Here is a 122,461-nt window from a genome sequence, read left to right as displayed (position 1 = left end):
TGGAACAAATCTTTAATCCCAGCACTTGGGAAGCAGAGGCAGGCAGAGAAATTCCAGGACAGCCCAGAGAAACCCTGTCTCAAACACACACACACACACACACACACACACACACACGAGGTTGTATAAACTGAAAATAAAATTAAGCAATTACAACCGCCAAACCACAAAGTTTTGTTTTAGAGAGCTAAGAAAGGCTGGGCAGGGAAGGACACACGCAATCTCAGCTCTCAGGAGGCAGAGGCAGGACCAGTGTAAGGTGGAGGCCTGGTCTACACACTGAGTTCTGGGCCAGCCAGTGCTACATAGCAAGTCTGTAAAAGTAAAATGAGAAAATAAATACAAACATAAAGAAAACCTATCTAAAAGCTAGGTATGGTGGTTCATGTGTGTAGTCCCAGCACTTGGGAGGCTGAGGCAGGAGGATTGCTGCAAGTTCAAAGCCATTCTGAACATAGGGAGTGCTAAGTCTGCCTGGGCTAGAAATGAGACCCTATCACTCTCCGAGAAAAAAGAAAGCAAACAAGTGGAAGGTGTGCACAATGGCTCAGCTAGTGTGGAAAGCAGCTGTGGGTCTTCGGAAAGTTAAACACTGCACTATCTGTGGCCCGGTGATTTTGCTCCAAGAGACAGAGCCGCATGAAAGCAGGGATTCGGAGACAGCTGGGCACCTGTATCGTAGAGGCATTTTTAAGAAATAATAATCAGAAGTTACAACACAAGGAGCCATCAGACGGATGAAGGACTAATAAATAATGAACTACTATTCCATACGCTTTCGTCAGTGTTATCCAGGCGTGAGAAACGCTGAGCTGGGAAAGGGAGCACACACCTATAATCCCAACACTGGAGGCTGGGGCAAGGACCACTGCCGCAATTCCAAGGCTGGCTGGGACTAAATAGTGAGTTCCGGGTCAGCCTGAGCTAAGTGGTGAATCCTATCTCAAACAAACAAACAAACAGAATTCTGCCCTATTCTACACATGTCTGGACCTTGAGAACACGTAAGTGAAGCGAGCCCCGTAAATCGTCCACACGCTTCACACGTGGGGACAGAGCACACGGGTGGAGAGGAGTGGGCTCCGGGTTACTGCTCAAGAGGAAAACAGGGGGTGGGAAATGACAGAGGGATATGTTGTGGGGGGAAGAAGTTTGTTGTAACTCTACTTTCTACCCCTCCCCCTTTTTTGGGAACCTAAAACTACTGTAAAAAGCCATCTACTTTTTAAAATGGTCTTGTAACGGTAGCGTTTCAGTTTTTTGAGACAGGGTCTTTGATGCATAGCTTTGGCTGGCCACAGACTCAAAACCGCTCTGCTCCCATCCTGCCAAGGGCTTGGATTAAAGGAGCATTCCCCCACCATTTGTTACCTCGCAATTTAATGTAATGCTTAGCAGAGACTCTCCCTCAACTAACTGCATTATCCTTTCTGTTTACTTACTCTGTTTACTGGGTGGGTTTGTGTTGCCGAATATCTGTTTACGCTGTGACGATGTGTCTCTGCTATGGCACCTTCTGATTGGTTTAATAAAGAGCCGAATGGCTAGTAGCTGGGCAGGAAGAGTGACTTGGGGGAGAGAGGACTCTGGGAAGGGGTCACCAGCCACCATAGCCATCCCAGAGGATGCAGAGCAGGCAGTAAAGAATTGAGGTAATGACCCTTGTGGAAGAACATAGATTAAAAAAATATGGGTTAATTTAAATTATAAGACTAGTGTGGAACAAGCCTAAGATAAGGTCAAACTTTTATAATAATAAGTCTCCACGCTATTTGTGAGCTGACAACCCAAAGAAAAATCCAACTACATGTGTGTTACACGCATGTGATTGTAATGTGCAGGGGCTATGTCTCCATGCACACGCAGGGATTATATCAAGTGCCTTTCTCTGTCTTTATTGTCCATGTTCCTTTAAAACATGTTATCTCATTGGCCCAGAAGCTAGGCTATCTGGTCAACAAGCTCTTGGGATCTGCCTGCCCCCGCCCTGAAATGCCAGCGTTACAAGGACCATGCAGCTCCGCCTGGCTTGGTACATGGGTGCTGGGATTCAGACTCAGGCTCCAGTGTCACAGACTCACTTTTACCCACTGTGCAGCTTCTCGGCCCCCATTATCCTTCCTAAGTCCTTCCTGTTAACTAAGCCCTTTACACTTCCACCTCGCTTCTGTGAGCTCCGTGCAGGAAGTGTAGGCGAGTGAGTTTTCCTATGAAGATACTGTCTGCTGTAAAGCCCCAGTTCGGTCATGTAGAGTTGGAGACAAAAGGCAGCCATTGTATCATCATCCTAAAGTTCAGAGCCTTTTAAAATTAAGACAGTTCCCCAGAAAGCCTTGAAGCAGCTGTTTCAGGATCACGAAGCAGAGGGGTGATAGTTTCCAAAGTCGGAGAGGACAGGCCGTGTCTGGGCAGAGAGGACAGGCCATGGCTGGGCAGAGAGGACAGGCCGTGTCTGGGCAGAGAGGACAGGCCGTGTCTGGGCAGAGAGGACAGGCCGTGTCTGGGCAGAGAGGACAGGCCGTGTCTGGGCAGAGAGGGCAGGCCGTGTCTGGGCAGAGAGGACAGGCTGTGTCTGGGCAGAGAGGACAGGCCATGGCTGGGCAGAGAGGACAGGCCGTGTCCGGGCAGAGAGGACAGGCTGTGGCTGGGCAGTGCTTCCCCTTTCTCCTTTCATTTCTCCCTCCCAGTCATCCGGAGACTGTTTCCTCAGCGACAAGGCGCCAGCCTTCTAGCGCCTGCCTCGCTCCCATCGCTCTAGTTGGATCAGCCTGGAGTGGCTGGTGCACACCGTTTCTGGGGAGATCTGGTATACAAAGTCCAATTTGCTGACTTGGAATGTTCCAGAAGCAGAAGGAGTTCTCACAACACCTCCCTCATTTTTAAAAATAAGACAGTTCCAAACCCAATGCAAAACTATATACATTAGGAACAGATGTCAAGTATAAGATTAGAATTACAATAAACATTCTATCCTAAGGAGTCTAAGTCTGCTTATTGCACCATAATAATAGTGGGTAATAGAGTGAATATTTGTGAGCTATTATTTATGGGTAATTCACATTGGTATTCTAAGGATATGTTACTTTGGAAAAGAGGTTCTTCTTTTGTTTCTACAGAGGATGAGAATCTGTGGATTTGTTCCAGGCTAATATGTTTTGATAGACCACGACCCCCTGAGAGGTTGCCATGAACACCCCCAAAAATTACTTTGCCCAATAAACAGCAGAAAGAAGTTTGGACAAAACTACACAAATATGCTAGAAGAGTTACTTTCAATGGTTAATAAAGAAACTGCCTTGGCCCATTTGATAGGCGAGCCCTTAGGTGGGTGGAGTAGACAGAACAGAATGCTGGGAGGAAGAGGGAAGTGATGCAATCACCATGCCTCTCCTCTCTGGTCAGATGCAATGGAGCCAGTCACCATGATTCTCTGACCCAAGACGGATGTAGGCTAGAATCTTTCTGGTACGCCACCACCTTGTGGTGCTACACACATTATTAGAAATGGGTTAAGCAAGATGTGAGAGTTAGCCAGTAAGAGGCTAGAGCTAATGTGCCAAGCAGTGTTTAAATGAATACAATTTGTGTGTTGTTATTTCAGGTATAAAGCTAGCCATGTGGGAGCTGGGCAGGACGAAAAGTAGGCCTGCTCGCCTCATCTCTACACCCATATTCCCAAATATTGTTTGTAAATGCTTCTTTACCTTTAAAGGGGGATAGGCTATTGAGATTTTCATTGGTATAGATCTTGGTTTATTGATACAAATTTAAGGTCAATCTTGTTATATGTATATTTCTGCTCTTGGTTAAAGTATTGTGATTGTGTAGTTTATTTTTAAAATGTAATGTATAGTTAAAAAGTATAGGTTAATAGATAATCATCTATAATAGTCAAGCTTGTAGTCATGTTAGTTAGATTTTCTAGATGTATAGAGATATATTTCAGTTAGATTGATATTCTTCAAATCTTTCAGAGACCTTCAAAATATGGCATTTAAAATGTCTTAATAACTTGGGACTTTTCATGACAATGAGACTCATCTGCTCCTGGCAGCACCAATTACTTCAAGAGAAAGATGGACATCAAAGAGGCTCCTTATGAAGTTTGCTAGTCATTTGGGCAAGAAATTGCTCTTGCCTGGACTGCTTGATGGTATGCTATGTGAACTGGACATGCAGGACCCACAGAGAAATGACTGCTGAACTTGCCTAAAGGTGAGATGATCTTTTGGGGTTCCTGCTTCATAAAAAAGTCTGCCAGACATTCTGCAGGACACAAAAAAATGTTACAGACAAACTGCCAGTATAGGTGGAACTGTCTTTGAAATTTCCTGCTTCATGGAAAAGTCTGCTGGATACTATAGGCCTGTGAGCTGAAGATGGATGCCCCAATGGTACAGAAGAATTTTGGGTGACTGTCCAGGCAGTGAGATGTCTCTGTCAATTCTAGAGTATTTAAAGTTGCTTACAATGTACTTCCTGTTTACTTAGGTAATATTATATCCTTCTGGGGTCTTTGATGGAATTGAAGAATTTATAGTTATAGTTTTCCTTAGTTATGATAAAAGATAAAGTAGATATAAATATTGTAACTGTAATTCTTGCTTGACATATGTTTTGTTATATGTTAATTTTACTATGTTAAAATTAAAGCCTTCCTTTTTGTTTAAACAGAAAAGGGGAAGTGGTGTGGGAAGTCCTTCTGTCTATGTGTTGCTTTTATTGGTTAATTAATAAAGAACTGCTTTGAGCCTATGGCAGGGAAGAACAGAACTAGGCGGGGAAAGCTAGGCTGTATGTTGGGAGAAAGAAAGGCAGAGTCAGGGAGACGCCATGGAGCCGCTTCCAGAGTCAGACATGCTGAAATTTTGCCGGTAAGCCACTGCCATGTGGTGATTCACAGATTCATAGAAATGGGTTAGTTTTATATGTAAGAGTTAGCCAGTAAGAAGCTAGAGCTAATGGGCCAAGCAGTGATTTAATTAATACCGTTTCTGTGTGATTGTTTTGCGTCTAACCTGGCCGGGCAGCTGGGAACCAACAAGCAGCCTCCCACTACATTTGGCTTGCCAACGTGGTGGACTAAATCCATGTATAACCTAAAAAATCTTGAAAAGGAACTATAGACACAGAAAAACCAAGTTTAGCCTCATTTTCCTGGCTCTCCTAAGGGAGGTTTTCCTGATTCCGCCATAGCAGACAAAAGCTGCGTGGTTTTCAAACGTAGCTCTCTGGGCCGTGCTGCCAGCACGAACTCCAGCTATGGAGCATTTGATTTGGGGCCCAGGTGTTTGTTGTCTCGGGGTCAGGAGGAAAGTAGCTGAGACCATGCCCACGGCTCAGAGCTCCCCACCTGGGCAGGTGGCAGAATCAGGTCTACAAGGCGTGCACAGGCAGGAGAGCATGGTGGATTCCCACCGCCATACACAGAGATGTTTCCAGGTTGTGCAGTGCTCTGCATGACAGATTTAGCTATTACTCAGACAAAAAAGGTTTATGTGCTGCATGCTCATTCTCAGAGTTAAAATGCTGAGCGTGGCTCCTACCTGGCAGCCCCAGAGCTGGCAGTAATGGTACCTCCACCATTTTGAAAGTGGAGAAAGGTGGAGCCAGCACCCAGGGTTGCTGCAACCAAGCTGCTTACCGTTTTTAAAGCTCTTCAAGACAGAAAAGAATTACATATATGTAATAAAGACAAATCCAGATATAAAAGACATCTAAATGGGTTGTAGTGTTGGATAAATATATGTAGGCTTGGGAGAGAGAAGAAAAAGAGTATAGAGGGTTAGAAAAGAAGTAAATTGTTTTTAAAAAGTAAGTCTTTAAAGAGATAGAGTACAGATAGTCATAAATTAAAAGGAGTAAAGAAAATAAACCATGTAAAGATGGACTATACACAGAGAGTCTGGATTGTGTATATTATTGTGTTTTCTTTTAATTTTTTGACTGTAAAGGAGCTAAGTACAGAGAGACATTTCAGTGTATGGTCTGCTAATCTAAACCAGCATGCATATTATAAAGGTATCTTGACTTCAGAATTTGGGTTATAGATGACAATCAGCAGCCATTCGGGCTGTACAAGAACACAAAACAATTGATAAACCTTCAGAGGTATTAACAGCCCTGCTTTTAAAATGGTTAGCTTAGAAGCCAATATGGGTTAAGCAGTGGCCTCTAGCTGAAGAAAAGCTGCAGGCTTTACAACAGCTGGTACAAGAGCAACTAGATGCTCGACATATTGAAGAATCTACCAGCCCTTGAATGCTCCTGTATTTGCTGTTAAAAAGAAATCTGAAAAATGGAGAATAGTGACAGATCTTAGAGCTGTCAACAAGGTTATTCAACCTATAGGCCCTCTACAATCTGGAATTCCTCTGCCTTCTCTGTTACCAAAGGGATGGCCTCTCATAGTTATTGATTTAAAGGATTGTTTCTTCACTATGTCTTTACAAGAAAAGGATAGAGAAAACTTTGCCTTCACAGTGCCTACTTATAATAATTCTCAGCCTACCAGGAGATATCAATGGACTATCCTCCCACAGGGAATGCTCAATAACCCCACCCTGTGCCAATACTTTGTAAGTCAGCCATTGGAAATAATATGTAAGCAATTTCCTAAGTCTATAATATACTATTACACGGATGACATTTTGTTGTATTATTCAAATACAAATACTTTAGAAAGGATGTTTAAATTTTTTTTGGTTGTTTGAGACAGGGTTTCTCTGTAGCTTTGGAGCCTGTCCTGGAACTAGCTCTTATAGACCAGGCTGGCCTCAAACTCACAAAGATCCGCCTGTTTCTGCCTCCCGAGTGCTGGGATTAAAGGTGTGTGCCACCACTGCCCGGCCCTAGAAAGGATGTTTGAAAAAGTAAAGAAAGTTTTGCCTAAATGGAGATTACAAATTGCTCCTGAAACTATCCAAAGAGGAGATTCTGTTAATTGCCTAGGTTACATGATAGGTTTGCAGAAGATTAGAACACAAAAGGCACAAATTAGGAGAGACCAGTTGCAGAGTCTTAAAGACTTTCAAAGATTATTAGGAGACATCTCCAGTCTACGACTGGCTGTTGGTATAACACCTGACCTACTAGTTCATTTGAATAAACTTTAGATGGTGATAAGGACTTAAATAGTCCCAGAGAATTAATAGCTGAAGCAGAAAAGGAATTGTTGATTGTTGAGGAGAAATTACAGGAGGCACATGTGGACAGGGGCAAGCAGTCACTGGAGAAGATCTGCCTCTTGCTGGCCTACAAAATCAAGTATCCAGAGAACTTTTTTCCTTCTCAGAGGGAACCATGAGTGTGCCAGCATCAACAGAATCTACGGATTTTACAATGAATGGAAAAGAGGATACAACATTAAACTATGGAGAACGTTCATAGACTGTTTTAACTGCCTACCGATGGCAGCGTCGTGGATGAGAAGATATTCTGCTGTCGTGGAGGGTTTATCACCAGAGCTTCAATCTGTGGAGCTGATTCGGTGAATTATGAGCCAACTGATATACCAGATCAAGGTCTTCTTTGTGATCTTTTGTGGTCGGATCCCGATAAAGATGTCTTAGGCTGGGGTGGAAATGACAGAGGAGAGTCCTCTGTCCACCACTGCCCAGCGTCCTAAAAGTTCTTGAAGTGGGTCTTCCAGACAGAGGTCAAGGAATAGAGAAAGCCAGGAAGGGGCGAGAATGGCTGGGCAGGGCGCAAGGCCAGTGAGAGCATGGCTTCTGCACAGATGGGGCTCACAGGAAAACCTGCTCCAAATTGGGTACGATGCTCAAGAGTGGGCATTTTGGGGGGGGGGGGAGCAGAAGGAACATTTGCTACACAAACGTGAGAACCTAAATCCAAACCATCAGCTCCCACATGAAAACCCAGGCGGGGAGCAGAACCCAGAACAACAGGGCAGAGACAGACAAATCCCTGGGGCATGCTGGCTCCCAGCCTAGCTCTGGGCTCAGAGAAAGAACCTGTCTTCAAAGAAAAAGATGAACTTGGTTGTAGTAATATGGGCGGCGGCAGGGTTGCGTCCCCAATACCCCAGCCGCCTGCCCTGCCCGGCTAGCTTATGCCCCAAATAATTACACGGACACTGTATTCTTTTAAACACTGCTCTGGCCCATTTCTAATCATCTGTGTAGCGCCCCTAGGTGCGCTTACCGGGAAGATTCTAAGCCTAAGTCCATCGTGGGTCGGAGCTTCATAGCGTGCGTCTTCCCTGGAGCAGGTAGCATGGCGTCTCTCTTGCGTCTGCTCAGGAGAGCAGAGCTGTGGAGTCTGAGCTCACTTCCTCTTCCTCCCGGCATTCTGTTCTGTTTACTCCACCCACCTAAGGGTGGGCCTATCCAATGGGCCTAGCAGTCTTCTTTATTGCTTAACGAATGAAATCAACAGATTGATATATGACACTCCCACATCACTTGGTGTCCTCCTCTGGCCCCCATCAGTGCAATTCCCACCACTACACACACATACACAGTATATTTAAATCAGGCATACTGTCTCCTGCTTGTAATTTCAACCCTTGAGAGACTGAGACAGGGAGCCCAGCCTGGAGTACAGAATGAGACCCGGTTTCAAATAAATAACAGATAACAAGATCCCCTGCTGTACTGAGAAGAGAAAAGAGCTTGATGGACAAGGGTGAGGGGCAGAGCTTAGAGCCCAGTAGCCAAGCAACAAACCGGCTGTCAAGCCTGTGCCTTCCGCTTGAAGGGGCCCCATGTCCTCTTCGAGCTTCCACACGAGCTCAGGTGTGCTGAGCATATATCTAAACCACACTTAAAGAAAGAAAATAATTTTGGTTGTGGGAAAAGCATGATCAAAATATTGTACAAAAAATTTCAAATTTTCTTTCTCTTCCTTCTCCAGCAGGTCTCATGTGCCCAAGCTGGTCTTGAACTAACTGATGAAGGCCAAGAGTGATCTTGAATTCCTAATCTTCCTGCCTCGGCCTCCCAAGACATAAAATTGTAGATTTGTGTCACTAAAGCCTATTTTACATTTTTTTTATCTTGGTAGAATTTGAATTTTTTGTTTGTTTGTTTGTTTTGTGTGTGTGTGTGTTTAGACAGGGTTTCTCTGTGTAGCCCTAGCTGTCCTAGAACTCACTCTGTAGACCGGGCTGGCCTTGAACCCACAGAGATCCCAAGTGCTGGGATTAAAGGCATAAACCACCATCGCCCACCAGAAATATTTTTTTTTAGCCTTGTCTGGCTTAGTTGTTTTTTTTTTTTTGTTGTTGTTGTTGTTTTGGTTTTTATTTTTTTTTTTTGTCAGCTTGCCACAGTCTAGAGTCATTCTGGAAGAGGAAACCTCAGTTGAGAAAATTCCTCCACCAGACTGGCCTGTAGCCGCCTCTTCTTGATGGATGATTGGTGCGGGAGGGACAGCCCACCGTGGTGGTTCTACTCTGGTCAGGTGGTCCTAAGAACCATATGAAGGCAGGCTAAGCAAGCCAGGAAGCAGAATTCCTCCATGGCCTTGCACCAGCTCCTCCTCCAGGCTCTTCCCACGGCATTCCTCGGGCGATGGACTGTGCTCTGTGCTCTGGAGCTGTAAGCGGAACAAACCCTCCCCTCCCACGTTGCTTTGCTCATGTGTTCTATCTCAGCATTGGAAACCCTACCTAAGACAATGCTCATTTCCCACTAAGGAAACTGAGCCATGTCTGTTTGGGGGTACAAATATATACAGAGGGAATCAAAGCTAAAAGTCCCCTCCCCGCCAAAATAAAAAGACAAAATCAAATATGTAGGGTCAGGTGAAGTGCTTTACCTCACGAGCACTAGGAACTGGCATGGATCCACAGAAGCAAAGTACAGACTCCGGGCATGGTGGCACGCCCTCAGAACCCCGGGGCTGAGGGACAGACAGTGGTATCCCTGGGGCTCACTGGCCGGGACTCCAGGCATGGTGGCACGCCCTCAGAACCCCGGGGCTGAGGGACAGGGACAGTGGTATCCCTGGGGCTCACTGGCCGGGACTCCAGGCATGGTGGCACGCCCTCAGAACCCCGGGGCTGAGGGACAGACAGTGGTATCCCCTTGGCTCACTGGCCGGGACTCCAGGCATGGTGGCACGCCCTCAGAACCCTGGGGCTGAGGGACAGACAGTGGTATCCCCTTGGCTCACTGGTCAGGACTCCAGGCATGGTGGCACGCCCTCAGAACCCCGGGGCTGAGGGACAGACAGTGGTATCCCTGGGGCTCACTGGCCGGGACTCCAGGCATGGTGGCACGCCCTCAGAACCCCGGGGCTGAGGGACAGGGACAGTGGTATCCCTGGGGCTCACTGGCCAGCCAGCAGTCTAGTCTTACTGGTGAGAGCAAGCCAATGGGGACGAGCTCAGAGGACAGTGCTTCTATGGAGGACATGGAGCTTGTCCTCAGGCCTCCATGCACACACTCACGCGTGCCCCCTGCACACTCATGAACACACACATTCGTCAGACACAGCAGAAGAACAGGCGGTCTGTGGTTACTATGGATTTCACAATTATTTTCTCCTCGGACTTCCTGTTTGCAGCCCAAGAACAGCGGTTTCCCAATCTCCCTCTGAGGCCCAGCTCCTGCTTTGCTGACGTCAACACTCCTGTGGATATTGTTACTGGATCTATCTATTTGAGTGCTACAATTTCTTTAAAAATGGCAGAAAGGGAGCCAGAGAGATGACTCAGCACTTAAGAGCACAGGCTGCTCTTCCAGAAAACCGTTTCAATCCCCAGTACCCACATGGCAGCTCACAACTCTGTCCTCTTTGGGCATTGCACACATGTGGTACACATACATACATGCGGATAGAACACCCATATGCCTAAAATAAAAATAAATAAAGCTTTATTTAGAAAACATTGCAAAAGGCTTCCAGAATCTTTGAGAATCCAGAGTCAGTCAAACACAGAGACTATTATGTGACTGTGAACTTGTTAGTCAAAGCACACAAGGAAGGCTGCTCAAGCCCTGATGTTGACATGAACACTGCAATTTGCACAGACAGGAGTCAGTGCCGCCACCACTGCCGCTGCCACCGCAGCTGTCGCCGCGGCCGCTGCTGCCCCTGCTGCTGCCGCTGCTGCCCCTGCTGCCGCCGCCGCCTCTGCTGCTACCCCCACCGCCGCCGCAGCTGCTGCTGCTGTACGGCTCCAGTGCAGCCCTCGCAAGAGGGGGATGTCGTGGGTCTGGTTCCTTACAGGCTGATTCTACAAATGAAGTCTTTTCACAGGGCAAAGCCTAAGTCACACACCTGAGCCTGAACCACACTGGAGCTTAGACAAAAGAGTTTTGACCCCAACAGGGAGGAGTAAAATTTGTAATGTGAGGAATTCTCCAAATGGAGGCAGGAGGACCAAGGATTTATGGTCAGACCGTGCTACAGGAGGTTCTGTGTTCAAGGGGCAGGGAGAACAGCAATTATAGGAGCACGCGCAGCTCCTTTCCAGGGCCTAAGGTCAGCTTCCAGCCCAGGTCAGGTAAAAAATAGCCACCTATAACTTCAACTCCAGGGGATCAGACGCCCTCTCCTGGTCTCCAAGGACATCTGGACTCATAGGAACATAACTCACAGAGACACCCACATATACACAATTAAAGTAAAATAAATCTTTTTTTTTAAGACAGGGTAGCTTTGGAGCCTGTCCTGGAACTAGCTAGCTTTGTAGACCAGGCTGGCCTCGAACTCACAGAGATCCGCCTGCCTCTGCCTCCCGAGTGCTGGGATTAAAGGCGTGCGCCACCACCGCCTGGCCAGTAAAATAAATCTTTAAAAAAGAAAAAATATATATTCATATTTAAATATGATGGTCAGTTTAGATGCCCTCATGGTTTGTGTTTGTATTTTTTTAATGTATCTCTTTCAAAAATATATATAGTCCTCAAGATGGCTGAGCAGGCAAAGGCACCTGCCGCCGTCCTAAACTCAGTCTCTAGAGCACACATGGGTATAGGAGAGGATCTTCAAATTATCCTCTGACCTACACACACACACACACACACACACACACACACATACACACATACACACATACACACACACACACATACACACACACACACACATACACACACACATACACACACACACACATACACACACACATACACACACACACACACACACATACACACACACACACACACACACACAGAGCTTGGTTAGTTACTGACCATTGTTGAAACAAACTAGTAGTTCAAAGGGACGCATTATCTTACTACTTTCTTGTCTTTTATTTCGAGGACAAGGTTTCATTTAACTCAGGCGGGCCTGGGACTGGCAATGCAGTAAGGCAAGCCTTGAACTCCTGATCTTCTTGCCTCTGCCTCCAAAACTGCTGGAATTATAGGCATATTGCACCATCTCTGCATAAATTAAAGTCATTGTTTGAGATAGGCCATCCCCAAATGCGCTACAGGCCCAGGCTCAGTCAATCCTTGACGATCCTGCCGCTGAGCCTCCTGTGAGCCTTCACGTAAACGGTTTATTTGTTTTTAGATTTACTTTTTAAGTTTTGTGTTATGTGTTAGTGCCAGAATGTATGTCTGTGTGTCGGGGCATACCTGGTGTGTGAGCAGACCAGAAGAAGGCATGGGATCCCCTGGAACCGAAGTTACAGATGGTTGTGAGTCACCCCGTGGGTGCTGGGAACCGAACCTGGGGCCTCTGCCAAATCAGCAAGTGCCCTTAACCACTGAGCCCTGTCTCCAGGCCTGTTTGTTTTGAAACAGTCTCTCGTGGCTTGAGTTGGCCTTGAACTCATCTTCCTGCCTTCAATTCTGGAATTATGGACATAGACCACTATGCCAGGCCTGAATAAAATTTTCTATTTTAACATTTTAAATTTTCAAATAGAAAAACATCAGTATAAGCAAAATTATAAGACCAGTGGAAGACAAAGAAGGCAGGATCACTCGGAATTACTCGCCAGAGCGCAGTGAAAACAACCCTGCAGACTGCTAAGAAAGGCACTGAGATTTGAGGAACCCAATCCAAATGTCTTTAAAACTAAACTTTTCCGTTTCAGAACCGACATTGTGAATTAAACGGATCATCAAAATGATGAGGGGTTGGAGGATAACCTCGTTCCACTCCCCACTGAGGTCATTCTATGGATGGCCTCTACTGGGCTCCTCTGGCCAGCTCCCTGCACTCACATGGCTCTACGGTGAGAGAGGGAAGGCGCGGGAGGCAGCTGCTCGCTCTGTGCTGCGGGCTTCACACGAAACCGAAATGAAAGTTCACTTCCTCATCGTGGATGCTTCATGTGACGAGCTCCATTTCTTCTTAAAGTCAGCTCACCCAGCCTGCCGCCGCCTGGGACGTCTTTGGAGTGAGGACCACACTTCCGGGGACCATGGGGACTCTTGCCCGCGCTGCCTTGTATGTACCGTCTGCTTTTTCATTTCGATTGCTTACATATTTGGTCTTAAACGTTCTCTATCTTTTCATCAGCCAGGCTGCCAGGTTTTTAAATCTTTGCTTTCAGGAAGTAAGCTGAAAACAAAAGTCCCCACAGGCCTCTTGTTTTTCTGATTCGGAAGGGTCTGTTTGGAGAGGTCCCTGGAACCTGGGTTTCTGTGAGCGTGATCCAAAGGCTCACATGGTTAAAATCCCAGCTCTTCTGAATGGAAAAGATCCAGTTCCAGGCGACTACTGGATTTCTGTCAAATATAGAAACAGAGGGGGTGTTGGGCATGCTGTCGTTTAGAGATAAGATCTCACCTCTTAGATTTGACTGCTGGCAGCAAATGCGTAATATTACCCCTGCCTCGCCTCTGCCTCCAGAGTGTACACAGTGTAGGCCTCCACAACTAGTGAGAAAATGCTGTTTTGGGGTGCCCACTTTGAGACAGATTTTTTGGGGGTCCCCACTTTGAGACAGATACTTGATTTATTGGGAAGAAAAGTGGAGAAGGAAAATAACATAAGGCTGTTTGATCTAAAAGCTGAGTTGTCTCTTAGCTCTCTCGCAAGGTGTCTGGAACTTTCTTTTCCACGGAAAGCGTATCTGTTGGGCTGTTTTGGTGTTTGGGGTCAGGGTGAGTCTCACACCATCACTGGGCAAGCGCAGGTCTCACACAGTCACTGGGCAAGTGCTCTGTGGCAGACTGCTAGGTGTTGATTTTGGAGATGTGATCTATCTGTGCTGGCCAAAAGGCCCTGAACACCTTGTTCAAGCAATCCTCCTGCCTCAGCTTCTTCGGAAACTGGGAGTACGGCTACCTGTCGCTGCACCTGGCTTATTTTTTAAATTAAGTATTAATGAGGTACTAAGGGGTGTTTCAGTATATGCACACACTAGGGTATAGTGATTTAAATATTTAAATGATGTTTAAGACAGAGGAATGTCCTCAGAAGGAAGGGTTCTTTGTTTTGTTTTTGTTGTTTTTTGATACAGAGTTCCTCTGTGTAGCCTTGGCTGTCCTGGAACTCTTTCTGTACCAAGCTGGCTTTGAACTCTCTCTGCCTCCTGAGTTCTGGGATTAAAAGTGTGCACCATTGCCCAGCGGCAGGTCCCTTCCTGAAACATTAAAAGTATTAATGTAATATTAAAAGTATTCAGAATAGCATTTTAGACATAATTCCTTCTTCTGCCTGTACATTCTCAGAAGTTCCTTGTATTGCAGGAATATGTTCCTTTGGTAGATGTCACACGGTTACTTTCTGTTTTGAGACTACATTGCCACATCCAGGCAATCCCAGCACTTGGGAGTCAGAGTCAGGCAGATTGCTACAAATTCAAGGCTAGCCTGGGCTGCATAGTTGAGTTCCAGGTCAGCCTGAGCTATAGAGCGACCTGTCTTTATAAATAAAACAAACAAATAAAAGGGACCTATGTGATGATGTGATGAAAATCATGCCACTGACTGCTGTGTTTCCTCTGCCCCCTTCCCTTAAGCAGAATGAGATGGCTGCTCTGTGTGCCCCTCGTATGTTCCCTGGCAACGGAGCAACTGCAGAGAGACCCAGACCTGGACCATCACTGGGATCTCTGGAAGAAATTCCATGGCAAACAATACAAGGAGAAGGTAGATGGGGCTGCTTCTCAAGCAGGACGCTTTTGCATGGTGCTCTTTCCCCATCCCAGGCGATGTCTGGGCAAGCGGGGTTTTCTGAAGTGCTGCATACTTATTTCTGGCCAGATGCTGCTTTGCATAGAAACAAAGCACATTCGTGTGGCTTGGAGCTCCTGCCACAGCGTGTGAGACAGGACACACCAGTCAGTGAGCAGACACAGCGTGGTGGATGGCGAGAGTGCGGTAGGAGGGTGAGGGAGGGCCCCACAGATAAGGTGACATTTCAGCAGAGGGCTGGCAGAAACAGGGCAACAGCCAGAATGGGTGGCAGACCCTGGGGACGAGGACAGGACTCTGAGGAGAGATCACACTTGGGGATCTCACGTTTGAGGAACAGAAACTCTTGGCTGTGAAGACAGCTCAGTGGGTAAAGTGCTTGTCATACATATGAGGAATAGAGTTCAGATCCCCGGAGCTGAAGGAAGACTGCGTGCAATAGTGTGTCCTCCTAGCCAGGTGCAGAAACAGCTTGTGAGCCATCAGCCTGGCACACGCAGGGTCAAACAAGGGACCCTGTCTCACACGGTAGAAGGGGAGACCTCTGACTTCCACATGAACACTGTGGCATGCTCACACCACCACGCATGCGCACACACACACACACACACACACACACACTCACCACAGAGTTAAAAATAAACATTTAAAAAACATATGTGGATGAGTGTTTTGCTACATATTCATCTGTACACCATGTGTGTGGTACCTTCACAGGGCAGAGAAGGTGTCAGGTCCCTGGACCTGGACTTACAGGCAGTTGAGATGCCAAGTGGGTGCTGGGAATCAAACTGGATCCCCTGTAAGAGAGGCCAGAACTCTTAACTTCTGAGCTATTCCTCCAGCCCAATTTATTTTCCTGATTAGTATTTTTATTTTGTGTGTATGAGTGTTTTGCCTGCATGCGTGTGTGTACTACATGCACACCTGGAGGCCAGAAGAAGGTGTCAGATCCCATAGTACTGAAGTCACGTGTAGCTGTGAACTGCCGTGCAGGTGCTGGGAACTAACCCTGGGTTCTCCGCAAGAGGAAGAAGCGTTCTTAGCCACCGAGTCAACTCTCCAGCTTCCCAATTAAAAATTTTTATTTGATTTTATTTTTAGGTATGTGTCAATGTGTCTGTATAGGCATGGGAGTGTAGGTACCTGGAGGCCAGAGGCATTGGGTCCCCAGGGGCTGGAGTTATAGGTGCTTGTGAGCTGACTGGTTTGGGAGCTGGATCCGAACTTGTGGCCTCTGGAAGAGCAGTTCTTACCCATTGATCCATCTCCCCAGTTCCATAAGCAATATTTTTAAAACTCCTTATTATGGTCCCTGGCCCACAAAAGTGCTTCGAGGCAGATTTTTTTTTTCCTTTTTAGATGGAATCTTAACACACAACCCCAGCTGCCCTGGAGCTTGGCCTTGAGCTCACAGAGATTTGCCTCTGCCTCCCCAGCTGTGTGTAAAGGCGCACACTAACACGCCCAGCTAGATGGGGATTCCTGAGTCTCACTTCTCACTCTGTTCCTTGACTTTATTTCAAAATACACTTATTGATCGTTCTTAAAACGCTAACCATAACTTCAAATAAGTAGGCCTTGTAACTGCATAATTTTTTGCAAGTTAGCAAATTAAATTGAGATATACAATCGTTTGACGTTAGTTCTAATTCCCACATGCCGCTCACTCAGCCGACTCCTCCCACCTGAGACCCATGCTTTGACCATCATCATCCTTCGGTCTTTCGTCCAGATGTGCTACCCATCACTCTACTTTCTACTTCTATGAGTTTGGCTTTGTTTTAAATCTAGTTATTTATCGGTGCTGTGGATGGAACCTAGGGACTCAAGCAAGAAAGGCGGGTGCTCTATGTGTGCTAAGCTCCGGGTAACTTAGATGTGTGGAAACCCCACATATCAGCGAGATCCTGTAGTCAAGTGTCTTTCTGGGCCTGGCTTATTCAGTGTAGTGTGCAGCTTCGGAGCCTGTCCTGGAACTAGCTCTTGTAGACCAGGCTGGCCTCGAACTCACAGAGATCCACCTGACTCTGCCTCCTGAGTGCTGGGATTAAGGCATGCACCACCACAGCCTGACATATGTTACATTTTCTGTATCCCTCCGCCTCTGATTGACTCCTAGCTGACTCTGTATCTCAGTCATTGTGAACGGTGCTGCGATAAACACAGGAGAGCAGAAAACTCTCCAATGTCTTGAGTTTGTTCTTTTAGACATATATCCAGTGATGGGTTGCTAGGACGTGTGGTATGTCCATTTTTAGTGGATTAAAATATTTGTGTCACATTTTTTGTTTGTTTGTTTTTGTTTTTTTTCTTTTTTCTTTTTTTTTTTTTTTTTGAGACAGGGTTTCTCTGTGTAACAGCCCTCGCTGTCCTGGAACTCACTTTGAATACCAGACCAGCCTGGAACTCACAGAGATCCGCCTGCCTCTGCCTCCTGAGAGCTGGGATTAAAGGCGTGCGCCACCACTGCTTGACAACCCTTTATGTTTTAAGTTGTTTTCTTCTCATATATTTTTTAAATATTTTATTTGTGTTTATGTTGTGTTATCAATATCTGTGTGTATGCACAGGTAGATGTCAGTACCAGAAGTGGCCAGGAGAGGGCATTGCAGCCCTGCAGCTGGACTATAAACAGCTGTCAGTGCCCAGTGTCAGCTGGGAACTTAAGTGGGGTCCCCTGTAAGAGCAATAAATTCTCTGAACTGCTGAGCCTCATCTCAAACCCAGTTTGGTTTTTTTGTTTTCTTTAAAAAATGTTTTAGTTTTTGTTTGGTTGTTTTTCTTGGTGTGTTTGAGACAGGATCTATTTACACAGCCATGGCTGTATCGGAACTCTCTGTTTAGACTAGACTGGCCTTGAACTCACAGAGATCATCTGCCCTCAAGTGCTGGGATTAAAGGCCTGTGCCGTCACACTTGGCTCAGTTTTACATTTTTTCTTCTTTTTTTAAATACATTTTTTATTGATATTTATTGAGCTCTACATTTTTCTCTGCTCCCCTCCCTGCCTCTCTCCTCCCTCCTTCAACCCTCCCACAAGGTCCTAAATTTACTCAGGAGATCTTGTCTTTTTCTACTTTCTACTTCCCATGTAGATTATATCTATGTTGTAAGTCGCTCTTAGGGTCCTCATTGTTGTCTAAGTTCTCTGGGATTGTGATTTGTAGACTGGCTTTCTTTGCTTTATGTTTAAAAACCATCTATGAGTGAGTACATGTGATAATTGTCTTTCTGTGTGTGGGTGACCTCACTTAAAATAATGTTGTCTAGCTCCATCCATTTGCCTGCAAAATTCAAGATGTCATTTTTTCTGCTGTGTAGTACTCCATTATGTAAATGTACCACATTTTCCTTATCCATTCTTCAATTGAGGGACATTTAAGTTGTTTCCAGGTTCTGGCTATGACAAACAAAGCTGCTATGAACATATTTGAACACATGTCCTTGTGGCACAATTGAGAATCCTTTGGATATATACCCCAAAGTAGTATTACTGAGTCTTGAGGAAGGTTGTTTCCTAATTTTCTGAGAAATCGCCACACTGACATCTAAAGGGGTTGTACCAGCTTGCATTCCCACCAGCAATGCAGAAGTGTTCCCTTTTCCCTACAACCTTTCCAGCATAAGTTGTCATCAGTGTTTTTGATCTTGGCCATTCTTACAGGTGTAAGATGGAATCTCAGACTTGCTTGATTTGCATTTTCTGATGACTAAGGATGTTGAACATTTCCCTAAGTGTTTTTCAGCCACTTTAGATTCCTCTGTTGAGAGTTCTCTGTTTAGGTCTGTACTCCATTTTTTTTATTGGATTATTTGTCCTTTTGATGACCAATTTCTTGAGTTCTTTGTATAGTTTGGAGATCAGACCTCTGTCTGTTGTGGGGTTATGAAGATCTTTTCCCATTTTGTAGGCTGTCGTTTTGTCTTGTTGACAGTGTCCTTTGCTTTACAGAAGCATCTCAGTTTCAGGAGGTCCCATTTATTAATTATTATTTCTCTCAGTGTCTGTGCTGATGGGGTTATGTTTAGGAAGTGGTTCCCTGTGCCAATGCATTCAGGTGTACTTCCCACTTTCTCTTTTATAGGTTCAGTGTGGCTGGCTTTTTGTTGAGGTCTTTGATCCATTTGGACTTGAGTTTTGTGCATGGCGATAGATATGGGTCTATTTTCATTCTTCTACATGTTGACATACAGTTATGCCATCACCATTTGTTAAATGTGCTTTCTTTTTTCCATTTTATATTTTTTGCTTCTTTGTCAAAAGTCAGGTGTTCGAAGGTGTGTGGATTAATATCTGGGTCTTCTATTCAGTTCCATTGGTCCTCCTGTCTGTTCTTATGCCAATAAGACAATACCAGTCTGTTTTCAGTACTGTAGCTCTGTAGTAGAGTTTGAAGTCAGGGATTGTGATGCCTCCAGAAGTTCTTTTATTGCCCAGGATTGTTTTGGCTATCCTGGGATTTTTTGCTTTTCCATATGAAGTTGAGTACCATTCTTTCGAGGTCTGTGAAGAATTTTTCTGGGATTTTGCTGGGCATTGCGTTGAATCTGTCAGTTTTACGTTCTTGTTGATTTATACACATGCACTATGGCTCCTATGAGACACTCAGAAAGCAACCTGGGGTGTTCTCGCTTTCCACCACCTGGTTCTGGGTTGTCATTCTTGGCTTCAGGCGCCTTTGCCCACTGAGCCATCCCACCATCCTGTTTTTAATCCTTTGATCAATTGTGGATGATCCTCGTACATCAGGGCGCGACCCAGTTTCAAACTTCTGCGCGTGAATCACGATTCCCACACCGTTAGAGCAATCAGGTCATCCTCTCCCAGTCTGTATTTTGAGTATTTTTATCAAAAATTAACTGACGATAAACGCACCTGCTTGCTTCTGGGTGCTCCATCGTTCACGCTCTCGGCCTGCGTGCTTCCGTCACTGTGGTGCCTTTGAGGTCAGGTCCTGTGATGTCCCCACTTTGGCTCTGTCGCTCGAGACTTGGAAGTTTGAGGTCAGTGGCTCCAGTAAACTTTCAGGACTGTTTTGTGTGTTTGTGAAGAATGCTAGTGGAATTTTGGCAGGGATATATTGGATAGTTTGGGCATTGCAGGAATCTAATTCTTCCAATCCCGTGTACTACTCTGGATTTCTTGGGGGGGTTTTGTGGGTTGTTGGGTTTTTTTTTTTTTTGGTGATTTTGGTTTTTTGAGACAGGGTTTCTCTGTGGCTTTGGAGCCTGTCCTGGAACTAGCTCTTGTAGACCAGGCTGGTCTCGAACTCACACCACTGTTAAACAATCCCATCAACACCCACACACACCACTGTTAAACAATCCCATCAACCCCCCACATACACCACTGTTAAACAATCCTATCTACAACCCCACACACACCACTGGTAAACAATCCCATCTACAACCACCCCCCACACACACACCACTGTTTTTTTTTGTTTTTGTTTTTGTTTTTTTTTTTGGTTTTTTGAGACAGGGTTTCTCTGTGGCTTTGGAGCCTGTCCTGGAACTAGCTCTTGTAGATCAGGCTGGTCTCGAACTCACAGAGATCCGCCTGCCTCTGCCTCCCGAGTGCTGGGATTAAAGGCATGGGCCACCATCGCCCAGCCACACACACCACTGTTAAACAATCCCATCAACCCCCCCCCCACACACACACCACTGTTAAACAATCCCATCAACACCCCCCACACACACACCACTGTTAAACAATCCCATCAACACCCCCCCCACACACACCACTGTTAAACAATCCCATCTACAACACCTCAGCCTGCCTGTAACTGCAGGACCCTGAAGGCAGAGAGGAGGGATTCCCCAGGCCAGCTCCCTGTCCAGACTAGCTATACTGGCAAGCTCTGGGTTCAGTTGAGAGACCATGAGTCCACGTGTGTGTGTCTGTGTGTGCGCGCGCGCCGGGGTGTATTATACTATGTGCATGTCTGTGAACGTCAGAAGAGACACTGGGGCCTAGGAACTAGAGTTACAGACAGTTGTGGGCTACCGTGTGGGTCCTGAGAGCCAAACCCAGGTCCTCTGCAAGAACAGCAGGCGTTCTTACCGCTCTCCACCTCTCCATCTCCAAACCCATAACCTTGCAAATAGTTAAGACATTCACACAGAAAGCAGCATACAGAAGTAAGATGGGGTGGAGTCTATCCAGACAGCAGCAGGAGACAAGAGAGTCTGAGTCTCCGGACTGCACCTGAGAGCCAGACAGAGTGCTGGATACATGATACATGAAAAGATGCAGCTGAGAATTTTCAGTTATAAAAATATTCCTGAGTCTTCAAACCAAGCCTAAGAGGAAAATATGACACACACAAGGAACTGCAAGATTTGTTTTGTTTTTTTGTTTTTTCGAGACAGGGCTTCTCTTTAGCTTTGGAGCCTGTCCTGGAACTTGCTCTTGTAGACCAGGCTGGCCTCGAACTCACAGAGATCCACCTGCCTCTGCCTCCCAAGTTCTGGGATTAAAGACATGCGCCACCACCACCTGGCTGGAAGTGCAAGATTTTTAAGAAAAAAAAAATCACAAAAGCCCAGTTAACAGTGGTACAGGAGCCAGGTGTGGTGAAGCGTGTGGACAACCCCAGCACCCAGGAGGTAGGCGTAGGAGGGTGGTGGCAAGCTTGAGGCCAGAAGAATAAGAATCATCGTCACCAGCGGTAGCAGGGGCTGTGGTGGGCAGCCTGTCACCAGCACGTGGTGAAGCAGAAGGGTTATATAGGTTCAAGGCCCCGAACTACAGAAGATCCTCTCTCAAAAAAAAAAAAATTATAATTAGAGGTACAATGGTAAAACTCGTGCTTCCCAGCAATGGTGTGCTGGTTAGTTTACATCACCTTGACACACACTACAGTCACTGGAGAAGAGGGCGCCTCTGGTGGAAAACACGCCTCCATAAACCTAGGCTTCAGACGAACTGGTGTGCAAGGCATTTTCTTAACTAATGATTGGGGGTGGAGGGCCCAGCCCTTTGAGGGTGGTGCCGTCCCTGGGCTGGAGTCCTGGGTTCTATAAGAAAGCAGGCTGAGCAAGCCAGGAGGAGCAAGGCAGTAAGCAGCTCCCCTCTTGGCTTTTGAATTAGCTCCTGCCTCCAACCCAGGTTTGCGTGCTGTCTGAGTTCCTGCCCTGACTTCCTTCAGTGAAGAACACTGGGCGTGGTGTTTCATCACCTTTGTGACCTTAACTAGGACAATGGATACCAGGAGAAAATGAAGTAACAGCTTAAAATAGCTGGAAAAACAGAAATTTATGATCAGCTGACCTGCTTTGCAGGAGTGAGAACGAATCTTTTAAGATTTACTTACTCAACATGTCTGAGTGTTTTGTTTACACGTATGTATGTGCACCACCACGTGTGTGCCTGGTATCTGTAGAGGTGAGAAGGAGTCAGAATCATTGGAACTGGGCTTAAGGACAGTTGTGAGCTGCCATGTGGGTTCTGGGAACTGAACCCTGCACCTCTGGAAGACCAACCAATGCTCTTATCCTCCGAGTCACCTCCCCAGCCCCAAGAAAGAATTTTATAAATATCTACAAAGCCAGGTGTTGGGGGCATGCAGGAGGCCAAGGCAGGAGGATTGCTGTGAGTTTGGGTTCAGCCTGAGCTACAGTGTGAATTACTGGGACAGCCAACGCAACATAATAAGACCATGTCTTTAAAAAAAAAGGAAAAGAAAAAGAATAAAAAGGAAGAAAGAAAAATAAAAAGAAAAGAAAAATCTAGACAGATTAGAGCTTGTTACCTATTAGGGACTCACATCAAACAACCTTCTAACGTTTGGAGTGTTAAGAAGCAAATTCACAATAAGCAAGGAAGGAAAAAGAGAAGAAAATTCGTTACATATATCATAAATTATATATTAATAAACATCTAAAAATTAAGAGCAAGAATTTAAATTAAAACGTGATTTTAGCAGTTGTTTCGGGAAATTCATTTGTTTACATGCGTCTAGATATATCCACATTTAGTAGAATACTACTTAGGACCCTGGAGAGACGACTCAGCAGTAAAGAGCTCTTGATGATCTTGTAGAGGACTCCGGTTCAGTTCCCAGCCCTCACCACCTGAAGTTTCAGCTCCACAGAATCTGATGCCCTCTTCTGGTCTCTGTGGATACCTGAACCCACAGGCTCACACACACACACATACACACGTGCGCACACGCACACGCAGAGAGAGACACACACACACAGAATATTAAAATTAATAATATAAAATCCACTGGCATGCACTTTCCTTCTGTTTCAGAATGAAGAAGACGCACGACGTCTCATCTGGGAAAAGAACCTGAAGTTCGTGACACGTCACAATCTGGAATATTCCATGGGAATGCATTCTTATGACGTGAGCATGAACCATATGGGAGACATGGTAGGTAAACCACAAAAACAGTCCCTACTTCACAGCTGGGCAAGTCTGGCTTCTGTGTCACCAACAGTGATGTGAAGGCACACTGGGAGGACAAGGATAAACAACAGGGCAGCACTGGCTGTCCTTCCAGAGGTCCTGAGTCCAGGTCCCAGCACCCACACTGCAGCTCACCACCACCCATGATGTAGTCCACGAGATCCATTGCCCTCTTCTGGTGTGCAGAGATAACACACCATCACTCGTGCCCCGGCAATGCCTAAGCATGCATGGGCAACCCGTTTATGGCGCTTCTCCAGCTGTTCCTCTCCTGGGCAGTCCTAGATGTGTGTGTTCTTGTCATGCCCAAGGTTCCACAGTCTTGTGAAGACATACATGCAGACAAAACATCCATATACAAAAAAAATAAATCTTTTTTTAAAAAATGAGAAAGAAAAGTAAAAGAGAAAGAAGATGGGGAGTGTGTGGGATGATTCCAAACATGACAGCCGGAATCTGCTCCCTTGGTCTCACGTGATGCCAGAAGAGAACCTCAGATTACCCTTCGATCACACGTGTGCTGAGGTGTGAGCAAGCCCATGCATAAAATAAAAACAGCTTCCTCCCCTCCTGCTCAGTCTAACAGCCTCAGGCAGCCGAGGCTGGACCGCATAACTGAGAATGACCTGGATCCTTTTTCTCCCCCTACCTTCATAATGCTGGGGTTAGAACTACACACCACATCTACCAAATCCCTTCTTTACAGGAAATACTGAGGCCAGCTGGTCTACAGAGTGAGTTCCAGGATATCCATGGCTAGGCAGAGAAACCCTGTCTTGAAAAACAAAACAAACAAATAGCAACAATAAAACCAAAACAAAACAAAATGAAAACCAAACACTGCCACCAACAAAAAGGTATAATACAATCAAAGTTAGGAATCACAATGCTTAAAAATAAAGACTAAAGCCCTACAGAAGAAAATGAATCAGTGGGTGAGGGCTTGCTGTGCAGGGTACAGAGACAAGGCTATCCTGCAGCTGCTGTGCAGGGTACAGAGATAAGGCTATCCTGCAGCTGCTGTGCAGGGTGCAGAGACAAGGCTATCCTGCAGCTGCTGTGCAGGGTGCAGAGACAAGGCTATCCTGCAGCTGCTGTGCAGCGTGCAGAGACAAGGCTATCCTGCAGCTGCTGTGTAAGGTACAGAGACAAGGCTATCCTGCAGCTGCTGTGCAGCGTACAGAGACAAGGCTATCCTGCAGCTGCTGTGCAGGGTACAGAGACAAGGCTATCCTGCAGCTGCTGTGTAGGGTGCAGAGACAAGGCTATCCTGCAGCTGCTGTGTAAGGTGCAGAGACAAGGCTATCCTGCAGCTGCTGTGCAGGGTGCAGAGACAAGGCTATCCTGCAGCTGCTGTGCAGGGTACAGAGACAAGGCTATCCTGCAGCTGCTGTGCAGGGTGCAGAGACAAGGCTATCCTGCAGCTGCTGTGCAGGGTGCAGAGACAAGGCTATCCTGCAGCTGCTGTGCAGGATGCAGAGACAAGGCTATCCTGCAGCTGCTGTGCAGGATGCAGAGACAAGGCTATCCTGCAGCTGCTGTGTAAGGTGCAGAGACAAGGCTATCCTGCAGCTGCTGTGCAGCGTGCAGAGACAAGGCTATCCTGCAGCTGCTGTGCAGCGTGCAGAGACAAGGCTATCCTGCAGCTGCTGTGTAAGGTACAGAGACAAGGCTATCCTGCAGCTGCTGTGCAGGGTGCAGAGACAAGGCTATCCTGCAGCTGCTGTGTAAGGTGCAGAGACAAGGCTATCCTGCAGCTGCTGTGTAAGGTGCAGAGACAAGGCTATCCTGCGGCTGCTGTGCAGGGTACAGAGACAAGGCTATCCTGCAGCTGCTGTGCAGGGTGCAGAGACAAGGCTATCCTGCAGCTGCTGAGCAGCGTACAGAGACAAGGCTATCCTGGTGGCCGGCAGGCAGCTGGTGTAGGTGAAAGAGTTCAAGATTAATGAGAAACCCTGTCTCAAATAATAAGGTGGAAGGTAATGGAACACTGAAAGTCAGCTCCTGGCCTACACACACACACACACACACACACACACACACACACACACGGAGTGCTGGAGCAGAAAATAAAATCAACAAGGAAAAAAATCTTAGGAGGGAAGAAGACATCCTTGGAAACCAATTTCTACTTAGATGTAGCACTATCCTTCGTTTGTTATTGTTTGCGTGTTTGTTTTTCAGACAGGGTTTCTCTGTAACTTTGGAGCCTGTCATGGAACTTGCTCTGTAAACCAGGCTGCCCTTGAACTCACAAAGATTAAAGGTGTGCATGCATGCATGCATGTGCCACCACTGCCCAGTTATATGTAGCAATATCCTTTGTAGTTCTGAGGAAAAGCAGCCTGACTTGCTTTTTTACACTGCTTTGTAAGATTCTGTCAGCTCCACAGACAGTTCACCCCACAGTCAGCTCCACAGACAGACAGTTCACCCCACAGTCAGCTCCACAGACAGACAGTTCACCCCACAGTCAGCTCCACAGACAGACAGTTCACCCCACAGTCAGCTCCACAGACAGACAGTTCACCCCACAGTCAGCTCCACAGACAGACAGTTCACCCCACAGTCAGCTCCACAGACAGTTCTCATAGTCAGCTCCACAGACAGACAGTTCACCCCACAGTCAACTCCACAGACAGACAGTTCACATCACTGTTAGGTCCCACAGACAGTTTGTTTCATAGTCAAGCTATATCTACGCCAGGGCCACAACCACTCATTTTTCTTAGTTTAAAATGTATTCACGTTTACAATCCCTAGGATCAAATAAAACAGATAGGCCAGCATCACCAGGGAAAGGCACTTGCTGTCAAAGCCTGACAGCCTAAGGTCAACCCTGGGGACCCAGACAGTAGAGGAGCCAACCCATTCCTACAAGATGTCCCCTGACTTCCCCACGTGAGCCATGGTGCGTGTGTCCCAGTCCCTGCAAAGGCATGCACATAGAAGGAGGGCGGGAGGAAGGAGGGAGAAGGGGAACTTCTCTAGGTGAAACGTGTGATTCACTTGCTTTGCAGACCAAGGAAGAGATCTCGTGCATGAGGACCTCTCTGAGAGTTCCTCGCAGCCAGCCGCAGAGAAACGGCACCTACAAGTTTAACGCTAAACAGAACTTGCCTGATTCTATGGACTGGCGAGAGAAGGGGTGTGTCACGGAAGTGAAATACCAGGTGAGCGGCACCAGCCCCTGATCCTGGCCCCAGTGTTCCCCTCCTGCATCTAACTGCAGGAGAGAGGTGATCCTCACTGTCTCCTGGCTGCTTTCTGCCTGTTTTTATTATTCCCATCTTCCCAACTAAATTCTAAGGGTTTTGCTGTTGTTTGTTTTGCTGTTGTTTATTTCTTTTTACATATTTCTTTATTTTGGCTTGTCTACATAGCCCAGGCTGGCCTCGAATTCACAGCATAACAAAACTAAGTTTACGCCATATTTTGGATCTTAGCCCCTCATCAAATATGTAATTTGTATGCTCAGCCTACAAAATATCTTTTGATGAAAAAAAAAATTTTTTTTTTGAGACAGGATTTCTCTGTGGCTTTGGAGCCTGTCCTGGAACTAGCTCTGTAGACCAGGCTGGTCTCGAACTCACAGAGATCCGCCTGCCTCTGCCTCCCGAGTGCTGGGGTTAAAGGCGTGCGCCACCATCGCCCGGCCAAAAAAAATCTTTTTGAGGCAGGATTTTTCTGTATCGTCCTGGCTGTCCTGGAACTCACTCTGTAGATCAGGCTGGCCTCAAACTCAGAGGTCTGTCTTCCTCTGCCTCCTGAGTGCTGGATTAAAGGCATGAACCATCACCACTGCCCAAGTGATCAAAAAAACATCTAAGCATAGAAGCTCGAGAGTTGGTCCAGCAGTGGAGAGCACTTACTGCTCTTCCAGAGGACCAAAGTTTGGTTCCCAGCACCTACAACAAGCAACCCACAAACTGCCTGTAATGTCAGCCTCGGGAGATCCAACACCCTCTTCTAGCCTCTGAGGGCATCTGCACATCCATGCACACATGCATATAAGGAAATAAATAGTTTTTAGATTCTATGATAATAATGTTTGAAAACAGTCACCCTAGTGCTAAAGCTCTTTCACGTGAATCATCATTTTGTGACAGAACACTGGAATTTGTGGGTGCCTGACATCACAGATGTCAATGAGCAGAAATAGGAACTGAATCTTTTACAAATTTTAAAATTTTTTTGTAATTGATTTTCATTGAGCTCTACATTTTTCTCTGCTCCCCTCCCTTCCCTTCAATCCTTCCCCAAGGTCCCCATGCTCCCAATTTACTCAGGAAATCTTATCTTTTTCTACTTCCCATGTAGATTAGATCTATATCTCTCTTAGGATCCTCATTGTAGTCTAGTTCTCTGGGATTGTGGTTTGTAAGCTGGCTTTCTTTGCTTTGTGTTTAAAAACCACCTATGGCCGGGCGGTGGTGGCGCACGCCTTTAATCCCAGCACTCGGGAGGCAGAGGCAGGCGGATCTCTGAGAGTTCGAGGCCAGCCTGGTCTACAGAGCTAGTTCCAGGACAGGCTCCAAAAGCTAAAGAGAAACCCTGTCTCGAAAAAAAACCAAAAAAATAAATAAATAAATAAATAAAAATAAAAACCACCTATGAGTGAGTACATGTGATAATTGTCTTTCTGTGTGTGGGTGACCTCACTCAAAATGATGTTTTCTAGCTCCATCCATTTTCCTGCAAAATTCAAGCTGTCATTATTTTTTTCTGCTGTGTAGTACTCCATTGTGTAAATGTACGACATTTTTCTTATCCATTCTTCAGTCAAGAGGCATTTAGGTTGTTTCCAGGTTCTGGCTATGACAAACAAAGCTGCTATGAACATAGTTGAGCACATGTCCTTGTGAGCATTATTTGAATATATACCCAGAAGTGGTATTGCTGCGTCCTGAGGAAGGTAAGGTTGTTTCCTAGTTTTCTGAGAAATCACCACACTGACATCCAAAGGCATTGTGCCAGGTTGCATTCCCACCAGCAATGCAGAAGTGTTCCTTTTCCCCAAAACCTCTCCAGCATAAGTTGTCATCAGTGTTTTTGATGTTGGCCATTCTTACAAGTATGTAAGATGGAATCTCAGAGTTGTTTTGATCTGCATTTCTCTGATGACTAAGGATGTTGAACATTTCCTTAAGTGTCTTTCAGCCATTTTAGATTCCTCTGTTGAGAGTTCTCTGTTTAGGTCTGCACTCCATTTTTTTATTGGATTATGTGCTCTTTTGGTGTCCAATATCTTGAGTTCTTTGTATATTTTGGAGATCAGACCTCTGTCTGATGTGGGGTTAGTGAAGATCTTTTCTCATTCTGTAGGCTGTCGTTTTGTCTTGTTGACCATGTCCTTTGCTTTCCAGAAGCTTCTCAGTTTCAGGAGGTCCCATTTATTAATTGTTTCTCCTAGTGTCTGTGCTGCTGGGGTTATATTTAGGAAGTGGTTTCCTGTGCCAATGTGTTCAAGTGTACTTCCCACTTTCTCTTTTATGAGGTTCAGTGTGACTGGCTTGTTTTGTTTTGTGTTTTTTTGTTGTTGTTCTTGTTCTTGTTTTTTCGAGACAGGGTTTCTCTGTAGCTTTGGAGCCTGTCCTGGAACTAGCTCTTGTAGACCAGTCTGGCCTCGAACTCACAGAGATCTGCCTGCTTCTGCCTCCCAAATGCTGGGATTAAAGGCGTGCGCCACCACTGCCCAACAATGTGGCTGGCTTTTTGTTGATGTCTTTGATCCATTTGGACTTGAGTTTTGGGCATGGTGATAGATATGGATCTATGTTCATTCTTCTACATGTTGATATCCAGTTATGCCAGCACCATTTGTTAAATATGCTTTCTTTTTTCCATTTGATGTTTTTTGCTTCTTTGTCAAAGATCGGGTGTTTGAACATGTGTGAATTGATATCTGGGTCTTCTATTTGGTTCCATTGGTCCTCCTGTCTGTTTTTATGCCAATACCAGGCTGTTTTCAGTACTGGAGCTCTGTAGTAAAGTTTGAAGTCAGGGATTGTGATGCCTCCAGAAGTTCTTTTATTGTACAGGATTGTTTTGGCAATCCTGGGTTTTTTGCTTTTCCATATGAAGTTGAGTACCATTCTTTTGAGATCTGTGAAGATCAAATTTTAAAATTTATTTTATATGTACACATGTTTGCCTTTGTGTGTGTGTGTGTGCGCTCGCGCGCGTGCTTGTACCACATGCATGCAATGCCTGCAGAGGTTGGAAGAAGGCATCAAATCTCCTGGACTGGAGTTCCAGAAGGTTGTGGGTCACCATGTGGATACTGGGCACCACAGCCTGGTCCTCTGCAAGAGTAGCAAGTACTCTTAATCACTAAGCCATCTCTCCAGCCCCAGGAATTGAATCTTATGCTACATTTTATTCTGACAGTTGGTGGCCTGAGAAGGCAGCAGATGAATGTTCTGGAAATCTGCCTTACATCTCATCTCTGGGCAGCAGGCTTTATAGGGAGTGTAAAAAAGAAGGCGGTCAATCTTTCCAGAGTTGAGCCTTGGCCTCTGGGCCTGGTCTGCCCTGTCTGTGAGACTCTTGGTGTTAGTGACCCCTCCCCACGACCTCCTGAGCACATCTCCTTCTCACCTCTCTGGGCATCTCGTTTGCCTGCTTCCCAGGTCACTGAGCTTTGCAGTCCTCACCTACAGTGCACTGACTCTGACTCGCAAGTCATTCACTCTGTGTCCTGGCCACACTGTTTACAATGTGCACTAATGGCTCCTTTCCACAGCATGAGGTGCACGGAATACAAGTGGGTTGTTTTAACGTTGGCACAGTGGCTGAGCTACTGCTATTTCAGCCAGCAATGACAACTCCGCAGGTACTGGCCTGCTTCCCGAGCAGTGTCCTGGCTGCTCAGGCTGCAGCCCAGTGACAACCCTGCAGGCACCGGTTCTGTCCTGGCTGCTCAGGCTGCAGCCCAGTGACAATCCTGAAGACACCGGTTCTGTCCTGGCTGCTCAGGCTGCAGCCCAGTGACAACCCTGCAGGCACCTTTCTGTCCTGGCTGCTCAGGCTGCAGCCCGGTGACAACCCTGCAGGCACCTTTCTGTCCTGGCTGCTCAGGCTGCAGCCCAGTGACAACCCTGCAGGCACCTTTCTGTCCTGGCTGCTCAGGCTGCAGCCCAGTGACAATCCTGCAGGCACCGGTTCTGTCCTGACTGCTTAGGCTGCAGCCCAGTGACAATCCTGCAGGCACCGTTTCTGTCCTGGCTGCTCAGGCTGCAGCCTGGTGACAATCCTGCAGGCACCGTTTCTGTCCTGTCTGCTCAGGCTGCAGCCCAGTGACAATCCTGCAGACACCGGTTCTGTCCTGGCTGCTCAGGCTGCAGCCCAGTGACAATCCTGCAGGCACCGGTTCTGTCCTGGCTGCTCAGGCTGCAGCCTGGTGACAATCCTGCAGGCACCGGTTCTGTCCTGGCTGCTCAGGCTGCAGCCCAGTGACAATCCTGCAGGCACCGGTTCTGTCCTGGCTGCTCAGGCTGCAGCCTGGTGACAATCCTGCAGGCACCGGTTCTGTCCTGGCTGCTCAGGCTGCAGCCTGGTGACAACCCTGCAGGCACCGGTTCTGTCCTGGCTGCTCAGGCTGCAGCCTGGTGACAACCCTGCAGGCACCGGTTCTGTCCTGGCTGCTCAGGCTGCAGCCCGGTGACAACCCTGCAGGCACCGGTTCTGTCCTGGCTGCTCAGGCTGCAGCCCGGTGACAACCCTGCAGGCATCTTTCTGTCACTGTCTCTAAAGGTAGCTTTAACAAAATATCTAAGCCGGGCGGTGGTGGCGCACGCCTTTAATCCCAGCACTCGGGAGGCAGAGGCAGGCGGATCTCTGTGAGTTCGAGACCAGCCTGGTCTACAAGAGCTAGTTCCAGGACAGGCTCCAAAACCACAGAGAAACCCTGTCTCGAAAAACCAAAAAAAAAAAAAAAAAAACAAAAACAAAACAAAATATCTATTGTTCTATTTATAAATAAGATTCGCGATTCAAAGGCTGAGGTGAAAACCTGCTAGCTCAGAGAGGCTGAGTTGCAACTAACTAACCTCTTCTTGTTGGTGTCTCCGCAAACCAGAAAAGGCTGCACCACTCCAAATCCCTCCCTACTACTTCCTGTGTCTCTCTGTCTCTTCCAGATGCCTTCTGGTGCGCTATGATTGCTTTCTGTCAACTAGTAGTTAATGCAGCCTCTCAAGGTTAAGTTTATTTAATTAACACAAATGCAAACTTGGGGTTCACAGTGTGTTTGGAAATCCCCCAACAAAAGTGCCTCTGTCCCTCCTGTTCAGCTCAGCTGGCCCGAATTATTCTGTCTCCTCTCAAGTCACTTTCCTGTTGAATGGGGAAAAAAATCAAAAAGGGAAGGAGATGGCTGCTCCTAGGTTTGGTGGGGGAGAAGGTTTTTGTAGATGTGAGGTAGAGCATAACCAGGGGCAGGGACGTCTAGAAGAGTCCAGAGAGAGCATGACCCTGAGCTCGGCCATGTGAGGGGGAGAGGGGAGAGCCAGGAGAGTAAGGGCGAGACAAAAACGTCTGGATTATCTAAGAAAAGACAACGGGGGAAGGGCAGCCTAGCCCCTGGGCTGGAGAAGTTTAGGGTAGGGGGATGGGGTTTACCAGCCACACCCTGTGTTAGGTAGGGACCGAGGGATGCTGGGAGAAGCTGGTGGCCAGATCTGCTTTGGTACGTTAAATAGGCACCTCAGCCACTTGTCCTGGGTTTGAGACCCTAAGACCTGTGGCCTCTGTTTTCCTTAGAGGGGGAGATAGTTGGGACTTTGCACATGCTTGGTGCGTACTTTCATCTGGTGTGATGCAAGCTCTCGCCGTCTTCCTTCCTTTTTTGTCTGAGAGAGAAAGAGGCATCAGTTCGGAAGCGAGCTCTTCTTGGCAGGGCTAGAGCCGTCTTTGCGCTATGGAAGCTATGGAAGGTATTCTTACTGATTCTGAGACGGACTTCTCTATTTCAGGGTTCTTGTGGGGCCTGTTGGGCTTTCAGTGCCGTGGGGGCCCTCGAAGCGCAGCTGAAGCTGAAAACGGGGAAGCTAGTGTCTCTCAGTGCACAGAACCTGGTGGATTGCTCAACCACAGAAAAATACGGAAATAAAGGCTGCGGGGGTGGCTTCATGACCGAGGCCTTTCAGTACATCATCGATAACGGCGGCATCGAATCCGACACTTCCTATCCCTACAAAGCCACGGTGCGTCTACTTGTCTCGTGTGACTCCGTTCCCCCCACTGCCACTCGGGCACCACCAACTTAACTGCTTGACCCCTCTGAGAACCCATCAGCAGCTCTTTGATATCAAGAGTACTCTTTGGGACGCGGTGACCTTCCTAATCTACCCGTGGGAGTTTGGGTCGTTGTTTGTTATGGGTCTCACGGTGCAGTTCAGGCTATCCTCCAACTCACTTTGTAACTGAGCAGGCTCTGAATTTCTGTTTTTTCTGCATATGTATATTCCTATACCTATTCCTATGCCTATCCCTATACCTCCCAAATGCTAGGTTATAGGGTTTTGCCGCCAAGCCCAAAGCAGAAAATATTTTCAAACAAGCGAGTAACATTCATATTTAAATACAGGCTTAAAGAAAATATTTTTTAAAGCCTTCTGTGTGTTATCTGATACTCAGCTTTTCAGTCCTGCAACCTTCAATGGTTAACGGTATCCTCAGGCCATCAGCAAGCTCATCCTCCCGCCTAAAAGGCTCAGTGTTAGCCTCTTTGCCACAAGATTTTTGTTTTGTTTTCGTACAAATTCTGTTGAGTAATATAACAAAAAAAATGGAGAAGGAAAATGATTCCTCCAGGCTGGTAAGATGGCCTGTAAGTGCCTCTGGTAAAGGCACCTGTAGGCAAGGCTGACAGCCTGAGTTTGATCTCTGGTCCAACGTGGTAGGAGAGAACCAAGGCCTCTCATCCTCTGACCTCCACACTCAGAGAAATAAATGCAATCAAATCACATTTTAGGGGCTAGAGAGGTGGCTCAGCGGTTAGGAGCGCCGGGTGCTCTTCCAGAGGACTTGCGTTCAATTCCCAGCAACCACCTGGAGCTCACAAGTGTCTCTAACTACAGCTCCAGGGGATCTGACACCCATGGCAAAACACCAATGCACATTAGATCTCTAGTTCAAGGCCAGCCTGGTCTATAGTGGCCAGCCTGATCTACAGTGGGAGTTCTTAGACTGCTAGGGCTACACAGAGAAACCTGGTCTCAAAATATTATTTTGGTTTATTTCTTTCAGCCTCTTTTTTCTGTTATGATTTTAGGGGGAGCACAGTCATATATTCAACAAACATATTTGTAACCTCTTGATTTTTTGTTTATTTTTCTGCTTTTGAGACACAATCTCACTACGTAACTCTGACTGGCCTGAAACTCACTCTGTAGACCAGACTGGCCTTTAACTCACAGAGATCCACCTGCCTCTGCCTCCTGAGTGCTGTCTGTGTTTGTTTTATGCTGTCTCAAATGGCTCCGGTTGGCCCAGAGCTTGGCTTATAAACCCACGCTACCACACCCAGTTTGAGACAGTGTTTTAACAAACAAATGGGAAAACCCAGAACAAAACAACAAAGAGGGGGTGGAGAGGGAGAGAGCAGGAAGAGCGGGAAGAGCGGGAGGATCCTAGCCGGCTGAACAGGCTACAATGAGAGGGGAATTATATCTGAAATCCAGGAAACTGGAGTAGACTTTCTGCTTTTATTTTTAGGATGAAAAGTGTCACTATGACGCAAAAAATCGAGCTGCCACTTGTTCAAGGTACACTGAGCTCCCCTACGGCGATGAGGAAGCGCTGAAGGAAGCGGTGGCTACTAAAGGACCTGTGTCTGTGGGCATCGATGCCAGCCATTCGTCCTTCTTCTTCTACAAAAGCGGTAAACATGGAGGCTCTGGCCTCGACTGAGCATCCCATACCTCGTTCTAACTGGTGAATCCCACTGCTCAAAGCTTATTAGTACCACTCCACTCAGTTCTTCATAGATCTCATTTCATTTCATCTGCACGGTGACCCTAATTTACACAGGAACACTGCCTGTCTGCCTTGGGGGTGCAGAGTTGGCTCGGTGGTTAGGAGCACTAAGGATCCAGATTCAGTTCCTAGATCCCACCTCCTCAGGCACCAGTCAGACATGCAGTGCACATCCAGGCAAAACACTCATACACATAAAATAATAATAAAAAAATCTAAAACCAAAATTAAAGAAAAGGGGTTAGCCCGACTGAGTCACTCAGCCTGAAACTGGTGGCGCTAGGATTAAAACCCATGCAAATGAAAAACCGTGTTACAGGTCATATAATCCGTACACAGGGTGTGGTGGGTGTGTCTGTAATCAAACTGATGAATGGATAAAGAAAAGACGGCACAGATACGACGTGGAATACCATTTGACGGTTAAGAAAAGAATGTAGGAATGGGGATGTGGTTCAGATATTAAAATATTCTCTCACCATACATGAAACCCTGGGTTCAATTCCCAGCACACATATATCCTGGGCATGGTGCTGCAGCCTGTCATCTCAACTCCTGGGAAGTGAAGGCAAGAAGATCAGAAGTTCAAGGTCATCTTTGACTTGCGTGAGACTCTGGCCTGGGATCTTAAGCACTATGGATTTTTTTTTAAGATACAGTGTTCTATCTGCATTTTGCCTGCACAACAGAAAAGGGCTTTGGAGCTCATCATAGATGGTTATGTACCACCATGTGGATGCTGGGAATTGAACTCAGGACCTCTGGAAGAGCAGTCATCTCTCTTAACCTCTGAGCCATCTCGCCAGCCAACACTATGAAAACTTAAAGGAGGGCACGTAACACTTCTCTAAGGTTGACACTAAAAACTATATGCCATCATACTAAGCTCGATGACACGGACCCTGAGCATCCACTAAAGGCAGAACTCCGCATTATACACGGTAGAAAGCTACAACATGCACTAAGGAGCATTTAATTTAGAAAAGGCTCAAAGCGGACAAAACAATTTACGAGCTTATACGAAGACATACAGTTGATTGTACATAAATTGGGAGAATTCGAAAAACGTGCTGAATGAATATAAATAAATTTTCTGGATAGATCTCAAACTTGTTAGGGAAACTAATAGTACTGATGTCAAACAATTGTGATATCCAAGTCACTTTGTCATATCTTCAAGACCCTAATAAAAAGCAATCAGATGTCCATGTATGTTTTGCTGGCCCGTAACACTTGTCTCTTCTCCGTCTGTTTTATGCTCAGGTGTCTATGATGACCCCTCCTGTACTGGCAACGTAAATCATGGCGTACTAGTGATTGGCTACGGGACCCTTGATGGCAAAGACTACTGGCTTGTGAAAAACAGGTAATGTGTTTGCACGTCACCGTCAGCTCCATTGTCAGGACTGGGGGAGGGGGTGCGTCAGCAAAACTGCTCTTGCTGTTAGGATGCTGGGCACCATAGCAACAAGGAGGACCATGTATAGGAATTACTCACTGCCCCCACTGCAGTGGTTTTTAATAAGAATGGTTTAGTTTTCATGGAGTGGCACTATTTGAGAAGGATAAAAATGATTAAGAGGTGTGGCTTTTGGAGGAAATGTGTCACTGGGGGTAGACTTTAAGCTTTCAAAAACCAAGGCCAGGCCCAGCTCCCCACCCCATCTCTGCTTGCAGATCAGGAAGTAGCTCTTGGCCACTGTTCCAGCACCATGTTGTTGCCTGTGCCCCCTCCCACGATGACTGGACCAATCCTCTGAAACTGCACTCAAACTCCTAACTACCTGCTTTCTTTTACGAGCTGCTGTGGTTGTGATGTCTTTTCATAGCAATGGAACTGTGACTGAGACACCGGCCTTCATCTTTGTTTCTACGATTGGGCCTCTATAATACTCTTCATTCTGTTTTATATCACTTGGTGTTTTGGAGCTCACCACATGTTCCAGACTGGCCTTGAGCTTACAGCCGCCCATTGTCTCTGGCTCTGAGTGTTGGGATTGCAGGTGCACACTGCTATTCTCGCCTTGCTTTCCCCATCATTCCTTGTCTGCTCCTTTTATGGTCTGTGAAATATTCATGGTTATAAGTTTCGTTCTGCAGTGTTAGGGCTTAAGCCCAGGGTCACGCACATGCTCCCTACGCTCTGCCTCTGAACTACGTCCCCAGCACTATCAGCCCCTTTTAGGGACACCTTTCTCCTTCCTGGCCCCTGGCGCTGGTCTCCTCGGCTGCCCCAGGGGTCCAGATTACTACTTCTGTCTTTGTCTACACCGTCCCACTCATGATTTTCCTGCACCCTGTAAACCTTCAACTCCCCCCCACCCTGTGTGACACCGGCCCAGAACGCCACCCTCGGGTGAGTCATAGTCACTCGCTGGCATTTACTTCTCCAGACTCAGCGAAGCCAAAGAACTCAGTTCTCTCTCCACCACACTGTTTCCTCCAGAATTTCCCATATCAGTAAATCATATCACAGAACACTGTTACCCAAAAGTGATGTAGAGTTATCCCAGACCTCTCCAGGGCCAATCAAGTGACAAGTCAAACCAAATTTGCCTCAAGTTGTCTTGGATTCTGCCCCTCTCTCGTTCTGTCTCTGGTTCAGCTCTCGCCTGGCCCCGCTCTAGGCTGGAACGGGTGCTCTTCTCTCCTCTTCACGTGTGTTTTGTTGTCTCTTCTCGCTGCGCGTGTGAAAGTGCACGGTGTGTGCGGGTGTGCGTGAGTGGATGCCTGGATTCTAGGGACGAGCCCAGGTCTCCAGGCTTCCTGGCAAGTCCCTCACTCACTCTAGCAGCTACTATTCTGTCGCTGTGATCAAACGCATGAGCAGGGAAGGGTTTATTTGGGTCTATGGTTCCAGAGGGAGAAAAGTCCCCCGCCATCACAGCAGGGAAGTGTGGCAGCAGACGGCATGCACGGCTGCAGACAGCATGCATGGCAGCAGACAGCATGCACGGCTGCAGACAGCATGCATGGCAGCAGGAACAGCCGAGAACTCAAATCTTGCACTATGTGCGGGAACCCATGAGAGCAAACTCAAAATGGTGCATGTCTTTATGCTCTTAAAACACATCCTCAGTGACACAAGCCCCCCAGCAGGGCCACACCTCTTACGCCTGTCAAAACTCTGTATGGAGACCAGATTGGCCTCCAACTCAGAGATCCATGTTCCTCTGCCCCAAGCCCCAAATCCTGGGATTAAAGATTGTGCCACTACCACCTGGCATGATAATTTCTAATCAAATATGTTTCAGTTGAAAAATAAAATAACTGCTGGATGGTGGTGGCGCACACCTTTAATCCCAGCACTTGGGAGACAAAAACAGGCAGATCTCTGTGAGTTCGAGGCCAGCCTGGTTTACAGAACAAGTTCCAGGACAACCAGGGCTGTTATACAGAGAAACCCTGTCTCAAAAATTAATTAAGTAACTAATTAATAATAAAAATACCGCAGTATGGTGGCACATGCCTGCAATCCTGGCATTGGGCAGTAGAGGCAGGAGGGTCAGGAGTTTAAGACCAGCCTTTGGTACATAGCAAGTTCAAGGCCAACCTAAGCCGCACAAGATTCTTCTGTCTCTCTCTCTCTGTCTCTCTCTGTCTCTCTCTCTCTGTGTCTCTCTCTCTGTCTCTCTGTCTCTCTCTCTCTCTCTCTCTCTCTCTCACACACACACACACATGCACACACACACACACACACACAAGATGGAAAGGAAGAAAAGGTTGTGTACTTTCCCAGCTTTCTCAGTTCTCACATGGCTTCACTTCACTGTGTTGCCTTTAGTCCTGCTGGATTAAACTGGCCTAATGACTTCATGTTAACCTAAGTAATGATGGCTCCAATGCCCCTATTTCCAGATAAGGACACGTTTCTCATTGTGACGGGCTAACAGATGGTAGTGTTCGTATGGTCCATTGCGAAAGCAGCTGAGAAACTGAACTGATTCACCCGCTCACCTCAATAATCAGCTGATTGTGGAACCATCTTAACTTTTTTTGCTCCTTGAACTTCTTTTGTATTTGTCGTTTTTTAACACACACCCTTTTTGGCTTGTTTCTTCAGTGATAGGAACAATCTTTTCTCTCGTAGCTTACTGAGTTTCTAAAGGACCCTCCTAAGTCACGTTCCAAATTCCCCCATCCCTCCATGAAAGCCCCTCCTCCTCCTGGTTTTGTTTGTTTGTTTGTTTGTTTTGAGACAGGTTCACACATAGCCCAGATTGGCCTCAAGTTCATTATGTAGCCAAAGAGGACCGAGAACTCCTGATCCTCCTGCTTCCGTCTCCACGGCGTCGAGTTTAGAACCTTGTGGCACTGTGTGCCCAGGCAGACACCAGTTTTCAGCAAGCCTGGAACCTCTATCTGGTGCCAGGCAACACATCCCTCACAACATAGGATGCTCTGGTTTTGGGATGTCTTTACATCAGAAAGCATCTCATCCATTTCTGGGTCATTTACAACTGTATTATTTATCATTTACTTTAGAATTCATTGTTATATGATACTTTCATGGTAGTAGCTCAAAGATCCTTCTTAGAAGATTTCTCTAGAGAAACATGTTTGCTGCAAAGTCATTACCCTTAAGACACACATTGTGACACATGACGCCTATAGTCCTAGTACTCAGGAGGTGGGATCACAGGGATCAAGTCTCAGTACATAGTAAGTTTAAGGCCAGCCTGGGATACATAAGACTCTTGTCTAAAAGAGGGTCATTACCTATGACCCTATTGTGCAAAGATATTTAGAGCTGGAGAGTTATAAATTCCATACTCATCCCTTACAGAAGGCAAGCTTAGAAGGCAGGAATGGATCTTGTATTATTATCGTTAGATGTGTCTGCTCAGCGATATGGAACTAGTGTATGTAGTGGCTCATACCTGGAATCCCAGACCTGGAAAGTCAGGACTGAAAATTGCTGTGAGTTTAAGGTCAGACTGGGTCACATAGTGAGACCTTGTCAAAAACAAAACAAACAAACAAAAAACCCTAAAAACAGGCCTTTAATCCCAGCACTCTGAATAGAGGTAGGTAGATGTCTGTGACTCAGTCTCCACATAGAAGTTCCAGGCCAGACAGGGCTGGCCTGCATTAAAAATATACAAATGTAGAGTGGAGAAGAGGATCAATGGTTAAGAGCACGGACTGCTCTTCCAGAGGACTCGGGTTCAGTTCCCAGCACCCACATGGCAGCTCACAACTGCTGTAACTTCAATTACAGGGGATTCAACAAAAAAGACATACATGCAGACAAAACACCAATGCTCATAAAATAAAATTAATTAGTTAATTAATTAAAAATATATGTCTTTTGGAAGAAGCAAGAAGATAAAAATAACAATAATATGGTTTCATTATATTAATTTATAATTGTATGTTCTTTTTCTTTTTGTAGCTGGGGTCTTAACTTTGGTGATCAAGGATATATCCGAATGGCAAGAAATAAGAAAAACCATTGTGGGATTGCTAGCTACTGCTCTTACCCAGAAATCTAAACACTGTCTCCTTTTTCTAACATCATGAAGATGAAATATACTCTTTTAACTTAATTTTACCCGCTCTGCCAGAAGAAACAACTGTGTATTTAATGTACTAACTAGGTTATAGTCTGTTCACTTTGTAACTTTATCTCTCTCTGAGAAGTTTGCAAACAAGTTAAGACCTTATTGTAGCCGGAACTCTGTCAGAGTCCCCGGGATATTCATGTTTGTTCTTTCTATATCTTACTCTGTCGTTTTTATGTTTTCTAATAACCATTTATAACATAATATCCCTAAAGTGCTTAATAAATCAGTCATTTTAAATCTCTATTTTTGTCACATGCCCTTTTTTCACGTTGTTCTTTAGTGACTTTTATACCCTATCATGAACATAGCTATGTTAGTGATGAGCTGTAGCCACTGTGATGAAGAAAATATTATAAAAACAAAAAAAATACTGGGTGTATTGGCCCATGTGTTTAATCCAAGCACTTGGGAGGCAGAGTTTAAGGCCAGCCTGATCTACAGAGCGAGTTCCAGGGCTACACAGAGAAACCCTGTCTTGAAAAGAAAAAAATACCAACAAAATGATGTTACATTATAAAATGTCCAGAAGACTACATTGTATTTAGATTCATAAGATTACTTAATAAATCTTTTAAAATTGAAGCATATAAATGATTAAAAGTAAAACTGGGTTTTTGTATTTTTGGAAGATGGCTCAGAGGTTGAGAGTACTTGTTCCTCTCTTAGGGGACCTGGGCTCATTGCCCAGAATCCTCATGGTAGCTCTCAGTTATCCATAATCCAGTCCTGGGGCGGGGGGCACGGGTGGTCCGCTGCCCTGTTCTGGTCTCAGTAAGCACCTCACACACAAGATGCACATAAATATATACAGGCAAAACACTCATTAAATAATTCTCCCTCTTCTGGTCTCAGTAAGCACCTCACATACAAGATGTGCATAAATATGTACAGGCAAACACTCATTAAATAATTCTCTTTTTTTAAAGTCAAGCTGTTTTTGAACCCCTGTGAGGAATTAGTTACTTATTTCTGTGGTATTGGTGATCAGACAGGATCTCTCATATGCCAAGGAATTTCTCTACCAGTGAGCTATGCCCCCAGGCTGAGAATGCAGAGAGCGTGGGACCTCTTTCATGAGGATGGGTTTGGGGGGATTCAGGTGAAGGCTGGCTCCATGGCATAGCAGAGATCACCAGGCCACCAGGCAGCTCCACTCAGCCTTCCAGGAGCAAAGGTGTCATTCCCTTCCCTTGAAGAAGAAACCATGCCTACTTTCTGTAAACTGTGCCCTTTACACTCACTAAGACCTGGAGTTTATTCGCAGTGCTCTATAAATTGTGTGGCCACATGTGGAGGTCGGAGGATGGCTGGCTGGAGTCAGTTCCCTCAATATGCCAGGCTATATTGGAATTTATTATGCCAGGGTTTGGTGGTATAGAGGCTCTCTCTGCCCGCACTGATATTTCTTGTGGTTGTGGGAAAACCAACTTTGCCTAATTCTATTTTTTTCATGTTTTAAAAAAACAACAATAGCCAGGCAGTACTGGTGCATGCCTTTAATCCCAGCACTCGGGAGGCCGAGGCAGGTGGATCTCTGTGAGTCCGAGGCCAGCCTGGCTTACAAGAGCTAGTTCCAGGACAGGCTCCAAAGCTACAGATAAACCCTTTCTTGAAAAACCAAAAAAAGAAAGAGAAAAAAGAAAAACAGAGAGGTGGGGGAGGAAGGGATGGGGGTGGACAGAGGAGGAAGAGAGAGAATGCAGGAAGGGGTGATACCTGTCTCTCTCACAAGGTTCTTAGAGAAGAGATGTAATATTTGAAAACTCTTGGAAGTTTTTAAATGTGAGTAAAAAACATGGTAAGCATTAGAGTAAGATTTTCAACATTTTTGATCCTGAAAACAAGATTTTAGTCTTCATTATTCTTCATACTGAACTGTGGGGGTGTCTGAGACCACCAAGACCAAGTGTTGGTATACAAGAGGAAAGAAGATAGATCCGTTCAAAATGACTCAGTAACTGGTGTTGGTTCAAACTTCGAGAGTCTGACAGCAGGTAGTTAATTTTTGGCATATTTAAGGACAGCACAATTTGGAACAAGGCTTTATATTGATAATTAATCTGATGTATACAAGAAAGCTTAAGACATGACTACATCAAAAATCTTTGTAAAGCACAAGTGATGTCTTCCATAATGATAGGTTAGCTGATGAAACAGGCTCATGATAAGAGTGTGGGGAGAGAAGATGGTAGCACTGTAGATGAAGAGAGACAAGCCCAAGATAAGGGTCTGGGGGAAGATGATAGCACTGTAGATGAAGAGAGACAAGGCCAAGATAAGGGTCTGGGGGAGATGGTGTGGCCTGGCTACACAGATAGTGCAAAATTCACCCCATCTGTTCCTAGCCTTCTGGGTGGAAAACAGGTTTACACCTCTCCCTTTGAAAAGACAGCCCGTGGGTTTAACATGTCAGTTTTCCCTAGTGCTTATCTGTGAGCTACATCCTGTGAGCTACATGCCTCCTACACTAATAACTTTGGGCAGCCTTTCCCTACTTGTGGTGTTCATTTCCTCGTGACGAAACTATGTCAAAGCGTATGAGAGAGTACACAGTAAGGGAAGAAGCTTCCATTGCCTGCCATACAGTCTCCAGCTACACGTCATCCTAATGCTTCTTCTATGGTTAAAACTGCTCTATTGGGGTCTGGAGAGGGAGAGATGGTTCGCTGGGCAAGAGTACTCATGCTCTCGCAGAGGACCTGGGTTCACTTCTTGACACCCACATGGTGACTCACAACCATCTGTAATCTTTGTTCCACAGCATCCAGTTTCCTCTTCTGATTTCTGAGAGCACCAGCCACGCACGTGGTGCACGTACATACATGCAGACACTTATACACACAAACTAGTAAAAGCTTTGGGGTCTGTTTATAGATGGCCGTTAACACTAGGCAATAAGTACTGATATCCCCAAACAAGAGCTCAGAGCTCCGTGACAAAGATTGCTGATCCACAGAGAAATAAGTCGAACAAAGCCATGACCGTGCTGACTGAAGCCTGCCCTGCTTCTTGCAGAACGAATCCACAACTGACACATGGCATATGCCGTTCCGACTGTGAGAACCACAGAGTCTCCATATAGAACCTCCCACCCACAGACGCATCGGTTCCGTCAGCCTTCTCAGACAGCTTTTTCCCTCTAGAACGGTGCCGTCTTCCCTAATCTTTATTTATTTGCCTGTGTGGGCACCCACGCTTCTCTCACTTGGTAGCTTCCAGGAATCAATATCAGTTCACCACGCTTGGTAGGACGTGCCTTTACCCAGCTGAGACATTTTGACCGCCTGGAAACTGTGTTTTCAAAACAGTCTTGGGAAGCAGTACTGGGGTCCTCTGGGTAGCCTGAAGAAGGACCAGCAGTCTGGCAACCACCCACAAACCTGAATGCCAGAACTGGCCACTCCAAAAATAGAACTTAATTTTATTTCTACATGAGATATAAATTGTTTTCAAAGCTACCCACTGCCCCAGTTAGATTAGAAGAAATATCTAAGTAAAGTAAGATGGTGACATAGGGCTGGACATCCAGTTACGGGGGAGGGAAAAGCAGGGAGGACCATTGGAGAACTGCTTCGGATACACGGGGAGAATAAGTCTCAAAAATAAAAGCCCTGGGGCGGGTGAGACGGCTCAGCAGGAAAAGGCCCTGTTGACGAGCCTGACAACGGGCTCCACACGCTGGAAGAGGAGAACTGGCTTCACGTTAGCCTTTGATTCCCACGCGCATGCGCTGCGGTCTGCACGTGCGCATATTGTCCTCTGGCCCGTGTGTGCACACCAGGGTGCACACACGCAATAATAATTCGAAAAATTAGAACAAAATTTACAGCCAGAAAACCACCAAAGCCAGAGCAAATGGTGTCTGGAGACACTGTGGCCTCGAGAATGCTCTACGCCTTCACCGGTCTAAGCGCCTGCTGGGAACAGCACGACCGCGCCGCCCCGCGAGCAGAGCTCCCGGCAGGCCTCGCGCAGGGCTCCCGGCAGGCGTTGCGCAGCTTTTGGCGGGAAGCACGATCTCGCCTGAAGGTCTAAGTGCGCGCCACGTGCCCGAGACAGTTGAGGCGCATGCGCAGAGCCCACGCGTTGAAGCTGAAGCGACTGTCGTGCACCGTGCCTCATCTTGTCGTCGTCTCCCGGTCTCTCAGGCTTTGCGTAACTTATGTTTACTTTGGGCTCGGGTCTCTCAGCTTTTCCACCCCTTCGTCTCCTCCCCGCGGCCCCTCTCCCTCCCAGGGTCCCTGTGGTCAGGAGGCTGTGCGTGTCCCCGAGGTTCCTGAGGGGCGACGGTGGCCGGCGCCATAGTGCTGACCGTTGGCTTATTCTGTGCCGAAGGCTGGTTGAATTGTGTTAACAGATGAGCTGGGACTAGAGTGCAAGGAAATTTAAGTCTGTTTTCTGGGACAGTTGAGACTTCAGAATCAGCCATTAAAAGAATTTAATGGGCAGGCGGGTTTTGGGCCACTGTGGTCTCCGCAGCGAGCTGCAGGCTAGCCAGAAACTGTGTCTCAAAATATAAATAAAAGTAAAATTTTAGAATAAATGATGCATGGCGGCACTGGGGAGGTGAAGGCAGGAGGGTCAGAAACTCAAGGTTAAGCCCAGGGAGGCAGAGGCTAGTGTGTCTGTGAGTTCGAGGCCAGCCCTGTCTACATAAGAGTTCCAGGACAGCCAGAGCTACACAGAGAGACCCTGTTTAAATCTTTCTCTGCTAGCTAGAAGAGTCCAGCCTGGGCTACATGAAAGTCTATCTCAAAAAAAAAAGATTTAAAAAACTACTGAAAAAATATTTCTGTTGCCTTAAAAATGTTTATGTTACATTTTATGAGGGGGTGTGTGGCATACGTCGTGCTATGGAGCGTGGTGTAAAAGTCCAAAGACTTGTGGGAATCTCTTTTCCCCTATCTTGTTGGTCCTCCCAACTTGGGTCATCAGGATAGAGGCATCCTGTATCCTCCCTGTTTGCCATTTTATAGCTCCAGAGTAGACAGTTTATACTGAGCTCTGATAAACAAATCACCTGATTAAAATATTTTTTGAGCCGGGCGGTGGTGGCGCACGCCTTTAATCCCAGCACTCGGGAGGCAGAGGCAGGCGGATCTCTGTGAGTTCGAGACCAGCCTGGTCTACAAGAGCTAGTTCCAGGACAGGCTCCAAAACCACAGAGAAACCCTGTCTCGAAAAAACCAAAAATAAAAAAAATAAAAATAATATTTTTTGATATTTTTTTAAATTATCAGGCAAAACCCCTGCCCCCAAAAAACCCCAGGGTCTCAGGTAGCCTTGATTGGTCTGCAACTTGCTAACTAGCCAAGGATAAACTTTTACAGCCTCCCACGTGTTAGAATTACAGGAATATACTACAATCCTGGGACTATACACTGTCATTTTTAAAGATTCTATTTTAAGTAAATTTCTGAAATTTATTAAGTTAAAAATCTCATGTAGTAGAGTTCTAGAGGTAAAAATTAAAGCTGAAATTAAAATTTGTATTTGTGTTACATGGTTGAAGAAAACATTTTCTTGGAAGATGGCCACTATGCAGTTGCGGAGGACAACTTCCATGGTATGATTTCTTATTACTTAAATTGTATTAATTTAGCTAAGTCACTTTCTTTCTTCTTTTTTTTTCTTTTGTTTTTTGCTTTGGTTTTTTTTTTTAGACAGGGTTTCTTTGAGTAGCCCCAGCTATTCTAGGAGTAGCTCTGTAGACCAGGTTGACCTCAGATTCACAGCGATCCATCTGCCTCTGCCTCCGGAGTGCTGGGATTAAAAGCATTCATCACCCATGGCCTGCTTTAGCTGAGTTTCTTGTTTCTTGAAGCCATAAATATTTTTCTGTTTAAAAGAATTCGATATTTTAGGCTTTAATGATACCAGGACACCTTAAAAGGGAAGAAGTGAGCTAAGAGATGGCTCAGAGGTTAAGAGCACTGACTATTCTTCGAGATACATGCAGGCAAATGCTGTATACATAATTAATAAATCTTTTTTTAAAAAAAGGAAAGAAGTAATGTAGAATTTTTTTGGACATTTGGTATGTTATGGCAAGCGATCCATTCAGTGGCATCTCCTTTTTTCCTTGGAGCTCACCAGCCAAGCGTGACACCTGTAAAGTGCAAGTAACATCTGCTTGAATGCTGTGCTTGTGCTTTGTTTTAGGGGATTTTATTTTTCATAAAAATGCTGTTTAGCTTCTGTTTATGAAGAGAGTGAATACTTAAAAATGTACCACTAATGAGAGAAAATCTAAGAGAGTGTATTTCTCTTTGTTGTTGTTATTATTATTTAAAGATTTATTATGTATACAGTGTTGTGCATGCATGTGTGCCTGTATGCCAGAAGAGGGCACCAGATCTCATGATAGATAGTTGTGAGCCATCATGTGGTTGCTGGGAATTGAACTCAGGACCTGTGGAGGAACGGCTAGTGCTCTTAACCGCTGAGCCATCTCTCTGTTCCCCACTATTATTATTATTATCATTTTAGACAGCATCTCACTATGGCTGCATCTCACCTGGCTGGCCTGAAACTCTCAATATAACCAGACTCCACTTACAGTGATCCACCTGTCTCTGCTCCTTGAGAACTGGGATTAAAAATGCATATGCTACCACATCTGGCTCAAAATGCATTTCTTTTCTATTTATAATAATACGTGTGGTTTGTCTGCATATATGCCTGTGCACTATGTGGATACAGTGCTGTCAGATCTCCTGGAACTAATGTTACAGACAGTTGCTAGCCACCTTGTGGATGCAGGGAATCAAACCCGAGTCCTCTAGAACACAGCCAGGGCTCGGACTGCTGAGCCCTCTCTCCAGCCCCTAAAGTGCGTTTCTTTACAGAGTTTATCATACTGCCCTTTGGACCCTTTGCCAGAAAAATTGAATCAAGTCTCAAATAATGTCTCTTCATTTGTATCCTGATTACTCTAGCTGTGGGCCAGTATTATACCTCTGTGGATGTAAAATAGATACGCCTGCTATTACTTAAGCTATGGTGACCATGCTTTGCTAGAGCTACTTTGTTTTTAAAGCGACTATTTTTTTTCCTTTTTTGGTTTTTCAAAAGAGGGTTTCTCTGTGGTTTTGGAGCCTGTCCTGGAACTAGCTCTTGTAGACTAGGCTGGCCTTGAACTCACAGAGATCCACCTGCCTCTGCTCTGCGCCACCACCGCCCAGCTTAGAGCTACTTTTAAATGTATTACTCAGGATGTTTTCTTTGCAGATGATGATTGAGGAGATAATTTTTTAAGATATGGTGCCAGGTATCACAACAGTTAATTATTATTTTTCTGAAATTTTGTTTTTTACTTTTTTTAATGGACATGTTACAATTTTCTTCAGATCACTACAGAACCTGAAGAAGCTCTTATTGCTTTTGATGCATAACATGCCACTATTATTTATCTTTTTGAAAATTTTATATGTGCTGTCAACTTAAGAGAAAAGCATCCCAGTTTACTTTGTACTCTGCAGAAAATAACAAGCTGGACTGGTCTAGAATCATTGATTTTCTTTTTCATTTGTATAGGGTTAAATATATAAGGTCTTATCTACATGGGCTTGATTATAGAAACTAGGAAAATACTTGCTCAATTTAAAATGTTTATCTAGCTAAGATGGTGGCACATGCCTTTGATCTCAGCGTTTGGGAGACAAAGACAAGTGGATCTCTGAGTTTGAGGTCATCCTGGTCTTTATAAAGGGCTAGCCAAGGTGACATAGTGAGACCCTGTCTCAAAAAACAAAGCAAAATCACCATGCTCATTCAAATTTAGTTTATATTAGATATTAATGAATGTTATTCCACTGCTTTTATGAAATTGTTTACAGCAATCCATACTAGGAAAATGTCTATAACTCAGAGACAGAGAAATTAATGGTGTTTGCATAGAATCTTGCATTATTCTTAATCTGTGTTCATCCTAGTCAATGACTAAAGAATTAATATTATCTACTCTGACATTTGCATTTTCAGTTAATCTCGAGGATTCTTTTCAAAACAAGGTTTTTCTGTATAACAGCCTGGCTGCTCTGTGGAGAACAGGCTAGCTGCCTCTGCCTCCCAAGTGCTGGTATTAAAGGCATGTGCCACCACACCCATCAAATCTCAAGGATTCTTAAGACCATTAAGCATTTTGCTTTATTTTTGGTCTATTACCCTGAACACATCTTAAAAGCTGCAGCGGCTTTCTGGGGATGATGATCTTGGAGAATTATTTGGGAAACCACTGTACTTATCCACAACTAGATTCTGCTGTAGAAACTAACTTGATTCAGGAAATAATCAGGCTAGTTTAAAGATAAACAACTTAATTTTTTTTTTATTATAAGGGGAAAACTCACGAAACTGGAATGAGAAGTCCAAGCTCAGCTGTGTGGCGAGGGAACCACAGAGAGAGTTCACCTGGGCACTTTCTGGGACCTGTTTTTCCTCCAGGTCCCAGAAAGCCACATCCTAACTTGGTCCCACCTCTTAAAGATAATTGGTTAACAAGGCTTCCCCATCACTCTGCTTTTAAACTTAGGGAAGCTTTGTTTTCAACAAATGTGACTCAAGATGCTTTAATTTCCCTTGAATTTTAGAGTGCATTGGTATTTCCCAGTAAGATAGCAACTGAGCATCAGTCTTTGATGTTTGTGAAGAGGCTCCTAGCCGTTTCCGTATCCTGCATCACCTATTTGAGAGGGATATTTCCAGAACGTGCTTATGGGACAAGATACCTGGATGGTAATTTATAATTATTATTATATTTTTATTATTATATTTAAGAACTTCTTGGTTTTTTACTTAGAGAATGTGATTTTGATAGTAATTTTATTGATGTAATTCACATAACCTGATAATTCACCAATGTGTTTATTTCAATAATTAAGTGTTCACAGCAGTATGCAATTACCACCATAATTTTAGAGCATTTCACCACTGCCCAAAAGAAATACATCCACAATAAATCGTTCTCCTCTCAATCTTCCTAGTTATAGACAACTAGTTTCAGCTTCAGTTTGATACCTATTCTGGATATTTTCATAAGGGGAATCGTGCAGTATGTTCTTTCTGACTGACTCATTTAAATCACCATAATGCTGTAACATGGATTAATAATTGATTACTTTTCACTGCTGAAAAATATTTCATTGTTGTGGCTGGGCAGTGGTGGTGCATGCCTTTAATCCCAGCACTCGGGAGGCAGAGGCAGGCGGATCTCTGTGAGTTCGAGGCCAGCCTGGTCTACAAGACCTAGTTTCAGGACAGCCAGGACTATTACACGGAGAAACCCTGTCTCGAAAAAACAAACAAACATTGGGCTATGTCTCTAGCCTTCAAATGTTTTTTTTAGGGATGTTAAATACTTTTTGAAGCCACTTAATTGTAATTCCCCCCTCAATTTTGCAAGTATAACTTCACCTGACATTAGACCTTTAATAATTCAAACAGATCTAAAAACCCTGTTACTTAAAACTTTTATAGTGGCACCATATAGAATTTATGCAATTTTAAAGAAGCAAAATATAGCCAGGTGTGGTGCCACACATCTATTGTTCCAGCATTTGGAAGGTAGGGTCCGAAGAATCAAGAGTTCAAGTTCATCCTCAGCTTCATGGCAAGTTGCGAGCCTGCCCTGAGATACTTGAAATCCTACGTCAAAAAAAAAATGAAACTCATAAGCTGAGTGTGGTGGCTCATGTCCTTAGTCTCAGTACTTGGGAGGCTGAGGTAGGTGAATCTCTTGAGTTTGAAAGTCAGCCTGGATACATAGAGAGTTTCAGAATAGCCAGAGATACAAAATAAAACAATGACAACAAAAATTTCTTTTCCAAAAGAAGCATAACACATTCAGTTTATACTACAGTAATTTCTTTCCTGGCACATAGATGGTATGTGCATAAAATTATGCACTAACTACATGCTGGACATTATACCAACCACCATGTTATGCATAATATCTTGTCAATTCAAATACTAAATGTCCTACTTAGGGTTACTATTGCTATGATGACACACCATGACCAAAAGCAAGTTGGGGAGGAAAGGGTTTATTTAGCTTACGCGTTCATACTGTAGTCCATCACTGAAGGAAGTCAGGACAGGAAGTCAAGCCAGGCCAGAACCTGGAGGCAGGAGCTGATGCAGAGACTTACTGGCTTGCTCCTCATGGCTTGCTCAAACTACTTTCCTATACAACCCAGGACCACCAACCCAGGGGGCAGCACCACCCACAATTACTAATTAGGAAAACGTCTTACAGCCAGATCTTATGGTGCCATTTTCTCAGTTGAGGTTCCCTCCTCTCAATAACTCTAGCTTGTGTCAAGTTTGACATAAAACTAGCAAACACACTACAGTCTATAAACTGGATGTCATCCCTGTTTGTGAGGTAAAGAATCGAAGAGTGATGCTCAGTCCTTTGTGTTTCTGCAGAGTGTTTATATTTGAGAGTAAACTTTTGGCCTATGATGGAGGAAGGTCATTGGCTAATAAAGGAACTGCCTTGGCCCATTTTATTGGTTAGGACATAGGTAGGTGGAGTAAACAGAACAGAATGCCGGGAGGAAGAGGAAGTGAGCTCAGACTCCACAGCTCTCCTCTCGGGAGCAGATGCCTCAGAGAGAGACGCCATGCTCCCAGCTCCTGGGCAGACGCACGCATGAAGCTCCGACCCAGGATGGACTTAGGCTAGAATCTTCCCAGTAAGACCGATGCTACAGTTTATTAGAAATGGGTTGATCGGGATATCAGAATTAGCCAGTAAGGGCTAGATAGAAATGGGCCAAGCAGTGATTAAAAGAATACAGTGTCCATGTAATTATTTCGGGGCATAAGCTAGCCGAGCAGGCGGCTGGGGTGTTGGGGATGCAGCCCCGCGGCCGCTCCTTATTACTACAGGCCTAGTTAAAATTTTTTCAGTAGAATAAGAGTTCATAGCAAACATTCTAAGACTGTTGGAAAATGATTATATGAAAATATATCTAAAATTTTTTATGTGGTTGTTTTGCCTGCATGTATATATGTGTACCATATGTGTACCTGGTGCTCTTGGAGACCAGAAAGGGCATCAGATCCTCTGGAACTAGTTACCATGAACTGCCACTTGGGTGCTGGGACTCTAACCTAGGTGCTCTTAATACTGAGCTATTTATTCTGACTCTCACCATCACCTTTTTTTCAGACAATCTTACTTAGGTAGTTAAGGCTGCCCTTGCACTGGTTATATAGCTGAGGCTGGCCTCACACTGGGTTCCTACTTCCTCTACCTTCTTCTGAGGGCAGAAATTGTAGGCATGAACCTCTACACCCAGTTTACTTGGAGGTCAGGATCACTTTGTGAATGTTAGACAAGCACTTACAAACTTCTTACCAACTAAGTCACAGAAACAGGAAAAGCTTCACCCATCAACTTAAATTCTTAATCATTAGGATGGCATTTTATAATGAGTCCCAATTATTATAAAGTTGCCACTAATAATATGCATATATTGAACCAGGTGGGTGGCACACACTTGTGTAATCCCAATAACTGGGTAAGTTAAGGCAGAGGAACTGTTGATTTCAAGACCAACCTGGGCTACATAGTGAGACCCTGCCTCAAAAAATAATATACCTATTTATTTATAGCTAAAGAAAGTAAATGTAATTTTTTTTTTTTTGGTTTTTCGAGACAGGGTTTCTCTGTGGTTTTGGAGCCTGTCCTGGAACTAGCTCTGTAGACCAGGCTGGTCTCGAACTCACAGAGATCCGCCTGCCTCTGCCTCCCGAGTGCTGGGATTAAAGGCGTGCGCCACCATCGCCCGGCACTTAAATGTAATTTAAAATTTACTGTTGAGGCTGACAAAATAGCTTAACTGTTAAAGGTACTTGCCATCAAACCTGATGATATGATTTGAGTTCCCATTGCCCACATGGTAGAAGGAGAGAACCAGCTCTCAAAAGTCTCTGCCTGCTGGGCAGTGGTGGCACACGCATTTAATCCCAGCACTCGGGAGGCAGAGGCAGGCAGATCTCTGTGAGTTCAAGGCCAGCCTGGTCTACAAGAGCTAGTTCCAGGACAGGAACCAAAAGCTACGGAGAAACCTTGTCTCGAAAATTCAAAAAAAAAAGTTTCTGCCTGCCACACATACGTGTTTAAAACAAGTGTATGTAGCATGAATTCTAACTGTTCCTAATAATAAAAACTTGGAGTCAGTTCTCGGGAAGTGAAAGCTGAAGGATCAGAGAAGCAGTGCAGCCAGACACTAGAGAGACTTTTACTTCTCAGAAGGAAGGGGCAATCCTGTCCTCAGACTGCATCTCCAGACTCCGTCTTTCTCCACCAAAACTCAGACTGCACTGAGCTCCTGTCTCCTCCCGCCTTATATTCCTCTCTCTGCCCAGCCATATCACTCCTATCTCCACCTCCCTAGTGCTGGGATTAAAGGTATGGGATCGCCTTTGTGTGAACTTGGTCAGACTGGATCAATTTTGTGTAGCACATGGTGGCTTTGAACTAACAGAGATCCTTCTGCCTCTGTCTCCAAAGTCCTGGGATTAAAGGTGTGTGCCACCACTCCCTGGCCTCTAGTGACTTACCTCTGCACTCTGATCTTCAGATTTGTTAAAGCACAAACATGATATCACTACATGTGTACCCATACACATTCACATGTAATGCTAATAAATATAATTAAATCAACTATTTATAAGTACTTCTATATTTCATTTTTATTTAGATCTTTGTGTCAAAATTCTAAAAGAAGATAAAAATTGTCCAGGTTCTTCACAGTTAGTGAAGTGGTAAGTAAAAGAATGCCTAAAGGCAGATAATCACTACTTTTCTTTTTCTTTTCTTTTTTTCTTTCTTTTTTTTTTTTTTTGGTGTTTTGAGACAGGGTTTCTCTGTGTAACAGCCCTCTCTGTCCTGAAACTAGCCCTGCAGACCAGACTGGCCACAGAGATCCACCTGCTTCTGCCCCACACGTGCTGGGATTAAAGGCGTGCACCACCACCATCCAGGCATTTTTTGCTGAAGGGGGTGTGAGGACTACTTTTTGTACATTGAATACTTTTCAGTGTATAACCAGATTTTGGTGACTAACCTTTTAGCTCTGGGTACTATGTTTTTAGTTCTTTAAATATAGGCATTAATTTTTTTATTTCATGCTCCATGTAAATAGGATTCATTTTTCTATTATAGCTCTACAAATAGCTACTGGATATTTTATAGTTTTCTTTCTGTCCTCCATCTCCATATTTCTGCTTCATTGTTACAGTTTTTCTTTATTTTGTTTTGTATTTTAAGACAGGGTTTCCTCTGTGTAGCCCTGACTGTCCTGGAACTCACTCTTTAGACCAGGCTGATCTGCCTGCCTCTGCCTCCTGAGTGCTGGGAAAAAACTTTTATGTGTATGTGCATGAATACATGTATGTGTACCATGTGAGTTCAGAAGTCCAAGACGAGCAAAAGAGAATGTAACTGTAGTTCTAGGCAGTTGTGAAGTGCCTTAGGGGTGCTGGGATTAAAACCCAGGTCCTCCAAAAGGGCAGTAAGCACTGTCAGCCACCAGATCATCTCGCCAGCCCCTGTTATAACCTTTATTTTGTTCAGTTTTAAGCTAGTTAATAAGAAAGATGCTTTAATTTGACTATTAGTTTTATTTTGTATGGGTAAATATAGAGATTTGTGAAAAGAATTATTTTCTGAAAATGCATTAAATATAAAAGCAAATCTTCGACTTTTTTATTTTAGGATGCTAGGATCCTATGATGCTTTACAGAAGAAATACGTAAGTCTTTCACTCTCTCTTCTTTCCTTCCCTAGAGCTACAACAGGAGTTGTCAAGTAGTAAGATGGTAATTTAAACTAACTTGATATAGATCAGTCTCAATTACTAAAAAGTTGAGCATTTGAATAATTTAAAGATTTATTTTTATTTGTATGCATGTGTACATGTGTGTGCTCATGTCTGATGGTGCCCATGGAGGCCAGATAGGGGTGTTAGATCTCACAGAGCTAGAGATACTTGCTGTGAACTACCCATTATGACTGCTGAGAACCAAACTCTGGTCCTCGAGAACAGCAAGCATTCATAACTGCTCTTAACTGCTGAACCAGCTTACCAGGCCCACATTTGAGGTTTTTTTTATTTTTGAGACAAGATCTCACTACATATTTCTGACTGGCTTGGAACTTGCTATGTACACCAGACTGGCCTTGAACTCACAAGAGTTCAATCTCCCTTTGCCTCCTTGACTGCTAATATTAAAGACATGGGTCACCATACCTGGATGCATTTGAATATTTTAAAATCCAGTCTTTAATTCATTTAAACTAATGCAATGAATACTAAACAATTTTTGCCAAGGTAGGTTTAACAAATTAACACTCATTTATTAGCATTAATAGCACATATTAGCTTACAAAAATGGACTTAAATGTTTTAAAATATTGTATTAGTTTTGCATGTATTCTATATCCATGCTTATACTAGTATTTTAATAATTTGTTCTGGTTTTAATTTTTGAGACAGAAAAGAAAAAAGGAAGAAAGAAGAAAAGAAATACTTTTGTACACTCTTAATCCTAGCACTCTAGAGGTAGTATTAGGCAGATGTCTGTGAGTTCAAGGCCTGACAGGGATACACTGTGAGACCCTCTCGCACTTGATAATGATAATAATTATTACTTATTGCTAACCATGATGGTACATGCCTACAAACCTAGAACATGGAAGGCAGAGACAAGAGGATCAGGAATTCAAGGCTGTTTTCTATCATGTAATTATTGCCAGTATGGGATACAGCAGTATTTACTTCTTTTACCGAATGTTTTGCTAACCATTGCTAGCTTACCAACATTCCTATGTGCCAGAATGTATATGGTGTTTCACATTTATTGTCTTAATGGAAAAGCTAGGGACTAGGGATAAAAATTCACCTCCAAAATTCTGCTAGAACTAAACTTCTCTGTACATATTACTTGAAATGATACTATGTAAAAAGGCTTGTAGTCTATTGTAAAATCTTAATTAAAATTTCATTGTGGGGCAGTGGTAGCACAGCACCAGGGATGCAGAGGCAGGCAGATCTCTAAGTCTGGGACCAGCCTGGTGTAGAGAATGAGTTCCAGGACAGCCAGGGTTACACAGAGAAAACCTGTCTTTAAAAAAAATCCATAAATTTCACTATTTTCACATACACCATTAGTTCATGTCCAGCCTGGGCTATATAATGAGTTCAGGCTAACTCTGGCACAGAGTGAGACCCTGAATCAAAGCCTGAAATGTAAATTTAACTATTTCAGAATTTGTGCCAACATAACTTGAATTACATGGGAACATTTATTTTTCCTGTGCTTAGAACTGAATTCAGAGCCTTAGACATATTAGATAAGTACTCTGCCACTGATATACAGCCTCAACCCAAGGAAACTTATTTTTAGATTTTAATTAAGAAATATTGCTGGGCAATGGTGGCACAGGTCTTTAATCCCTTCATTTGGGGGGCAGCGACAAGCAAACCTCTGTGAGTTCGAGACCAGTCTGGTCTACATAGAGAGTTCCAAGACAGCCAAGGCTACATAGAGAGACCCTGCCTCAAAAACAACAAAAAGAAGTAAATTCTTTTCAATAGTATGAAATGCCATTATAATTTTTAGAGAAGCTATAGGGAATTAGAACAACTTTAATTATTTCTTTTTTAAAAGATTTATTTATTATATATGCAACATTCTGCTTCCATGTATGCCCACATGCCATGGTTGTGAGCCACCATATGGTTGGTGGGAATTGAACTCACGACCTCTGGAAGAGCAGCCAGTGCTCTTAACCACTGAAGCATCTCTCCAACCCCCTAATTATTTCTTTTTTGAGTCAGGGTTTCACTTTGTAGCTCTGACAGCCTGGAACTCACTATAGACACCAGGTTGGTCTCAAACTGAGTGTTCTGCCATCTTCTGTCTCTTGAGTGCTGGGATTAAAGTGTGTGCCAACACACCTTCTAACTAGTAATAATGTTCTATTTGATTAAGTCAGTGAAATAAAATGCTGACATGAATCTTAGCCATCAGAAAGCCAAAGAAATTATTTGGGAAAATAGGCATGATTTGAAGTGTATCTTCCACAATGGTTACTTGTTTTTAGAAATAAATGTTGAAGCCAGGCAGTGGTGGCACACGCCTTTAATCTCAGCACTGGGGAGGCAGAGGCAGGTGGATCTCAATGAGTTCAAGGCCAGCCTGGTTTATATAGTAAGTTCCAGGACAGTCAAGGCTACTTAGTGAGACTCTGTCTCAAAAAGCGCCACAACCTACCCCCTACAGACACACACAGAGAGAAGAAAGAAATGTTGAGATAGAACAAAAGTTCCTCCTTGGGTTGGGGGAACACTAAAGATTGAGCTCAGGGTCTCACATGTACTAAGTGTGTGCTCTACTGCTGAGCTATGCTCTAAGCCCCTGAGCAAGTACAAAGAATTTTTATATCCATCATAAAAATCCATTTTACCGAATACAATTAATTAATTTGTTTTCTTGTATTTCAGCTACGGATGATCATTCTAGCTGTAAGTACTTTTAAATTGTGTATTTTAACACTGTCAAATTTTTTCTTTACTTAGTGATACTGAAACTGTCAAATTATTTCATTTTATTTAATCAGATGACATACCCAGTGGGAAAAAAGAAGTTCACATTTTTGGGATTTATTTTTATGTGCATTGGTATTTTGCCTACATGTATGTCTGTGTGAAGGTGTCAGATGCCCTAGAACTAGAGCTACAGATAGTTGTAAGCTGCTGTGTAAGTGCTGGGAATTGAACCTGGGTCCTCTGAAAGAACAGCCAGTGTTCCTAACCACTGAGCCATCTCTTCAGTCCTAGAGAAAAAGAAGTAATTTTTTATTTTATTGTTATTATTTTGGTTTTTCAAGACAAATTTTCTCTGTGTAGCCTTGGTTGTCCTGGAACTCACTCTGTAGACCAGGCTGGCCTCGAACTCATAGAGATTCACCTGCCTCTGCCTCCTCAGTGCTGGGATTAAAGGTGTGTGCCACCACTACCTGGCTAGAAGTAAACTTCTTATTAGAAGGGTCATTCTGTTTTTTTTGTTTTGTTTTATTGAACAACTCAAGACTTTAATGTCCAATTTTGTTCTTTCTGAATGCTTAGCCTCACTTAATTATAATGCATTTTTCATAGGTATACACCAATCCAGAAAATCCTCAGGTAAGTGTGCTTGAGTTAGAAGTTTTAGAAATGTAATGTTTCTAATATCCAACCACACATCCTTTTTATAATTAATGATTCTTGGTTTTGTTTGTTTTTCTTTCTTTCTTCCTTTTTTTGAGACAGTTTCTTTTTTTTTTTTTTGCTCTTAGACACTTTTTTATTGATATTTATTGAGCTTTACATTTTTCTCTGCTCCCCTCCCTGCCTCTCCCCTCCCCTGTTCAGCCCTCCTCCCAAGGCCCCCATACTCCCAATTTACTCAGGAAATCTTATCTTTTTCTACTTTCTACTTCCCATGTAGGATAGATCTATGTAAGTCTCCTTAGTGTCTACATTGTTGTTGTCTAAGTTCTCTGTGATTGTGGTTTGTAGGCTGGCTTTCTTTGTTTTATGTTTAAAAACCACCTATGCATGAGTACTTGTGATAATTGTCTTTCTGTACCTGGGTTACCTCACTCAAAATAATGTTTTCTAGCTCCATCCATTTGCCTGCAAAATTCAAGACGTTGGTTTTTTTTTCTGCTGTGTAGTACTCCATTGTGTAAATGTACCACATTTTCCTTATCCATTCTTCGGTCAAGGGGCATTTAGGCTGTTTCCAGGTTCTGGCTATGACAAACAAAGCTATGAACATAGTTGAGCACATGTCCTTGTGGCATGATTGAGCATCCTTTGGATTACTGGGTCTTGAGGAAGGTTGTTTCCTAATTTTCTGAGAAATCGCCACACTGACATCCAAAGGGGCTGTACCAGCTTGCATTCCCACCAGCAATGCAGAAGTGTCCCCCGCCCCCATACTCTCCAGCATAAGTTGTCATCAGTGTTTTTGATCTTGGCCATTCTTACAGGTGTAAGATAGAATCTCAGAGTTGCCTTGATTTGCATTTCACTGATGACTAAGGATGTTGAACATTTCCTTAAGTGTCTTTTAGTCATTTTAGATTCCTCTGTTGAGAGTTCTCTGTTTAGGTTTGCACTCCATTTTTTTTATTGGATTATGTGATCTTTTGGTGTCCAATATCTTGAGTTCTTTATATATTTTGGAGATCAGACCTCTGTCTGATGTGGGGTTAGTGAAGATCTTTTCTCATTCTGTAGGCTGTCGTTTTGTCTGGTTGACTGTGTCCTTTGCTTTTCAGTTTCAGGAGGTCCCATTTATTAATTGTTTCTCTCAGTATCTGTGCACTGGGGTTATATTTAGGAAGTGGTTCCCTGTGCCAATGCGTTCAAGTGTACTTCCAACTTTCTCTTCTATAAGGTTCAGTGTGGCTGGCTTTATGTTGAGGTCTTTGATCCATTTGGACTTGAGTTTTGTGCATGGTGATAGATATGGATCTATTTTCATTCTTCTACATGTTGACATACAGTTATGCCAGCTTGTTAAATATGCTTTCTTTTTTCCATTTTATATTTTTTTTCTTCTTTGTCAAAAATCAGGTGTTCGAACATGTGTGAATTGATATCTAGGTCTTTTATTCAGTTCCATTGGTCCTCCTGTCTGTTCTTATGTCGATACCAGGCTGTTTTCAGTACTGGAGCTCTGTAGTAGAGTTTGAAGTCAGGGATTGTGATGCCTCCAGAAGTTCTTTTATTGCCCAGGATTGTTTTGGCTATCCTGGGTTTTTTGCTTTTCCATATGAAGTTGAGTACCGTTCTTTCGAGGTTTTTGAAGAATTTTTTCTGGGATTTTGATGGGCATTGCGTTGAATCTGTAGGTTGCTTTTGGTAAGATTGCCTTGAGACAGTTTCTTTGTGTAGCTCTGGCTGTCCTGGAACTCACTCTGTAGACCTGTAGATTGTCCTTGAACTCACAGAACAAAAAAGAGGATCTCTCTTGCCTCTGCCTTCCAAGTGCTGGGATTAAAGGTGTGCACCACAACTGCCTGGCACGCTTTTGTATTTTAATCAATATACTTCCATATTTTTTTCATGTTTGAGCCTTGTAGAAACTTCTGAGGTGAGGCATGGTTTGTGTTGTTATATTTTAAGAGAGAAATATATTCACTACAAGAGATGTTTGTAACTGATTTTAGCCCATGAGCCTAATAAACTGAATAATAACCTATGTTGCATGACTTCTGACTCCATACAATATTCTTTACTGTTGAGACAAGGTCTCCCTGTGTAATCTAGGATGGCCCCAAACTTGCTTCGTAGCTGAAGATGACCTTGAACTTCTGTTCCTCACACCTCCTGAGTGCTGGGATTTACAGATTTGGGCTACCAAGCCAGATTTCCTGTATCATAGCAAGCCCTCTATCAATGAACTCCAACCTCAGCACCTTCCCCATCTTTTTTTTTTTTTTTGAACCAGGGTTTCTCTGTGTAACCCTGGCTGTCCTGGAACCAGCTATGTAGACCAGACTGGCCTTGAACTCCTGGAGAACCATCTGCCTCTGCCTCCCAAGTGCTGGGATTAAATGCCTGTGCCACTCTTCCCTCCCATCTTTATTAAAGACAGAGACGTCTTCCATAGTGCAGACTGGCCTAAACCCAGTATGAAGTCCACGCTGCCCATGAACTCACTATGATACTACTGCCTCTACCCTCTGGGATTACTCGGTTTTTGGGGGGTTTATTTGTATTATTTTCTTTTTATTGTGGTTTTCAACTTGTGGGTCAAGACCCCTTTGAGGGTTGAATTACCCTTTCTTAGGGGTTGCCTAACACCATTGTAAAAAACAGATATTTACATCATGATTCATAACATAAGTAAAATTACAGTTACAGCAATAAAAATCATTTTGTAGTTGGGGGATCACTAAAACATAAAGAATTGTATTAAAGTGTCCAGCATTAGAAAGATTGAAAACCACTGCCTTAACCTAACTATATTTTTAAGATCACATTCCTTTCCTCTAGATAGTCAACTATAATCTAACTGTATCAACTCAAAACAGAAACTTTGGTATTTGATTGCCCTGTCTAGTGGGGTCTTTTACATCAATAACAAAAATGCTGTAAATTTGATGGGTGTCTGCCCAGTGCAGTCTTTGTGCTTTTGTTTAACAGTAGTTGATCAGATTGGCTTCAACTGCTTTTAATGATAAAATAAGCATCCTAGATACTGTGCAAAATCGTGTCAAGAACTGTGACTTCGTTGGGCAGTGGTGGCCCATGCCTTTAATCCCAGCACTTGAGAGGCAGAGGCAGGCGGATCTCTGTGAGTTCGAGGCCAGCCTGGTCTACAAGAGCTAGTTCCAGGACAGGCTCTAAAGCTACAGAGAAAACCTGTCTCGAAAAACGAAAAGAATAAAAAAATGTGACTTCAGTTAAAACAGTCATCATTTTTTGGCTCCAGAAAAAAAAATCCCATTCCTCAAAATGTTGCAATAGGGACTTAAGTTTTCAGTACATAAACTTTCCAAACAATTCAAACCACAGCCCTCACCCACTCTGCTGAGGTGTGGTTCCTTCCCAACTTGCCTAGTGAAGCATTCCTACCACTTAGTATCTATAACAGGTATTGTAGTGAGTCGGGGACTCTCTCTCTCCAGAAGTGAACTACCAAATCCCAGACTATTAGCATCAACTGTGAGAACTTAAAAGACCAATAGGAATTAACACATTAGGGAAAACTAGTGACTGCATGTTTAAAGTCCTATGGCAGGCAGAACTCTGCATCAGTTATGTAACTGCAATGTTTTCTATTTAAGACAATTTCAGAATGTTACCAGTTTAAGTTCAAATACACCAAAAATGGACCAATCATGGACTTTATAAGGTATTGCTCTTTAGTTTTATTTTTATGTTATCAGTTGTCACTTACTATTTAGCTGACTCCAAGGTTATTTATGAAACTTCTCAAACTCCCAATCAGCAATTTGGCTTTACAAAATGGAGTAGTGGAATGTGCGATGAATGTGGCTGTGACATCTGTCAACCATTAGTTGGTACCCAGGATTAATTTGACTGTTCTGACTGCCTAGCTTGGTGCTTCCTTCCTTTATCACCTGTGCGGGTGATTCCTTCCCAATGCTTCACACTCGGTCAAAGAGGATGACCTTCTCTGATAGTGAAGGATCGTTCCTCATTCAGGGTTTGTGATTTTTCTGCTAGAACTGCTAAACAAGCTCTCAAAATGGAAAAGAACTTAGAATGCACAAGACAAGATTATGTTCTAATTGTATACTATTTTAATTACAAGAAAGGGAGTTGAGTGGTTAGAAATAAAATCTATCATTCATTTCTTTTAAACACTGTGAATAAAAAGCGTATTTGTTTTACTTGTATAAAATTTATATTTAGCTTATAATGATGCTAATAGTCATACTAAATTTTTATAATAGTGACATTAAAATATTTTGTGTTAATTTTCAAACTAGTTATCTTAAGTTGTTAAAATGTGAAATAATACTAGAATTGACTTCTGATTCTTTTCTAGCAAAAATCAAAACAATAAATCCAGTACAACATCTGCTGAAACCAAGAAAGCAAGTATTCTCCTAATTCGGAAGATTTATGTCCTAATGCAAAATCTAGAACCTTTACCTAATGATGTTTGTTTGACCATGAAACTTTTTTACTATGATGAAGGTACTACTTTCAGTATATCTTATTTTAGTTTTATATTTCAAAAATTAGTTTCCACTTAATAAATATTTTGGCACCTATATTGTTACAGAATCTTTGAAATTAGAAAACTTGCGTTTAATATGAGTATTTGAAAAAGAAACATTGGGGACTGGGCATCTGATTCAGAGGTTAAGAACATTTGCTGCTCTTACAGAGGAAAAGTTTGGTTCCCAACACTAATTATGTCAGGTAACAGAATTGCCTGTAACTCCATGTCCAGGGCATGGCCTTCCCAAGCATATAGACAAAGACAGACAGGCAGACACACACAAAATGAATAAAAATAAAATGAATATTGGAAAACAAAAATGTTGCCAGGTAGTAATGGCACACCCCTTTAATCCCAGCATCTGGGAGGCAGAGGCAGATGGATCTCTGGCAAAAGTCAGATTTAAAATAGATTTCTTGGGGCTGGAGAGATGGCTCAGCAATTAAGAGCATTGGCTGCTCTTCTAGAGGTCCTGAGTTCAATTCCCAGCAACCACATGATGGCTCACAACCATCTATAGTGGGATCTGATGCCCACTTCTGGCCTAAAGTCGATAGAGCACTCATACATAAAATAAATAAATCTTTTTTTAAAATGTATTTCTCTAGTGATAGAAACATCTGTAGTAAATGTAACTTACTCATAATTAAAGAAATGAACTAGAAATGCTGCTTTTTATTTACCAGATTAGCAAAACTTGTGAACCCATAATTGAGAAAATATGTGCTCTTAAACCTTCTTCAGAGAATGCATACAGGAACAAAATTTTCAGAAGATATTCTGTCAATATCAAAAAAAAATGTTGGTTTTCAACATAGCACTAAGGAGCTGGGCAGGTCAGCCAGGACACACTTGAGTGCCTACATTCTAAGTACCAGCCACCCTTGTTTTGCTCTCCTCTCTATTAGTCATGCTGAAACACCTGAGCTCGGTACCCACACATGGATCAATATGGTGTAGAAGCCAACTGAACAGATGTTTCAGGAAATTTTTTTCTTTTTGCAATAGTTGAGTTTATCTGTGGGTATTTGGCTGAATGGCCTGTCTGTATAGTTATAGGCAGATTTGCTTTCTCATGCTTCCCAACACTTGCTCTGTGGCCTATATTTTGCGAACATCCCCTGAAATATTTACCATAGGCTTAAACTACCAAGTTTTGTTTTGTTTTTTGAGACAGGGTCTCTCTGTGTAGCCCAGGCAGTACTCAAACTCTCCATGAAGACCAGACTGACCTCAAACTCACAGGGCCTCCTGCCTTTGCCTCCCTAATGCTGAAATTAAAGGCATACACTTCCGCATGCCCAGCAACATCATGCCTATGTCCTTTTGTTTTTGTTTTTGTTTTTCCAGGCAGCAGGCAGGGTTTCTCTGTAGCTTTGGGGCCGTCCTGGAACTAGCTCTTGTAGACCAGGCTGGCCTCGAACTCAGAGATCTGCCTGCCTCTGCCTCCTGAGTGCTGGGATTAAAGGCGTGTGCCAGCACCACCCGGCTCACCACCTATGTTCTTATAGACAGTTGTGTAAAGATTTAGTTGTCTGTGTTTTATTTCTAATCTGGTTGTGTTTTAATTTTAAAAGTATTTTACATCATTGTTTCATAATTTTGTTGTAGAGAACAGAAAAATAAATATGCAGTGTTTCTTTCAGGTATATACAATGAATAAACACCTCATAATTGGGAAAAAGGATTTGGCTTTGTGGTGCTGGGGCTTGAATTTAAGGCTTTGTGCATGCTAGGCAAGCATTCTACTATGAAGCCATAACTCTTAACCCCAAATTTTAATATTTTAAATATAAATTATATACCTAGAAAAATATTTTGAGAATAGCTTGCACAAATATTCAAAGATTATATATTTATAAGAAATTTCATTATAGTAGTGGTTAAAATAGGAACAAAGTATAAACAAACAGAATGTCTTCCTTGGAGACTTGAGTAAGTAAATTATGTTACATCCTATTAAAAAAAAAAACAACAACTATATGAACTGTTAAAATCACAGAGGGGCTGCAGCAATGCTCTTGTTACTGACCATCCCTTGCACTTACAGAGTACTGAATAAAAGAAGTTAGGCATGTTCTGCCTGAATTTTGTTTTGTTTTTTTGTTTTGTTTTTCTAGACAGAGTTTCTCTGTGTAACAGCCCTGGCTGTCCTAGAACTAGCTCTGTATCGTAGGCTGGCCTTGAACTCACAGAGATTCACCTGCCTCTGCCTCCTAAGTGCTGGGATTAAAAGCGTGTACCACCACTGCCGAGCTCTCCCTGATTTTTTTCCCTGATTTTTTTTTATTGATTTTATTGAGCTCTACATTTTTCTCTGCTCCACTTCCTTCTTCTCTCCTCCCCTTCAACCGTCTTCCATGGTCCCCATGCTCCCGATTTACTCCGGAGATCTTGTCTTTTTCTACTTCCCATATAGATTAGTCCATGTATGTCTCTCTTAGGGTCCTCTTTGTTGTCTAGGTTCTCTGGATCTCCCTGAATTTTTAAAGGATGTTTAAGGATATATATTTCATAAAATGTACACAAACATGAAAGATTACTAATATTTGTATAATGTTTTCTATATAAACATAAAACATTCTTTTTAATCCATGTATAATATTTTTTAGAACACAAAACAGCAACAATTAACACCTTTTAACTCTTACTCATGTGCTTGTTCAGTTCAGAACATTTAACTCTTTACTAATTTATATCCACCGTGACCTCTTGTGGGGAGGTGTTGTTACTTTCCCCATTTGACAAACCAAACCAAGAATGATAAATAATTTGCTCACAATCCTGCAACTGGTTAAGAAAATGCATGTTACCCTTAAGGAATGAGGATTTTGATATAGGATGTGCATCTCTCCATTTCATCTTAGGTTTCTCTACCTGAATTTATTAACCTTACTGTGTTTCTATATGACTAGTTCAGCTTCTTCAGTTTTATAAATGGTATGGTTTATACTTCCTTTTTTTTGCAGTTACTCCCCCAGATTACCAACCTCCCGGTTTTAAGGATGGTGATAGTGAAGGAATAATATTTGGTGGGAACCCTACATACTTAAATGTGGGAGAAGTCCCAACACCTTTTCACACCTTCAGATTAAAAGTGACCACTGAGAAAGAACGAATGGAAAATATTGATTCAACCATATTAACACCAAAACAATCAAAAATACCATTTCGAAAAATTCTAATGGACAAAGATGATGTAGAAGATGACAATCATGTAAGCGTGAACATATTTAAAGAAATGTAATGTACAATAGTAGCAAACATTGCGTTTGAGGACTTCAATAGATATTTAGAGATCTTACTTATAGAAATAAGTACGGTAGTAAAATCAAAAGGTTGGAAGAACTTATATTCTAAGACAGGATCAAATGGCTGCTTATACAGGAGATGAGGTTCTGACTGCTAGGCCTGTTCCTTGAGTACTTTATCTGCTGCGCCATCTCACAGGATCTTGTTCTTAAGAGACAGGATTCAGGCTAGCTGCTAACTTGCTGTGTGACTGAGGCTACCATTAAACTCCTAATCCTCCAGCCTCTACCTCCTAAATGCTGAGATTGCAGGTGTGAACCACCATGCCAGCTAGGATTTTTGTAGCATTCTTTAAAATATTCGAGTCTCAGAATGAGAGAAAAGTTTCAGTGAGTAAAGTTCTTCTGCACAAACATAAAGATTTATATGATCAGCTTCCTAGAATCCATGTCAGAACTGCATGAGATTGTGCAAATCTATAACCCTTGCACTGGGTGGGCTGGGACTAGAAACAGGAGGGTTCCAGGAATGTGCTGGCCAAAACACTTAGCTCCAGGTTCAGTCAGTGATAGACTCTGTCTCAAAAATGCGTAAATAAGCTTGGCATGGTGGTGCACACTTTTAAATCCCAGCACTCAGGAGACAGAGGTATATAGATCTCTGAGTTCAAGGCCAGCCTGGTCTAAAATGCAAGTTCTAGGGCAGCCAGGGTTGTTACACAGAAAAACACTGTCTCCCAAAACAAAACAAAATTTTGAAATTTGCCTCATGGTGTAATTCTAGCATCATTTTCTTTCTAGCAAGCTTAAGTTAGTTGTATTTATTTAACCTTTACATAAAGCAAATGTGTTCATTAATATTCCTACCTAATTGTTTTCATTTAGTCTTAAAATATGTTCAATCTTTCTTTATATTTATATAGAATAATTTTGACATTAAAAATAAAATGGATGAACAGAAAGAAAACTTGGGAGCTTCTGAAATTAAAGGTAAGAAGCTAACAAAAATGTTTATAAACTACCAATTCAATTTTACACCATTTGAACTTGTTTTTGTTTTTTGCTTTTGTTTTTGTTTTTTGTTTTGTTTTGTTTTTCGAGACAAGGTTTCTCTGTAGCTTTGGAGCCTGTCCTGGAACTAGCTCTTATAGACCAGGCTGGCCTCGAACTCAAAGAGATACACCTGCCTCTACCTCCCAAGTGCTGGGATTAAAGGCATGCGCCACCACCACCCGCCACACACCATTTTAACTTCCTTTCTTTTTTTTAACAGAACCAAATTTAGATTGTATGGAAGAAGAAATTATGCAGTTCAAAAAAACTCCAAGTCCTGCAATTTCTCATTTTCAGGTAGCTGGCTTTCAATTTTATTTTTTGTCTTGTTTTACTTTGCCTCAAGCTTGCAGCCATGTTCCTACTTCTGCTTCTTGAGTACTGGGATCATATATGTAAATCATTACATCTGGCCTTAAATTATTTTTAAATTTGTTTATTTTATGTGCATGAGCATTTTGCCTATATATTTATGTGAATATTTATATTATATGAATGTCTGGTGTCCATGGAGGCTAGAAGAGGACATCAGATCCCCCGGGAGTTGTGAGCCACCATGAAAGATCCCTTGTCTTCTGTAAAGAGTCAGTGCTCTTTACCTTTGAGCCATCTGTCCAACCCCTGCTTTAATTTTTTTAAAAGATGGTTGTTTATATGCGTATTTCATTATTCCTCAGATTTTTTATGTATTATAGGATAAAAGTATGTATTTTGATAAATTATTATAGATTAAAATATTACATATTAAAAGGTGAATTTATTTAATAATAAATCTTAAGATGTTTGTAGAGGGCTGGTGAAATGACTCAGAAAATAAAGGGACTTGCTACCAAACCTGATGACTTCTGTTTGATTCCCAAGACTCACCTGATAGAAGGAAAAAAAAAAACAATTCCTTCAAGATGTTCTCTGATCTTTAACATATGCACTGTCGTGTGCATTCTTCTTTCCCCAATAATAAATGTAAAATAAAATTAATGTTCATAGACTAAGAATTTCAGAGCTAGATAAAATCTTACAAATTCTTGTTTGTTTGTTTGTTTGAGGAATTGAGAGAGGGTTCTATTATGTAACCTTAGCTAGCCTGGAACTTACTAGACTAAGCTGGCCTCAAACTTATGGCAGTCCTCCTTCTGCCTCTTGAGTATTGTGAATAAAAGTGTAAACCACGCCAGGCAGTGGTGGTGCACACCTTTAATCCCAGCACTGAGGAGGCAGAGGCGGGTGGATATTTGTGAGTTCAAGGTCAACTAGGTCTACAGAGTGAGTTCCAGGACAGTCAGAGATGCACAGAGAAACCCTGCCTCAAAACACCAAAAAGGAAAAAAAAAATGTGAGTCACTATCTAGCACAAGATACTAACCATTATATGATTAATATTTTGGATCCCACTTACTATGTTATATGGTTTTGTGAAATATCTTTTCTAGGTTGAACAGTTAGTCAGTAAAACATCTGAACTTGAAGTGTCTGAAAGCAAAACAAGAAGTGGAAAAATCTTTCAAAGTAAAATGGTAAACGCCCTTTGTAATTCCCCCTTCATGTGTGAACTTAGTTTTCTATATTTTTTGTTTGGTTGGTTGGTTTGATTTGGTTTTAAGACAGGGGCTGGTGCTTTCTCTCTCTCTCTCTCTCTCTCTCTCTCTCTCTCTCTCTCTCTCTCTCTCTCTGTGTGTGTGTGTGTGTGTGTGTGTGTGTGTGTGTGTCTGTCTGTCTGTCTGTGTGTCTGTCTGTCTGTCTGTCTGTCTGTCTGTCTGTCAGACGGTCTTGGAACTCATTATGTATGCCAGGCTGAATCTCAGGGATCTGCCTACCCTTGCCTCCTGAGTGCTGGTCTTACATGCATTCACCACCTCTTCTGGTTATTTTTCCAGTATTTTGTTCTTTTTTTAATGGTTTATTTACTTTTTTATTTTATTGCCTTGATGTTTTGTCCTTATGTATGTCTGTGTGAGGGTGTCAGATCCTCTGGAACTGGAGTTATAGATAGGTGTGAGCTGCCATGTCAGTCCTACAGATTGGACCCAGGTCTTCTAAAAGAGCAGCCAGCACTCTTGACAGCTGATCCATCGCTCCAACCCCATATTTTAAAGCATTTCTTAAGTAGTTACTTATTGTGTGTCAGGTACATACTATGTGCCAGGGACACACACACATATTTAGATGGATGATGGATGGTATGTAGATGGATGGATAGATAGATAGATAGATAGATAGATAGATAGATAGATAGATAGATGATGGTGAGATAGATAGATAGATAGATAGATAGATAGATAGTGAGATAGATAGATAGATAGTGAGATAGATAGATAGATAGTGAGATAGATAGATAGATAGATAGATAGATAGATGATAGTGAGATAGATAGATAGATAGATAGATAGATAGATAGATAGATAGATAGATAGTGAGATAGATAGATAGATAGTGAGATAGTGAGATAGATAGATAGATAGATAGATAGATAGATAGATAGATAGATGATAGTGAGATAGATAGATAGATAGATAGATGATAGTGAGATAGATAGGCAGATAGATGATAGTTAGATAGATAGATAGATAGATAGATAGATAGATAGATAGATGATAGTGAGATAGATAGATAGATGATAGTGAGATAGATAGATAGGCAGATAGATGATAGTTAGATAGATAGATAGATAGATAGATAGATAGATAGATAGATAGATAGATAGATAGATAATAGATAGATGGATGGATGAGAGAGAAATAGAACAATGATACAAGGTCGTTATATAAGTTTTAATAGATTACATGTAGGTACAAAGAAAAGATGAAAATTTTAGTCAAAATACACTAGTAAGAAGAATCTGAAAAAAGTTCTGAGAAATGATATCATCTAGACTCTTAAGAGAAGTATTCTAAAGTACCAGAAAGTACTCATATTCTATCTTGTAAAATGATTATTTACAAAAATTGATTACATTAAAATTGATTTTTTGTAGCTATCTTGCATAAAATACTAAGACAAAAATCAGTTTTAGTTTCCATAACTAATTTTACTAAATAGCAGTTCAGATTTGATTTGATTTTTCAAGACAAGATCTCAGGTCACCCAAATTGGTGTTGAGTTCACTGTGTAACTGAGAATGACCTTAAATTCTTGCTCCTCCTGTCTATGCCTTCAGTGTACAACGAGTATAGCTGCATACTCCATGCCCAACTTGTATTTTATTTTAGACATTTAAGTTACTTTCAAAGATTTAGGAGCAGAAAAAGAGCATTCTATAAAATATATGCAAAGTTATGGAACAAAGAATCTACTTTGTCAGTGCTATGCTAGAACATAGCTTCCTAACATCTTGTTCAGTGACATCATAATGACAGTTTGAAATTAGACAATAGGAATATTCCACAGCATGGAAATCAACATATGCCTCAGGATTTCTCCCATAGAGCTGATTATAAAACATCTCCCAGAGTCGAAGTGATTATACTACTTCGTTTACGTATCTTTTTCTCCCCCACATTTCTCAGTAGGAAGTTAGAACTAGCTAAAGGCAACATTCAAACTGGAATGCTGATGAAAGCAAGAAGCAGAAACGTAAACACCTGTCATCCCAGCACTTGAGAAGGGGGTACAGAAGATAGCTGTGAGTTTGAGGCCACCCTGAGCTACATGGTTCATTGCAGGCCAGCATTAGCTACAGGATAAAACTCTGGGGTGGCGGGGGGGACTTACAGAAATTAGAAATGTTGAGAATTATTACTTCCAGCAGCAAAACATTCTTTCTAGCTAGCTTCAATTTGGGATGGATATCTTTCACTAAGATAAAAGAAAAGGCAGAAGTTGGGCAGTGGTGCTGCATGTTTTTAATCCCAGCACTTGGGAGAAAGAGGCAGGTGAATCTCTGTGAGTTTGAGGCCAGCCTAGTCTACACAGAGAGTTTCAGGAACCAAGGGCTGTTACACGGATAAACCCTGTCTCAAAAAAAAAATTTAAAAAAAAAGAACTTTTGGGAATCCAGGGCCTCACACATACAAGATAATGACCCATGCCTCCAGCTGAAAGGGCAACCTGTAATTTCAGCACTCAGGAGGCAGAGACAAGAAGATTGTAAATTTTCAGCCAGCCTGGGCCACATGGCAAATTTGAATCTACATCCACTGTCTCCAAATTTTTTTTGAAAAAAATTCTGGGGCTGGAGAGATGGCTTAGAGGTTAAGAGCATTGCCTGCTCTTCCAAAGGTCCTGAGTTCAATTCCCGGCAACCACATGGTGGCTCACAACCATCTGTAAAGAGGTCTGGTGCCCTCTTCCGGCCTGCAGGCATACACACAGACAGAATATTGTATACATAATAAATAAATAAAATAAATATTTTTAAAAAAAAAGAAAAAAATTCTGTTAAATAATGTAAAACAAGAAATATGGCCAGGCGGTGGTGCCGCGCGCCTTTAATCCCAGCACTAGGGAGGCAGAGGCAGGAGGACCTCTGTGAGTTCAAGACCAGCCTGATCTATAAAGAGTTCCAGGACAGGCTCTAAAGCTACAGAGAAACCCTGTCTCAAAAAAAAAAAAAAGTATGTCCTTTTAGAGAAAAGTAATATTGCCAACAATTTTTCACTTTCCAAGATTTATTTTAATAAGTATGCATAAGACACCAATCACTATTGTCAAGAAGTAGAAAAACAGATAACTGCATAAACAGTTATAGCCACACAATAGAATTATTCAGCCATAAAAAAATAAAGCACTATACATGCAACCACTAATTGAAAGAAGCCAACCACAGAGGTCACATACCATTATTTTGTTCATATGAAAGTCATCAATTACACAAAGAAACACTGTCTCAAAAAAAAAAAGTAAGTCTGAATTTGTGACTGGACATGATGGTGCATGCCTTTAGTCCTAGTACTAGGGAGACAGAGGCAGGCAGATGTCTGTATGTTTCAGGATAGCCAGGACTACAGAGAGAGAGATGAGCTACTTTCAAAAAACAAGTCAGAATTTGGAAAGCTATTGAAACAAAGTACTAGGAATGGCAGGAGATTAAGGGGTAGGCAGTGACTGATAGCTCAAGCTGAGTCTTCTATAGGAGCTCTAGAGTGATGAATTGTTCTAATACTATAGTAGTAAATTCTACAATTCTGAATAATCTTAAAATTATTGAACTGTACACTTAAAATAAGAAAATCATATAGCATCTGTATTATGTGCCAGTGCATAAGGTTTAAAAAAATCAACTGTTGCCTGGCAGTGGTGGCGCACGCCTTTAATCCCAGCACTCAGGAGGCAGAGGCAGGCGGATCTCTGTGAGTTCGAGGCCAGCCTGGTCTACAAGAGCTAGTTCCAGGACAGGCTCCAAAGCCACAGAGAAACCCTGTCTTGAAAAAAATCAACTGTTGTCTGTTTTTGAGAAATAAATAATGAAATAGTAATTTTTCTGTTTTTAGGAGGTAAATGGAAATCAGCAAGTACAAACTTCTAAAGAAAATAGAAAGAGAAGTCTTCGTCAACCTGGGAAAACAGTAAGTCTAATGATAGTGTATGAATTGAATAAAATATATGAATGTCATGACTGTAGATTAAGATAAAATTTTATATTCCTGAACATACTTCAAAGATCTGATACTCAAAACTTGTTGAAATATCTGAGGCTGCTGGGTGTGATAGGCTGCTGGGTCCTTCCTGTAATCCTAGTTCTTGGGAGACTAAAACAGTAGAATTATCAGCAGTTCAGGTCCAACCAGGCCTACATAGTAAGTTCCAATCCAGTTTGAGCTATAGTATGAGACATTGTCTCAAAAAATAAAGATTTATAAATGTAAGTAGCTCCTGTCCATTCCATGAGCAATTCAGTTATGAGAGAAATTTATAAAATAAAAATCTATATCTGGAAAAATGTAAGTACAAGAATACAACGACCTAAGAGTATTCAGGACATTTGGGCAACACAATTGAACAGAACTTTCTGGATATCAAAACTAAGAGAAATCATAAAGTTGTCATATCCACATGTTTCTTGAAAATATAGTATCTCAGGAGAAAGGAAACTACTTACCTAAACTCTGTAGTTGTTTTATTTTTGGAAACTTACTTTACTGAGTCAAATAATACATTTGTCATTTTAAAAAATACTTATATTTTACCTAGTATTTGAATATTTTTAGTTAAAATTAGACAACTTAAGGAATGGGATTTTGGTAGTAAAGTGCTTGCTTAGTAATTGTGGGGATTTGAATTTGATTTCCAAGGACAAAAAGAATTTAGACAACAGAAATCTTAAAACTGAAATGATGAAATGTTTAAAAGATAACCTAAACTATACAGGTGGTTAATTAATGTTCTTTTGATTTAGAAACAGGCCTGTATAGCCCAGGTTGTTCTTGAACTCCCCGGGAGGCCTAGTATGACATTGAACTTTATTGTCCTCCTTCCTGTCTCTTGAGTGTTTGGGAATACAGGTATGCACCATCACACCCAGTTTATTCAGTGACAGGGATAAAACCCAGACCTTCCTGTGTGTTGGACAGGCTATATAAGGTTTCTATAGCTTTACTGACTGATCTACATCCCTAACTGGTATTTAAAAACAAAACAAAAAAGGTTTTATTACATTTATTTATGCATTCATTCATTCTGAATATGTGTGTGTGCATGTGTATATGATGTGTGTATTCATTTGCCACAGTACCCATGTGGAGGTCAGAGTACAACTAACTTGTAAGGCTTGGTTTCCTTTTTCTACCATGTGGATTCCAGTGATCAGACTTAGATGATCATGCTTAGTGGCGAGTGTCTTTACTTATTGACATTTCACCAGCCCCCACCCCATCCACAGATAGTTTTTTTAAAATTATATGTGTATGGATGTTTCATCTGTGTATGCGGCTATACACCACATACATGAAGTACCTATAGAGGCCTGAAGAGGACATCAGATCTCCTGGAACTGGAGTTACAGTCAGTTGTGAGCCACCATGTTGGTGCTAGAAATCAAATCAGGGTCCCCTAGAAGTGCAGCCTGTGCTCTTAACCACTGAGCCATTTCTCCACATCCTCTGTGTCTTAATTAGGGTTTCTAGTGCTGCAGTGAAACACCATGACCAAAAAGCAAGTTGGGGAAGAAAAGGTTTATTTGTCTTACACTTCCACCACAAAAGGAAGTCAGTACAGGATGTCAAACAGGGCAGGATCTGATGCAGAGGCCATAGAGGAGTGTTTTACTGGCTTGCTGCCTATGGCGTGTTTAGCCTGCTTTCTTTTTTTTTAATTTATTTATTTATTATGTATTCAATATTCTGCCTTCATGTATGCCTGAAGGCCAGAAGAGGGTACCAGACCTCATTACAGATGGTTGTGAGCCACCATGTGGTTGCTGGGAATTGAACTCAGGACCTTTGGAAGAGCAGGCAATGTTCTTAACTGCTGAGCCATCTCTCCAGCCCTAGCATTCTTTCTTATAGTGTTCAGGACTACCAGCCCAGGGATGGCACCACCCACAGTGTGCTGGGCCCTCCCCATTGATCGCTAATTGAGAAAATGTTTTACAGCTGGATCTCATGGAGGCATCAACTGAGGTTCCTTCCTCTCTGATGACTCTAGTTTGTGTCAAGTATACCCTGCCAGTTAGTATTTATAATTTACATCATTTCAGAAGGGAATGGAGCAGGATGAAGTGACATACTCCTGAATTTCTCTCAGCAGTTGAAAAGACAAATCAGAATGACCGTGAGTTTGGGGCCATGTTGCATTCCCTGGGCTACTCAGTAAAAAGAATGAAATAACTTGACATTCCACTAAGATATTAGGTTTCTTTCATTTCTCCATTTTTTAAGATTTTTATGGGGAGGTGGTGGTGCACACCTTTAAGGGAGAGATAGGCAGGCAGATCTCAGTGAGTTCAAGACAAGCCTTGTCTCCTGATCTACAAAGGAGTTCCAGGACAGCCAAAGCTGTTAAACAGAGAAATCCTGTCTCAAAAAACAATGTGTGTGTGTGTGTGTGTGTGTGTGTGTGTGTGTGTGTGTGTGTGTTGCCTCCATGTATACATATGACTAATGCTTCTGGAAGTCAGAAGAGAGTATTGAATTCCCTGGAACAGAAGTTATGAATGATTATGAGCCATGTAGGTGGTGGAAACTGAAATTTCTTAACCACTGAACATCTCTCTATCCTCCCATATTTTTTTGTAAAACATATGTATGTATTATATATGTATGCATGTGTGTTTGGCCAGGTATAGTGGTTCATGCCTTTAATCCCATCATGCAGGAGACAGAAGAACTCTTGAGTTGGAGGCCAAGCCAGTTTATATAGTGAGTCTCAGGCCTGCCTCGTCTATACAGCAAGTTAAATGCCAGTCAGGGCTATAGAGTAGACCCTGTTTCAAGAAAAAAAAAGAAGAAGAAGAAGAAAAAAATGACAGCTGGCCAGTGCTAACGCACTCCTTTAGTTCCAGCTCTCAGGATCAATGTGAGTTCAAGGTCAGCATGGTCGATGCAGTGAATTTCAGGATAGTCAGGGCTATGTAGAGAGAACCTGTCTCAATTACAAAAAAAAAAAGATTTTTATGTGTTTGTGCCTCTGCATGGATAAATGTATGTAAATGCCAGTGCCAAAGAAACCCGATGTCCTGGACCTGGAATTACAGGGGGTTGTGTGCTACCTGACATAGGTGCTGGAACTGAAATTTAGGTCCTGAAAAAACAGTTCACTTTTAACCACTGAGCCATAGCTCCAGCCTTAATTTTTTCAATGTTTTAAGCCTTGATACTTGATACTTTCTTAGAAACCACAATCCAATTTGTCATTATACTTTAACTTTTCAGAAAACGAAAGTCCAGAAAAAGAAATTTTGTTAGAAGTTCTCTAATTCATTCTTCCATTTTTTTTTTTGAACTTACGTTCTGAAGCTGCGAGTACTTACCTTTCATTTAGGGTTAGGCTTAGGTTTTCATCTTCAGCACAGCAAAAGAAAAAGAAGACAAAAAAAAACTGGTGCACTGAATGTCTAATTTTTATCAAGACATGATGGGGGTGGGTTAAGTGAGACCTTGTAGATGAGTCTGGTCTTGTACTTGTAATCTTTCTGCCTCTGCCTACCAATTGCTATAATATAGGCACGAGCTACCTTAAAATATGAGCTACCTTAAAAAAATTTTTAAGGCATGAGTCTGCCTTAAAATATGATTTAAATTTTACATGGTCCCAAAGTAAAATGTTCTCCTATTGTGATTAAAATCTTTATTCCCTTTTCATTTCTCCAACTTTTTTTACTATTTAACAATTATTTTTTCCTTCTAACTCTTATCTACAACAACTCAAATTAATATCTTACCTTTTATAAGTATATACTTTTAGCAGTTATTCATAGGTAAGTTGTATGTCAATAATAAATCCTGGGTATCCTATCTTAGTAGAAAATACCGCTGGGCGGTGGTGGTGCATGTCTTTGATCCCAGCACTTGAGAGGCACAGCAGGCGGATCTCTGTGAGTTTGAGGCCAGCCTGGTCTACAGAGCGAGCTCCACGATGGGCCCCAAAGCTACAGAGAAACCCTGTCTCGAAAAACAATCAAAAAGGAAGGAAGGAAGGAAGGAAGGAAGGAAGGAAGGAAGGAAGGAAGGAAGGAAGGAAGGAAGAAAGAAAAATACCTATGCTGGGTTGGAAATGAGGCTCAGTTAGTAGAGTGCTTGCTTAGCATGCATGGAACCCTGTGTTAGACCACCACATCAAACCGTATGTAGGAGCACATCCCTGTGATCTCAACATGAGTATATGATGGGAGATGAGAAGTTCAAACAAACTTCTGCTACATAGTGTATAGGAAGCAATCCTGGGTCATGTGATATTCTGTCTCAAAAACAAGAAAGAATAGTGTGGTGGTGGCACACTCCTGTAATCCCAGCCATTGGGAAGCTGAGGCAGGCAGATCTGAGTTCGAGGCCAGTCTGGTTTACAGAACGAGTTCCAGGACAGCAAGGCTTCACTTGAAACACTGCTCCAAAAATAAATGAATGAATAAATAAATAAATAAATACAAACAGAGAGAGATTTAAACTGGAAAGTCTCTAAATAGTTTGTTTTCTTTTGACAGGTCTTTCATCTCTTGGAATCTTCTAGTCAAGAGTCAGTGACAAAAAGAAAGAGAGTTAGTGAACCAAAGGAACACACCTAAAACTTATTTTTCTTATGCAGACTTGCAGGCTCAACATTTAAACAAAACATGCTGTATTATCATTTGAAGATGTACTTTCTGTATCTCTGAAAATTATTTTGTGGTTCACACTATCGTGTTTACCTGCGCTAAATCCAAGGGAACTTCTGACTAAACCTAAGTACAAATGTCACCACTGATTCTGCTCATTATCTGCTGAATACAATCTGCCTTCCATTTTTAAAGAAAGCTTTTTAAAACTATGTATCCCTTTAAGGCTCTCTAAAAACCATTTCTGAAATGTTTATTCTGTCATTAAAATTTTGTAAGGATTAACTTTTTACTTATGTTGAAATTGTATCATTTAATTGGTGTTATTAAAATAATGTTTGATATTTTGATATAGTGTGTTATTTTTTTCTGTTTCATGTATTTATTTATTAAAGATTTCTGCCTCCTCCCCGCCACCGCCTCCCATTTCCCTCCCCCTCCCCCATCAAGTCCCCCTCCCTCCTCAGCCTGAGGAGCGATCAGGGTTCCCTGCCCTGTGGGAAGTCCAAGGACCGCCCACCTCCATCCAGGTCTACTAAGGTGAACATCCAAACTGTCTAGGCTCCCCCAAAGCCAGTACGTGCAGTAGGATCAAAAACCCCAGTGCCATTGTTCTTGAGTTCTCAGTAGTCCTCATTGTCCGCTACGTTCAGCTTTTCAGACCCAGGCCAGCTGGCCTTGGGATATAGTGTGTTATTAGCATGATATATGACATTCACCTTTTAAGCATGTCTTTAGGACAAAAAGATGACTGAAAGCAATGGCTAATAAAAGACATTTCACTAGCATGATTAAGATACTCAATGAGCAGGCTCTTTCATAGCTTCTAATTTTTATTTAATTAGCAGAGCGTGTTTAGCTCTTAATTTTGAGAGAATTTAAGTATTATCTTGGAACACACTTAGAACTTTGAGCGGTAGCCTGAGCGATTGCTTTGATGGGACCTAGTTCCAGCCTTGCCATTTATTTCTTTTTTTTTTTTTTCTGGTTTTTCGAGACAGGGTTTCTCTGTGGCTTTGGAGCCTGTCCTGGAACTAGCTCTGTAGACCAGGCTGGTCTCGAACTCACAGAGATCCGCCTGCCTCTGCCTCCCAAGTGCTGGGATTAAAGGCGTGCGCCACCATCGCCCGGCTGCCATTTATTTCTTTTGCTTCAGAAAAGGAAATTTGCTTTGTTTGTGTCTTGTAGTCTCAGCAGCCATATTCCAAAACATACAGTAAGTAGACACAGGATTATCAAAGTGCCCCATAGGGCTATTATTATGTGTGACGGTGGGAATGTACCCATCCTGTTTAGTGTCAACAGGGTATAACGTCCACAAACTGGTCAGATCAGGTTTTTCTAGAGTCTGGGTTAAGATATCGAGGCGCGGGGGCGGGGCGGAGGGAGGGATTTACTCTTAGCCTTATTGCTTGGATGCCAACATTTCTTACCCAGTCGTGCCAATACTACAGAAAGCCACAAAAACACACCTGCTACACTGAAATGGGCCAATGGAATCCTTTCGTGATTGGCAGCATTTGTTGTCTCACGGGATACTTTGATTGGGTAATTTCATTGGGGTTGGGCGCAGCCTTTTCCTGGCCTCCACCGAGGTTCCTTCATTGGATTGACCGGTTGTCAGGTTGAACCCAAACCTGCCTCCTTTTGGTGATGTTTGTCTGGATCGCAGCACAATAGCCGGGAGGTCCTCCCCTCGTAGGCTCCAATTGGCTAGACTCAACCTTGGGGGGTTCTGATTGGTCCAATGAAGAAGCACCAAGGTAGGTTGCCTAGTGATCCTGAGGAAGCTGATGTGTTATTCCTTCTCTGCATCGAAGGATCAGGAAGTTTGTGCTCTCTGCGTGGCTGAGAAGTTTTTCACCTACTAGTACGGGACTGGGGTAAGGAGGGAAACAGGTGCCCTCCAAAAATAGAGTGCAAACTGCAGCCTACGTCCCACTGCAGCCCCGGAGCAACGTCAGGTAAGGAACAGAAAATAACACTTCTTAACGTCCAACAAGCTGCTCGGTATTTTACTTTAGAGAGAAAGGGTGGTTTTTAGTTATGTGTTGGTCGCCATGTCTTCAAATAGGGTAATTTTAACTAATAAGTGTCCACGGGGAGATGATAAATTCCTCAAAGAAAATTGTCACCATTCTCATGAGGATGTAAAGTTTCTTGGGTTGGGTTTGTAAATAACCCCGATTCAATGCCAAATAGAATTAGTACCCTAAGGCATTATTCCGTGTTCTGTTCCTTCTTCACTTTTCTTTCCACCGAAAATTATATTTGAAATGGACCCTTTTACGAATTATTTGTAAGATACTTGGTGCATATCTCTATTTTTAATTATCACAGCCCTGAGTATCCATTTTAATGAGTATATATTTATTGAGCAGTTACAACGTTAAAGATATTGTACTAGTTGCTATGGAGAATATAATGGAGATATTGTCAAGATAACACTATCCCAGCCCTCAAGAAGTTTAAGTTAACATAAGCCATAACAAAAGAGAGACTATAATAAATATTTAAAAGGAGTAAGTATAAATAAATTTCTGTTGGGGTACAGCTGAGAGAGAAATCAGTTCTAAGCTTGGGCCCTATGCATAATGGAGAGATATTCACCTTAAGGCCTCTCAGTGAGTCTTTGTAGGCTTTCAAAGGCTGGGCAACATTTAGGGAGGAAAGGAAAAGGGAGAGAACCCCAGAATAACAAGGATCAGAGGCAGAAAAAAATAAGACACCCTGATAAAATGTTATAGAGTAGAACTAGGCACAGCCATAGCACCTATTAAATACTATTCTTTTGATCTCAAGAATGTATAATTGCTGATATTAAGTACTTATTTTTAATGATAAATATTAATGTTTCCATTTGTATAAAATATGCTGACTTTAAGCTTTATTGCAGGTGATTTGAAATGTAATACTGAATTTAAAAAAAGTGTATGCTCTGATTTTTTTTTTCCCTATTGCTGGGAATGGCACTTAGGACCTTGTACATTCTATTCTAACACATGCAATAACACTGAGTCACATTCCAGTCCCATTTTCTTTTAAGAATTCGATAATCTTTTAACAGTCTTGCTGAGGTTTGTTTTTTTTCCCCTTTGGTTGTTGTAGCTATTTGTGTATTCACAAGATAGCCAGATAGAAAAAGGATGTCAAATTACTATACTTGATATTCACTTAAGTGTTATATACTCTAGTGATTTCCAAACTGAATTCATGAAATGAGTTGTTATGATAGAAGAAAGCAAATATGGCTGGAGATGGACTTAGTGGTTAAGAGCACATGTTCTTAGAAAGGACCCGAGTTTGATTCCCAGCACCACTTCCTCAGGCACCAGGCATGCATGCAGTACACAGACATACATGCAGGCAAAAAACTTAAAATAAACAAAATACATCTTAAAAAGAAAATATTAAAACATAGGCATGGAGAGATGACTAAGTGGATAAAGGCAATTGCTGCACAAGCCGAGAAACCTGAGTTCATCTGCAGAACCTGTGTAAAGGTAGGAGCGAGGGCTCCAAAAAGTTGTCCTCTGACTTCCACATGTGAAAATGGCACCCTACCCACAAATATTGTGCACAAAATAATTTTAAAATATTAAAATGTGGGGTTTTGTTATCTATATTTTTGTATATGTTTCACAGTGTGCCATTAACTGTTTATAGAAATTATAAATGATATGTATTCAGGGTCACATGCTCATGAGGTTTTGCTATTCCATCATGTTTAACTTGGGGACCCATTTTAGGAAAGAGGAGTCATAGTGGTAAAAATTCCGTCTTGGGTTATAAGTGAACTAATCTCCCTGAAAAGATGGCCATTTCTGATGGGCTTTTAAATTACTGGTGATCACTATCATTGCTTTTTGGAATTTAAGCTGTTATGCTTTGAAAAAGAGAGCATATTATCCAGTGTTTCTATTTACTACCTCGTTCTGTGTTTGCACTTCTGTATTTTCCCAGATGTATAGTGTCTGCGTGCGTGCGTGCGCGTGCGTGTGTGTGTGTGTATGTGTGTGTGTGTGCGTGTGTGTGTGTAGGTCTTCTGTGGACTTATATTTATTTACTAAAACACACACAGATTTTTCACATCTCTCCATAAACAAGGTGAGAATGACCACATTAACTCACCGGACCCGTCGAACTGAAGTCAGTAAGAGCTCTGAAAAGAAAGTAGAAAGTGAGGAAGACACTAATCAAGAAAGGAGTCCAGATAATGAAGACCCTGGAGACTCTAAGGATATCCGCCTCACTCTTATGGAAGAAGTATTGCTCCTGGGACTAAAAGATAAAGAGGTAATGTCATTAGCTAAGTTTAGCTCAAAGACACAAATCTTAGAATGTTTTAGGAAGTAAACTCCAGCCACATTGGAATTGGAGGAACATGGGAAAGCATATCTACAAAGGGGGCTGAAGAGATGGCTCAGAGGTTAAGAGCACTGGCTACTCTGACAGAGGTCCTGAGTTCAATTCCCAGCAACCACATGGTGCCTCAGAACCATCTAGAATGAGATCTGATGCCCTCTTCTGGTGTGCAGGCATGCATGTAGACAGAACACAGTATACATAATAAATAATAAAAAAAAATTAAAAAAAAAGAATATCTACAAAGTAAAATCAAGAAATATAATTATTTGAAGTATAGTTTAATTGCAAAATTATGAAGAACAGAGATGGATAATATAGTGTTAGTACTTGTAGTTTTTCAGCTCGGTTTTATGATAGAGTAATGATTTCTTATTAAAGTGAGAAAGAGGCCCATTCAATCAAGTCTTCTTGAGCCTGGAAAAGAAGTCTTTTGTTATTGTTTCTAAATAGGGTTTTTCTGTATATACTTGGCTGTCCTGGAACTTGCTCTATAGATCAGGCTGGCCTCGAACTCAGAGATCTGCCTGCCTCGGCCTCTGCCTCCTGAGTGCTGGGAGTTAAAGGCATGCACCCCTACCGCTTGTCTACGAATCTTAAAAGACAAAAACAACAGCAGGTTATGGTAGCACACACTTGTAAGCCCAGTATTAAGGAGATAAGGGCAAGAGCATTCCATAAATTCAAGTCCAGCCTGATCTACCTAATTAGTTATAGGCTAATTAGGGCTATATGTAAGACACTATCTCAAAATTAAAAAAGCAGATTAAAAACAAGGAATATTTGTGACTATCTGTTTTATAAATGATGACTGAGTTTCTTAAAGTAGAAATAATATTTTTTAGCCCAGGATTGATGGTATACCTCTATGATTTCAGCACTGGGGAGGTGGAGGCAGGAGAATCAGGAGTTCAGAGTTATCTCACCCACATACTGAGTTCAAGGATAACTTGAGGTACTTGATAGTTTGAAACCTTGTCTCAAATATGAAAGGGGATCCACCTGTAGTGGTACACACCTTTAACCCCAGCACTTAAGAGCCTGAGGGCCTCTGTGAGTTCGAGGCCAGCCTGGTCTAAAGATCCAGTTCCAAGACATCCAAGGCTACAGAGAAATTCTGTCTCAGAAAAAAAAAAAATACCTGTAAGAGAAGTGAACTTATTAATTTTAACTTGGTGATAATTTTTTTTAATTTTTCAATTAGTTTGTGTGAGTTTTATATATATTGTTTGTGTGTACACATGAGTATGTGAGCATCCCTCAGTGTACATGTCTAGGTTAGAGAACTATTTATGAAAGTTGGTTCTCTTACCCTCTGATGATATTTTTGTTTACATTTATTTAGAGTGTGTGTGGTTATCTCCTTCCACTATGTGGGTCCCAGGGATGAAATCTAAGTTGTCAGACTTGATGGTAAACACCTTTACCTACGGAGCCATCTCACTGCCTCTTCTGATGACAGTTTCACTCCAGAGTCAAGTGTGCTTGCTCACTTGGGAAGCTCAGGCAGGGCTACATAGCAAGACCCTATCTCAGTTAACCAAAACTTGGGCTAGGAATGCAGGTTAGTCAATAAAGTTCTTGCTTAGTATGCAGGAAGCCCTTGGTTTGACCCTAAGTACTGCAATCCCAGAGCACACGAGAAGTGGAGTAAGGAGGATCAGAAATTTAGGATTGTCCTCGTCTCCAGAGGGAGTCTGAGGTCGGCACATGTTACATGAGACCTGTCTCAAAAAGTTTTTTGTAATGAAAATTTTTTAAAAATTAAAAGTCTAATTTTTAGGTCACTACCTGCTTTTTCCTTTTGGTTTCCTGGTTGTGTAGAATAAACCATGAGTCTTACTCATTGTGAATAGTGCAAGTATATTAGAAGGGCTCATTTGCCCTGGTGTGTGCACTTTCCATGGCCATTAAAGAAGAAGACCTTTGTCTTGTTCACTATTATATCCAGCTTTAAAATCCAAGGAAATGAGCCAGAGAGCAAAGTCCTATTTTGACAGTAGGAGAATAAAGCTTAAGCTGCTTCCTTAAGCCTCTCCTGGGTCCTCCTCCCAGTCCTGTTTTTTTGTTTTGTTTTGTTTGCCTTTTTTTGTTTTTCGAGACAGAGAAATTCTCTGTAGCTTTGGAGCCTGTCCTGGAACTAGCTCTTATAGACCAGGCTGGCCTTGAACTCACAGAGATCCACCTGCCTCTACCCCAGATTGCAGGGATTAAAGGTGTGTGCCACCACCACTGGCTCCTCCCAGTTCTAAAATACATACGGTTTTAAAATATATGATTCCAAATTAAGATAAAGCCACCTACCACTTAATATTGGGCCTTTGACTATACCCACTGAGCCTATAAATTTACTGTGAGCCTTTTGTCTCCATCATAGCTTGATTAGCTTCAGTGTTTTTTAATGCTTTGTACCTTTCCTTCCTTGATCCTGCAAAGAAGGAAACATTCTCTCTTTATGAGAGTCAAAGCAAAATGATTATGTGGCAATTTATCGGTGGAGTTTACATAATTTGCTCTAAGGAGCTTGAACACAAATATCACACAAACACATAAGTATTTAAAGATTTATTTTTTTGTGTATGAGTATTTGTCTGCATATATGTTTATCACCGTATGCCTGCAGTACCTGCAGAGGCCAGAAGAAGGCACCAGATCCCCTGGAACTGGAATTACAGATGATTAGCTGCCATATGGGTGCTGGGGGTCAAACCCAGTTTCTCTGTAAAAACAACCAGTTCTCACTAGGCCGCAGTACTCGGAAAGCAGAGACGGGCAGATCTCTGTGAGTTCAAGGCCAGCCTGGTCTACAAAGCAATTTTCAGCACAAGCTCCAAAGCTACAGAGAAACCCTGTCTCAAAAAAAAAAAAAAAAAGACTTCAGAATTTCCTTCCTAATAGTGCCACTCAAGGTGGGACTTCACAGGTGATTCTAGATTATGTCAAATTGACAACCAAAACCAATAATCAGGGATGGAGGGATGGCTCAGCAGTTTAGAGCCATACTGCTTTTCCAGGTGACTTGAGTTTTGTTCTGAGCATCCTCATTGGGGAACTCATAGCAGAGTTCGGCATCAAGGCCTGTAGTACCAGCTGTCTGCATGTTAAAGGCCAGCCTGTTTTACATAGTGAGTTCGGGCCAAACCGGAGTTACATAGCCAAACCCTCTATCAGAATTTAAAAAAAGAAAAGAAAAGCTTTAAAGTAGAGAGGATTGAATTATGTTACCTTCCCAGCACATTCAACTTTATTTTTTTATAAAATTTGGAGTGAGGGCTAAAAATATTTTTTTAACTTTTAATTTATGTATATGGGTGTTTTGCTTGCATATTATGTTTTTGTACCAAGTGTGTGCAGTGCCTGTGGAGGCCAGAAGAGGGTGTTGGATCCCTGGAGACTGGAGTTATAACTGTGGGTGCTGGGAATCGACCTCAGGTTCTTTCAACTACTGAGCCATCTATCTCTCCAGCCCCAGTTGGATTTGAGTTTTTTAAATGGTCTCACTGTCTTGGAAATCACATTCGGCTCAGGATAGCCTCTGTTGTGTGGGGTTGTTTCTGATCTTGATCTCTGTAGCCATGGTGACCTTGATCATTCTGCCCCCAGTCTCCAGCGCTGGGGTCATAGAGGAGCAGCACCACCATCCTTAGCTGGGTGCCTGGTTTTTAATGATGCTTTAGTTTTTGGCTTTTTTTCCCTTTTCTTCCTCATTAACATTTGCCACCCTCAGTTGCCAACTCTTTAAGATAGGTAACATTCATGGTTGTTTTAAGGTGTGTCTTCCAGGATGTTTGACTAAGGAAGGGCACTTTGAATACTTGACTAATTGAAAATTCCGCCTTAAGTGTTGACTCTTCATGTGAATGGACTCCTATTGCTCAGGCTTTTTACAGTAGCAAAATTATCATGTATGTGTATAGTCTTTAACTAAAATGCTTCTCTTACGAGTTTATTTAGAAACACACTGACAAAAGAATATGACCTTTCTTTTCATCTTTTATTTTTTTTAGAGACAGGTTTTCAGTTTTCGTTTATACCAGGCTAATCTCAAAATCACAGGGTAGATGACCTTGACTTTCCAGTCCCGCTCCTACTTCGCAGGCACTAGAATTACAAGCAAGAACCTGAATCCAGTTTGGTTTTGTTTTTTTATGCAGTGCTGGGACTCAAACCCAAGCTTCTTGCATGTTAGACAACAGCCTGCCAACTAAGCTCCGTGCCCAGCATTCCTTTCTTCTTTTTTGATAAACAAACATATGCTAAATTATAAAAAAATTTCTCACTAAACTATTTATAATAGTCACCTGAAGGAGATTTCTTTTTTCTTTTATTTTTGCAGGGGGGTGGTCAAGACAGGGTTTTTCTGTGTAGCCCTAGCTGTCTGGTTGGCCTAGATCTCACAATATAGAGAAGGCTGGTCTCTAACTTAGAGATCTCTCTGTCTCTGTCTTCCAAATTCCAGGATTAAAGTTCTGGGCCACCATACCTAGTTTAGGCTTTTACTTTTTAAATGATATGTTTTAATGTGGGCTCTTTCTTTTTAAAAATTACCTAATTTTCAGTACAAAACAAAATTACTACCCAAAGATCTCATTCTGACCAGGTATTGTGTTATATGCCTGTAATTTCAGCACTCAGTAGTTAGAGGTAGTGAGATAGTTGTCCATTGCAGCCTATTCTGAATAATAAATACAAGGCTAGCCTGGGCTACAAGTGAGCCCCTGTCTCAACCCTTGTCAGGTGTCCTGGGATGGTCCCCAACTAGTACTGAGGTAGTGTGCAATTCCCTTTCTTTCTCAGAAGCCCCAAAATATTTTCTTTTTTCTTCCTCATATTTGTAGCTATTTTAGTGATTCAGCGGTGACCTTTGTGTTTGGTGGTTCTTTTTGCTCAGGCATACCAAAGCATTGGCCTTTTAACACAGATTCTTTAGTATGGGTAGTTTGAGATTTCACCAATCTGTATAATATGAAGAGAAAAGAGCCTTGGAAATGTAAGGAACAATATTTTCCTTTCCCCCAGGCTACTCTCCATCTGCTCATGACACAAATGTGCTCTCTTCTAAGATTTTACCCTAGTAAATGATACGATGGACTGAATTGTCATCTGTGGTCCTCATTGATGGGACATGTGCCTGCCTCTTTTCTTTTCCTCAGTCACTATCTTTTCTAAATTGATGTTACAGTCCCACGGTGCTTTTAATTTTTAAACTAAATATGTTTTTACACCTTTTTCTAATGCATATTAATGAGTTTAATGACTCATTTGGAGAGTCTCACATGTTTTGAGATGCTATGATGGGTAAGAGTTATATTTAAAGAGTTCTTACAAGCCTAGGGTATAACTCAGTTGGTAAGAGTCCTTGCTGAGTGTCCAATCACCAGTAAACAGTGGTGCGTACCTATAATCCAGCATTCTAGAGCAGAAACACTGGTAGGTTCCATTGAGAGTTAACCACAGCTATAGTGAATTCAGGGTTAACCTGGACTGTCTCAAAACAAACAAAAAAATCTACATCCTGGTTGCACTGTGTCCTTATTTACAATGTTTCTCTTCTGTAATTCTACTGGCAATCTGAATTGTCCTTGGAACAGAAGCTACGTGTGGCAAGGAAGAAATGGACACGGAAAACTTCCCTCCAGTTAACTCTAGTCATGATGTTTGCACACCTGTTAGGGTTATATATGCTGTGCCTGAATCAACCGTCTGTTCTGAAGTAAATTATCGTTTAACAATCTAAGTGAGTAGCTAAATTGTATAAAAATCAAATATTAAGCTGAAAAGTACTCTATACCCTCCTTACAGAGGAATCAAGTGTGTCCCTGGGGTGGGCATGGCTTGGGCAGGAGAGGAAAGTAACCCCTGTCTTGGGTCAAATATCTCAGGCAGAGATGTCTTATGAATGTTTATGACTTTAGCTGAGGTTTTTGCAAGCTAACGTATTTGCTTACTTGCTTTTTTACTACTTCAGATTTTTTTGACACATCATCTCATGTAGCCCAGGCTGGCCTTCAATTCCTGATCTTTCCAGTATGTGTGCCACCGTGCTCAACCCTAACAAACACTTCTTGATTCATAATTTTATGACTGAGAGTTTGTGCCTTAGGTTTCATCCCCACCTCTATGGGAAAAATAATTTATTGAGCAGATAATATCATAAAGGATGTCATTGCTTCTGTCTGTCTCTGTCTCTCTCTCTCTCTCTCTCTCTCTCTCTTCTCGCATCAGGCCTGGCTTTATACTCATAGAGATTCACTTAAGTGCTAGGATTAAAGGCATACATCACCATGTCCAGCAAAGATATTCTCTTAAGGTACAGTAAGAACAAACAGGCTAATCATGATATAATGGAGGTTAGAAAAGGAGTGTGTGTGTAGGCACACTCAGGTAAGGGACATAACCCAGATGATGGAGTGTAGAGAGAAACAACATTAGAAGAATGTTACACAGAAGATGTGATATCCTGATCTGTATAGCACGACCCTTTCAAGGGGGGAAAAGTCAATTGATAAATATAAATAAAATTGTTAAAAATATATAGCAAAATGTGGGGTTAGAGAGATGGCTCAGCAATTAAGAGCACTGACTGCTCTTCCAGAGGATCTGGGTTCAATTCCCAACACCCACATGGTGGCTCACAACCAGGAGATCCAGCACCCTCTTATGACCTCTGTGGGCAGCAGGCATGCACATAGTACCCAAACATACATATAAGAAAACCACTCACATATATACATAAATAGAAAAACACTTAAAATAATTGATGATGGCTAAAATATAATGATCCAGAAGAGAGAGACCTGAGAGCAGCTGTTGGTAAGAATGAAGCCTTGACAGGATCCTCAGGACTATAAAAACTGCATAAAGTTAGTATGGTGGCGCCTGCCTCTGGACATTGACGCAGAAGAAACTTTTTTTTTTTGAGACAGAATTTCTCTTGTAGGTAAGATTAAAGGTGTGTACCGTCATGCCCGGCATAGGAAGAAACTTTTAGGCTACATAGTTTGAGGCCAGCCTACGTTGCATTAGACCCTGTCTCACATATAACTAAGTAGGTGCTAGAGACATAGTTCAGCCATTAAGAGGACTTAATGGCTCCTGCAGAGGACTCAGGTTTGGTTGTCAGTACCCACCTCCCAAGCATCCATAGCTCCAGTTCCAGGAGGTCTCGTGCCCTCTTCTGACTTGTGTAGGCGCTAGGTATGCACATAGTACACACGCATACAAACAAGCAAAACACTAAGACGCATAAATAAATCTTTGCTTATTTGAGGGGTTTGTTCATTTATGATTTTTATTTTATGTACAGTGGTGTTTTGCCTGCGTATATATCTGTCATGAGGGTGTCAGATCCTCTAGAACTGGAGTTTCAGACAGTTGTGAGCTGCCATGTGGGTGCTGGAAATTGAACTCTGGGAGAGCAACCAGTGTTCTTAACTGCTGAGCCATCTCCCCAACCCCATTTTTGGTTGATGATTTTGTTTGGTTTTTCGAGACAGGGTTTCTTTATAGAATAGCCCTAGCTGTCCTGGAACTAGCTCTGTAGACAAGATTGGCCTCAAATTCACAGAGATCTGCCTGCCTCTGACTCCTAAGTGCTGGAATTAAAGGTGTGCACCACACTACCTGACATACATAAATAAATGTTTAAATAAATAAAAACCAAATAAAGAAGTAGAGGCTAGAGAGGAGACTAGCCAGCAGCCTTTTGGTTTGATTTATGACTCAATCCTGAAAACTGAGTAAAGCCATTGAAAGATATCTAGACATAGGACAGTTTGTCAGGTAGCTGATGCTAGCCTCAGACTTGCTATATAGCTGAGAGATGACCTTGAATGCCTGACCTTCCTGCTTTCAATTCTCAAATTCTGGGGTTACAGTCATGTGCCACCATGCCCAGCTTTGAAAGTTTTAAAATGAGGATTAGCAAGATAGTTTAACAGGTAAAAGCACTTGCTACCAAGCCTGCTGCTTTGAATTTGATCCCGGGGTTCCCACATGGAGGAGAGGTGATTCTGAGAGTTGTTCTCTTCATAGGCATTATAGTATGTGCATGTGTATATTCTCACACATACAAATACAGTTCAGTCTTTTATATTTATTTTGGTGTAAGAGATACAGCAGTTAAAAGACAACCTTTGGGAGTTGACTCTCCTTCCACCGCATGGGTTGTGGAGCTGGAATTCAAATCATCTGGCTTGGCAACAATACTCGCTCCAACCTGCTGAGCCTCTCGCCAGCCACGGAGCAGTTTATAGTGATTAGGTCCTTCGATGCTAACCATAACTCCTCGATCAAAGCCTTCGGGATTATTTGCCTTTTATTTGGAAGTTCAAAGCCTGACCCTACCCAGCTTGGATCTCAGAATTTTTCTTTAAAACTTTGAGTTAAATAATCTCAGCACCAGGAGATAGAAACAAAATTAGGAGTTCAAAGCCAACCTCTATTACATAAAACCCATCTCAATAAACAGCAGCAACAAACAAAAACAAAGCCCTTGAACTTGATCTCCATAAATGTATCTGAGATCTCTGTTATTAATAGTGAAGAATAGGAATTGGATGGTTTTCTTGAAGAAATTAAACCTACCCTTTAATCCCCAGCTCAGGCCGTAGCCTCAGCCTTTCTGTGCTCTGATGCCTGTGTGACTTAGACGTAGAGAACTGTCATACAAACCAAACTTTTATCAGTGTTTAATAAGCCTGTCTCTTCTTTCGGTTCAGCTTTTATGTAAGTTTTCAGCTAGATTCTTGGCTCCTTTATGTAGTAGCTGTCTTACATCTTCGTGTATTCCCTGTATCTCCCAGAAAAGATAACTAACGTGTATTTTTGTAGTTCATGCCCTATGCTCAACCCCTTCCTCAAATAGTTCATTTTATTGAGTCCTCACAACAAGTTATAAAAATAGGTATTAGTGTCCCCGTTTTACCTATAAAGACATTAATTTCAGAAAGGTCAAGTAACATACCCAGGGCCCTTAACTAATTGATGGTTTGTCCAGTGTCTGCATCAGAATAATTTGTTGAGGTGGAGATGTAGCTAAAATGTACACAGCCCTGAGTTCAGTCACAGTATACATGCACACCCGAAGGAACAGGGAACGTTTGCAAGTAATGCATACCTAGATGTTGTGGGATAATGTGTGAAATGTATTTGCTGTGATTGATGTAGTAAAAAGATGAACAGCCAATAGCTAGGCAGGAGGTATAGACAGGATTTCCAGGGAAAGAAAGGAAAAGGAGGAGAATCTAGGTACACAGGATGCCAAGAGACATGGAGAGGAAACAGGAGGTGCAAGATGGAAAAGAGGTAACACCATGTAATAGAATGTAGATTAATATAAATGGATCAGGGCTGAAGAGATGGCTTAGAGACTGAGCACACTGGCTGCTCTTCCAGAGGTCCTGAGTTCAATTCCTAGCAACCATATGGTGGCTCATAGCCGTCTGTAAGAGATCTGGTGCCCTCTTCAGGCATGCAGACATACATAGAGGCAGAATGGTATATGCATAATAAATAAATCTTTAATATATATATATATATATAAATGGATTAATTTATTATACTAGTTAGGAACAAGCCTAAACTACAGGCCAAGCTTTCATCATTAAAAGAAGTCTCCGTGTCATTATTTGGAAGCTGGCTGGCGGGCAGAGAAAGACTCGTTACACTTAGATCTCTAGGAAGAGCAACAACAAAACAGTAGACGTAGCTCGTGCTTTCATTTCTATCTTTCCTGTGTACCGCTCTGCAGTTCAGGGCATTTTGCAAACCTTTCCAACCAAAACTCCTGCCATGAAGATGGTTTACTGTGGAGAGGCAATTTAGTACCAATCCATGTGGTCCTCAGGACCCACATGGTGAAAGGAGAGAACCAGCTCCTAAAAGTTGTCCTTAGACCTCTGCATGTCTATACCTCACCCTATAAACAGATAAATAAATGTAAGAAAAATATTTATTTCAAACCAGAGCAGTTCTCAATTGAAATCAAAGTTTGACATGCCAATTGTTGTAGAAATATCAAGTCATAGAAAGTCACTAAATACCTCAAAAGTCAGACAAAAAAAATAGTACGTTGAGTGTTTAGATTAAGGCAATTGATGAAATAGTTCAACAGAGAAAGGCGCTTGCTGCCAAGCCTAATCCCCAGAGCCTACATAGTGGAAGGTGAGAACTAACTCCCAAATTGTCCTCTGACCTCTGTAGACTCACCATGGTACTGATGTAGAATAAACAAAAATAAATATAATAAAAATTAGATTTCAGTGACTAATGAAATATCCTGGTGGTTTAGGATTGGGGCCCAGTCGTAGAGCACTTCTTAGTATTTGTAAGGCCCTGTCTTCAGTCCCAAGCACTGCTCAAACAGCAACACAACATGCCCTCCTCTTATTCTGTACCTTGCTTTGAGTTCATGCAGTATGATGTGAAAGGAATCAAAAATATCACACCTTATTCTTACGGTACTGGCTGAAAGTCAGTATTACTTTCAGAATGTTCTTTGTTTTCTTTTCTCTCTCCTAGGGCTACACATCTTTCTGGAACGATTGCATATCCTCTGGGCTTCGAGGAGGCATCTTGATAGAGCTGGCCATGCGGGGTCGAATCTATCTGGAACCTCCCACCATGCGCAAGAAGCGACTCCTAGACAGAAAGGTACAATATCCTCTGAATTGTGGAGAGTCAAATACCAACAGTACATTTTGAAAGAATAAGAATATTTGAGGACTGAAGAGATGGTTTATTTTAGCATTTTTGTTCTTGCAGAGGAACCAGGTTTGGTTCCCAACACCCACATGGCAGCTAATAACTATCTCTAGCTCCAATTCTAGGGATCTTAGCCTGTTCTGGCCTCCACAGGCAATGTATATCTCGTACATCTGTGGTGCACAGAGTACATACATATAGGCAAAACACTCATATACATAAAAGAAAATTTGAATACTTAGATAAGATAAACACTGGCTCAGCTGTCTCATTGTCTAGTTGATTTAGTTATGTAATTTATTCAATCTTATTTTTCTGTACAGTAATGTGAAGCTGTCAGATACCCTGGAACTGGAATTTTGGACAGTTGTGAGCTGTCATGTGGGTGCTGGGAATTTAACCTGGGTCCTCTGGAAGAGCATCCAGTGCTGAGCCATTTCTCCAGCACTGATTTAGTTATCTTATAGGGGGAAAAAAATTAGATATGCTTAGTGAATCAAAGAAACCTGGTTTTGTCTTTTTTTTTTTTTTTTGAAGATTTATTTTCTCTATTATGTATACAGTGTTCTGGCTGCATGTATGCCTGCAGACCAGAAGAGGGCACCAGATCTCATTACAGATGTGAGCAATCATGTGGTTGCCAGGAATTGAACTCAGGACCTCTGGAAGAGCAGGCAGTGCTCTTAACCACTGAGCCATCTCTCCAGCCCAGTTTTGTCTTTTTCTAACATGGAAAAGTCACATTTAGGATACTGTTGATTATCTTTCTCTCTCTATGTATGAAATAAAATATTATGTAGATTGAGGAAATCGTGACTGCATTTGACCTTTACTTCTCCATTCCTAATAGCCAAGTATCAGTTTGTATCCTGTCAGGTAATTCTTTCTTTCTTTCTTTCTTTCCTTCTTTCTTTCTTTCTTTCTTTCCTTCTTTCTTTCCTTCTTTCTTTCTTTCTTTCTTTTTGTTTTTTGGTAAAGATTTATTTGTTTATTATATATACAGTGTTCTGTCTATATGTAGGCCTGCAGGCAAGAAGAAAGCATCAGATCTCATTACAGATGGTTTCAAGCCACCAGGTGGTTGCTGGGAATTGAACTCAGGACCTCCGGAAGAGCAGCCAATGTTCTTAACCTCTGAGCCATCTCTCCAGCCTGATTTTTCTTTCTTTCTTTCTTTCTTTTTAATATTGATTTATTTATTTATTATGTATACAATATTCTGTCTGTATGTACGCCTACAGGCCAGAAGAGGGCACCAGACTCCATTACAGATGGTTGTGAGCCACCATGTGGTTGCTGGGAATTGAACTCAGGACCTTTGGAAGAGTAGGCAATGCTCTTAACCTCTGAGCCATCTCTCCAGCCCCCAGCCTGATTTTTCTAGCCTTTTGGAAATGCCATTTACTTCTTTAGCTGTGTCTATTACCTCCAGGAAATTCACTTCCAAATTTGTAGACATTTCTTTAGCTTTAGCTTCCAGGAACATACTAATTATTGGCTAGACATTTCAACTTGGCTATCCCAAAGAAATCAAAAGCCAGGCTTGATAACATTCACCCAAATTAACTTACTTTTCTGAACTTCCTGCCTTTATTAGTGGTTTCACAAGGAGGTTTTCCAAACTCAGAAAGATACTATGGAATGTTTTGTCCATTTTACTTATAGCATTTACTACTAGGTCCCACTTCAAATGTAATTTTATCTTTCTACTATGAAGTCATACTACATATTAAACTCTTCCATGACATGGGCAGTATATTCTGCTTCCTCCCACCTTTTTTAACCAGCAATGTGTATATTGTACACTGAAGGCTTTTTCATCTGAGTAAACAATGTTCTCTGTTTCTTTAAGGTCCTGCTAAAGTCAGACAACCCAACAGGTGATGTTTTGCTGGATGAAACTCTCAAACACATCAAAGCAACTGAGCCAACAGAAACTGTCCAGACATGGATAGAGCTACTCACTGGTGAGATGGCTAAAAGTAATGCCCAAATCCCACCCTTGATCATCTCCGCCTACTCGTAAGGTTAGAGGGAAGTAGAGAAGTGTAGCATGCTAGGTATGGTTAGCTAGCACCTACAGCTTTCCAAGCACATCAGCTTATCAGCCGCACTCCTACAGAACCGCATACAGCCCAGGCTTGCCTTGAACTTGCTGTGCAGCCAAGGATGGCCTAGAACTCTCGGTCCTCTGTCCATCAAGTACCAAGTATGGGACAAGCATGTGCTGTCACATTCAGCCTATGAGAACTCTTCACAGTTTTATTTTGTGGGCTCTCACTGTATCAACTGAGGTGGCCTAGAACTCTGAATCCTCCTGCTTTAGTGTCTCTGCAACTGAGAATATAGGTAGATACAGCTTAACAGTGTTCTTCACTAGGTGGCTGGGAATTTTGAGCCCCAAACTCAAAAAGATACGCCTCCCAAGTCCTGGGACCGAAGGTGTGAGGTGTGCACCACCTAATCCAGCCAAGGAACTTTTTTTGAGACAGCATCTCATATGTCCCAGGTTGGCCTCCGACTTGCTATGTAGCCAAGGATGACCTTGAAGTTCTAGTCAGACTGCCTTCGCCTCTCAAATGCAGGGATTATAGGCATAAACCATCACCCTAGTTCATGAGGTGCTAAGAATCAAATCCAGGACTTCAAGGATGCCAGGCAGCACTTGACCAACTGAGATTTATCCCCAGACCTTTCCAAGAAACGTTGTATTTATATATTTTTTATGCATTATGTGTATGTGGACTGACTTGTGAGCGTGCACATGGAGAGATCAAAGGACAGCATTTTAGAATTAGTTCTCTCCTTCCATCTCTATGTGGTCTCCCAGTATTAACTCAAATATTAGGTGTTTTTACCTGCCAAACTATTTTACCAACCCTTTTTTAAAATAAGCATTTTTTTTAAAGTTTATTAAACTTTTTTAAAAAATCTCTATTAGCCAAGAATGGTGGTATATACCAATAACCCTAGCATTTGTATAGCACAATTAATAAAAACTCAGAGACACAAATTGTGGTTCAACCTGAAGATCAGAAAAGCAAAGCAGCCAACCACTGGCTCTTACCTCTGCCTCAGTCCAAAATGGCAATCCTGCCTTCAGGAATCTCAGAATGAGACTGTGTGTGAGAGCTGTCTCCTCCCATTTATAATCCTCTCTAGTGCTGGGATTAAAGGCTTGTACCACCCGGTTTCTATGGCAAACTACTGTGGCTCCTGAGATTATAGGTATGTGTCTCTAAAGCTTACTAGTGTGGCTGTTTTACCCTCTGGTCTTCAGGCAGGCTTTATTTATTAAAATACAAATGAAACGCCACTACTCACTTGTGAGGCCGAGGCAGAATTACTGATAGTTCAAGGCCAATCTAGGCTACATTTGGAAACGCCATTTCAAAAACACCAAAAAATGAGTTCAATTCCCAATACCCTCCCCCAAAAAACATGTACATAAGAAACTAAAGTAAAACTTGGGAGTCTGCAGAGATGGTTCAATGGTTAGAATGACTACTACTGTCAAAGAGGATGCAGGTTCAGATCCTGAACCCCTGTAACTTTAGCTCCAAAGAATCTTTTGCCCTCTCTGGTCCCTTTGGAAGTGCACATGCCCACAAGAGCGCACATACAAACACACACACACACGTGCATACTATAAATTTTTTTAGGTAAAAAAAATTAAGCCAGCTGTGGTAGCAAAGGTTCATAATTCTACCATGTGGGAGGCTAAGGCAGAGAGGTTCAAGATAAGCCTGGTGTTCATAGTAAAACCTTATCTCAAAATAAAATAATATTTATTGAGATGACAACTAGGACATTGACATAGATAAAATCTTTCTGTCTTGACTTTCCCAGAATTGTCTGCTTTTACAGCTAATATTTCAAGAATTTGTATACATTTGTTTGGCCATTTAGCTGATGGATATTTGAGTTTGTTGTTGGGACCTAGGCTACTATAAACATTTGTGAACAATTTAAATCTTTTTTCAGTTTGGTATACATGCCTTTAATCTCAGCACTCAGAAGGCATAGGTAGGCAGGTCTCTATGAAGGCCAGCCTGGTCTACAAAGTGAGTTCCAGGAAAGCTAGGGTTGTTATACAGAGAAACCCTGTCATGGAAAAAGAAATTTTCTTGCTATGTTTTTTAAATGCCCGTCCCCCAGCCCCACTTCTGCAGTGCACATGTGGGGGTTAGGGCACAACTCTGAGGAAGTGCTTCTCTCCGTTTACCAGCTGAGTCGGGATTGAACTGAGGTAGTCAGGCTTAGTTGGCAAGTGCCCCATTTGTACAACCTTCTGAAACCTTGTCTCAAAAAAAAAAAAATTAAGTAATTCCTGGTGTGGTGGCACACTTTCAATCCTAGTACTCAGGAGGGGGAGATGGGTGTTTCAGAACAGCTAGGTCTACATAGAGAGACGTTGTGAAGAGAAGAGAAGAGAAGAGAAGAGAAGAGAAGAGAAGAGAAGAGAAGAGAAGAGAAGAGAAGAGAAGGCTTTTGACTGACAGTTTTGTCAGTCAGTGCTTTGAAGTAATCATTTTACTTTTCTGTTCTTCTGACTGAGTCAGCTGTTGACCTCACTGCAGCTTTGATGTGACAAGTCATTTTTCTCAAGCTGCCTTCCTAGACTGTTTCTTAGTACCTGGCCTTAGATATCGTTCTCTCTACATGTATCCTGTGTGGGGTTCACTGAGCTCAAAATGTATAGGCAAGTGTTTTTTATGAAATATGGGATTTAGTATTCTGCTTTTTTTTCTCTCTCCCCTTTGTTCCATCATTGTTCTCTCTATACTTTTACACGTGTAAGTCCTAAGTGCACCTCACATTTCTCTGAAGCTCTCTCCAGACAATGTAACCTCATTTTGTATTGTTGAACAATATTTCACATAGTCTGGGGTAGCCTCAGACTTACTCTGTGTCAGGAGATAACCATGAACTCCTGATTCTTCTACCCAGGAGCTGGAGTTACAGGTGTTCTTCACAATGCCCACCTCAAACTACATAATCTCTGTTGTTTCAACAACTGCTGATTCTTTTTGCTAGCTCAGTTTTGTTGTTGAACTTTTTTTTTTTTTTTAATTTTTCGAGACAGGGTTTCTCTGTAGCTTTTTTGGTTCCTGTCCTGGAACTAGCTCTTGTAGACCAGGCTGGCCTCGAACTCACAGAGATCCGCCTGCCTCTGCCTCCCAAGTGCTGGGATTAAAGGCGTGCGCTACCACCGCCTGGCTTTGTTGTTGAACTTTTAAATAAATTTTTCATTTTGCTTATTTTTCTCTCAAACTCCAGAATTTCTGTATGGTTTATATAGCTTTCAATATCATTGTTGAGATTGTTTTTCTAATTTTTATTTTAATTATGAATTTGTGTCTGTATGTGTGTGGAAATAGTCATGTGAGTGCCAATGCCTACAAAGGCCAAAAGAGAGTATAGCTGTTGTTATAGGCAGTCATGAGCCACTTGACATGGTGCTGGAATCCTCTGCAAGAGTAGTATGCATTTAGCCAAGCGGTCGTGGCGTGTAGTGATGAGGCGAGCAGGCCTGCTCTTTGTCCGGCCCGGTTACCACCTGGCTAGCTTTACACCCTAAATAACAACACACAAATTGTATTCATTTAAACACTGCCTGGCCCATTAGTTCTAGCCTCTTATTGGCTAACTCTCACATCTTGATTAACCCATTTCTAATAATCTGTATACCACCACAAAGTGGTGGCTTACCGGGAAGATTCTAACCACCCTCTGTCTTGAGTAGGAGAAGCATGGTGTCTGACTCATTTCCCTTCTTCCCAGCATTCTGTCCTGTCTACTCCACCCACCTATGTTCTGACCTATCAGGCCGAGCAGTTTCTTTATTAATTAACCAATGAAAGCAACACATAGAAAGAAGACCCACCTACATCAGTTGCACACGCCTTTAATCCCAGCACTCAGGAGGCAGAGGCAGGTGGATCTCTGTGAGTTCGAGGCCAGCCTGGTCTACAAGAGCTAGTTCCAGGACAGGCTCCAAAGCTTCAGAGAAACCCTGTCTCAAAAAAAGAAAAAGAAGAAGAGGAAGAGGAAGAAGAAGAAGAAGAAGAAGAAGAGGAAGAGGAAGAGGAAGAGGAAGAGGAGGAGGAGGAGGAAGAGGAGGAAGAGGAGGAAGAGGAAGAAGAGGAAGAAGAAAAAGAATATTTATTTTGGTGAAAGTTTTGACAGAATACTGTAAACAGAGACTGTACTTTTTGTTTTCCTGCTGTCCAGACCCGAATAATCACACAAAACTATATTAATTACAACACTGTTTGGCCAATGGCTCAGGCATATTTCTAGCTAGCTCTTATATCTTAAATTAACCCATTTCTATTAGTCTATGTATTGCCATGTAGCCATGGCATTACCTCATTTTTTAATTTTTTAGATGCCTTGTTTCATCAACGACTGTCTAGTGGCTCCTTGACTGCCTACTCTCTCTATATCTCTGAATTTCCCACCTGGCTTTACTCTGCTAAGCCATTTGCTGAAACAGCTGTATTCATCAACCAATAAAAGCAACATGTATACAGAAGGTTACATCCCACATCAGGCTATTACTCTCCATCCTAGCAGGGGAGGCATAGCGTCGGGAGTGGGGGGAGTGGGGGGCAGGAAGCAGAAGACCAGGTACACATCCAACGTCTAGGGATGGGTGTCTCATTTTCAGCTAAACCTCTTGGATATGCCCTTACAGACATGCCAGAGGTATGCCTTCTAGGCAATTTCTTTTTATTGTTACTAAAGTTTTATTTATATAGTTGGTATGTGGGGTATGCACAAGAATGTACCACTTACACATCTGGAGGTCAGAAGACAACTTATAGGAGTCAGTTTTCTCCCACTATTCAGGTCACAGTCCATACTCAGATTGTCCAGCTTGACAGCAAGCACCTTGACCCACTGAGCTATCTCAAGGGTCGCCCCTTATTATTAGTGTGTGTGCGCGCGCGCGCGTGCATGTGTGCGTGTGTGTGTGTGTGTGTGTGTGTGTGTGTGTGTGTGTGTGTGCGTGCATGTGTGCACTGCTAACATGCCCCTACTCATGGGCAGGTGAGAGGACAGCTTTCAGGAGTTAATTCTTTCCTTCCACCATAGCTTTCAGGAGTTAATTCTTTCCTTCCACCATAGCTTTCAGGAGTTAATTCTTTTTTTTTTAAATATTTATTTATTTATTATGTATACAATGTTCTATCTGTGTGTATTCCTGAAGGCCAGAAGAGGGCACCAGACCTCATTACAGATGGTTGTGAGCCACCATGTGGTTGCTGGGACCTTTGGAAGAGCAGGCAATGCTCTTAACCACTGAGCCATCTCTCCAGCCCCAGGAGTTAATTCTTTCCTTCCACCATAGCTTTCAGGGGTCAGACACAGGTCACCAGACTTTCACAGCAAACGCTTTTTACTTGCTGTACCTTCTGGTCAGCCCTCTCCTGGGATTCTGTGTCAAGTCAGCAATGAAGAGTAACCATTGAGTGTTTGCCTACATGTTTATTAATACACTACGTGTGTGAAGAGCCTGTAGAATTGAAAAGAAGGCTTTGTCCTTTGATATTTTCTCTCAGCATCCTGGCAATTGTTCTGCACCAAGATGTCCATGGTTTTCAACACATTTAGATTTAGGATTCTTTACACTTGATCAAGCGGTCATCTCAGGTACAGCTATGGAACCCTTCCTTCAGGCTTTTAGTCCTGCTGTTAGTGGAGTTAGTGGAGTAGCAGCCTCTCATCTTCTTGGCTTTCATTTTCTAGTCAGTGACCTCTACACTTCAAAGAAGCTAGAATGGGGCAGTTTGAGCTCCAATTGCCAGTCCACGACTCCTGGATAAATAGGAGAAGGGGATCTTAGTCCTCTCAATTATATTTTATTTTTAAATATGAAATGCTTCATAAATTTACGTGTCACCCCTGCTCAGTGGCCATCCTAATCTTCTCTGTATCGTTCCAATTTTAGAATATGTGCTGCCAAAGCAAACGCAGTCTTTTCAGTTTTACCAACCCAGCTAGAACACATGTGATATGGAAGAGAAGTCATCCCAGAAAAACTGATATCTTGAAGAGAATGGCAAAAAAAAAAAAATACAAGAATAAATGCTAGAGAGAGAGAGCCCAATCAGTAAACTATTTGTGTTGCAAACATAAGGACTTGAGCTTGATCCCCAGGACAGAGAGAGAGAGAGAGAGAGAAAGAGAGAGAGAGAATAATCTAGGCCAGATATCTGCATTTATGATCTCAGTGGGGAGGCTAGCTTGATGACCAGCCAAACCAGCCTTCTTGGCAAGCTCCAGGCAAATGAGAGACCCTGTCTGAAAGGAAGAGGGTAAGAAAGGGCAGGATGACCCTTGAGGCTATTCTCTAACATCCATGTTCACACACATCCAAAGTGATCATCCAAAAATGATTAACAACATCACAGAGAGTTATATATGAACTGAAATAAGGGGTCGGAGAGATGGCTCAATGGTTAAGAGTGCTTCCTGCTCTTCCAGAGGACTTGAGTTCAGTTCCCAGAACCCAGTGGCTCACAACCATCTCTAACTCAGTTCCAGGATATTCAACACCTCCTGTTGACCTCTATGGACACCTGCATACATACATAAATACAAATAATAACAACAACAAAAATTTATGACAAAAATAAAAAAGCTGGAAGACTGTCAAAATGGTTTTATCAAGTAAAGGTACTTGCTGCCAAGTTTCACAACCTGAGTTTGATCCCTAGAAGCTACAAGGTGGAAGGAGAAAACTAGTTCTGACCTCTACACATATGCCATAGCACACATGCTGTGAGTACTAGCATGGAAATCCCTGATAGGTTTTCTCACGCACGTGCGCGTGTGTGTGTGCGCGCACGCACATTCGTGTATGTGTGAGGACAACTTTTGAGAGTTGTTTCATGTAAAATATAGTTGGAGTCAAAACCAACACATAAGGCACAAAGTACGGTTTAAAAAAGAGTTGACATTGTTGCCTCATTGATGGAAATTGTGCTTTTAAATTTTTAAACAAAGTTCAAGTAACAAGCTGGGTTTTTCTATTTGTTTTCCTGTTTCTTTCTCAAAGGTGAGACGTGGAACCCCTTCAAATTACAGTACCAGCTTAGAAATGTGCGCGAGCGGATTGCCAAGAATCTGGTGGAGAAGGGTATTCTCACCACAGAGAAGCAGAACTTCCTGCTGTTCGACATGACCACTCACCCAGTGACCAACACAACAGAGAAACAGCGACTAGTGAAAAAACTCCAGGACAGTGTGCTGGAACGGTGGGTGAACGACCCTCAGCGCATGGACAGGCGAACACTGGCACTCCTGGTTCTGGCGCACTCCTCTGACGTGCTAGAGAATGTCTTCTCCTGTCTGACAGATGACAAGTACGATGTGGCGATGAATCGCACCAAGGACCTTGTAGAACTGGACCCCGAAGTGGAAGGGACAAAGCATAACGCCACAGAGATGATCTGGGCTGTGCTGGCAGCCTTCAACAAATCCTAGAGCCAGCAGGCCGCTGACTTCAGAGACCCCATCACTGAGCTTTGTGTAATAAGATATCGTCATCATTATTTCCTCTAGTTTGAATCAGGCCCATGACTTGGGGAGGACAACCTCAGGGCCTCTTCATGGGCCACGACCATGCTAAGCAGACCGTTTTCTCCTCATACTTCCATTCCACATCCGAATGAAAGGGGTGAGCTCACATACATCCAATAAATATCTCCTATTTCTGGGTTTATTTTTAACCAGTGTCCTTTTGGATCAGCAGGAGTATCTACATGGGGATTAGAGCTTTCCAGCAACAAAATGTGAAGATGAAGAGTAAACTGTACATTCATTCTTTTCACCCTTATTTTTCTCTCCATTCTTTCTCCTTTATCACATTTTCTCAGCCTTTATCTTTCTGACGCTGGTACACAATGATACTTACTGACATCACTGTCTCTTTAAATGAAGGGCAGTAAAAGAAATAAGACTAATTTTTGAAGCAAATGGTCCCTGAGATTGTACCTCCTGCCTGTGATTTTCTCGTCTTTATCTAATGAAAACACTCCAAGTTTGATGACCTGACTCCCATAGTTCTAGAAACAGAAATGTATTCCACGGTCTATTTTAGCACTATCTTTCCGACTTCCACAATCATTAAAACAAAGTCTGAATTTAAAAAACAATGTGCCTCAGTCACCTCTTTCATGCAGCCAGTATTAGTACTTATAGGAAAGGGGGAAGTCAGGTGTTGGGGGACACACTTGGGAGCTGGTTGGCAGAAGGATCTGGAGCTGATGATCAGCCTTAGCTAGTGTAGTAAGTTCAGGGCTATATGAGACTATCTCTCACTCAAAAATTAAAGTCTTTTCTTCTTTTAGCATGTGTCTCTACTATGATTAAATTAAAGGAATTGTAAGTTTCAGTTCCCAGATAACAGCACAAGGTAGCCAAACTCCATATCTTCATAATCCCTGTTTTTATTTCCTGTATAAATTGATAAACTCCCTATATTTAAGGGCTTTAACAATAATTCGGTCTATATTTAATCTACAGATACCCTCCAAATTGTGTCTTCTTTCAACACAGCCATCATTGTAGCCAAATCTCTTGAAATGTTTTTGCTTCAGTAGTAAGGGTGAAGAGAGACTTTGTTAGAAGAGATGCTATTTTGATGGGTAGTTGAGTGTCAATGGCAACTGATACAAAGCCTAGGTTTGGGGGCTTTGAAGAGGCCAGCACTGGCTTGTGCTGATTTTAAGCTCCCTGCTGACTGCTGGGGAGAAACAGACTGCCACACAGCCAATACAGGTGACTCGAACTCATACCAAATCCTCATATTCAGAAGTAAATTGCTCTAACTTCATCTCCCTGAACCTACCTAGATCCGTGAAAGTTTTCTAATTCATTTTTATTGTCTGCATTTTATGTGTCTCTTAGATGAGATACAAATTGTAATTTGAGAAGTAAGTAGAGTCTTAGTCTGGCTCTCTATAGAAGTGCAAAGCCAGCCCATGTGATATCTAGCGGCTTAGCTTGTCTTCCAATTGGAACAATTCAACATGAATTGAAACCAGGTTTTCCCGTGGAAAACTTCAGCTTGACTGGGGGGATAGAAGTTGAGTGCTTTCCTGCAACTCTCGGTGTTTATTTTTATATGTCCATAAAATGAGGGTGTCTCCACTTGAAATCTGTGTAATGTTCACTGCCAAACACTCATGTAGTGTATAATTGCCATCACATTTCTGTATAATAAAGATAAAATAGTTGTGCCCCTGGTCTCTCTGTACATGGTTTACAACTTCATTAATTATGGTATGTATTGACAGGGCATAGCAGTGCTGCCCTGGGCTCCAGCTAACATCCCAGTAAGATCTCCATCTCAGTCAGAGTAAGTTACCCAGTAATACCATGTTACCATTGAAGAGAATGAGAATGACTTCTCTGAATATGCCACAAATGACTTGAGTTTATCTAAGAGATGAACCTAACAATGCACTTGATAATGTACTAACTCTAACCATTAGCTTATAAAAATGTAACTGTAGTTATGAATGGCTTATTATTCTTCCCTCCCTTAGAATAGCACAAGAAACAGGAAAAAAATATCTTTATTTGGACTGGCTGTACTTTGCTATGTAAAATGAAGCATGTCATGAGCTTTGGCAGCAAGTGCTGTTATTTGCCGGCCATTTCTATGGTCCTGACTCCTTAATTTTAACTTACTGCTTCTGTAGATAGTCCACTGGAGAAACAGCTTTCTCATTCTTTGTAAAACCATTGCTAAACTAGTAAATCACATACACGCACATGCACAATTGTGGCCATTGATTCCCAGACCCTCTTTATTATTTTAAAATCTTTTTACTGGGCAGTACTGGTGCACGCCTTTGATCCCAGCACTTGGGAGGCAGAGGCAGGTGGATCTCTGTGATTTTGAGGCCACTCTGGTCTACATAGTGAGTTCCAGGACAGGCTTCACAGCTACACAGATAAACTTTTCTCGAAAAACCAGAAGAAAAAAAAAAGATTTATTTTGGCTAGTGGTAGTGGCACAAACCTATAATCCCAGAAGACTGATCTCTGTGAGTTTGAGACCAGCCTGTTCTACAAACTGAGTTCCAGAACAGCCAGGGCTACACAGAGAAACCCTGTTTTTAAAAAAGGTCTTAGCTACCACATTTCTAGATTAGTCCTGATTATCTCTTTCCTAATGACGGCAGTAACTCGCTAGACTGCCCATCTCTAGTGCCTTTCTGCCTAAATTTCTGAACGTTTGTATTCACCACCACCAAACTAACCTCCTAAAGGTCAGTTCTACTTTTTTTTTAAAGAATTTTTTTATGATGTATGGACAATGGTGTAAAGGTGTCAGATTGCCCTGGAACTGGATTTACAGTCACTTATGAGCTGTCATGTGGGTGCTGGGAATTGAACCCCCGATCCTCTGTTAGAGCAGTCAGTGCTCCTAACTGCCCAGCCAGCTCTCCAGTCTCCAGTTCTGCTTCCCATTTAAGAAAACCTTTCAGCTGGGCGGTGGTGGCGCACGCCTTTAATCCCAGCACTCGGGAGGCAGAGACAGGCGGATCTCTGTGAGTTCGAGACCAGCCTGGTCTACAAGAGCTAGTTCCAGGACAGGCTCCAAAACCACAGAGAAACCCTGTCTCGAAAAACAAAACAAAACAAAAAAAAAAAAAAAAGAAAACCTTTCACTAATTTGTCCTGGTATTTCTAAATGACCTTTGTCAGGAACACTTCTTTTAACCTTACACTGCCTATGGGTCCTTTTAAAAGTCCTATACAGCATTATAAACATTTCTATTATGCTTACCAGACTTTGCCTCGTATAATAATAATCTGTGTGTTGTAGTATTTCTCAGATTGTCCCATGAGAAGTAAACCTAATGCTATGAGAAATGAACAGGTAGCTCCCAAGCCTATCTCACAAGAAGTTACCCCCCCCCAAAAAAATTATTGTGACAAACCTTTAATCCCAGCACTCAGAAGCCAGAGGCAGCACTCAGAAGCCTCTGTCTACAGAGTGAGTTACAGGCCTGCCAGAGCTACACAGTGAGACCCAGCTTCAGAAAAAGAAAAAGTGGGGCTGGGTGGTGGTGGCACACATCTTTAATCCCAGCACTCGGGAGGCCGAGGCGGGTGAATCTCTGGAGTTTGAGGCCAGCTTGGTTTTCAGAGTTCCAGTACAGCCAAAGCTAAACAGAGAAACCCCTAATTGGGGGAAATGGGGAGAAAGGGAGTGGGGATGAATCTGACAGTGTTATTGGATAGACTGTTTCTGTTTTGGGAAATTTAGTACACCACAAGAGAGCAGTGGAGTGTTACTATCAAGACAGTGCGTGTTGCCATTATTCCTTGTTGGGTTTTTTGTTTTTGTTTGTTTTTCTTTTTCTGTTTTGTGGCAGGGTCTGGCTTTGAATTTAGATGCAGTTCAAAACTTCCTGTCTATGCCTCTCAAGTACAAGAATCACTGGTGTGGTCTAATGCCGAGCTCTTAGTGTAAGCATTGCAGTTCGGATGAAAGGTATTCTGGCAGTCGGGAGCCAAGGAAGACCACGAAGTCACCAGGGAGAGGTTTCCCACGACAGGAGCCTTTCCAAAGCTCTGCTCCACTCCTCTTGGGTGTCTCCGCTTCACTACACTCTTACAAAAGAAGGTCACCACCCAAACCTCATTAAAGAGATTCGTTGGGAAGGAAGAACCCGGGAGGGTGGCTGCCTCTTGGGTGAAGTGACAGCAAACTGAACAGGATACAGAGTTTATATAGAGTTCCTTGGGGGGCAGTGCAGCTTTCCAGGGTGGTTTGGGATTACCGTTGTGTTTAGGGATTGGTGGTAGTCAATGCTCAGGGTTTGTGGGACCTCAATCCCTGTTCCCAAGTCAGGGTCAGGGTGTTTTTCCTTGGCCCTTCCCACCCTACAGTTAGACCAATTATTCAAAATATAAATATGTAATACTTTTTGACTAACACTCTTAGAAGACTTAATCTTGAATTTTTTTTTTTTTTTGGTTTTTTCGAGACAGGGTTTCTCTGTAGTTTTTGGAGCCTGTCCTGGAACTAGCTCTTACAGGCAAGAACTATTGTTGAACTATGATTCTGTTAGTATGTGTTTAATATGTGCCAAATGTTTATCATGTACCTAGGTCTGCACTCCTAATTTCAAGTATTTACGTCTCCGTAGAATGACTTTTGTTTTTTGTTTTTGTTTGTTTTGTTTTCGAGACAGGGTTTCTCTTTGTAACAGTCCTGGATATCCAGGAACTAACTCGCTTTGTAGACCAGGTTGGTCTCGAGCTCACATGCCTTTGCCTCCCAAGTGCTGAGATTAAAGGCGTGAGCCACAGAATGATTCTTTTTTGTTTTGTTTTGTTTTGTTTTTTGTCTTTTCGAGACAGGGTTTCTCTGTAGCTTTAGAGGTTGTCCTGGAACTAGCTCTTGTAGACCAGGCTGGCCTCGAACTCACAAGAGATCCGCCTGCCTCTGCCTCCCGAGTGCTGGGATTAAAGGCGTGCGCCACCACCGCCCGGCTCACAGAATGACTCTTAACAAGTATAGGTGGAAGAAAAGCCATACAAGGCAGTCTTATACAAGCTAGCAATCAATCTCAGAAAACTGCTTAATAAAAACTGTCCTCCAATTTTTATTTCTGGACGTCGGAAACTTCCTTCGTAACATCCCTCAAAGCTTAATCCTTTGCACCAGTACATGGTGACCCTCCGGTTTGACGTGCCCAGGACCTGGCGAAGAAACTGAAGAAAGCGCCTGCCCACCCAAGAAGCAAAAATACCAAAGCTAGACGTCCTGCCCCTAGGCTCCCTGAAGGCTTCTAATTGGCTCTTGTGGCTTGCTCTCTTTCCCAATTGGTGTTCTAGCTTGCCTGTCGGCTCTGATTTTCTCCCCGCCTTCAACCAACGGTTATTGGTGTGTCGTTACGTCATTGCCCCATCAAGCCCACTCTCATTGGCTCTTCTAGGAGGGGGTGGGCTGAACGTCACGGGCTCGGGCCGCCATTTTGACCGAGCAACCATAGTGACAGGAGCCGAAGCAGCAGCTCAGGTTGTCCCCGTTTCCCCTCCCCCTTCCCTTTTCCGGCTGACTTTCCGGGCCCTGCATTTCACAGTCCCGGTCCTGCCATGTCCCAGAAACAAGAAGAGAACCCTGCGGAGGAGACTGGCGAGGAGAAGCAGGTGAGAATAAGGGGAACGGGGGGGTGGCCGCGCGGGCGGGATCCGCCCCCGCCGCCGCTGATTGGCCGCCTCTGCCTCAGGCTCCTCAGGGGTTGGCCACTGTTTCTGTCGCACAGGCTGCATTTCGGCGCGGCCTGGTGCCCCGACGTCGATTAGTCAAGTCGATTGTCATTTTGTGCGATCCGCTTTCTTATTGGCCAGTAAGCCTTCCTTTCAGCCTGGAGAAGCTGTTCTATAATAGGCCGAGCTCTGGCGTGGGCGGGTGTTTGGAAAAATGAGGCGAATGAAAGGGGGCTGGCTGGTGGTCCTGGGGCATAAATGAGCTGTGTGATTAGTAGAGATAAGTGACCCAACCACTCAGTCTTCATCCACAGAAAGATATAGGTCAAGATGAAGACGTTTAAAATAAGCCAGAATTGGGGGAGGGGAGAAGAGTAATGATACCTTGGCTAAGTTCAGGTGACAACTTCCTGAGGCCTGTTTTGATAGGGATGGTTTGTTCACCGTCAGTGACTTGCAGATCCCCTTGAGTTCCTCCGCAGTGGGATATAGTCCACCCACCATCACATGATGAGAACACTAATGCCAAATAAACCCCTTCTTGGGCTCTATATTTGAGCTCTTAACATTTAACTAAAAGATTCATTAAATACACTTCGTGTTATATTAGTACCTGATTGTCAAGAGAAAAATCCATTAGCTGGACGGTGGTGGTGCATTCGTTTAGCTCGGGAGGCAGAGGCAGGCAGGCAGATCTCCGAGTTCGAGGCCAGCCTGGTCTATGGAGCGAGTTCCAGGATACACAGAGAAACCCTGTCTGGAAAAACAAGAACAAGCTGGGTGGCACACGCCTTTAATCCCAGCACTTGGGAGTCAGAGGCAGGCGGATCTCTGAGTTCAAGGCCAGCCTGGGCTACAAGAGCTAGTTCCAGGATAGGCTCCAAAGCTGCAGAGAAACCCTGTCTCAAAAAAAAGAAAAGGAAAGAAAAAAAGGAAAACAAAAAGAAAAACAAACAACCCAAACAAATTATCGGAGTGCAGCAGGGAAACTGGAACTATAAGTAACTGTTTTGTTAGGATAGCCAGGCTTCTTGACCCAGTACCAAAAAAGAAAAAAGAAAGCAGCCATGTGTGGCACACCCAAAGGCCGATTCCAGCCCTCAAGAAGCTGAGGCAGAAGATTTCGGCAAGTTCCAGGTGGCTTGGGCATCAGAGTGAGACTCTGCCCCCCCCCCCAAAGTAATAAACAAATAGACGTGTCCACAAGAAGCAAGAGACGGTGGCACACATTTTAAATCCAGAGACAGGAAAATCTGTGAGTTAAGGTCAGCTTGGTCTACATAGAGAGTTCCAGGCTAACCAGGAGTACATAGGAAGACTATGTTTTTAAACTGTCCTGTTTTTAAAATGAAGAGGGAGAAGAGATAGAGGTGAGAACCTCTGTAAACGCCTTGAGCTTTGATGTTTCCCTAGACTTCCATCACCTACCCCAGTAGGGTAGGCGTTAATCTTTTTATTTATTTCTTTTTATAAGACTAATATATGAATACTATAGTGAAATTAGTTTCTTTTCTTGAGGTTAAAACTAATGTCACATTAGCTGTTTACCTCTAGCCTGCCTACATTTATGGAAGTGGATTACTCAGGTGGATATCTTTGGAATAGACCACATGCCTAGCATCCTCCACAGTGAAGCCAGATGGCTTCTTAGAGTCTGAATGAGGGGGGAGCTTCTCAGAAGACTCAACTCTCCCACTTACCTGTTCTTGCTAAAAGGCCTGCCAGTTCCTTTTGTCTTTCCTGCTGTTGGTGCTGAATGAGCTCTATGAGTCAGGTGTCGCATTTAGATAGCCTTTAGCTTAGTGCGCACAGGTCACTAGGGCGGCTCCCGGGGTATAGAGTAAGAACTAGCTTGTCCTTTCCTTCACTATACACAGTTATTTTGAACCTTGGATTTGAACAAAGGTCTAACTTTAAGATCAGAGGAACTGGAAAGATGGCTCAGTAGTTATGAGCAGTTACTGTTTGTTTGTTTGTTTGTTTGTTTGAGACAGAGTTTCTCTGTGTAGCCCTGGCTGTTCTGGAACTCACTGTCGCCTTGAGCTTAAAGATCCACGTGCCTCTGCCTCCCAACTGCTGGGACTGAAGGTGTGTGCCCTACTGCCTGGTTGTACCTGTTGCTCTGCAGAGGACCTGGGTGTGGTTCCCAGCATCCACATGGTGGCTCACAACCATCTGTAGCTCCAGTTCTAGGAGATTTGATGCTCTCTTCTGAACCCTGAGGGCACCCAGGAATACATATAGTACACATACATACATATGTACAAAACACATACACATAAATCTGCCGGTGGTGGCACATACCTTTAATCCCAGCACTTGGGAGGCAGAGGCAGGTGGATCTCTGTTAGGCCAACCTGGTCTATAGTGTGAGTTCCAGGACAGCTAGAGCTACACAGAGAAACCCTGTTTCGAAAAACTAGAAAGAACTCTTTAAAACATACACATTCTAAAAAGAGCAGAGTGGAGATGGCGTGTTTACAAGCTGATAGAGCTGCAGGAAAAAGCAGAAAATACAAAGGTTGTCAGATACTAGAAGTCATTGTTTTTCAGTCCTTAATCTCATTTGGCTTGTTTTCTTCAGGATACCCAGGAGAAAGAAGGTGTTCTCCCCGAGAGAGCTGAGGAGGCCAAGCTAAAGGCCAAATACCCAAGCCTAGGACAAAAGCCTGGGGGCTCCGACTTCCTCATGAAGAGACTCCAGAAAGGGGTATGGGGTGGCCTTGACCGCGGTCCTTGCATGAAGTCTGTAGAGGTTCTGCTGCATGTTTTTCTGTGGTTGGTTATTGGGCAGTGTAGATAGGAGTTAGAAAGAGGAAAGTGGGTTATTGTGAATCCCTACAGTGATGTCAGTTCCCTTCTGGTCATAGGAAATGAAGGCTTAATGCTGGGCATTTGGGTGGGTGGTGGGTGGGCACTGCAGGAAGGGTGGCAGGGACTGGAAGGGCATCGTGTGCTCTGCTCATGCATCTGCCTAGGGGAGTGGTGGTGGGATAAGGGCTGTGCCCCTATTAAGTCTTACAGACAGATTTTACGATTCATTTCAGAAGATCCAAAAACCTTCACCTCAAGCAGTAGGTTTCTTTAGACTATTGACACCAGCACCAGACATTAACTGTACTCCCTCGAGAAACTTAGTTTAGCTGGGTGTGATCCAGCTGAAGCAGGAAGATTACCACAAATTCAAGAGCAGCTGAGTCTACATAGTAAGTTTTAGGACAACCTAGACTAAAATGAGACCCTGCCTTTAAAAAGAAAAGAAAAGAGAAAAAGAGGCTGGGTCAGCAGCTGGAGAGCAAGGGGGCTGCTGCTCTTCCAGAGCGCCAGAGCTGTTTCCAGCACACCAGGCAGCAGACCATTGCCTGTGACTTCAGCTCCAGGAGAATCTGACCCCTCTCTCGCTTCTGTGGACACATGTGCATACATAAATGATTAAAAAAAAAAGCGCACGCTTGGGCTGCAGAGATGGCTCAGTGGTTAAGAGCACTGGCTGTTCTTTCAGAGGACCTGGGTTTAATTCCCAGCAACCACAGTGTGACCCAAAACCATCTGTAGTGGGATCTGATACCCTCTTGTGGCATAAAGTTGCATATGCAGATAGAGCACTCATATACATAAAATAAATAAAACTTTAAAAAAAAAAAAAGTACATGCCTTCAATCCCAGCACTGGGGGAGCAGAGGTCGAGAGATCTTTGTGAGACTGAGGCCAGCCTGGTCTACAGAGTAAGTTGTAGGACATTGAAGCAACATAGTGAGACCCTGTCTTCAGAAAAAAAAAAAAAAGTAAATAAAATTATAAACAAAACAGACATTTCTTTTTCACTTCAGAATGATAAGAGATGTAGCCCCACAGGAAAGTGCTTGTGCAGCTTAGGTTCAACCTGTAAGACCTCAAAAGTTTAAAAAAGAAACAACCAGAATGGCCTTCCCGCCTCCCTCTCAGTCAGGTGTCTCTGCAGACATAAGGATTAAGCTGGAGTGGATGGATGGGTTGGGAGGGAAGTGGCTTCCTACGGAGACTCCAGGGCCTCGGTCTTAGTCACAGCTGGTGGCGTGGTGCTGATTTGCAGTTTAGCTCGCCTCAGGCAAGCCGGGCGTGGGCAGGCTGTCTCACCAGGGAACATGGGTAGGAGTGGTGGGAGTCCGGAAGGCACACTGCCTCCTGACAAGCCAGTTCCTATTCCTGGTCCGAGAGTCATTTCTAACGCAGAGAGCTGGCTGGCTTCAGTGGTCTCTGGTGCTGGGAACCCCAGATCAACCCTTCTTTTGAATCTTACACATTTGTTTTCAACCCCAAGGTATTGCTTTGTCACCTATTAAGGTCCTCATTAAGCTGTTATGAATGGGCCCAGCCGTGGTGGCGCACACCTTAATCCCAGCAGTAGGGAGGTGGATAGGCGGCTCTCTGTGAGTTCGAGACCAGCCTGGTCTACAAGAGCTAGTTCCAAGACAGGCTCCAAAGTTACAGAGAAACCCTGTCTTGAAAAACCAAAAAAAAAAAAAAAAAAAAAAAAAAGCTGTTATAAATGAAGCAAGTGGTTCTGATTGAACCATCCTATGCCAGGTAAGGTCCAAAATGTGTATGAGCCGTCACCCAGGTTCAGAGACAGAACCGTCCCTTAAACTGCAAAGGTGCAAGTTTCTTCTAGGACGAGGTCAAAACATGCTAGGAGATGTCAGAGCACGTGAGCGGTATGGACTGCACATGAGGAGCGTAGACAGCTGGGGTGCATGAGAGCCTGTGCTGATGCTGGAGTCGAGTCTGCCTTTGAAGAGCCCCAGAGCTTACATTTATCTGGACCTCCCTCCTGTCTCTTAGCAAAAGTACTTTGACTCAGGAGACTACAACATGGCCAAAGCGAAGATGAAGAACAAACAGCTGCCGAGCGCAGGGCCAGACAAGAACCTGGTGACCGGCGACCACATCCCCACCCCACAGGACCTGCCCCAGAGAAAGTCCTCGCTCGTCACCAGCAAGCTTGCGGGGTAACCTGGGCCCCTCTCTTCCCCTTCCTCACCCACTGGACTTCTATATATTATAGGCAGGGAATGGGCACCTAGTCAGAGCTCAGCTTGCCATCCAGGGAAGACATTCTGCTGGAGGCTTAGGTTGAAGAGGGATTCTGAGTTCATTTCTTTGGGTAAATTGAAACTTCTACACCCTTACTGTAGCCCAGTAGAGACCCAGAAGTAGGAAAGACTAGGACCGGATAGCACTGCAGCTGTTCCTGTGCTGAGAAGCGTGGAAGATGGGAGTTCTCCTTTTGGAGGAGCAAGCCCTTGGGCAGGCTGAGTCTGGGAGCAGTGTGGCAGGTTCAGTGTCCCAAGGCTGCACTGACGTGTTGGGAAAGGAGACGCTCTCTGTGCTTCTAAGTGTGTCGTCCCTTAGGCCTCTGTGCTTTGTGTTCCCATTGTGGGTGTTTAGGGAACCTTCAAAGAGGAGAAGGGATTTGCTTGCCTAAAACCACAGTGCCCACCTAACCTCTCTGTTGTGTCCCTCCAACAATTGCCCTGCTTCTCAAGGAGTGGAAAGCTTGATCTTTTCTCTTTCAGCATGTAGCTTTGGAGCGTATGCTGGGAGAGTGGGAAGAGCGTAGGGTCGGAACACCCGGCTCCAGTGCTGCTCGTGCCCAGCAGCACTGGCGTTTGAGCTTGGCTGGGTCATGTGACCTCTGAGTCTGTTCCTCATCTCTGCAGAGCAGGAACCGTGTAGGCTAATTCTGACTAAAATCCTACACCTGCCCTAACTGCCGTTCATCCTAAAACCAACCATGGCAGGCCCTTGCTAAGCCTCAGCTCTGTAAAGCTAGAAGTCCAGGGGAACAGGAAGGGTGCTCTATGGGAAGAGAGAAAGTTTGAGATTTAAGGGCCACACCTTCAGACCCTTCTTGAGGGAGGAGGGGAGAGAGAGTAAGTCTGAAGAATCCAGCCCTGGAAGTGTTTTGACTCTCCCATTTTCCTGGTCTACAGTTGACCCTAGCTGCTGCAAACCGCTCTGGCAGCAGACTGGATGGGCCTGAGGAAACACTCGTGCTTCAGGTGGAATCCGATGCTAGCTGTATGTTAGGCATGGAGGAAGAAGGGATGAACGGAGCTGGCCCCGAGGAGTCAGGGCTCCTGCCAGCTGGAGCATCTGGGCCTTAGCAGATGATTCACTGGTGGAGGCGGAGAGTGGGGAGGGCGGCGGCCTGCCTTGCTGTGTCATCACTAGTTTGGCCTGGATCTTACTGAATGCCCCCTGCTCGGTAACAGCAGAGAGGACCTGAGTGAGAACTGCTCAAAAGCGCAGGATGATGCAGTCTGTCTCCCTTCACAGATTCCGGTGTGCCCGTAGAAGGTCTGACGAGTTTGTCACTGTGTGTGTCGGGAAAGGGTCTAAACATGCTCTCCTGTTTGACTGCTCGGGTCTCTGGCTGTCGTTCAGATTGGGTAGGAGTAGGTTGGTGAGGAAGGAGTGGAGAGAGCAGGACCCCTGGTCTCCCTGGCCCCCAAATTCCTTGACTCTCATTGTAATTGTATATAATTTTTGTGTTTTTTGCTCCATTTTCTCATGCTGTCATCCTTAATCTAAAGTCCATGTGGGAAGGGGACAATGCTGAACATCACTGTATAGTTTCTTCAGTGTCCCAGCCATGTTGTACATAGATATGTCATGTTATTATATATATAAATATATATATAATTTTGTACGTTTTCTTCATCTCCGATCTTCTCGAATTCTGTACCTTTTCCTCTTGTCTGAGCTGCCTTCTCTATTGGTCAGTTTTGTGTCTTCAAGGCTGCTGTTCATGGCAAGTCTGTTTTTAAGGAAGGGACAGGAGGAATAGGGAAATCAAGCTAGCTTATAAACCCAGCTCTTCAGAAAGCTGAGGCATGATTTGCTATTTCAAAACTAGCCTGGGCTACAGAGTGAGTTCAAAGCTGGCCTTGAGTTAAAGATAACCCTGTCTCAAAATAAAAAGAAAAGAGAGGGCTAGAGAATATGGTTTAGATGTACGGTGCTCTCCTGTCGTGCAGGAGACCCTGGTTTCAGCCTCCAGTGATACATACAGCAGCTAGTGGTTACACGCATGCACACGCACACACTCCTGAGCAGAGGTGGGACAGAGATGGGGAAAGGACATTAAAATCAAAAGCAGACTATCAGTCTCTCTCTTCAGTGCTAAGGAAGCAAATAAGCTTCTCTTCTCAGGCTGTTTCTTAGCAAGGAAGGGTCACTGCATTCGATTAAACCCAGGCTGTTTGGTCCCCTCCACGCAAGTGTGTTCTGACCCTTGTATCGTCAGTCACCACCTCACCGCTGTGCTTCCTGCTCCCCTGCTGCCAGTGGCTGTGCCTGCAGGACTCCTGAGGCAGACATCTGTGTCTCCCCTTATGTCTCAAGAATTGTTTTTCTGTTTTCCATGAGTATATCAAAAAGACAGAAACATCCTGTTTGTGAATAGGAAAAGACTAATTTTTTTCAACTTCCTTATGATTAATATGCAGGCACATGTCAGGGAGAAGTCATGGGGTCAAGACTGGGATGGAATTCAAGAGGTTTTCCCCTTTTACTTGACAGTGTTTTTTTGTTTGTTTTTTGTTTCTTTTTCTGTTCATCCACAGTGGCCAAGTTGAATGATGCTGCCTGGGGCTCCACCAGATCGTGAGACGCTGCCCACTTGGGGTCCTGTGCTGGCTCCTGCCCCTTCCTGCTTTTGCAGCCAGGGGTCAGGAGGTGGCCCAGGTGCAGGCTAGAGAGGCAGAGATCCCTGCCCACTGGTGTCCCAGCGCATGGAGCCCCTTGGGCTGAGCACCAAGACCTTGGACTTTTTTTTTGTTTTACATTTTTTTCCAAATAACAGTTGGGAAAAATTTCGTTGAAATCCCAAGGGTGGGGTTAAGGGGGTGGAGTGCAAGCTGTGGGGGGAGATGAGCTAGGGTTTGTAGCTGATGAAAAAGACAATTTCCTACCGTTCTTCTTAAGCACAGGTTTGGGATGGTTCTAAGTGAAGGGGTTGTCAGCAGACTAATGGTAAGGGCTTCGAGGTCAGCTCTGAAGAGAGATGCATTGTTTAATGTGGCTAGTGACCTGGAGTCAGAGAAAAGGAATTGTGTGCTGTAATTTCTCTGGTTCTGCAGAGCAACCGAGGAGTCAGTGTTACTTGTTCCTTTAACAAAAGTGTTGTCCTTGAGGCAGGTTTGCTATGGGAGAAGGGCAGTGAGTGGGGAGCCCCACAGAGCCCTGGGGAATTTTTCAGTATTTGAAATAAAACAAGAACAACAAAAAACACCCGTGGAAAAAACCAAACCCAGAAATACTCTGAAGCAGTTGGTGTGTTTTATTGGGGTTTGGGAGGGTGAAAATGTGATTGAGGGGAAGATCGGTGTGGTCCCTGAGTTTGCAAGAAGCACAGGGCTCTCGGGGTAGACAGTCTGACCTCCTGACTGTCACTGGGGAGAGAGCAGAATTGGTGTGCACAGGTAAGGCTAGCCACTGCTGTCCTTGTAGCTAGTACAGAAGGTGCACCGCCCTATAAAGCGAGAGCTTCAGTGTTCTAATGAAATGGGGTACCAACACCCAAAGCTTAGTCTCAGCAAAAACGGGGCCCTGTTCTTCCTGTTCCCTTCAGTTTCTATTCCTGAGTTCCATGTCTGTGTGGGAGAAATGTGAGTTCTTGGTAATAAGCAAAAGAAGCTTGCCTTTCTGTTTCTGGCCGGCAGAAAGCGAGTGACTTATCCCCACATGATATCCTACCCTGCCTTCTTGAAATCATGCCACTGAAAGCCTTTTGAGAGAAGTGCAAGAGACAGCTGAGTGAATCACCAGTATTCTGGGGTGGGGGTGGACTGCACTAGAGAAGAAACCTTGCTCTCAGTATCTATGACATTGTTTTTCTTAGTCAAGCTTGCCAGGTGAATATGTAGCTGTTGGAGATGTTCTGGCTCTCTCTCTTCTGGTTTAGCCAGTACTCTGGTTTAATACATCCTACAAGTTTGTCCTGCTCAACAGTGAGCCAGCTGAATGAAAGAGCACTAAAAAGAAGTGTGCTGAGCTAGAATACCGCCACAATCCTACATCCCAGCCTTTGGGAGATGGAGGCAGGGTCTTCATCAGCTGCATAAACATAAAACAACACCTGGACATGGTAGTGCTTACTTGTACAAGTAAGCGGCAAAGGACCACAAGTTCAAGGCCAGCCTGCTCTTTAGAGTGAGTTACAGGTCAGTGTTATGTGGTAGGACTTTGTCTCAAAACAAAACAAAATAATTGGTTGAGGGGTTTTGCAACCAAGCCTGAGTTTGATTTCTGAAAGGCACAGCAGGGAAGAGAACTTATTCTCAGCACCCAGTAGAGGGCACTGTCACACACACGATGACATGTGTACACACAACAAAAACACATACAAAAAAAATGTGTTATATAGTGGAAAGAATAACGTGGAAAAGTTGGGTGCTTTGACCGGAATCAACCGAAAGCTTTGTATTTCTAGAGCGTGAGCTGTGGCACTGCCGCACGGAGTCTGAGATGCCTTGGTTCCGCGCCGTTTCCCAAACATGTTAGGTTTCTGTCCACCAGTGCATATATCTGGGGTGGGAAAGCTGTGTCAGAGTGTCCAGACAGTCGAGTTCATTTTCATATAGGAGGAAGTTGAGGTATGGAAATAAGTTGCTTGGAAAGCAGCAGGCCAAGGAAGAGCTTTCGTTAGTGCCTAATCTGTGATAGTATAACCTCCCTGCTGGTCGGGAGACCCTGGACCTTAGTTTTAAGCTGTAGCCTTAAAAATCCCTGGGTACCAAGCAATGTTTTGGGATTCTTACATATGAGTTTTAAATTTTGCTTTTCGGAGCCAGGCTATGGCGGTGCACACCTAATCCCAGCACTCCAGAGACAGAGGTAGGTGGATCTCTTACGAGTTCAAGGCTGTTTGTCAGGCACACAAGCCTGACAACCTGGTCAATGCCTAGACCCCACAGGAAGGCGGGGGCAGAGCACTGACTCCTCAAAGTACAGGCAATACAGTTTTAAAATAGGGCTGGAGTTTGGCATGGTGGCGCGTGCCTTTAATCTCAGCACTCGGGGAGCAGAGGCAGATGGTTCTCTTATGAGTTTGAGGTCAGCCAAGGGCTACATAATGAGACCTGTCTATGAATGAATGAATACAGGACTCTAAAGTAGTTGGGAGGCAGAGGCAGGTAGACCTCTGACCTCTGAGTTCAAGGTTAACCTGGTCCACGTAGTTCCAGTACAACCAAACAGCCAGTGAGACTCAGTCACAAATAATTTAACTATTACCATTTATTCTTTATACAAAGACCCAAGCAACCAAGGTAAACAAATTCTGTAACCAACATTCTTTTCAAATACTTTTCTTGTGTAACTTAGACTGGCCCAGAACTTGACCCCTCCTCCTCCTCCTGTGTGCTGAGGTTGGAGGCACACTGCCACAGCTACATGTGGCCGTACTGACTATTCCAGCCCGTGTCTCTGAAGTCTTCCTCTCAGAAGAACTGGGTGATCGTGACAACAGATCTGTCACCTGAGCCTTTGTGTGTACAGAGTGGCAGGAATCAAGTCACTGGTCCACCAGGACTGAGCTTTGACGACAGTGATAGGCCAGACACGGTGGCACACAGCTGGAACCCTAGTACTCAAGAGACTGAGGCAAGAGGATTGCCACAAATTCAAGGCTAGCTTGGGCTACGTAGTGAGACTGTCTCCAAACAAAAAACAAAACAAAAAGAATATTGGTGTATGCATAATCTCAGCACTGAGGAGGTAGAGGTAGAAAAATGGTAAATTCAAGGAGGTCACGTGCCAGTAACCCAGTTCTCAAAGGCAAAGGTAAGAAGGTGGGCTACAATAGCTAGTTCCAGGCCAGGCAGGATGACATAGCAAGGTGTGCCTGCCCAAGCAGCTCCTACAGCTGCCTGGGAATAAACCAGAAAGGGAAGAGAAGGTCTCTGAATGCCCGGAATATGCCAGGCACTATGCTAAAATACAAGGTTGATGATCCATGCCACCGCTCTCTATGACACTGGTGGAGAAACTGCAGGGGAATAAATGACATGGTCATGTTACACTTAGTGGTGGTCCATCTGCACAGGGAATAGAAAACAAACCAGTATTTCCCCTCGCAGGCTTTCTTGGACCGCCAGTCCCCAAATCATGACTCAGAGACTTAGTTATGAATGCTTGGCCTTAGCTTACTTAGGCTTGTTTCTAGCGGGGTTTTTAGCATAATTAACCCATTTCTGTTCATCTGTGTGCTGCCCTGAGGCTTGTTTGCCTCCCCATATACTGTCCATCCCGCTTTCCCGCTTCCTCCGGCTCTGGCTGGCTGATCCCCAGCTGACTCTCCCTCCCCCAAAATTGCCTGGCTCCCCTTTTCTCTCTGCCCTCCAGCCTTGCCTATTCCTTCTCTGCCTAGCTATTGGCTGTCCAACTTCTTATCAGACCCGTCAGGTGCCGTAGGCAGGCAAGGTGAAATAGGAACACAAACATCTTCACATGGTTAAAAAAACAGTCTGTTCCACAATAATATTCCAAATAGTTTGAGCAGTGTTTTCCAGCACCATGCTAAGTAGATAATTAGGATCGATTCATTTAATCCTCAGTTCTATAATGTAAATTTTGTTTTGCCTTGGTTTGGAGTGTCTCATGTCCCAGTCTCTTAATTCCAGTTCCAGGGGATCCTATACAATTTTCTAGTTCATAGGATCAGGCACACATCCAGCGCACATACATATGTACAGGCAAAGCACTATATACAAAATAAGCATGGTGGTGCATACTTGTAATCCTAGCGCTTGGGAGGCTGAGGCAGGAAGAGTAAAAGTTCAGGCAGGCTACAGTGTAATAAGACTATCTCAAGCCGGCGATGGTGGCGCACGCCTTTAATCCCAGCACTCGGGAGGCAGAGGCTGGCTGATCTCTGAGTTCGAGACCAGCCTGGTCTACAGAGCTAGTTCCAGGACAGGCTCCAAAGCCACAGAGAAACCCTGTCTTGAAAAAAAAAAAAAAAAGACTGTCAAAACAAGCCATATGTGGTAGCAAATGCCTGTATTCTAGCACACAGGTCACAGAGGCAGGAGGATCACAAGTTTGAGGTCAGCCTGGTCAACATAGCAAGTTCAAAGACAGCTGGGTCTACTTATGTATCAAAGTGAGGGGGGGAGCACTAGAGAGGTGGCTCAGAGGTTGAGCACTGACTGCTCTTCCAGAGGTTCTGGAAACTGTCATGGCTCACAGCCATCTATAATAAGATCTGGTGCCCTCTTCGGGTGTGCATGCATACAGAACACTGTATGTAATAAATCTTTAAGGCCTGGCGGTGATGGTGCACACCTTTAATCCCAGCACTCCGGAGGCAGGGGAGGCGGATCTCTGTGAGTTCAAAGCCAGCCAGGTCTACAAGCGAATTCCAGGACAGGCTCCAAAGCTACAGAGAAACTCTGTCTCAAAAATCAAATTTTTAAAAAGTGAAAAGGGTAAACTCAGCACGTGTGAGCTCCAGGCATATGGGTATGAGTGTAGAGGGAGAGCGTGTTGGGTTAGCAACGGGAGCAGAGACTTCATGAGAAAGTTCCGGCAGCTTCAGCAGACCGAGAGGATGAAGACATTTGGTAGAGGTAGGTACAACACGCAAGGGAGAAACAGCCTGGACAGTCATGTGACTGCAGACTGTCCTGGGGCCACACAGGGTGTCAAAGGAGTCAGCTCCCAGAGGATAGTGTGTCAGAGCCACCAAGGGGATTCCAGGCAGAGGTCTGCTCCGATCTGTGTTAGATGGGTCCGTGCCGAGCTGTGTGGAACAGGAATGTATTTTTTGTTCATTTGGCTGAGGTGCCCTCGTGTGTGTGCATGCACTGGGTGTGTGTGTGTGTGCGTGTGGAGGGCAGAGGTCAACTGCAGCTTATCAACCAGCTAGGTTTTTTATTACATTTTATGTATTTAGTGGTGGTGGGGGAGGAAGGAAGTGCACAGTGCGCTAGCAGAGGTCAGAGGTCAGTGTGTGGGAGTTGGCACCCTTTCTGCTCAGCTGGCCTTGAACTTTCTAGAACCTGTGCCTCCCAAGTGCTGGAATCAACAGGCATGTGCCATCATGCCCAGCTAAAGAACAGGGTTAATGGCAGTGTGGCTGCTTGGTTTTAAATCTTAGTTTTGGTATTTTGTTTTGGGGGTGATGGTGAATATATGTGTAGGTGTGCATGTACGTGGGGGGCGGGCATCAGCTTCTGGTGTCCTGTCATTCAGGCACAGATCACCACGCCCAGCGTCCTCATGCTTGAGCAGCAAACACTTTATGCACCATGTGCCTATGGGCATTTTACCTACATATATGTGTGTGCCCAGGGAGGTCAGAAGAGGGCATTGGAGTCCCTGAAAATGGAGTGATGCCAGTTATGAGCCACCAAGTGGGTGCTGGAATTCAAGCCTGGTTTTTTGGTTTTGTTTTATAGTTTATTTGTGTGTGGTGTGTGTGTGTGTACAGGAATGGGTACCATTCCGCGTATATGGAGTCAGCGAACAACCGTTAGGAGTTGGTTCTCCCCTCTTCCATGTGGATATCAGGGATTTAATCTAAGGAGTAAAACTGACAAGTGCCTTTACCATCTCACTGGCCCAGGTTTTTGTTTTTGTTGTTTTTTTTTTTCACATTACTCTAGGCAAGTTTCAGTTATGTAGAGTGATGAGGGTACCCCATACACAGTGGATGAGTAAATTAATACAGCAGCGGAAGACGCTTCAAGGACTCTTGAGTGGGGCTCAGGGTCTCAAGGACTGGCTGCACTATCTATGGGAATGTCGTAGACAGATCTGAGCTGGGGGATAGCTCAGTGGTAAAGCACTAGTCTTGCATACACAAAGTCCTAGGTTCTGCAGTCATGAGAACCTGAGTTCAAATCCCCAGGCATGGCTGTGCCTCAGCTTTGGGGGGCCGAGATTGGCAGTCCCCAGAAACTGAAATGCAGCCCACTGTTTCAGTGAGGGACCCCGTGTCTGCCCAGTAAGGCGGAGAACAGCAGAAGACCACGACCCCAGCGTCTGCTCCGGCCCCCACACGTGCATGACCTGGACACAAACAGAAAAATGCAGAGCCTCCGTGCTAGCCCCGGAAGGAAGCAGCTTGCTCTGAACATGTGCAGGGGCAGGCGCCCTCTCACTCTGGGAAGCTGTGCGGAGAGCAGGTCTTTAAGAGCTTCAAGCTGGGTTTGAGGTTACAGCCTCGAACCATGGACAGGCTAGGAACTTCAGATCCGATTCTGGAAGAGCCGAGGCAATGAAGATGCAGCCTGCCTATGGTGACTGCTTGTCATGAGCCAAGTGGACTTGGAATGCTGAATGAGAATGGAGATGTCACACTAGACCAGCAGTTTCTTGGAAGAGAGCTTTTGAGCCACTTGAAGGATGCACAGAAGATGTGCTGAGAGGGTATTTCATGGAGGTTGTGATCCAGTGTACCCTTGGAGCGGTCTCTGTAAGTGTCAGAGAGCTCGTGTTAGGTGAGCTGCGATCAGTCAGGGAGGACCGTAGCATGGAGGGGTACTGAAAATGTCACAGTCTCTTTATGTAGTGCGTGCTCACTAAGAACTCACTGGCTGGCCCTGGCTGGCCCTGGCTGGCCCTGGCTGGCTCTGATCTCCTCTTCCTGGCTCCGCTTCCTGGTCCTGAGATTACAGGTGTTACCTCCTCTTGTGGATCAGGAATATCCTTCCCCATAAGGTCTATTGTAGCTGGGGGTGCCACTCAGAGTGAGTGTTTGCCTATCAAGACCCCGAGTCTCATCTCAGAAGTTCCAGTTCCCCTTGGCTACACAGGGGGTTCAAGTTCAAGAAAGGCTTCGACTACACGAAGCCTTGTTTACACATGCGTTTCTAAGATGAGATGTGAAGGCAGAGTGGGAGGGGAGCTTCCGCATATGCAGACAGTAGAGCAGGATGTCATCAGGGAGAAAGGACAGACATAAAATGATTCAGAGCTATTACCTTCTGCAAACTAAAAATAATTTATACACAGGGCAGGACCAGAGACAGGAAGGAGGAAGTAAGAGACAGATCATAAACGGACTTTGAACTTCATCCTCGAAGCAATGAGACTGTATCTAAAGGTCTTGGGCCAGATGTGGCACATGCCAGATGTGGCACACGCCAGATGTGGCACACGCTGTCATCCCAGCGCCCTGGGGGAGGGTTGCAAATGTGAGGCTAGCCATCACTAGACATCGTGAGCTTCCAGGCCAGCCTGGGCTGCAGAGACCGTCTCTGGGCATGGAGGTTGGAACAGAAGGATCCCAGTTGCGGGACTGCAGAGGCTCAGTGTAGCGGCACTGGCTGCTCTTGCAGGGGACCTGCCAAGAACTGCAGAGGTTCCCAGTGCCATGTCAGGCAGCTCACAACTTCCGGTAACTTCTAGACCCAGGGATGTGACTTCTGCCCTCCCGAGGACACGTACATACATAACATGTAATAAAATCATTTAAATAAACTTAAACGTTGTTTTAAAGAGGCCAGCCTGGGGTGCAGAGTGAAGCTGTTAAAGATACAGTTTACTTGGTAGAGTGCGTGTCTAAAATACACAAAGCCTTGGGTTCAGTCTCCAGGACCATCGAAAGCCTTGGGTGGTGGCACAAGACTATAATTCCAGTATTTGGGAGGCCAGCTCAGAGGATCAGAAGTTTAAGGCTGCATAGTACATTCAAAACAGGCCTGGGAAGCCGGGCAGTGGTGGCGCATGCCTTTAATCCCAGCACTCGGGAGGCAGAGGCAGGCGGATCTCCGTGAGTTCGAGGCCAGCCTGGTCTACAAAGGGAGTTCCAGGACAGGCTCCAAAGCTACAGAGAAACCCTGTCTCGAAAAACAAAA

General features: G+C 43.3%; 4 protein-coding genes and 1 non-coding gene across 6 annotated transcripts; 4 read left to right on the top strand and 1 right to left on the bottom strand.

Annotated features, from left to right (window-relative positions):
* Window positions 1-13,178: 13,178 nt before the first annotated feature.
* Ctss (cathepsin S) lies at window positions 13,179-40,284 on the top strand. 2 transcript variants are annotated; one of them, XM_075978160.1, is made up of 8 exons: window positions 13,179-13,377; window positions 14,900-15,026; window positions 23,338-23,460; window positions 26,517-26,669; window positions 32,472-32,702; window positions 34,216-34,381; window positions 35,740-35,842; window positions 39,872-40,284. In XM_075978160.1, exons 1-8 carry the CDS (start codon window positions 13,352-13,354, stop codon window positions 39,969-39,971), a joined length of 1,029 nt encoding a protein of 342 aa, XP_075834275.1. In that variant the 5' UTR covers window positions 13,179-13,351; the 3' UTR covers window positions 39,972-40,284. The 2 variants fall into 2 exon arrangements, with proteins under 2 accessions (XP_075834275.1, XP_075834274.1); XM_075978159.1 differs by having other exon boundaries at window positions 13,259-13,377; window positions 14,897-15,026.
* A 5,289-nt stretch (window positions 40,285-45,573) lies between these two features.
* Window positions 45,574-76,268, top strand: Hormad1 (HORMA domain containing 1). Its single transcript, XM_075979068.1, has 14 exons — window positions 45,574-45,609; window positions 48,635-48,779; window positions 52,757-52,820; window positions 53,773-53,809; window positions 56,564-56,584; window positions 57,218-57,244; window positions 60,904-60,971; window positions 61,632-61,783; window positions 64,781-65,028; window positions 65,986-66,052; window positions 66,336-66,412; window positions 67,546-67,629; window positions 71,545-71,616; window positions 76,188-76,268. The coding sequence occupies exons 1-14, from the start codon at window positions 45,574-45,576 to the stop codon at window positions 76,266-76,268; spliced, it is 1,179 nt and encodes a 392-aa protein (XP_075835183.1).
* A 1,795-nt stretch (window positions 76,269-78,063) lies between these two features.
* Window positions 78,064-101,533, top strand: Golph3l (golgi phosphoprotein 3 like). The gene is made up of 5 exons (XM_075978158.1): window positions 78,064-78,262; window positions 80,406-80,594; window positions 91,185-91,316; window positions 93,220-93,334; window positions 100,435-101,533. The coding sequence occupies exons 2-5, from the start codon at window positions 80,412-80,414 to the stop codon at window positions 100,860-100,862; spliced, it is 858 nt and encodes a 285-aa protein (XP_075834273.1). The 5' UTR covers window positions 78,064-78,262; window positions 80,406-80,411; the 3' UTR covers window positions 100,863-101,533.
* Window positions 99,242-99,344, bottom strand: LOC142855237 (U6 spliceosomal RNA). Its single transcript, XR_012911492.1, has one exon. It is a non-coding gene; the product is annotated as a U6 spliceosomal RNA (small nuclear RNA).
* Window positions 101,534-106,362: 4,829 nt separating the features above from the next.
* On the top strand, window positions 106,363-114,925 carry Ensa (endosulfine alpha). Its single transcript, XM_075978157.1, has 4 exons — window positions 106,363-106,553; window positions 109,198-109,323; window positions 111,435-111,601; window positions 114,221-114,925. The coding sequence occupies exons 1-4, from the start codon at window positions 106,500-106,502 to the stop codon at window positions 114,234-114,236; spliced, it is 363 nt and encodes a 120-aa protein (XP_075834272.1). The 5' UTR covers window positions 106,363-106,499; the 3' UTR covers window positions 114,237-114,925.
* Window positions 114,926-122,461: the final 7,536 nt, after the last annotated feature.

Source organism: Microtus pennsylvanicus, chromosome 7, assembly GCF_037038515.1.
Source record: "Microtus pennsylvanicus isolate mMicPen1 chromosome 7, mMicPen1.hap1, whole genome shotgun sequence".
NCBI classification, from domain to species: domain Eukaryota; kingdom Metazoa; phylum Chordata; class Mammalia; order Rodentia; family Cricetidae; genus Microtus; species Microtus pennsylvanicus.
The sequence above is the reverse complement of the archived record's forward strand: the minus strand, read 5'-3'. Positions and strand labels throughout refer to the sequence as shown.

Coding starts and splice junctions, on each gene's coding strand:
- Ctss (XM_075978159.1), top strand. CDS start 13,352: ATGGGGACTCTTGCCCGCGCTGCCTT. Junction 15,027..23,337: donor GCAAACAATACAAGGAGAAG/GTAGATGGGGCT, acceptor CTTCTGTTTCAG/AATGAAGAAGACGCACGACG. Junction 32,703..34,215: donor CCTATCCCTACAAAGCCACG/GTGCGTCTACTT, acceptor TTTTATTTTTAG/GATGAAAAGTGTCACTATGA.
- Hormad1 (XM_075979068.1), top strand. CDS start 45,574: ATGGCCACTATGCAGTTGCGGAGGACAACTTCCATG. Junction 45,610..48,634: donor TGCGGAGGACAACTTCCATG/GTATGATTTCTT, acceptor CTTGAATTTTAG/AGTGCATTGGTATTTCCCAG. Junction 56,585..57,217: donor TACGGATGATCATTCTAGCT/GTAAGTACTTTT, acceptor CATTTTTCATAG/GTATACACCAATCCAGAAAA.
- Golph3l (XM_075978158.1), top strand. CDS start 80,412: ATGACCACATTAACTCACCGGACCCGTCGAACTGAAGTCAGTAAGAGC. Junction 91,317..93,219: donor AGCGACTCCTAGACAGAAAG/GTACAATATCCT, acceptor TGTTTCTTTAAG/GTCCTGCTAAAGTCAGACAA. Junction 93,335..100,434: donor ATGGATAGAGCTACTCACTG/GTGAGATGGCTA, acceptor TCTTTCTCAAAG/GTGAGACGTGGAACCCCTTC.
- Ensa (XM_075978157.1), top strand. CDS start 106,500: ATGTCCCAGAAACAAGAAGAGAACCCTGCGGAGGAGACTGGCGAGGAG. Junction 106,554..109,197: donor AGACTGGCGAGGAGAAGCAG/GTGAGAATAAGG, acceptor TGTTTTCTTCAG/GATACCCAGGAGAAAGAAGG. Junction 109,324..111,434: donor TGAAGAGACTCCAGAAAGGG/GTATGGGGTGGC, acceptor CCTGTCTCTTAG/CAAAAGTACTTTGACTCAGG.